Here is a 125,898-nt window from a genome sequence, read left to right on the forward strand (position 1 = left end):
AGGTAAATTAAGTGAGTAGGCAGGTTAGATAGGAAAGGGGGAAGTTTTGATATTTACTTTCTTTGCTTTGGTTCCGTCCAGCCCCTTTTCCCCATATTACCGTAAGGAAATAAATCCTAGTAACGGTAAAATCTGCCTTTGTCGTCCTTACTCACGCCTACAGTCCATACCTCACACTTCACAGGGAGTTGAGTTGCAGCAGGGAGTTGCGTTCCCTCTTCTCAGAGGCGTGCGTAACAATGCCCATACCATAACCCCACCGCCACCATGGGGCAACCTGTTGAAAACGTTGACATCAGCAAACCACTCGCCCACGCGGCGCTATACACATGGTCTGTCAGGTGGATGGATTATCTTGGCAATGCAGAAATGCTCACTAACAGGGATGTAAACACAACATTTGACAGAAATAAGCTTTTTGTGTGTATGGAACATATCTGGGATCTTTTATTTCAGCTCATAAAACATGGGCCAACACTTTATATGTTGCATTCATATTTTTATTCAGTGTAGTATAAATCTGTAGAAAATACTTTAAGCAATAAGGCCCGAACAGGTGTGGTATATATGGCCAATATACCACGGCTAAGGGCCGTGTGCAACCCAAAGTACCTGGATTCAGCCCTTAGCCATGGTACTGTAGACAGGTGTGTGCCTTTCCAAATCATGTCCAACCAATTGAATTCACCACAGGTGGACTCCAATCAAGTTGTAGAAACATCTCAAAGATGATCAATGGAAACAGGATGCACCGGAGATACATTTCCAGTCTCATAGCAAAGGGTCTGAATACTCAGACTGGAAATGTATCTCCGGTGCATCCTGTTTCCATTGATCAAACAGGTTTTTAGAAATGTTTTAAAACAAAAAGAGCTTATTTACATAAGTATTCAGACCCTTTGCTATGAGACTGGAAATGTATCTCAGGTGCATCCTGTTTCCATTGATCATCTTGGAGATGTTTCTACAACTTGATTGGAGTCCACCTGTGGTGAATACAATTGGTTGGACATGATTTGGAAAGGCACACACCTGTCTACAGTACCATGGCTAAGGGCTGAATCCAAGTACTTTGCGTTGCTGAGGATTTTTTATTATTTAATACATTTTTGAATAAGGCTGTAACGTAACAAAATGTGGAAAAAGTCAAGGGGTCTGAATACTTTCTGAAGGCACTGTATATTGGCCATATACCACAACTCCCCCAAGGTGCCTTATTGCTATTATAAACTGGTTAGCATTGTAATTAGACCAGTAAATAGTAATTGTTTGTCACACCCATGGTATGTAGTCTGAAATAAAACAGCATTCAGCCAATCAGCATTCAGGGCTCAAATCACCTGGTTTATAACACTCATTATAATCTGGCAGGTTGGTTTAATTGTGGTAAGGGAGTCAGTCAGTCATTGCCTCAAAGTCATTAAAGAAGAGAGTGAGTAACTGCAGATGTCCGTACTACTGCCAATACTCTATCACTCTAATCACTCCATAATTCTGTGTTGGTTTATTAGGAAAAAAGGAACATGCTGTATGTTGGTAGGTCGATTATTCACAACTTTTCAAGAAGTCACTACTGTTGTTACATTTTCACTATTAAACATTTTCTTGAAGAGTTTGTCTCAGCACAAATACTTGTGAAATGGGGGAAATGGAAAAAACGAAATAACTCCTACAAAAAAAGGAACTTGACTCTTGCGTCATAAAACAGCAGTTCCACATAACAGTTCCACATTTGGATTGTAGCCACTTTAACAACTAGAGTTAGCTCCAAGTTGATAAACCCTTAGTGAAAGAGTTATTAGACCAGCAGGGACCCAGAGACAATTGGGACTGACAGAGTGTGTCAGATATGGAGGATGAGGAGTGCTGGGTCCAGCTGGAGGAATACAGACTGCTGCTGATAAAGACCATTGAGCCGTCGCAAATCACTCCCTACCTGCGGCAGTGCAAGGTGCTAAGCTGTGATGATGAGGAGCAGATATTCAATGACCCCAATCTGGTCATCCGACGACGCAAAGTAGGTAAGGCACAGTTTTCTATTTCAGGTTATTGAGAAAACGGTCAAGTGTATCACTTTTTTTACTTTGAACTACAACAATTAAGTTGGATTCCAGGTCATCTTTATTGCAATTGCACTGCACATCTCAGAAGATTGAAGATTGCTATATATCAATTCAGCCATTGAGAGATGTGATAATCTGCCAAATAAAGATGACCTGAAATGTATGTCCATACCTTACTTTTAAACCTCAGATTCATGCTCACAGGTGCACTATTGGATATTCTTCAAAGAACTGGACGCAAAGGCTATGTGGCATTCCTCGAGAGTTTGGAGCTGGACTATCCTCAGCTGTATCACAAGATTACTGGCAAAGAACCTGCCAGGGTCTTCTCTATACTAGTTGGTGAGTAGCTATGAACCATCTTTCTGTAGAAAAGTTGTGTATTTTCCATTCAAGCTTTTATGCATTTCTTTAAAGTTATGAGTTATTAAATGTATTGCTCAGATCCTTCAAAGTGCCAATGGCTGACTGTGACAATGGATTTTACGGAAATATAACATCACAGGAGGTTGGTGGCACCTTAATTGGGGAGGACGGACTCCAGGTAATGGCTGGAGCGGAATGGTATCAAACACATCAAACACATGGTTTCCATGTGTTTGATGACATTCCATTTACTCCGTTCCAGCCATTGTTATGAGCCGTCCTCCCTTCAGCAGCCTCCACTGCATAACATACTGTCCTCGCTCTGACATAGACACGGTGGGTGAGTCAGGACTGACTCAGTTCTTGATGAATGAGGTCACACGTCTGCAGAAGGGACTGCAGGAGGAACGCCGGCGCAGACAAGAGGCCGCTGCGGCTGCAGCCGCGCAGGAGGACGCTGTCCGCCAGCACCAGGTTAGGGAGAGGGAGTTGCGGAAGCAACAGGAGCGCGTGCATCGTATGCGGGAAGAGAAGGGCCGGCTGTGGGAGGAGGTACGCCACCTGAAGGACGAGAACTACAGCCTGATGCACGATGTTACCAAGCTGAGCGAAGAGAAGAACAGTGCCCTCATGTCCGCCCGTGATCTGCAGCTGGAGGTGAGATAGGACGAGGGGGGGGTTGCAGCTCTAGCAAACCCAAACACAATAACTTATGACAAATGGTTAACATTTTTTGTATAAAAAGACCTCTGCAGTCAGACATGTTGACACGTTTGTCAGAGAACAGCACAAACTCAATCAGCGACAGCGAACACAGTTTTAATGGGATTTTTACTGATCAATAGATAGAGAAGCTGAACCACTGCCTGATGAACGCAGAGAGCGACTCGAAAATCAGAACTGTGAAACTGAAGAACGCCATGGAGCAGAGACCGAGTCAGGACAGGATGTTGCAGCTCCAGAGACACAATCATCTGCTCACAGCGCGCATCCAGGATCTGGAGGCGTCTGCTCAGGTACGTTCGATCTCTCCTCAGTCCGTTTCAGTGATCATTTCTCAACAAATGTTTGGATAAGCAGGGAAATAAAAAGTACAATGCGTTGCACTGGAAACATTTTGGAATAACAGCTAGGAGTGCCATTTTGTGCGCCGCAAGACAAATGTATTTGCAAATAAAGTACATGGGATTTTTCAGATGCACAATTGTACCCTTTTCACACTTCTGAGCCAAGTCGTGCTGAGCTGAGCAGAGCTGTACTGTGCTGGCTTGGTTACGCATCCACTATAGTTTGAGGGAACTCTGCTGAAAAGGACAACGTGAAAAGAAAATATCTGAATCTGCACAGTACGATTCAGGCCGGTACAGTTGTGTGGTAAAAGTATTGTCTTGAGTAGTGTGACAGGAGTCATCTGAATGTTCCAACAGGGGACAGCTCCAGCCCCCTTGGATCAAGAGAGGATGAGCGTTGAAAATCTAGAGGACTACAAGCAGCACTCTCAGGCTCAGCACCAGGAGCTGGTCAACAACATCTACACCCTACGCAGAGATCTGCACGATGCTGAGGCACTGCGGAATAGGGTATACATCACAGCCTGATATTTTCCACAACAATGAGCACTGTTTAGGATTAGTTGTAGAGAAGACTACTGATTATATTAGCATTTTTAAAATATATATTATTCAACTGCTCTTTCAACACAGGTGCAAAATGTATAACACAAATCACATTATTTACTCAGAATGCTGATCCTCAGCATCGGAATTCATAAATGTCCTTATTTTTGTCATCTGCCCCAGCTTGTTCCTCATTCATTGGAATAGCTGCCTGTGTGTTAAATTGTGCAAGTTGGGTTTTCCCATGATGTGGCAAGTTCTGTTGTTCCAATTGTAATAAGTAGGTTTGATTTATTCTTGCAGTACTTAGAGGCGAACGAGGTTCTTGACTTGAAATGCACGACATTGAAGAAGGATGCCAAAATGTATCGTGACCGAATGGAGGGTATCCTGAAACAGATGGATGAGGTCATCAGGGAGAGAGACAAGGTGAACATGGTGTGATTCTAGGACTGTGTCATTCTAGGGCTTCACTGGCTCAGTGGCAAATCCTAACTTCCACTTTCACGTTGTCTCCCATTGACATCAATGCATGACTAAGTGAAAATTCAAGTGAAGGTTAAGATTCGTCCCGTAGTGCTTACTTTCATTTGATCCAAAAGAGTTTACTTCTATTTGATCAAAATGAAAGAATTGACTATCTGCGTGGTTATGATCAGATGTTCGTCCAACCACACTTGCCATCTGTTTCATATAAACCACTACAGCAAAGCGAACCAAAGCCCCTGTTTTGTCTTTCCTCTATTGTTGCGATAGGCCATCGCCTCTCGAGAGGAGTACCACCAGGAGAATTGCCGGAGCCTCCAGGATAAGGACCAGTACCGGAAACAGATTCGGGAGCTGGGTGAGCGCTGTGATGAGCTGCAGGTCCAGTTGTTCCGGACAGAGGGAGAGATTATTGCACTACAGACCAGGCTTCACAGGCACACCTGCTCCCAACATGATGTGAGAATGGATTCCACCAACCGCTTCCATTCAGATCTGTTTTAATTCAAACCTAGAGTGTTACTGGATTCACTGAATTGCAAGCATCTCAGATTCTCTCTCCATGAATTGTTTCCATAAAACGTTTTGGGAAAGGATAGCCTAGGATAGCCTTTTGATTTTGGAAACATATTTACATGAATTAACGTCTTTCAGTCTCAGACGTCAGACTTTGAGGATGGTTCCTTGCAGAGTTTGTAAATGTAATTTGCTTCCTGATTTATAACAATGCGGTATTATTACTTTTGAACTCTGTGTTTCTGCTTTGGCAACTCATGTGTTTTCCTGTCTCTGCAACCCACTTTAGATTGAGTGTGCTTTTTTTTCTGTGTGTTCTCTGCCACAGAAAAGCCAGACCAGTGAGGAAGACTGCAAAGATAAATTAACCAAAGGCAAGAAATCTATGACAAGTGACAAATAACCATCACAACACAAAAAAAGATATTCAATAACAATCAGAAAAGCTCTAGTTGTTGTGCTCTGGCTAATCATGAGCATAGCTTAAGATGTGATTTGACCGTGCTTTTTTGAAATCCTAGCATTCTATGTTAGCTATTCTTTTAAATATTTTTTTTATCACAGCTAGTAGTGTGGAGCTGCAAAGTCCGACATTAGGGGAGTATGATGTGTGCATTGCTTCACAAGACCAACAGTTGTGTGCAGGAGGGCCCAGGGAGGAGAATATCTCAGCAGTAAGTACCTTCAATTGTTTGTCTCTTGACTAGTTGAGGTTTTCTTATTACATAGCAAACCACTTATCAGTAGTCGGGCCAACTGAACTCACTTCTCTCCATCTGGATGGAACACACGTCAAATTTTGTTTCAGTTTAAAAGGAAACCGATATGAAGTTAATGTGTATTGTAAATGTATTTTTCTTTGTTTCGTGTGCCAGGAAAGAGCTCCATCAGTGGATGAGGTCTTAGACTGTAGCAAGCCCAGATTGAGGTGTAACTTCTACTACAGAAGGTTGGCAAGTTCATATGTTTTAGAGAACATTTGTTGAAATCTGTATTTTGTCATAAATTGTCTCCATAGGGGTTATCCACGGGAGTGATTTTGGTATGGTAAAGAGGCTTGTTTTATGCTGCTTGTTCTTAGAATTTTTTAAATAATAATTTAATTCTTCAACAACAGGAAACGTGTCCTTAGGTCAAAGCCCACATGGAAGGAACACACACCTTTTGACCTGGACAACAGTAGTGGAAGTGGCAACACTGACACGGATGGGATGTGACAGAGAGGGGGAACAGAGGAGGGGCTGGGTGACGTGGCAAGGACTTTGAGACACAGGCTAGTTTACATTCTTAAACAAAACATTTTTAATTATGAAATCAATTGAAATAATCATTTTGTTGATATCATGAATATGTTTAATCTTTGTATTTTTCCAATAATAGTTTTATATTTTGAACCATGATTGCATGATGAATGTGTTTCTGTATTCAAGTTACTTGTACCAGAGACGGTATCAAAACCTTCCTCTGATGTCTTTGCTTGTATCTCTTCATGTGCATTTTAGAAGAAATGCAAAAGCAGAGGAAAGTGGGGATAATGAATGGCAAAGAAAAGTAAAGATACAATTTGTATAGAAATCTTTGATAAAGAGGCATGGTACACACTTGCACTTTGTCCACAAAATGCAGACACTGTTTGGAATTTATGGACACAAAAAGTTACAATCTTTGCATTTTGTGTCACGGAATAAAATGTTTTCACAAAATGTTACATGTTGCAAATGGAGCCCCCATAACTTGGAGCAGGGATGAGCAACTTTGATGGGGGTAGGGGCTGAACTCATCATGAGGGGCTGTAGTGGGTCTGTGAACCCACATCCATACCCACACATGCAGTCAGAGATGGCACTAGCCATTTAGGGGCCCAAATAATTTTGGTGCCCAATCCATTTTAGTGGTTAATTTCATGCAATTCTACAGTCGTGGCCAAAAGTTTTGAGAATGACAAATATTAATTTTCACAAAGTCTGCTGCCTCAGTTTGTATGATGGCAATTTGCATATACTCTAGAATGTTATGAAGAGTGATCAAATGAATTGCAATTAATTGCAAAGCCCCTCTTTGCCATGCAAATGAACTGAATCCCCCCAAAACATTTCCACTGCATTTCAGCCCTGCCACAAAAGGACCAGCTGACATGTCAGTGATTCTCTAGTTAACACTGGTGTGAGTGTTGACGAGGACAAGGCTGGAGATCACTCTGTCATGCTGATTGAGTTCAAATAACAGACTGGAAGCTTCAAAAGGAGGGTGGTGCTTGTAATCATTGTTCTTCCTCTGTCAATCATGGTTACCTGCAAGGAAACACGTGCCGTCATCATTGCTTTGCACAAAAAGGGCTTCACAGGCAAGGATATTGCTGCCAGTAAGATTGCACCTAAATCAACCATTTTATCAGATCATCAAGAACTTCAAGGAGAGCAGTTCAATTGTTCTGAAGAAGTCTTCAGGGTGCCCAAGAAAGTTCAGCAAGCGCCAGGACCGTCTCCTAAAGTTGATTCAGCTGTGGGATCGGGGCACCACCAGTGCAGAGCTTGCTCAGGAATGGCAGCAGGCAGGTGTGAATGCATCTGCACGCACAGTGAGGCGAAGACTTTTGGAGGATGGCCTGGTGTCAAGAAGGGCAGCAAAGAAGCCACTTCTCTCCAGGAAAAACATCAGGGACAGACTGATATTCTGCAAAAGGTACAGGGATTGGACTGCTGAGGACTGGGGTAAAGTCATTTTCTCTGATGAATACCCTTTCCGATTGTTTGGGGCATCCGGAAAAAAGCTTGTCCGGAGAAGACAAGGTGAGCGCTACCATCAGTCCTGTGTCATGCCAACAGTAAAGCATCCTGAGACCATTCATGTGTGGGGTTGCTTCTCAGCCAAGGGAGTGGGCTCACTCACAATTTTGCCTAAGAACACAGCCATGAATAAAGAATGGTACATCCTCCGAGAGCAACTTCTCCCAACCATCCAGGAACAGTTTGGTGACGAACAAAGCCTTTACCAGCATGATGGAGCACCTTGCCATAAGGCAAAAGTGATAACTAAGTGGCTCGGGGAACAAAACATCGATATTTGGGTCCATGGCCAGGAAACTCCCCAGACCTTAATCCCATTGAGAACTTGTGGTCAGTCCTTAAGAGGCAGGTGGACAAACAAAAACCCACAAATTCTGACAAACTCCAAGCATTGATTATGCAAGAATGGTCTGCCATCAGTCAGGATGTGTTAATTGACAGCATGCCAGGGTGAATTGCATCAACTTCATGTAATTGTCAATAAAAGCCTTTGACACTTATGAAATGCTTGTAATTATACTTCAGTATTCCATAGTAACATCTGACAAAAATATCTAAAGACACCGAAGCAGCAAACTTTTTGAAAAAACATTCTCAAAATGTTTGGCCACGACTGTACACATTTTGCCATGAGGTGGAGAGAAAATGTTGCAATTTTGTAACAAATTTTATTCAAATCTACTCATTTTGTCATTGGGCAGAGAGAAAAATTCTAACTAAGTTGAGACCCCAACTGAGTTCCAAATATATATACACACATACATACAGTTGAAGTCGGAAGTTTACCTACACCTTAGCCAAATACATTTAAACTCAATTCCTGACATTTAATCTTAGTAAACATTCCCTGTCTTAGGTCAGTTAGGATCACCACTTTATTTAAAAAATGTGAAATGTCAGAATAATAGTAGAGAGAATGATTTATTTCAGCTTTTATTTCTTTCATCACATTCCCAGTGGGTCAGAAGTTTACATACACTCAATTAGTATTTGGTAGCATTGCCTTTAAATTGTTTAACTTGGGTCAAATGTTTCGGGTAGCCTTCCACAAGCTTTCCACAATAAGTTGGGTGAATTTTGGCCCATTCCTCCTGACAGAGCTGGTGTAACTGAGTCAGGTTTGTAGGCCTCCTTGCTCGCACACGCTTTTTCAGTTCTGCCCACACATTTTCTATGGGATTGAGGTCAGGGCTTTGTGATGGCCACTCCAATACCTTGACTTTGTTGTCCTTAAGCCATTTTGCAACAATTTCTGAAGTATGCTTGGGATCATTGTCCATTTGGAAGACCCATTTGCGACCAAGCTTTAACTTCCTGACTGATGTCTTGAGATGTTGCTTCAATATATCCACATAATTTCCTTCCTCAAGATGCCATCTATTTTGTGAAGTGCACCAGTCACTCCTACAGCAAAGCACCCCCACAACATGATGCTGCCACCCCCGTGCTTCACGGTTGGGATGGTGTTCTTTGGCTTGCAAGCCTCCCCCTTTTTCCTCCAAACATAGCGATGGTCATTATGGCCAAACAGTTCTATTTTTGTTTCATCAGACCAGAGGACATTTCTTCCAAAAGTACGATCTTTGTCCCCATGTGCAGTTGCAAACCGTTGTCTGGCTTTTTTATTGCGGTTTTGGAGCAGTGACTTCTTCCTTGCTGAGCGGCCTTTCAGGTTATGTCGATATAGGACTCGTTTTACTGTGAATATAGATACTTTTGTACCTGTTTCCTCCAGCATCTTCACAAGGTCCTTTGCTGTTGTTCTGGGATTGATTTGCACTTTTCGCACCAAAGTACGTTCACCTCTTGGAAACAGAACGCGTCTCCTTCCTGAGCGGTATGATGGCTGCGTGGTCTCATTGTGTTTATACTTGCGTACTATTGTTTGTACAAATGAACTTGGTACCTTCAGGCGTTTGGAAATTGCTTCCAAGGATGAACCAGACTTGTGGAGGTCTACAATTTTTTTTCTGAGGTCTTGGCTGATTTCTTTTGATTTTCCCATGATGTCATGAAAACATTACTTGTTTCATGCACAAAGTAGATTAACCGACTTGCCAAAAATATAGTTTGTTAACACGAAATTTGTGGAGTGGTTGAAAAACGAGTTTTAATGACTCCAACCTAAGTGTATGTAAACTTCTGACTTCAACTGTATATACCTGATATACCATGGATGTCAGCCAATAAGCATTCAGGGCTCGACCCACCCAGTTTATAAATATATATAGACAGTGCATTCAGGACGTATTCAGACCCCTTGACTATTTCCACACGATTAAATAAATGTTTTTCCTCATCAATCTACACACAATACCCAATAAACGTCAACAGCTTTTTTGTGTGGAAAATATATAAAAAGAGAAACAGAAATACCTTATTTACATAAGTATTCAGACCCTTTGCTATGAGACTCTAATTTTATCTCAGGTGCATCCTATTTCTATTGATCATCCGTGAGATGTTTCTTCAACTTGATTGGAGTCTACCTGTGTCAAATTAAATTGATTGGACATGATTTGGAAAGGCACACACCTGTCTATATAAGGTCCCACATTTGACAGTGCATGTCAGAGCAAAAACCAAGCCATGATGTCAAAGGAATTGTAAGTAGAGTTCCGAGACAGGATTGTGTCGAGGCGCAGATCTGGGGAAGGGCACAAAACAATTTATGCAGCATTGAAGGTCCCCTAGAACACAGTGGCCTCCATCATTCTTAATAGAAGAAGTTTGGAACCACCAAGACTCTTCCTAGAGCTGACCGCCCAGCCAAACTGAGCAATCGGGGGAGAAAGACCTTGGTCAGGGAGGTGACTAAGAATTGGATGGTCACTCTGACAGAGCTCCAGAGTTCCTCTGTGGAGATGGGAGAACCTTCCAGAAGGACAACTATCTCTGCAACACTCTACCAATCAGGCCTTTATGGTAGAGTGGTCCGGCACATGACAGCCTGCAATATTCTCTAGTCTGATGAAACCAAGACTGAACTCTTTGGCCTGAATGCCAAGCATCACGTCTGGAGGAAACCTGGCACCATCCCAACGATGAAGCATGGTGGTGGCAGCATCATGCTGTGGAAATGGTTTTCCGCAGCAGGGACTGGGAGACTAGTCAGGATTGAGGGAAAGATGAACGGAGCAAAGTACAGAGAGATCCTTGATGAAAACCTGCTCCAGAGCGCTCAGGACCTCAGACTGGGTTGAAGTTTCCCCTTCCAACAGGACAACGGCCCTAAGTACACAGCCAAGACAACACAGGAATGGCTCCGGGACAAGTTTCTGAATGTTCTTGAGTGGCCCAGTCAGAGCCCGGACTTGAACCCGATCGAACATCTTTGAAGTGACCTGAAAATAGTTGTGCAGCAACGCTCCCCATCCAACCTGACAGAGCTTGAGAGGATTTGCAGAGAGAAACTTTCCAAATACAGGTATGCCAAGCTTGTAGCGTCATACCCAAGAAGACTCAAGGCTGTAATCGCTGCCAAAGGTGCTTCAACAAAGTACTAAGTAAAGGTTCTGAATACTTATGTAAATATGATATTTCAGTGTTTTTATTTTTAATACATTTGCAAAAATGTCTAAAAAGCTGTTTTTGCTCTTTCATTATGGGCTATTGTGTGTAGTTTGACGAGAGGATTTTTTTTTTTCATCCATTTTAGAGTAAGGCTGTAACGTAAAAAAATGTGAAAAAAGTCAAGGGGTCTGAATACTTTCCGAAAACACTGTATATACAGAATATTATATGGTGTCACCGCTGATCGCGGTACAAGTCCTGCCTTTCCCATCTCCTCATTGGTTTATAGAAGCTAATAGCCACGCGCCATCTCCTCATTGGTTATACCCACGTGGGTGATTTGAAAGACGAACTGAGGTCGGTCATGGTAATACTATTAGATGCCAATCGCCATATAAAGTCCAAAGAAGAAAAATCGTGGAAGGAGGAGAGATGACTAGAAACGATTCGGTTGGCTGTTTTATGTGTGGATTAATTGTCGGAGTAGAGGACCTTGTGCATTTCAGGTAAAATAACAACTCAACGTTTATGTCCCAGGACAAATTAGCTAGCAACAGCAAGCTAGCTAAATAGGACAAATTAGCCAGCAACTGCAAGCTAGCTAGCTATATTGCCATAAATGTTTAATGCTTTTCGACCTGTCTCCAAATTAATATAATTGGTTCTGAGTTTGTTTCGATATTTCAACCTGCGCGTCGTGATCGCGTTTGGTGTGGGGGGACAAAATCAATTTGCGCACGATAACGCACGTGCGCGACCGGTTTGGGTAAGGTGTCCTGTGCCACTCGGGAGCCCCCTTTTACTCCACCCATTCCATTGGCAGCGGAATCACATCACATGTGCTTACTGCACTACAGAACATCTGCTAACCAAACAACAGTGCAGGGCATCTTTCTGGACCGTCCTGGACCGTCTTTCTTCCATTTAAAGGGGTATCAACCAGATTCCTTTTCCAATGGCTTCCTCAGGCTGTGACCAGGCTTTAGACATAGTTTCAGGCTTTTATTTTGAAAAATGAACGAGATTTTTCTAAACTAGTCAGGTGTCCTCCGAAAAGTTCCTGCGTGCGCGAGAGGAGCTGTCCATTTTCCTTTTGTCTCTTAATGAATAGGTTATGGTCCGGTTGAAATATTATCGATTATGTTTGTTAAAAACAACCTGAGGATTGATTATAAAATGTGGATTTAGGACCACGCGGACACCACAGAGCGGGCTGACAGGCTGTGTGAAGGCAAAGCTTCTGGAAGGCTGGTTGGACCAGCAGGGAGAGCTGAGCATAGATTAGTGTACGCGTTAAGCTCTTTCACCACCGAGTTGTAAAAGGAACAGAAACGGGCTACTCTTTAGTTGACTGATGTAGCTGGCAAGGCAACTGCTGCTTAACTTAACAGAATTTTTTTGTGTGTTTATTCGCAATGCTGAGCTAGTTAGCTCTCGACTGAGGTGAATGAATAAGCTACGCTACTGAGTAGCTACCACAGCCAGGTCAGCTCTAGCCTCTAGTTATCTGTCAGATAGCAATATGGGGTGGCTATTACTACTATTGTAACTAAACTGTAAAGCCGCCGAAATTCGCACATAGTTTGTTGACTAGCGCAAACAGTCGAGGACACTCATTTCCCATGAAATAATCAAGTTATATTTTATTTGGAAAAACACACAGTGCACTGACCCACTGCACAAAACGCCTTCCCAATAATTCTCCCCCAGCATACCTCCCGCATCCTCACATACAGTAACTAATTTGCATAACATTGTGTGATAGGCTGAGAGACTTTTGTAAAACCTTACATTACCCGCTTCTTAAACTGGATAAACACAAAAAAAATAACCTCTGAGAAGTGTACAGTAACCAAACACATTCAGAATGCATTGACCAAGTTCAACACAAAACCCTCTTGCCAAACAGGCCTCCTAATAGTCCTTTGGGGTCTACCTCCCTGACCCATGTGATCTTCTGCTGCAATGGACTCAGGTGCTTGACCCGTCTCAAAGGAGACACATTCTCTTCAGGTGCACAGGGCAACTCAGTGTTCACATCCGTTTGCGTGGTATGACTCTGTGTCTTTGACTGAGCTTTCAGTCCTGACAGTGTCCAGTTCCCATTCCACTGAGGCATTAACATCCCTTGGAGCCCACAGTCCCACAATGTCCCCCACCCTTCTCCTGAAGGATAAATTAGGCAAAAGTGGTTGCTTTTTCCTTGGGGGGTAATAATGTCTTACTAGGCATAAATGAGTCAGTGCTCAACTCAGTCTCTTGTCCCGTGCCAGTGACCTCATGCTCTGAAACAACCCCAAAGTAAGGTTTGAGCCTGTTGTAGTGTACCACGGCATGATAAGTCCATTACACTGTACTACTTCATACAGCACCTCTGACAGTTTCTTTGCAATTTTGAAAGGACCCTTGAATTTCTTTCTCATGTTTGGGTGACAACCATTCCACTAAACCATCTGATTGTGGGTTGTACAGAGCGGTTCGTGTTTTGTTCATTTGTAAAAGATTGTAGTCTTTTTAGAGAAATGCGCAATCAAAATGTCGCCCCTGGTCACTATGGATAGAGTGAGGAACGCCTAGCTTTCAACACAAATTCCTCTACTAGCTTCTTGGCCACTGGTACTGCTTCCTGAATGGGTATGGTATAGGCCTCTGACCACCTAGTAAAGTAATCTCTGTAAGCGGACCCATTAAGTCTACAGCTATCCTTTCAAAAGGGCAGCCTGTGACAGAACTCGTCCTGGGGGCTGGGCCCTGTAACTTGTTTGCAGCGCACGCCACACAGCCCTTAAACCACTGCTTTATGGCCCTCTGCCAGCCTGGCCAATAAAATCTTGCTCTGATTTTACTGGTGAGTGTTTCAATTCCTAAATGGCGCCCTGTTCTGTCATTGTGGATATCTCATGTATGAGCTCATCTAGTACAACCCCTCTCCAGATGGTGTCATCTGTCTCATAGTTTTGACTCTTAAGGCATAACACCCCATTCTTCACATGTAATGCCCCCCACACTTGTTTGAAAGGCCTGAACTTTGGCTCCGATTTCTTTAACTGGGAGACCACTGGGTCTCTATCCTGTGCTTCCAGTAGGAAAGCTGCATTTTTGGGTACTGCCTGACTTGTTTGAGCTCCAACTACAGGCTCTATAGTGACATCCTGAGGCTTGTTTACGACGGCTCTCAGATTGACAGTGGCCTCCTGTGAGATGGCTGTGTCTACACTCTCTGTATATGTGTGTCGGCGTGATACACCATCTGCAATACTGTGCAGTCTCCCTGGCCTGTGGACAATATCATAGTCAAACTGATCCAGTTTCTCTAACCATGTAGTCGACTCTCCATCAAGTTGTTTGAAGTTACTCAGCCACCTCAGTGAGCTGGGATCAGTTCTCAGTAGATATTTCCTCTCCAGCAAAAAGTGTCTGAAATGTTTAAGGAACACTACCACAGCAAGAAGCTCCTTCTTGGTAGTTGACTACTTCCTCTTCTGTTTTGACAGTGCCTGACTGGCATATGCTACTGCACTCTCTCTATGCCTCTGTCACATGCCTCAGTATCTATTATGAAATCTAGATTTGGGTCCGGGAAAGCAAGGATGGGGGACGTGGTAAGCTCGGACTTTATGTCATTAAAAGCCCCTTCACACGCTGCGTTCCACGCAAAAATGTTCCCCTGATCTGTTAATTTGTACAACGGCTCCGCCATGGCTGCAAAATCTGGTATGAACTTCCTGTATTATGACGCCAGGCCAAAAAAGCTTCTTGCCTCTGTGAGTGACTTGGGGCTAGGCCATGACCTGACTGCCTCTGTTTTCATGGGGTCAGTGGACACTCCCGCAGCTGAGAGGATGTGTCCCAGGTAGCTCACCTGCGACCTGAACAAATGGCACTTAGATGGCTTCACCTGAAGTACCGCCTGCTCCAATCCGCAGAAAACCTTGTCTAAACGCTTCACATGCTCTAGGAATGTACGGCCAAACACTATGATGTCGTCTAAGTACACCAAACATGTTGTGTAACTTGTGTAACCTAGCATTTTATAGTGTATAATACCTGCATTGCCATTAATTGAAAGGTTGGTTATCCTCCCACAATGTATGGAAGAAATGTCAAGTTATCAGTGGCGATTTTAGCATGTAAATCTTGGTGGGGCAAAAAAAAGACCAAAAATAATAATGCATGCCAGCAAATCCACAACACAAAACAATACATTAATTGCACTATAACGGTGACAAACAGTGCCTACAAAGTGTTAGGGCCTACATAAAGCTGTCCCAAAAGCAGAGTCACAACAGCAGTCCCAACACTTTACCACTGCTACACCTGGCTATCAGCTGAGCCTTGTTTGGCAGCAAAACAGTTAATTCAGCCTCATTTTACTGCCTTTTTAAAAAAAACAGCTGATATGGCTGACTTGTTTAAACAAATGTGGTTTCTAATGACAATTGAATGTACAAACTATGGCATAAGGGAACGACGAGCGGATAAGAGGCAATCCGTAATTTTGATGAGACATTAATGAGCGAGCTAGGACGGACGTTGTCAATATAACTATTTGTTCAGCACTTTTGAAATGTACGGCGACAGAATTCAGAACATGGGCCGTTCTAACAGCATTCTCCCTGTACACTGTCATAACTCTTCTGTGACGATCTGAAGGATCAGGTTACAGTGGGTCCGCTCTACAGCGTGCTCTCTCTCGTAGAGGGGTAGAGCGGGAAGTCGGTTGTTTTATGGCGGTCGTAAAATACGCTGCCTCTATGCTCTGTAGTGTTTGAGATTGGAATGTAAACTGTGGAACACAGAGAGACCCTTGGACATCAAAAGTTTGAATAACTAAAGAGTATTTCTATTTTTGAGATTGTGGGAGTGGTCCGTGGACACTTAAGGGACAGTCATGTCGAGTGTGTTTCATTTGGCGATCTCATGAAGGACATGAAACACACATTACTGTGTCTTTGGTTTTGTCCATTTCTCAATTATGGGGTTTATATCTAAATGCTATGAAACGTATATGATTACATATGAAACTATTTGTGAAAAGATTAAATGTGATGTGCCTTCTAAATGAGAGTTTGGATTTTCATATAAAGTTTAACAAGTCAGTGACCACGCCCCCGTGAGTACAGACATTTTCATCGAAAGCCCGCTTCTCCCACAGAGTATAAAACCACCTGTGACAAAATTGACATTTTAAGCCAAAGAGACCCACGGTAAGCCGGACGTCTCGAATGGTTAAGGAGATCAGAAACCATGAAGCGGTAGCTACATGTTGAAATGGTTGGCAACTCTACAAGAGTTAAAAACACGGGGATGAGGTCCCCCACGTTGAAATGGCTATGAAATCTACATACTAAAGAACAATTATTCAGACTGCAGCTGTTTAAATACTTTTGTCTGGTAAATGCAGTCGATCTAAGAACATTTCCAAATGGTATTCTGAAGTATCCATTATAACAACTACAACCACGAAAGACCTTGGGACTTATGGGGAACGCAACCAGAGACTCTCTGACGAACAACTATCCAGCAGACGGACCTGCGACCACAGAGAGGGACAACAAAGTTTATGTCCAATGGCCGATGAGCACCGATACGTTTTATCTATAATTTCTCTTCATTATTTCTCTTCATATGACAAGAATTGAAAAGGATTTGCCAGTAGATTGTCGACATGATTATGATTGCTTGCTAAGATTTTGAAAGTATGATGTTGACATGATCAGTTCAATCAAAGCTAATGTACATACAACGTGATATGACGTCATTTTATCTGTGGCCAATGACCTTGAGCCTTCTTGGATGGGCACTTCTAATGTATCTCTATGTCAATATCCAAAGGACTCAAAATCTCGAGGTCACCCCTTAGACTTTGAGGTGACGTACTTTCCCCATGTCTGACAGAACACTGAGCCAATCACGGTGCAACGCTCTGAAAATGTCACACCTGCGCCCGCTCTCCCTCACTGGCACTCGAGGGCGCCAGGCTGCCCAGCACTACGCACTCCTGCCACCATCATTACACACACCTGTTTCCCTCGTCACGCGCATTAGCGATTCATTGGACTCACCTGGACTCAATCAGCTACTTTCATTACCTCCCCTATATCTGTCTGTTCCCGAGGTTGTTCCCCGCTTCAGCATATTGTGGTCATGTCGTTTTGTTCCCCCCTGTTCTGGCACATGTCCGGTCATTAAATGGTCACTCCCTGTGCCTGCTTCTCATCTCCAGCGTCGGTTCTTACACCTAAGGTCTTTTATATAACGTTTCACATTAAATGTGTTTTTTTGTTTTGTTCTTAATTATATGTATTCATCATTGTCATGTCTAAATGTCCATATATGCCTTGATGATATTCAGAAACATGTATTTAACATTACTTTTGAAATGATCTTAAGCACAATCATATAAGGTACACATATGTGGGGAAAAAATTATTAATTAGAATTTAATACACCTTTGCATCAAAAATATGTACCGTGACGGTAATGACTAAGCATTGTGGTAATAACTGAGTGTGGTGGAAATTACATTTCATATAAAACAACTGATGAAAAATATCTTTAAACATTTTAATGTAACAGTTGTACATGTTTAATTTGATTGAAGATATAGAACAGACCATTTGTTCCAATTCATCCCAAAGGTGTTTGATGGGGTTGAGGTCAGGGCTCTCTGTGCAGGCCAGTCAAGTTCTTCCACACCTGTAACGTATACGCTGGGAGTTGGAAAGCAAGTGCAGGTGGTGAGTTTAATAATAAACGGAACATAGAACAATACAACAAACACGAGTAGTGTATAGACATGAAACACATAGTCAATACTGCCTGGGGAATGGAACTAAGGGAGTGACAGATATAGGGGAGGTAATCGGTGAAGTGATGGAGTCCAGGTGTGCCTAATGATGAATGCCAGGACCGGTGGTTAGTAAACCGGTGACGTCGAACGCTGGAGGGGAGGAGTGGGAGTAGATGTGATAACATCGATCTCAACAAACCATTTTGTTTGGACCTCGCTTTTTGCATGGGGGCAATGTCATGTTGAAACAGAAAAGGGCCTTCCTCAAACTGTTGCCACAAAGTTGGAACCACAGAATAATCTAGAATGTCATTGTATGCTGTAGTGTTAAGATTTCTCTTCACTGGAACTAAGGAGCCTAGCCCAAACCATGAAAAACAGCCCCAGACCATTATTCCTCCTCCACCAAACTTTATAGTTGGCACTCTGCATTGGGGCAGGTAGCGTTCTCCTGGCATCCACCAAACCCAGATTCGACTGTCGGACTGCCAGATGGTGAATCATGATTCATCACTCCAGAGAATGTGTTTCCACTGCTCCAGAGTCCAATGGGGGCTAGCTTTACACCACTCATTGTGCATGGTGATCTTATGCTTGTGTTCAGCCATGGAAACCCATTTCATAAAGCTCCCGACTAACAGTTATTTTCCTGACGTTGCTTCCAGAGGCAGTTTGGAACTCGGTAGTGAGTGTTACAATGTAGGACAGACATTTTTTTCCAGGTCTTAAGGTAAGTAAAAATGGATGAACTAGTACATTTTGCCATTACCACCACATGCTGTCCTGACATCACAGTTCATTATGTGGTGGTAATGACATTTTAACAGTATTTGGGCATAAATAGCAGGGATTCTAGCATGCTAACTCCAGTTGAACAGCTAGCATACAATGTATCCTAAATACACACAATTAAAACATAATTTAAAAAATCTAACAATTTTATGAAATTATAGCCTATTTGCCAATCACATACATTTAAAATATTATCTTCTCAAGTTATATTTACCTTTATATTTTTATAATTTCCTGGCATCAAAATTGGAATTCCCCTCATGACATCCATGCTCTCCACTGTCACTATTCATGTTCATGGTAACCAAGTAAACAAACTTTTGAAAAAAGATGATCATGTAATTTGCTTATACATTTACATTTAAGTCATTTAGCAGACGCTCTTATCCAGAGCGACTTACAAATTGGTGCATTCACTTATCGTGGTGGTAATGACACAATACTTAAGGGATGACTGTATTTTGTGGGGGGGGGGAAAAGTATCAAATGGCTTATCCACATCTAGTGTTTCCATTTATTCATAAAAAAAATTACCGGTGCATTAAATATTTTGTAGTTATCAAAACTTTTGTAAGTGTAATACATAGAAGAATGTTTAAAGTCCTGGTGCGACACAGGACAAAAACAGTGAAATCCAGACATGAAATGCTTTAAAATTTAAAAAACATTTTGAAAGCTGAAAGTTTTTTTTGTTTCTACTTAATGGCTGTGCAATAAAAATCTAACCCTGAGACACAAAAAGGCCCATATTTGCAAAATCACCCATGTACTGTATAAGCTGCAAGTAGAAGCCTAAGTGTTGCTGTCCATTAGTTTACTCCAATTAGGGGAGGGATGGTAGGGGAATATATATTTTTCAAAATGTATACAGTACCAGTCAAAATTTAGAACACATCTACTCATTCAAGGGTTTTTCTTTATTTGAACTATTTTCTACATTGTAGAATAATAGTGAATACATCAACACTATGAAATAACACATATGGAATAATGTAGTAACCGAAAAAGTGTTAAAACAAATCAAAATATTTTTGAGATTCTTCAAAGTAGCCACTCTTTGCCTGGAATGCATTTCAGTTAACACATGCGCCTTGTTAAACGTTAATTTGTGGGATATCTTTCCTTAATGCGTTTGAGCCGATCAGTGTGTTGTGACAAGGTAGGGGTGGTATACAGAAGACAATCCTATTTAGTAAAAGACCAAGTCCATATTATGGCAAGATCTGCACAAATAAGCAAAGAGAAATGACAGTCCATTACTTTAAAAACGTCTTCAAGATCGGGATGGTTGAGCTAACGTAGGCTAATGTGATTAGCATGAGGTTGTAAGTAACAAGAGAATTTCCCAGGACATAGACATATCTGATATTGGCAGAAACCTTAAATTCTTGTTAATCTAACTGCACTGTTCAATTTACAGTAGCTATTACAGTGAAAGAATACCATGCTATTGTTTGAGGAGAGTGCACAGTTTTGACCATGAAAAGTTAATAATAAACAAATTAGACACATTTGGGCAGGCTTGTGTACAAAATTTTCAAGGGTTCATTGGATCAGTCTAAAACATTGCACATACACTGCTGCCATCTAGTGGCCAAAATCTAAATTGCACCTGGGCTGGAAAACCTGGGCTTTCTCTTGCATTTCAAAGATGATGGTACAAAAAAACTGTTGTTTTTTTCTTTGTATTATCTTTTACCAGATCTGATGTGTTATATTCTCCTACATTCCTTTCACATTTCCACAAACTTCAAAGGTTTTCCTTTCAAATGGTAACAATAATATGCATATCCTTGCTTCAGGGCCTGAGCTACAGGCAGTTATATTTGGCTATGTCATTTTAGGCATGTCATTTTAAGAGCGTTTAAGACATGAAGGTCAGTCAATTAGGAAATATCAAAAACTTCAAAAGTTTCTTCAAGTGCAGTCGCAAAAACCATCAACGACTATGATGCAACTGTCTCATGAGGACCGCCACCGGAAAGGAAGACCCAGAGTTACCTCTGCTGCAGAGAAGTTCATTAGTTACCAGCCTCAGAAATTGCATCCCAAATAAATGCTTCAGAGATTTTTGGTTCCAACCACCATGTCTTTGTGAGACGCAGAGTAAGTGAACGGATGATCTCTGCATGTGTGGTTCCCACCGTGAAGCACGGAGGAGGTCTGATGGTGTGGGGGAGCTTTGCTTGTGATACTGTCTGTGATTTATTTAGAATTCAAGGCACATTTAACCAGCATGGCTACCACAGCATTCTGCAGTGATACACGATCCCATCTGGTTTGTGCTTAGTGGGACTATCATTTGTTTTTCAACAGGACAATAACCCAACACACCTCCAGGCTGTGTAAGGGCTATTTGACTAAGAAGGAGAGTGATGGTGTGTTGCATCAGATTACCTGGCCTCCAGACACCTGACCTCAACCCAATTGAGATGGTTTGGGATTAGTTGGACCGCAGTGCTCAGCATATGTGGGAAATTTTTCAAGAGTGTTGGAAAAGCATTCCAGGTGAAGCTGGTTGAGAAAATGCCAAGAGTGTGCAAAGCTGTCAAGGCAAAGGGTGGCTACTTTGAAGGATCTTTAAATATAACATATATTTTGTTTTAACACTTATTTGGTTACCAAATTATTCCATATGTGTTAGTTCATAGTTTTGATGTCTTCACTATTATTCCTACAATGTAGAAAATGGTACAAATAAAGAACCCCTTGAATGAGTAGGCGTGTCCAAACCTTTGAGTGATACATATATACAGTTGAAGTCAGAAGTTTACATACACGTTAGCCAAATACATTTAAATGCAGTTTTTCACAATTCCTGACATTTAATCCCAGTAAAAATTCCCTGTATTAGGTTAGTTATGATCCCCACTTTATTTAAAAAATGTGAAATGTCCGAATAATAGTAGAGTGATTTATTTCAGCTTTTATTTCTTTCATCACATTTGCCAGTGGGTCAGAAGTTTACATGCACGCAATTAGTATTTGGTAGCATTGTCTTTAAATTGTTTAACTTAGGTCAAATGTTTCAGGTAACCTTCCACAAGCTTCCCACAATAAGTTGGGTGAATTTTGGCCCATTCCTCCTGACAGAGCTGGTGTATCTGAGTCAGGTTTGTAGGCATCCTTGCTCGCACACGCTTTTTCAGTTCTGCCCACACATTTTCTATGGGATTGAGGTCAAGGCTTTGTGATGGCCACTCCAATACCTTGAGTTTGTTGTCCTTAAACCATTTTGCCACAACTTTGGAAGTATGCTTGGGGTCATTGTCCATTTTGGAAGACCCATTTGCGACCAAGCTTTAACTTCCTGACTGATGTCTTGAGATGTTGCTTCAATATATCCACATAATTTTCCATTCCTCATGAGGCCATCTATTTTGTGAAGTGCACCAGTCCCTCCTGCAGCAAAGCACCACCACAACATGATGCTGCCACCGCCATGCTTCAAGGTTGGGAAGCATGGCTGCCACCTTTTTCATCCAAACATAACGATGGTCATTACGGACAAACAGTTCTATTTTTGTTTCATCAGACCAGAGGACATTTCTCCAAAAAGTATGATCTTTGTCCCCATGTGCAGTTGCAAACCGTAGTCTGGCTTTTTTATTGCGGTTTTGGAGCAGTGGCTTCTTCCTTGCTGATCGGCCTTTCAGGTTATGTCGATATAGGACTCGTTTTACTGTGGCAATAGATACGTTTGTACCTGTTTCCTCCAGCATCTTCACAAGGTCCTTTGCTGTTGTTCTGGGATTGAATTGCACTTTTTGCACCAAAGTACATTCATCTCTAGGAGACAGAACGTGTCTCCCTCCTGAGCGGTATGACGGTATATACAGTTGGAAGTTTACATACACTTAGGTTGGAGTAATTAAAACCCGTTTTTCAACCACTCCACAAATTATTCTCTCTAATATTATTCTGACATTTCACATTCTTAAAATAAAGTGGTGATCCTAACTGACCTAAGTTTTACTTGGATTAAATGTCAGGAATTGTGAAACTGAGTTTAAATGTATTTTTTAAGGTGTATGTAAAACTTCCGACTTACACTGTATATAATATTTTTTTATTACGTCCCCCACCCTTTCTAAAACCAAAGTTGCGCCCCTGGTTTTCTCCCTACCTCGACTGCACTGCAGCAGCTGCTGATCTGTCTGTGCTAAGCCTAGCATCATTTCTCAGCACAGTCAGTCACATCACTTGGACCAGCAAAACCAGAACTTTTACAAAATGAGTTGGTTAATTTCACACACTTAGCAGCATTGGCATGAAGAGCCTTTCTTTTTTCTCTAACTATTTTGGCACCATCTTTTCAGTTTTTTACTATCCTTGATCTGGGCTGACTGATGACCTTGAGTCAATGCAGGTCTCTTTGCTGATGCGTGTTTGACTTTGAATGGCTAAGGTTGTGCAAAAATTCACAATCAGAAAACGGGGCCGGCCGTTGTCCACTGATCAGGCAATAGCTGAAATATACAATGAACTCAAAGTATTGGGACAGTGACACATTTTTTTGTTTTGTCTCTTTGAAATGATAGACTGAGGTCAAAGTGCAGACTGTCAGCTTTAATTTGAGTGTATTTTCATCCATATCTTGTGAACGGTTTAGAATTACAGCAATTTGTGTACATTTGTCCCCCCAATGTATATGACCAAAAGTATTGGGACAAAATTCACTTGTGTATTTATTAAAGTAGTCTAAAGTTAAGAATGTGTTCTCATATTTATAGCATACAGTGACTACATCAAGCTTTTGACTACACATTTGTTGGATGTATTTAATCGTGAATAACGATGAGTGAGAAATGTAGACGCACAAATATCATATCCCCAAAAATGCTAACCTCCCCTGTTATTGTAATGGTGAGAGGTTAGCATGTCTTGTGGGTATGATATTTGTGCGTCTAACTTTCTCACTCATCGTTATTCACGATTCATTCAGGATTATCCGTAATCATGGTAGTATTCACATTAATGTAGAAGTGTTCAAAAATACTTCTTATTTACAATAAAAATGACTCCAAAATGACACAAGTCATTATTTACCTTTCAATAATCTGAAACAATCACAGCAAACGCATCCAACAAATTTGTAGAGTCACAAGCTTGATGTAGTCATTGTGTGCTTTAAATATGGGACCAAATACTAAACTTTTTACAACATTTTTCCCAATCTGTTGGTCCCCTGAAATGGGGGGACTATGTACAAAAGGGGTTGCAATTTCTAAACAGTTCACCCGATATGGATGAAAATACCCTTAAATTATAGCTGACAGTCTGCGCTAACCAGTCATTGTATCATTTCAATTCTGGAGTACAGAGAGAAAACATTTGTCACCGTGACAATACTTTTGGAGCTGTACATAATACAGTAATGACAAAAGATATATATATTTTTTTTGTGAATAGTTTTTTGTTGTTGTCAATTTTGACCAGCCGACCCAACAAAATGATGGTCCTGCCCATCTGACATTTGCCAGAATTGCCTGATGGCCAGTCTGCCCGCCCATGATAATTGCTGACCAACTTCTAAATCCCATTAACCTTTTGACATTTGAGATTTCCTGGAAATCAAATCAAATTTATTTATATAGAATTAGAGAGAGCATACTTAAATTCACACAGGACACAGGATCAGACAGGAGAAATACTCCAGATATAACGGACTGACCCTAGCCCCCCGACACAAACTACTGCAGCATAAATACTGGAGGCTGAGACAGGAGGGGTCAGGAGACACTGTGGCCCCATCCGATGATACCCCCGGACAGGGCCAAACAGGCAGGATATAACCCCACCCACTTTGCCAAAACACAGCCCCCACACCACTAGAGGGATATCTTCAACCACCAACTTACCATCCTGAGACGAGGCCGAGTATAGCCCACAAAGATCTCCGCCACGGCACAACCCAAAGGGGGGCGCCAACCCAGACAGGAAGACCACGTTAGTGACTCAACCCACTCAAGTGACGCACCCCTTCTAGGGACGTCATGGAAGAGCACCAGTAAGCCAGTGACTCAGCCCCTGTAATAGTGTTAGAGGCAGAGAATCCCAGTGGAGAGAGGGGAACCGGCCAGGCAGAGACAGCAAGGGGGGTTCGTTGCTGCAGTGCCTTTCCGTTCACCTTCACACTCCTGGACCAGACTACACTCAATCATAGGACCTACTGAAGAGATGAGTCTTCAATAAATACTTAAAGGTTGAGACCGAGTCTACGTCTCTCACATGGGTAGGCAGACCATTCCATAAAAATAAGCTTTATAGGAGAAAGCCCTGCCTCCAGCTATTTGCTTAGAAATTCTTGGGACAATTAGGAGGCCTGCGTCTTGTGACCGTAGCGTACGTGTAGGCATGTACGGCAGGACCAAATCAGAAAGATGGGTAGGAGCAAGCCCATGTAATGCTTTGTAGGTTAGCAGTAAAACCTTGAAGCCCTCCAATCCAATGTCCCAAGGATGTACAAGCTACTCTGGACAACGTGTGCCGCTCAGCAATCTTTTCGAGAATGACGCTTCAAAATTCTTCAGGCGTTTTCCCCTATTGTGTGACAAGTCAGGGTGTCACATTTAGTTAGGGATACATTAGACAGTATTGATATGTTGTGTGTGGGTTTATCTGTAGTACCATGATACCTCCAAGATGCTGTAAGGCTCTTATCACTGAGGGTTATAACTCTTTATCATGTGTCAATGATTAAATTGGTGAGCAAATGCACATTCTACACTAATGTTTCTTACTATTGTTTATTTTCCTACAGTCTTGTACTGTGTTTTACATTTCTATGTTTCCTCAGATTGCGTGCACATTGATTCAATCAAATCAAAGTTTATGAACAGCTCTGTAACTGAAACCCAAGGAGTAGTCACATTACTTGCTTTTGTGTTGACCCAGGTTAATTATTTCAGTGTTGCATATTTGTGCTGAGCGTTGCCATACCAATTTTGCTCCCTGTTGCATTTCCCCCTTAGGCGAAGGATGTGAAACATACACTGCTCAAAAAAATAAAGAGAACACTAAAATAACACATCCTAGATCTGAATGAATGAAATATTCTTATTAAATACTTTTTTCTTTACATAGTTGAATGTGCTGACAACAAAATCACACAAATATTATCAATGGAAATCAAATTGATCATCCCATGGAGGTCTGGATTTGGAATCACACTACAGGCTGATCCAACTTTGATGTAATGTCCTTAAAACAAGTCAAAATGAGGCTCAGTAGTGTGTGTAGCCTCCACGTGCCTGTATGACCTCCCTACAACGCCTGGGCATGCTCCTGATGAGGTGGCGGATGGTCTCCTGAGGGATCTCCTCCCAGACCTGGACTAAAGCATCCGCCAACTCCTGGACAGTCTGTGGTGCAACGTGGCGTTGGTGGAGGGAGCGAGACATGATGTCCCAGATGTGGTCAATTGGATTCAGGTCTGGGGAACGGGCGGGCCAGTCCATATCATCAATGCCTTCCTCTTGCAGGAACTGCTGACACACTCCAGCCACATGAGGTCTAGCATTGTCTTGCATTAGGAGGAACCCAGGGCCAACCGCACCAGCATATGGTCTCACAAGGGGTCTGAGGATCTCATCTCGGTACCTAATGGCAGTCAGGCTACCTCTGGCGAGCACATGGAGGGCTGTGCGGCCCCCCAAAGAAATGCCACCCCACACCATGACTGACCCACCGCCAAACCGGTCATGCTGGAGGATGTTGCAGGCAGCAGACGTTCTCCACGGCGTCTCCAGACTCTGTCACGTCTGTCACATGTGCTCAGTGTGAACCTGCTTTCATCTGTGAAGAGCACAAGGTGCCAGTGGCGAATTTGGCAATCTTGGTGTTCTCTGACAAATGCCAAACGTCCTGCACGGTGTTGGGCTGTAAGCACAAACCCCACCTGTGGATGTCGGGCCCTCATACCACCCTCATGGAGTCTGTTTCTGACCGTTTGAGCAGACACATGCACATTTGTGGCCTGCTGGAGGTCATTTTGCAGGGCTCTGGTAGTGCTCCTCCTTGCACAAAGGCGGAGGTAGCAGTCCTGCTGCTGGGTTGTTGCCCTCCTACGGCCTCCTCCACGTCTCCTGATGTACTGGCCTGTCTCCTGGTAGCGCCTCCATGCTCTGGACACTACGCTGACAGACACAGCAAACCTTCTTGCCACAGCTCGCATTGATGTGCCATCCTGGATGAGCTGCACTACCTGAGCCACTTGTGTGGGTTGTAGACTCCGTCTCATGCTACCACTAGAGTGAAAGCACCGCCAGCATTCAAAAGTGACCAAAACATCAGCCAGGAAGCATAGGAACTGAGAAGTGGTCTGTGGTCACCACCTGCAGAACCACTCCTTTATTGGGGGTGTCTTGCTAATTGCCTATAATTTCCACCTGTTGTCTATTCCATTTGCACAACAGCATGTGAAATTTATTGTCAATCAGTGTTGCTTCCTAAGTGGACAGTTTGATTTCACAGAAGTGTGATTGACTTGGAGTTACATTGTGTTGTTTAAGTGTTCCCTTTATTTTTTTGAGCAGTGTATTTAAGAAGAACTTTCAGTCGAAATCAGGTTTCTGGACAAAATCCAAGGAATGCTCACAAATACACAGGTTCAGATAAAAACCCGAGGTACATTAATATATCTGGTCAGCCTGACTCTCATGATGGTTCTCTTGTTTCCCTTCTTGCATGCCCCTCTTGCCATTGCTCATATCTTGTGTCTGTCTACAGGCAACAAAGAGCAACATGCACATGCACAAGAACATCAACAGCCTCCTGACCGAATGCTTTTTGGTAAGTCTGTTGCAGTGGATTTAAACACTATCTTCTATATAGACAGACCTGAACAGCTTACCCCCCCAAAAAAACTTTTTTTTTGCTTATGGGTTTTATGCAGCAACTAAACTTTTGGGAGAGAGAGGTGGACCTCTTTTGATTACTGGTGAGACCTACAAATTGTATGATAAGTGGATTTTACTATGTTGTTGATCATGTGTTTTTATTGTTGCATTGACGATGACTGAAGTTCAGCTCGGGTTCAATGCAGTGTGTTTTGTGTGCAGGACCCTTCCATGGCAGTCTCTAGGGGGCCTTCGCAGTAGCAGCGTGCCCCAAGTCCCGCAAACAGGACAAGACAGGCGGCCCGGCCACAGACAGTCTGCTTCAGCCTAGCCGTATGTGGGTGCCCTTCGTGAATGACGTGGCTGTGCGGATCATCAGGGGATTGCTGAGGTCAGAGAGAAACTCACACATCGTCTCTGATAATGAAATCCATAACTCTGTTTATATGGCCATAGATAATCTTGTTCATACATTATCCATGCATGATATTGGTTGTCAGAACTCCCTGGTCAAAGAGGAGATTTATTCTGTAGAAGTCCAAAAATAATGACTAACCTTTAACTTGATAAATGGAGTAAAAAGTAGAACTGATATTCTCTGATTCCTCAGGCAAGCCTAAAATCGCTCAGACCCATTCAGTCAGCAGACAGGGGCTCAGCGGCAGTCAGTTACCAGTCGTGTTGGCTTACAATGATTTCATCCACTTCAGAAGAAAACGGAATTCAATCTAGCCTATTAGGACCAGTGCTGTAAAGTACTTAAGTAAAAACACTTTAGTACTACTTAAGTAGTTTTTTTGTGGTATCTGTACTTTACTTTACTGTTTATATTTTTGACAACTTTTACTTCACTACATTCCTAAAGAAAATATTGTACTTTTACTTGACAACTCAAAGTACTCATTACATTTTGAATGCTTAGCAGGACAGGGTGAAATTCACACACTTATCAAGATAACATGTGGTCATTCCTACTGCCTCTGGTCTGGCAGACTCACTAAATACAACGACATTATTTACAAAAGATTCATGAGTGTTGAAGTGTGCCCCTGGCTATCCATACATTTTAAAAACAAGAAAATGCTTGTTTTGCTTAATATAAGGAATTTGAAATGATTTATACTTTTACTTTTGATACTTAAGTATATTTAAAACCAAATACTTTTAGACTTTTACTCAAATACTATTTTACTGGGTGACTTTCACCTTTACTTGAGTAACTTTCTATTAAGGTATCTATACTTTTACTACAGTATGACAATTGTGTACTTTTTCCACCACTGATCAGTACTAGCCTGGTGCTCAGTCTCTGAGCCATTTTGCTGTTTGTTCTTAGCTAAGCTAACGTACCATGTGATCTGTCTGGCTCCCAGGCTAGCCAAGAACAAATGCAAGAAAAACTTGTGCTGGCTCCAGTAAGATGTAGTGTTTTGTCTTTATGTGCTCTCTGTACTTAAATTGTAATTTCCTATTGGGAAGAAGTCAGAGAAGAGCACATCTGCTGAATCTGTCAGTGCGCAAAGGTCAGAGGACACCTTTTCTTATCTTTATCAGTGGTGCACAATCACGCAGACATCACGTGTAGTAACAGTAGAGTTACTGTATAGCTTATGAATAGATTCGTATTGCTGATCAGTTTAGATAGACGTAAGCACTGTCATCTATTCCTTTTTATAGTGTGAAGTTTTCCAAATCCACTCGCTTTGAAAAGAGATTTCAGCGGTTTGGTCCGAAACCAGAGGAGCAGGGTGTGAGTACCCCCTTATAGAACCCTTAACAGCACATAAACCAGCCTTACTGAGATCAATGATTTGCCGATCAATACTGATTTAAATTCTCTGAGAAGCCAACCTTTGCATGTTTTATTGATTTCCAGAAAGCTTTTGATTGTGTAAATAGGGATATTTTAGCCTGTAGTTTGTTAAAGACACTTCTCTTACTTTTCTTTGGGAAATTTGATCATCCAGTCTCTTTACAAAGTACCAATTGCTTGAGTGCGTGTTAATGAATATCGTATAGATTGGTTTCTTATCACCGACTTTGTTTGCTTTGTTTATAAATGATTTGGCAAAATAATTTAAACAGTGAAATATTGCCGTAAGATATGATGATGAAATGCTAAGTATCTTTTTATATGCTGATATTATTTTGATGGTATAAACTGAACAAGACCTGCAGAACGTGTTATGTGCTGTCAATTGGTGTAAAAGATGGCGACAAACACAGATAATGCATTTTAGAAAACCAGCTACTAAGAAGTGTTTTGGTGAAAACATTCTTGAGTTTACTAGCAAATATAAATATTTGGGTATTCTTATTGATGAACATATTATCTTTCTATACGGAACATCTGCCCTGGCCGACTCAACAAGTAGAGCTCTTGGAGGAGTTATAGGGAAAAACAAAAACACTGAAAGATATTGGTTATGCTACGTATTCCAAACTGTATCAGACATGTGTGTGTCCTGTTCTGGACTATTCAGCAGGAGTGTGGGGTTCTAAGAGGTGTTTTAAAAACGAACATGTCCATAACGCAGCAGTACGTTACTTTTTAGGTGTCCACAAGTTTGCACTTATACTTGCAATAACTGGGGATATGGGCTGGGAACCTGTGAGGTGAGATGGAAGGCATATATGGTGAGACTTTGGAATAGACTGTTGGAAATGCCAACTGCCAGAATGTCTAGTAAAGTTTTTCAATGGGATCTATCCATAGGGGGAGCCTGGACAACTGAAATGTCTGACCTTTTTCAAGAGTCTGACTGTGAACATCTGTACCAAATTAAGGGAGACAGATATGATTAAAAAACAACTGATGCAATATGAAAAAAAATGGGGGGAGGAGATTAATCATGAACCTTTTGTTTGATTAAGGGTGCATTCGTGTGTGTGTGAGATATATTATGTATAACCTACCTAAAAGCAAGAGATCGCTATGTGCACAGGTAAGATCAGGGATATTGCCTCTACGTATTGAAGCAGGTCGGTATTGTGGTGAAGAGGAAAGCCTATGTAACTATTGTGACCTCGAAGAAATAGAGAATGAAACAAATGTTATCCTCTATTGCCATTTCTACCACGATATACGCTTGCTCTTATTCAGAAAGCCCACCAGATATACCCTGGTATTATGTGGCTGAGTGATGAGGAAATTGAAATGTTTTTTTTTGTCCATTGTGTATTTCCATTTGTAGAATATTTAAATAAAGCATGGAATAAAGAAAATGGGCTACCTCTAATTAAATTGTAAAAAAATTATTTGCTTCTGTGGTTAATGGTGTGTGTGTATAGGCTTGTCTCCCATATGAATCTTCTCTTTGTGCCAGACTGGGTTAACATAAGTGACTTATGTTTATTTTTTCCCCTATTTAGTTATGTATATACATTGTGTATGTACACTACCGTTCAAAAGTTTGGGGTCACTTAATGTCCTTGTTTTTTTTTGTTTTTATTTTGTCAATTAAAATAACATCAAATTGATCAGGAATACAGTGTAGACATTGTTAACGTTGTAAATGACTATTGTACCTGGAAACGGTTATTTATTTATGGAATATCTACATAGGCGTACAGAGGCCCATTATCAGCAACCATCACTCCTGTGTTCCAATGGCACATTGTGTTAGCTAATCCAATGGCACATTGTGTTAGCCTTTTATAATGATAAACTTAGCTGATTGATCATTAGAAAACCCTTTTGCAATTATGTTAGCACAGCTGAAAACTGTTCCGATTAAAGAAGCCATAAAACTGGCCTTCTTTAGGCTAGTTGAGTATCTGGCGCATCAGCATTTGTGGGTTCAATTAGTCTCAAAATGGCCAGAAACACAACTTTCTTCTGAAACTCGTCAGTCTATTCTTGTTCTGAGAAATGAAGGCTATGCCATGCGAGAAATTGCCAAGAAACTGAAGATCTCGTATAACGCTGTGTACTACTCCCTTCACAGAACAGAGCAAACTGGCTCTAACCAGAATAGAAAGAGGAGTGGGAGGCCCCGGTGCAAAACTGAGGAAGAGGACAAGTACATTAGTGTCTAGTTTGAGAAACGGATGCCTCACAAGTCCTCAACTGGCTGCTTCATTAAATAGTACCCGCAAAACACCAGTCTCAATGTCAACAGTGAAGAGGCGACTCCAGGATGCTGGCCTTCTAGGCAGAGTTGCAAAGAAAAAGCCATGTCTCAGACTGGCCAATAAAATATTAAGATAGGCAAAAGAACACTGGACAGAGGAAGATTGGAAAAGTGTGTTATGGACAGACGAATCTAAGTTTGAGGTGTTCGGATCACAAAGAAGAACATTCGTGAGACGCAGAAAAGATGCTGGAGGAGTGCTTGACGCCATCTGTCAAGCATGGTGGAGGCAATGTGATGGTCTGGGGGCGCTTTGGTGGTGGTAAAGTGGGAGATTTGTACAGGGTAAAAGGGATCTTGAAGAAGGAAGGTTATCACTCCATTTTGCAATGCTATGCCATACCCTGTGGATGGTGCTTAATTGGAGCCAATTTCCTCTTACAACAGGACAATGACCCAAAGCACAGCTCCAAACTATGCAAGAACTATTTAGGGAAGAAGCAGTCAGCTGGTATTCTGTCTATAATGGAGTGGCCAGCACAGTCATCGGATCTCAACCCTATTGAGCTGTTGTGGGATCAGTTTGACCGTATGGTATGTAAGAAGTGCCCATCAACCCAATCCAATTTGTGGGAGGTGGTTCAGGAAGCATGGGGTGAAATCTCTTCAGATTACCTCAACATGTTGACAACTAGAATGCCAAAGGGCTGTAATTGATTCTTTGACGAAAGCAAAGTTTGAAGGACACAATTATTATTTAAATAAAGAATCATTATTTATAACTTTGTCAACGTCTTGACTATATTTCCTATTCATTTTGCAACTCATTTCATGTATGTTTTCATGGAAAACAAGGAAATGTCTAAGTGGCCCCAAACTTTTGAACGGTAGTGTAAATATATTATTTTACCGCTCTAGGGATGTAATTTACTATTATGTATTGATTTTTACCTTATTTTGTATCTATTTTTCACTCTTCATGCGATGCGCAATGCAGAGAACACCGGAAGAATTATCATTTAATTAACATAGTGAATTATTGTCATGTTGGTGTCACTTAATCCCATAAGGGATGAGTTGCCAATTGGTGATTTGACACGAAAATAACATTTCATTCATTCCCTCTGACTGCAAGATAAGTTCTGTCATTCTTTCAGGACTGCCTTCCAAAGTTTGATAGCCAGCATTCTGTGGAAGACCAATGGTATTCTTCTCCTGGTTGCTGAGGTAACAGCTTCTTATTTCTGATCTGCAGTTAACTCCAATATTGTGATGTGCCATTTGATCATATATTGTTTGTAGTAAAGTCTAATATTCACAATATTCAAAATCTTCCCAAAGTAATTGCCAATAACACTAGTTTGAATGTGTGTGATGAGCAGGAGTTCTATAAATTCTATCACAAGGCCTCAGTACCTCCCAGAAAACATTTGAACAATGTGCAGATGAGATGAACAAAAGGCTGTTCATCTACCAGAGCCAAGCTCAGGACTACCATAACTGTCTGCAAGGTTAGCATTAAGTTTTGAAGCACTTTGTCAAGTTTGACTTTTTCAATGCATTTCCATTGATGGGTAACGGTTGAGGCATATTTTGTACTTCGAGGCACATTTTCTTCTCATTATCTGTCCCTTCCTCTCTGTCCTGTTCCTTGACTTTGGAAAGAATTCCAACAGCAGCTGAATGACTTGAGTGTCTTTCCAAGGTGCCAGGGGTGCTCATCTCTAACCTGGGAGAACAACACCCTTCAACAGCAAGGCGTCACTTTGCAGGAGAGTGAGGCGAGAAAGTCCCGGGGCACTGTTTGAATACTTTACTATGCGCACTCCCTTCCGTCTTTTCTAGAGCTAACCACTGATCTGATAAGCTAAGATTGGTGAAAGCAATGGAGTGGAAACCATGCCTTCATCTATCCACTCATATATCACTCCTTATCTCAGGGGAGTAACGATGAATTATTAAGTTATTCAAACAGGTCCAATGAAAGCACACTGCTAAGCCTAATGCTGGTAGGACTAGGTGGGTGTCAGTCATACTAGTGAATTTCCTTGTGTGCAAAGGCATTCATGTCTGTAACATGTCCTTTCAGAAAAAGTGTGCGTCTGAACCATCCTGCTTTTGAGAGAGAGCTGGAGGCCTTGAATCACGCTGTAGACGAGAGACAATGAGAGCTGTGAGGACATTTTGAAGTTAAACCTTACTAATGCTTGTGTACTAAAACATCTGTTTTTAAGCCTAGGTATTGGGTTTGAGATTGTCACGTTAACTCATATAGGATATAAAAGTGTGTGTGCAGTAATAGAGGCCTGTTCTGACTGTGTGTGTGTAGAATGACCCCGTGATATCTGGGCGCTCAGCCAAGAGCTGACAGAAACTAACTGGTTCCTCTTAGCTTAACTGGAGACAGGGAAACTTGTTATATTCTGCACACCAGTGATAGAGCTATTGTTTTGTTTGGAGCCTGTTTCTGGGCGAAAGATTCATGTTTTGTGTGTGTGACCAGTACGACATCTGGGCCGATAGTCAAAGGCGCTTTCTTGCCCAACTTGGGGGAACCGTTGAGCCTCTGTTAGAGGAAGTGTGACTTCCTGTCATTCTGGCCCCTGTTGTCCTCACTCAGTTGTGACAGACTGAGGCAACCTTTTCACCCAGTTGTCTCCCCTCACACACACATACATAGGGTCACGTGTAGCTTGACTATATCGCAAAACACCAGTCTCAACGTCAACAGGCGTGATGGCCGGGATGCTGGCCGGGATGCTGGCCTTCCAGGCAGAGATGCAAAGACAAAGCCATATCTCAGACTGGCCAATAAAAAGAAAAGATTAAGATGGGCAAAATGACACTGGACAAAGGAACTCTGCCTAGAAGGCCAGCATCCCGGATTCGCCTCTCCACTGTTGACGTTGAGACTGGTGTTTTGCGGGTACTATTTAATAAAGCTACCAGTTGAGGACTGGTGAGGCGTCTGTTTTATCAAACTAGACACTCTAATGTACTTGTCCTCTTGCTCAGTTGTGCACCGGGGCCTCCCACTCCTTTCTATTCTGGTTAGAGCCAGTTTGTGCTGTTCTGTGAAGGGAGTAGTACACAGGGTTGTACGAGAGCTTCAGTTTCTTGGCAATTTCTTGCCTGGAATAGCCTTCATTTCTCAGAACAAGAATAGACTGACGAGATTCAGAAGAAAAGTCTGTTTCTGGCCATTTTGAGACTAATTGAACCCACAAATACTGATGCCCCAGATACTCAACAAGTCTAAAGGCCAGTTTATTGCTTCTTTAATCAGCACAACAGTTTTCAGCTATGCTAGCATAATTGCAAAAGGGTTTTCTAATGATCAATTAGCCTTTTAAAATGATAAATTTGGATTAGCTAACACAACGCCATTGGAACACAGGAGTAATGGCTGCTGATAATGAGCCTCTGTATGCCTATGTAGATTTTCCTTAAATCTGCTGCAATAGTCATTTACAATATTAACAATGTCTACATTGTATTTCTGATCAATTTGATGTTATTTTAATGGACAAAAAAAATGCTTTTTCAAAAACAAGGACATTTCTAAGTGACCCCAAACTGTTGTGTATATATATATATACACATACACACACACACACATCATTTGCATACAGGGAGGGAGTCAGGACCAGGAAATCTGGTCTCAATGTGGACAGATCAGAGACACAATAATACCAATAGTTATGCCCACATATTAAATCAGGACAAAGGATGCATGTTAGCACCAGGTACTGTATAAACGGGGATAGAGGCTGTTACGTACGCCTCTAGGAAGAGGGAACGCAGCACCCTGTTACAACTCAACTCCCCGTGGAGCGAAAGAGGTATGGGATTGTAGGTGCAAGTAAGGATGACAAAAGGGCAGAGATTATACAGTTTACTGGGAATGTATTTATTCCTTCATACGGTAATATGGGGAAAAGGGGCTGGATGGAACCAAAGCAAAGAAAGCAAATGTCAAAGCCCCTTCTCCTACCTTACCTGCCTACCCACTACTTACCTTACTTAGCACCGCCTGGTGCGCTAACCAAAATACAGGGGGTGGTCCACCCAGGTCTTACCTAGTGTGTATAGACAGTAATTACTATGGGTTATGTATACCCACAGGCCTCTCGCTTAAGCACTCCCTAGGTGCCCCCCCCTTCCCCCCTGGGAACAACTGAAACAGAATAACACAAACGGAAGTAAACAACTTCAATAATCAAAATCACTGCATCCTATTGGCACACACACATACTTCAGAAGTAGCAGCTACAAAATACTTAATAACAGGACATACTAATCAGCTCTGAGAAACAACCAACACAGGATATAACCTTCAGCTCTCCTGAGAAACAACCAACACAGGATATAACCCTCAGCTCTCCTGAGAAACAACCAACACAGGATATAACCCTCAGCTCTCCTGAGAAACAACCAACACAGGATATAACCCTCAGCTCTCCTGAGAACAACCAACACAGGATATAACCCTCAGCTCTCCTGAGAACAACCAACACAGGATATAACCCTCAGCTCTCCTGAGAAACAACCAACACAGGATATAACCCTCAGCTCTCCTGAGAACAACCAACACAGGATATAACCCTCAGCTCTCCTGAGAAACAACCAACACAGGATATAACCCTCAGCTCTCCTGAGAACAACCAACACAGGATATAACCCTCAGCTCTCCTGAGAAACAACCAACACAGGATATAACCCTCAGCTCTCCTGAGAAACAACCAACACAGGATATAACCCTCAGCTCTCCTGAGCAACAACATACATAGGACATACCAACTCTCTCCTAAAAAAGGAACACTGGCTTTTCTAGATTCAGAAGGAGTCTGTAATGGGATACAGCTGTATCCTCTGACGAGAGGGCGGGTTCAGCTCCAATTAGCAATGGGGCCGACCAATCAGCTGCTTGGGGGAATTTCAGGAATCCATCCTGAAACACAACTAACAAACAAAACCCACAACACAGAAACTGGGGAACGTAACAGAGGCTGATTGTAATTCATGTTGGTTTGGGGCCCACAGCACTATTAGCAGCGGTACAGGGAGGAGCTGGCCCGGGCCGTGCAGGAGAGCCAGGCCCAGACGAGGGAGGTACAGTGCTGGGAGGAACACTGGAGAAGCTTACTGAACACTGACCCAGCTCAACGCTGAGTGAGCACCCAGACTCACCTTTTTTTTCCTGCAGCAATAGACTAGATTAAAATGAGATTTCAGAGACAAACAGATTCATGGTTTGCATTTTCCGTTCTCTTGCTGCCACTAAGGGATTGAGAATACTGCTTAGGCAAAATTGTGTGTGTGACTAATAGATGTCATATTCATCATGGTTGGCTCTATAAAAATGTTTAATACAGACAGTGTAGATTTGTTTCTGTCCGCGACACAATCCGATCGCGGATTGTAGGCAATACATTTACAGTAAACACGGTATAAAATCAAATCAAATCAAATGTTATTTGTCACATACACATGGTTAGCAGATGTTAATGCGAGTGTAGCGAAATGCTTGTGCTTCTAGTTCCGACAATGCAGTAATAACCAACAAGTAATCTAACCTAACAATTCCACAACTACTACCTTATACACACAAGTGTAAAGGGATAAAGAATATGTACATAAAGATATATGAATGAGTGATGGTACAGAACGGCATAGGCAAGATGCAGTAGATGGTATAGAGTACAGTATATACATATGAGATGAGTAATGTAGGGTATGTAAACATAAAGTGGCATAGTTTAAAGTGGCTAGTGATACATGTATTACATAAAGATGGCAAGATGCAGTAGATTATATAGAGTACAGTATATACATATATATGTCGGATCAATAAAATCTGACCTTTAAAAACTATTGTGTGCTGCGCTACGGACAGAATCCCGGGCTAATTCTTTACAATGAATGCAACATTGTGGTTTATTAAGTTTTTTATTTCAATTGTTATGCAGCCTTAAATTCCACATGAAGAAATGGTTAAAAAGTGGTTCATCACAGTGACATTTTTGGGTAAACATTCCCTTTTGAAATTATACGGAAAAATACTTGTAAACATTTCATGGTTTTCACATTGACCGGAGCTGTAGAAGTGTGAGATGCCTCAAAGATTTAAACAGTTTCTGGACCCAAAGTTCTCTGATCCCATGTAGATGCACTCACTAATAAAATTAAAGTAATCCACTCTACCAAACATGTTTTTAATAAGCCCTTCCTTTGGAACGGTTCCCTTAGGCGCTTCCTGCCCTGTGCAAATGTACGGCTTCGCCTCTCCCCAGTCAGTGGGGGTGTACGGTTAAGACTTAACGTCTGCGAAACAAGATGTCCCAACTGTCCCTCCAGCGCAACGAAGCCAGCTGCTCGGCGCTCAGTTCTGGCTGACCATAGGTGAGAGGACTGAAGGTCCGGAAGGACAGATATACCGAGGACAACCCTGCCAATACAACTCCATGAAGAGCACACCGGAGAGAAGCACACCTAGAGAGGAGGAGAATGTTTTAAAATGGAATGATTAAGACCTGTCATGAGAAAGGCAACCGCGTGACCTGATTCAATCCCAACCCGAGACGAGTCATTGGTGCCCACCTCAGCATGTGTGTGTGCAGGTGCTCCAGAACCACAGGGATCAGCAGGATCTGGAAGGTGAGAGCTGGCAGGTAGTGATACAGGAACAGTGTCTTCTCCATCATGAAGAAGGGCAGGTAGTTGACAGCCCAGCCACCAGCACACACTACTCCTGCCTGAAGCAGCTGGCACCAGGTGGCTGGACAACAAAATCAAACATTACATGACTGCTTTTAACATGCCACTTTGCAATGTGTCAACATTATGTTAGCGTTTACATATTGTATGTCCGAAAGGTACCTTCTGGAATGTCTTCAATTTTCCGTCGCCTCCTTAATAGATACGATAGGAAAAGAAGGACGTACACCACAAGGGCGATGTTTGCCAGGGTCCAAGTGACAAAGTTGCCAATCAGGTGGATCTGGGCCTGAAACAGAGGGTCAAAGCTAATCAAGCTAACACGTGGTTGCGCCATTCCATTTCAATGTAAGAATTCATTAATACACACAACTGTTCAAATCTTGGCTGGAGTACAGTAGAGATATTGGAATATAAACACAGCACCCTTGAGTGAATGACTGACAAAGGTTGAAGCAAACCTACATTGCTCGCGGGGTGGAGCCAGTACGCAATGTTGGTATTCATCGTGATCCATTCTAGAGGTGAAGAGCTGTACTTGTGTTCAGAATCCTCATGCTTTACCGTCAGCATCTTCCACTGTCAGACCAACACAAAAGGAGAGAACATGTGAAGTCCACCAATGAAACGGCATCAACAAGGAATCACGTGCTCATAGGTATGCTATCCTATTCTTACCTGTAGCTCCAGGAATTTTGCAACGAAGGTGAGGTTGCGGTTGATGTCAATGTGTGTGGGGGAGTGTAGCTCCAGCTCTCGCTCTCTCTGCTCCAGACCTGAAAGATAAATTAAGCCATTCTCTCAACATAACACCCACGACACAGTAACAATTACACAATGTGTAGCGATTCGGTTAAGAAGCCTGAGGAATGAGTTGAATAAATGTGTCATGAAGGTTGTTAGGAATGACACAGCAACACTCAAAAAATGTTATGACTGGTTTCATAAAGGTTTTATGAATGCCTTATGTATAGCCCCTGTAAGTAAAGTGTTACTGAACGTAGCTGAGTGTTCGGACAACTTACTCCTGCCGTAGCGGTGCTCCTCAACATTCCAAACACCGCTGGGCTGGTAGCCCTTGTAGATCTTATCCCCCACCACTTCCAGCTGCCTGTAGCCCCACTCTGGAAGGGAGGAACCGCTCAGCTGCACGTCGACAACATGAGAAAGAGGGCTTGGAGGTTAAACAGATAAAACAGTAAAGACAAACAGTTTGTTGAGAAATCCCCCGGGCTCCCTGAGCGTACCTTGAGCACAGCCGAGGTGTTGATGTGAATCAAACGTACTTCAGAGAGAATAGTCTTCCAGACATCTTGTTCCGCCTCCCTGTTCGCAATGTCCTACAGAACAGAGTTAAGAACAATGTCAGTATGTTTCTCTTGTGGTCTAATATACTGCATATGTACACTCAGTGGCCAATTTATCTAGTAACGGGTTTGAGCCCCCTTTGCCTCCAGAACAGGCTGAATTCTTTGGGGTATGGAAGCGTTGCTCAATTGGTATCAAGGGACCCTGTGCCAGGAAAACATTCCCCATACCATTACACCACCAGCCTGTGCCGTTGACACCAGGCAGGATGGGGCCATGGACTCATGCTGCTTACGCCAAATCAGGGATTTGTCAGACCAAGCAATGTTTTTCCACTTATAGTATAGCTGAGAGTTTTCAGCTATACTATTCGTGGCTGTTTATTTACCACCACAGATAGATGCTGGCACTAAGACCGCACTCAGTCAGCTGTATAAGGAAATAAGCAAACAGGAAACCAACTCACCCAGAGGCGGCGCTCCTAGTGTTCGGAGACTTTAATGCAGGGAAACTGAAATCAGTTCTACCAAATTTCCATCAACATGTGCAACCAGAGGGAAAAAAAATCTAGATCACCTGTACTCCACACACAGAGACGCATACAAAGCTCTCCCTCACCCTCCATTTGGTCTATCCGACCACAACTCTATCCTCCTGATACCTGCTTACAAGCAAAAATTAAAGCAGGAAGCACCAGTGACTTGGTCTATAAAAAAAGTGTTCAGATGAAGTAGATGCTAAACTACAGGACTGTTTTGCTATCACAGACCGGAACATGTTCCTGGATTCTTCCGATGGCATTGAGGAGTACACCACAGTCACTGGCTTTATCAATAAGTGCATCGAGGACGTTATCCCCACAGTGACTGTACGTACATACCCCAACCAGAATCCATGGATTACAGGCAACATTCGCACTGAGCTAAAAGGATAGAGCTGCCGCTTTCAAGGTGCGAGACTCGAACCCGGAAGCTTACAAGAAATCCTGCTATGCCCTGCGACGGACCATCAAACAGGCAATGCGTCAATACAGGGCTAAGATTGAATCATACTACACCGGCTCCGACGCTCGTCTTACGTGGCAATGCTTGCAAACTATTACAGACTACAAAGGGAAGCACAGCCGCGAGTTGCCCAGTGACATGAACCTACCAGACGAGCTAAATCACCTCTAAGCTCGCTTCGAGGCAGGTAACACTGAGGCATGCATGAGAGCATCAGCTGTTCCGGATGACTATGTGATCACGCTCTCCGAAGCCGACGTGAGTAAGACCTTTAAACAGGTCAACATACACAAGGCTGCAGGGCCAGACGGATTACCAGATCGTGTGCTCCGGGCATGTGCTGACCAACTGGCAGGTGTCTTCACTAACATTTTCAAAATGTCCCTGATTGAGTCAGTAATACCAACATGTTTCAAGCAGACCACCATAGTCCCTGTGCCCAAGAACACAAAGGAAACCTGCCTAAATGACTACAGACCCGTAGCACTCACATCCATGAAGTGCTTTGAAAAGGCTGGTAATGGCTCACATCAACACCATTATCCCAGAAACCCTAGATCCACTCCAATTTGCATACCGCCCAAACAGATCCACAGATTATGCAATCTCTATTGCACTCCACACTGTCCTTTCTCACCTGAACAAAAGGAACACTTATGTGAGAATGCTATTCATTGACTACAGCTCAGCGTTCAACACCACAGTACCCTCAAAGCTCATCACTAAGCTAAGGATCCTGGGACTAAACACCTCCCTCTGCAACTGAATCCTGGACTTCCTGACAGGCCGCCCCCAGGTACTGAGGGTAGGTAGCAACACATCTGCCACGCTGATCCTCAACACTGGAGCTCCCCAGGGGTGCGTGCTCAGTCTCCTCCTGTACTCCCTGTTCACCCACGACTGCATGGCCAGGCACGACTCCAACACCATTATTAAGTTTGCAGATGACACAACAGTGGTAGGCCTGATCACCGACAACGACAAGACAGCCTATAGGGAGGTGGTCAGAGACCTGGCCGTGTGGTGCCAGAATAACAACCTATCCCCCAACGTAACCAAGACTAAGGAGAAGATTGTGGACTACAGGAAAAGGAGGCCCGAGCACGTCCCCATTCTCATCGACGGGGCTGTAGTGGAGCAGGTTGAGAGCTTCAAGTTCCTTGGTGTCCACATCAACAACAAACTAGATTGTTCCAAACACACCAAGACAGTTGTGAAGAGGGCACAATAAAGCCTATTCCCCCTCAGGAAACGAAAACGATTTGGCATGGGTCCTGCGATCCGCAAAAGGTTCTACAGCTGCAACATCGAGAGCATCCTGACTGGTTGCATCCCTGCCTGGTACGGCAATTGCTCGGTCTCTGACCGCAAGACACTACAGAGGGTAGTGCGTACGGCCCAGTACATCACTGGGGCTAAGCTGCCTGCCATCCAGGACCTCCTCACCAGGCGGTGTCAGAGGAAGGCCCTAATGATTGTCAAAGACCCCAGCCACCCCAGTCCAAGTCTAGGACAAAAAGTATTCTCAACAGTTTTTACCCCCAAGCCATACGACTCCTGAACAGGTAATCAAATGGCTACCTGGACTATTTGCATTGTGTCTCTTTTACGCTGCTGCTACTCGCTATTTATAATTTATGCATAGTCACTTTAACTACACATTCATGTACATACTACCTCAAATTGGGCCGACCAACCAGTGCTCCCGCACATTGGCTAAACGGGCTATCTGCATTGTGTCCCGCCACCCGCCAACCCCTCTTTTACGCTACTGCTACTCTCTGTTCATCATATATGCATAGTCACTTTAACCATATCTACATGTACATACTACCTCAATCAGCCTGACTAACCGGTGTCTCTATGTAGCCTCGCTACTGTTATTTTTCACTGTCTTTTTACTGTTGTTTTATTTCTTTACTTACCTATTGTTCACCTAATACCTTTTTTGCACTATTGGTTAGTGCAAAAAAGTAAGTAAGTAAGCATTTCATTGTAAGGTGAATACACCTGTTGTAATCGGCACACGTGAAAAATAAACTTTGATTTGAATTGAGATGGTTTGGGATGAGTTGGACCACAGAGTGAAGGAAAAGCAGCCAACAAGTACTCAGCATATGTGGGAACTCCTTCAAGACTGTTGGAAAAGCATTCCAGGTGAAGCTGGTTGAGAGAATGCCAAGAGTGTGCAAAGCTGTCATCAAAGCAAAGGGTGGCTACTTTGAAGAATCTAAAATATATTTGGATTCGTTTAACACTTCTTTGGTTATTAAATGATTCCATGTGCTATTTCATAGTTGTGATGTCTTCACTATTATTCTACAATGTAGAAAACAGTAAAAATAAAAACCCTTGATTTTTATTTTACCTGTATTTAACTAGGCAAGTCAGTTCAAGAACAAATTCTTATTTTCAATGACGGCCTAGTAACAGTGGATTAACTGCCTTGTTCAGGGGCAGAACGACAGATTTTCACCTTGTCAGTTCAGGGATTCGATCTTGCAACCTTTCGGTTACTAGTCCAACGCTCTAACCACTAGGCTATCTGCCGCCCCAGAGGTGTCCATGAGTAGGTGTGTCCAAACTTGACACACACGCGTGCGTTGGTTCCAGTATCTCAGACGCGGGTGGCTTCCTGGGCTTTTCACGCACAATAGTGTCTAGGGTTTATCGAGAATGTCGGCGGCAGTCCTGTGGGCGAAAACAACGACTTCTCATCAGCGAGAAGGAGAATGGCAAGAATCGCGCAAGCTAACAGGCGGGCCACAAACAAGCAAATAACGACGCAGTACAACAGTGGTGTGCAGAACAGCATCTCAGAACACACAACTCGTCGTTCCTTGTCACGGATGGGCGGCTCCAGTGGACACGCGATCACCAACACTGGACAATTGAGGAGTGGAAAAACGTTGCCTGGTCCGACAAATCCCGGTTCCTGTTGCATCATTCTGATGGGAGTCAGGATTTGGCATAAGCAGCACAAGTCCACGGCCCCATCCTGCCTGATGTCGGTGGTGTAATGTTTTTCGAACACATTAGGTCCCTTGATACCAATTGAGCAACGTTTCCATGCCCTGAAGAATTCAGGCTGTTCTGGAGGTAAAGGAATGGTCCAACCCGGTACTAGATGGGTGTACCTAATAAAGGTTAACTCTTTTGTGGACATTGGAAAGAATCACAATTCAAAATAATGAGCATAAAATGAGTGTATACGTTATTGTGATTAAATGCATGTAAAACAAAAAAAGGTGCAGTATGAGGTGGTGGGAGTGTGTGTGTGTGTGTGTCCGTATGTCTCACCACTTTCCAGAGATTCTGGGCTGGCATTGACACATTGAAGTCAATGTAGCCAGACACCTCCTGTGCGTGAGGACTCATGGGAGCTGCAACGTCGTGCCTGAGAGACCATAGATAATACTAATGATGAGGTTAGGCAGTAGCTAAGCACAGTAACGTGACTAATATATTGGTTACAGATACATTGGCTGGGGGCGCAGACGGAAAAGGCGGTGTGCAGAACCGTGGCTATACAGTACGTGTTGAGGAGGCGGGAGGTCATGCCGTGAAGAAGCTGGACAACATCACCATGGCGAACAGGGCGGGGAGGGCTGCTCACAACAAGGTCTTGTCTGGAAGAGAATCAGATAAACAACATAGCAACCGTTTAGTGGATAAACACTGCATCACAATGTGGGGGTGTTCTAGACATCCAAATTAAAGCTGGCCTGCACAAACCTGCCTGGATCTTTGATTATCCACCAATTGTTGACATCTTTGAACGGATAACAGGTCACTTGCTGCTGGTGAGAGCTACCACGCCCATTTTCATACCTTCAGAGCACCAAAAAATAAGAAACTGGTCATGCTGCAAGAACAGAAATGCACTACATACTAGTGTTGTCACGTGCATGGTCCAGATCTGATAAAATAATTGAGAACCAGAAACGCCCCCTCACCTGATGGGATAGTTGGCCTTATGGGAGTGTAGCCAGCAGGGGATGGGTTTACTGGAGACACTGCGGAGGGTCACCTGAGAGCCATAGACCACCTCCAGAGGCTGACCCTGAGTGATCCTGGCCAATCCTCCCTGAATACAGCCAAACACACTAGATATAACCCCAAATGACATGCAGCAGAGCAGCGCCACTACCCAATGTCAAGTCTTTTAAAAACACTTCATAAATCCAATAGAACATTTTGGTGGGTTGCTTGCCATCTCAACTGGATCTCAGAGAGAGAGAGAGGGATGCTGACCTCTAGGCTGGCCTGGAAGGCACTGCTCATCATCTGGTCGTGTGGGCCACTGCGGTAGAGCAGGTTCAAATGCACATAGAAGAAGCCCAGGTAGAGCAGTAGGGGTAGGACCACGAGGGCCAGGAAGCGGGTCACTACCTGCATCAGCACCACACTCTGCACGGTTGGGAGACACTTCAAACATTAGCAGTATGCTTCTGGGAAGTCAAGCTGTCCATTTGAATTCATGGATATATTCATAAACAAAAAACAAACCTAATGAACTCACATTTCTCAGTGCTCTGTCCCCAATAAGTTGCCACGTGTGCACGGCCGCCAAGCCCAGCAGCAGAAAGTAGGTGAACAGACCCATGTACTTCACTCTGATGAATGGGAGAAGCAGACCGTTTACACATGCATGCAAACAAACCCAAACCTTCATAAGTGAGACCTAAAGAGGTAAACACCCACAATCGCAAACATGACCATGGGATGACTGTGAAAAACGGTTTAAACTTCAGTTTTCAATACATTAATTTCCATCCAATTAGTTTTAAAATGTGGCTGATTGAACTAACCCCACAGCACAGGCACATGTGACTCCAGTCAGCACCAGCCACGCCAAACTGACTGGTGAGCTAAAAAGGACGAAGAGAAACATCAGCTGGCACGTACACAGGCTGAGAGCACGCCGAGCGGACACTACACATCAACCAAAATCAAGGAAGTGGGGTACATTTCTGCTAATCGCCACTGAACATGGTTTGTGTTGGTGTGTGTTAAGATGTGTTGGTGATCATGGAATGACAACCCCTTCCTAGTAGGTACAGAGGAACTGCAACACTCACCCGCGTTGTGCATTGTGAAATCTGAGGTAGGATACGACAGCGAGCAGCAGGAAGAAGATAAGCACAGATTCCAGCAGCATGAAGCGGGACTGAACAATCAAGGAATTCTCTGTTTCACAAAAACAGAAAATACATAGTTGATCTTACGTCACTCAATGGAGATGGCAAACAATGAGCAACAATGGAGTCAAAAATGTAATATACAAATCCAAATACAACTTTGACTGTATAGGAGGAAGTATAGGACAACATTACCCATGAGGAAGAGCAATGCAGCCCCCAGTGCTGTGAGGTGTGAGTACCCAAGTTCCACTACCAGAAGGTAACACAGGGGTACACACAGTGACCCCGCCAGGGCCGGTATCAGTCTTAAACTCCATACAGGCACATTACTGGAGTACTCTGCAATGAATCATAAGAAACAACAACTTGATTAAACAACTTAAGAAAAGCACATACATTCAGATGTTGGGAATTAGATCTAAAGATGCATTGGCAATGTAGTAATTAGATTTCCTACCTGCTCCAATCCTGTTCCAGATAAAGTTACCATCAAATCCACCAAGATAAGCTGTATAAATTAGAGAAACAACAATGAGTATTATTCAAAGTCTGCTATTCCCAAACTGGGGTAAGCCAAATAAAAATGTGATTCACATTTTCAAACAGCCCATTTAGATTTTCCAACGGAGCTAAACATTTGGGTGATGTTTTTTTCTCGCCTGAGTAGCCTTGTTTCACTGACAAAAATAAAATTAAACCATTTAGCGTTCAGCGAATAACTGTCAAATACAGCTAGCCTTGTCAAATAACTAATATCCAGTCACATTAACCGTTACTCTCTTGCGGGAATTCCACTAACGGTCCGCATGTAGCCAAACGTAGCTGCTGCTCATTCAGTTTGCTCGAAAATGGATAAATGGTTAAAAAAAAGTAAGGCCCGCATCCATAGACATGTATAAAAACAACAGATACCATGAATAAGAAGGGGCTAGAAGCATCTTATATGGTAAGCTACTGAGTGACTAGGACAGGCAAGCCCCATACTATTGTGGAGGACTTAATTCTTCCCGCTGCCACGGATATGACTGGGACAATGCTGTGGGAAAAGGCCCAAAAAACTATACAGACAATGCCTTCATCAAACAACACTGTTTCACGACACATCAATGACATGGCAAGAGATGTTTTTGAAACATTTACTGCTTCGCATACAAGCCAGTGAACTCTATGCGTTACAGCTGGATGAGTCAGATGTGGCGGGCCTGGCACAGCTCCTGGTATATGTCCGTTACGTTTATGGGAGGTCAATTAAGTAAGACATCCTCTTCTGTAAACCACTGGAAACCAGGACAACAGGAGAGGATATTTTTAAAGTACTGGACAGCTTTGTGACATCAAATGGACTTTGGTGGTCAAGATGTGTTGGTATCTGTACTGATGGTGCAAAAGCCATGAGAGGGAGTCATAGTGGAGTGGTAACGTGCGTGCAAGCAGTTGCTCCCGACGCCACTTGGGTACACTGCAGCATCCACCGAGAGGCTCTTGCTGCCAAGGTAATGCCTGACAGCTTGAAAGACGTTTTAGACACTACACTGAAAATTGTCAAATTTGTTAAAGCAAGGCCCCCGAACTCTTGTGTATTTTCTGCATTATGCAATGATGTTTTTTTTTTTTTTTTTTTTTATTGAGAGATGAGCTTAAAGTTCTTTACTGGCCATAATTTTCATTGTCTGACCGTTTGCATAATGATAAGTTTCTCACACAACTGGCCTATCTCGGTGATATTCTTTCTCCCCTGAAAGAGCTGAATCTAGGATTACAGGGACTCTCCGCAACTATATTCAATGTGCGGGACACAACTGAGGCTTTGATTAAGAAGTTGGAGCTCTTCTCTGACTGCATAGGACAACACAGGTCTTTCCATCATTGTATGATTTTTTTGTGTGCAAATGAACTCAAGCTTACGGACAATGTCAAATGTGATATAGTGAAGCACCTGAGTGAGCTGGATGTGCAATTACGCAGGTACTTTCCTGAAACGGACGACATGAAGAACAGGATTCGTTATCCCTTTCATGCCCTGCCTCCAGTCCACTTAACAATATCTGAACAAGAGAGCCTCATTGAAATTGCAACAAGCGGTTCTGTGAAAATTGAAATTAAATCAGAAGCCACTGCCAGATTTCTTGATAGGACTGTACTCAGAGTATCCTGCCTTGGCAAATCGTGCTGTTAAGACACTGATGCCCTTTGCAACCACGTACCTATGTGAGAGGTGATTCTCGGCCCTCACTAGCATGAAAACTAAACACAGACACAGACTGTGTGTGGAAAATGATTTAAGACTGAGACCCTTTCAAGCACATCTTTCTCATTAACCTGTGGTGAGTTATTCACCATTTTTGATGAACAAATAAGGTTTTATATGTAAAATAAGGTTTTATATATTATTATTAGTGTCCTGGTCCCATAAGTGCTCTGTCACTTCCCACAAGCCGGGTTGTGACAAAACCTCACTGTGTGAGTGGCAGGCTTACAATGATGGCAAAAAACAACATTTGAGAGTGCGCTGACCCTGGTGCTAGAGGGGGTACGCAGCTGGAGGTTTAATGTTTGAAGGGGTACGGGACTATAAAAAGTTTGGCACCACTATTTTAAGTGAAGGGATTAAAGGTTCATCACAAAATGAATTTCTGTGTAAATGCTAAATAGAATACACTACATATACAAAAGTATGTGGACTTCAAATTAATGCGTGGACCTTCAGATTAGTGTGTGGACACCCTTTCAAATTAGTGGATTAGGCTACTTCAGCCATTTCCGTTGTTGACAGGTGTATATAATTGAGCACACAGCCATGCAATCTCCATAGCCAAGCATTGGTAGTAGAATGGCCTTACTGAAGAGCTCAGTGACTTTCACCGTCTTGGATGCCACCTTTCCAACAAGTCAGTTGTTCAAATTTCTGCACTGCTACAGCTGCCCAGGTCAACTGTAAGCGCTGTTATTGTGAAGTGGAAACGTCTAGGAGCAACAACGGCTCAGCCACAAAGTGGTAGGCCACACAAGCTCACAGAACGGGACCGCCGAGTGCTGAAGCACGTAATGTGTAAAGATTGTCTGTCCTCATTTGCAACACTCACTACCAAGTTCCAAACTGCCTCTGGAAGCAACTTCAGCACAATAACTGTTCGTCAGGAGCTTTATGAGCTTTATGAGAGCAAGGCCTAATCGCCCATCAGTGCCCGAACTCCCTAACGCTCTTGTGGCTGAATGGAAGCAAGTCCCCACAGCAATGTTCCAACTAGATGTGGAAAGCCTTCCCAGAAGAGTGGAGGCTGTTATAGCAGAAAGAAAAAAAGGGGGGGGGGGGGGGTCCAATTCCATATTAATGCCCATGATTTTGAAATAAGATGTTCCACGAGCAGGTGTCCACATACAAAACATTTCAGTAGATTTCATACAAAACTACTCCAGAGTCCAATGGCGGTGAGTTTTACACCACTCCAGCGGACGCTTGGCATTGCGCATGGTGATCTTAGGCTTGTGTGTGGCTGCTCGGCCATGGAAACCCATTTCATATTGTAAGGGTTCAGTACTTACCTCCAAATGCTAGAATCATGTGACCAAGAGGTGGACCACTCTCATCAATAAAGAAGACCTGCTTTGTGTAGAGAGATACAAACTGTCCATAGTACACCTCATCAAACCTGTAAAACATCAAAGAGGGTTTCAGGGTAAACTACTGTCTTATTAAAAAAACTTAATTTGCCTTATCTACCAAGGGCAGTCCAGTAGCTGTGACAGTTAGGGGGCAGTATAGTATGGGCTACTGTTGTTTAATGTGGGTCCTTCAACACCAGGATTTGCAGACTTTTGTTCCAGTACAGTTCTAGACTTAACACACAGATTGATTCAACTAATCAGTGGCTCTATCAGGTGTGTTCCGTGTTTCACACTGGGTTGGAACAAAAGCCTGCACACCCTATGGGATCCAGACCAGGAGAATTACATAGAGGTTGGATATACAGTAGCTACTTACACTACAGCTTTAGGGAAGTTAATTCCATACAGTCTGGACAAAAGTCCAAGGGCTGTCACCATCACCAAAACCAAGTTGATTTCGGTTCTGATCACAATAGGCAACTTGATAGACGTCAGCATGGCTCCTGTGTGCCAAGTTGTCAGCATTAACTACAAGGATTCAATCATAACCAATGACAAAATCAGACAATTGTTCCCACTTTACAATCTAGTTAACAATCGAATAAAATACGAGGCTAGAGACTGATTGGATCCATGATGCTTGCATGGCCATAATTGTCTGTACAAAATGTAGCCAGCTACTGCTCGCTAACATATGGAGCAAAGAACATCACCTATATGCAAATAGGCTACCCATTGAATTACATACCGAACAATTTAGGATATCTAGGCTACCTCTGTTGTAAATACATAATTCAGACTGATTCCAGTGTTTCCCCTAACTAGCTAACTAATTATACCTAGCTAACCGACTAGCTAACCTTTACGCACTCCATTCCACCCACTCTTAGCAAGCTAACCTTAGCCTTTAGTCTTCTAGCAACATTTGAGGACGCGAATGTATATTATTAACTAGCTAGGTACGATGGCCATACAATTACCTTTAATTTGGCACTGTTTCGGAATGTCTCAACATTTCGATGCCAGCACGGCTTTCCATCAGTGAGACCATAAATCGGTAATCGACTTGAGGGCCTGCTGCAGTGGAGACGATGGCCGCGTTCAGACGTTGCATGCATCAACCAATGCTTGCGTGCTACCTCATTGTCTGTGTCTTCGACTGTAATTAATGCCGCGTTCAAACAGTGTTGCATCTTTTTTGGCAATGTATTCAAGTTAGGAATCTGTGGCAAGACATCAGTAGGTTTATAATTGAACACATTTATGACGATTTTACACTATTGTGGAGAGATGTACTGCTTGAAATCTTTACTTACGATAGAAATAAATAATTATTATTTTGGCAAAATATCATATTCACAAATGTAAATTTTCAAACAAAACACCACATTTTATTACCTTACAAAAATAAATGTAACTATATTTTAAGACAATTAAATACTATTATATATAAAAATATATAATAAAAAAAGAAGAAAATAAAAAAGACAATACAAAACAACTGGGAACACCTCCATGGTCTCATTACACTCCAGCTTGGAATTCCGAGATGGATGACCGTTCAAAACGATTTTTCCCAGTCTGAGATGTTTTTTTGTCAGAGTTCCCAGTTGTAATGAACTCGGTAATAGGGGAACCACATGTTTATTTTTTTATTTTTTATTTAACATGTCCCAGATTGTGCAGTTACATATGTTGTCCCTTTGTCCCGCAACCAAACAATCAAGACTTCATATTCATTTGATGAGAATTTACATTCCAACCTATTTATTTTGCAATCACGTTGCGCTTATGACAGCTATACAACTCAGTGGCCAGTAGTGATGGGTCGTTCGCGAAAGAGTCGGCTCTAAGAGCCGGCTCTTGTAGTTGAACGTTGGGAGCCGGCTCGCATATCAGAAGAGCCGAATCTATTTATAAAAATATATTTTTTAATTCAAATATGAATATTCATTTTTTTATTTTTTATGAATAGAATTAACTAATTCAAATGAAAAAAAAAAATAATAATAATATAGGCCTAAATGCTCAAATCTACACATTCGTTCTGACTGTCTGCTCAGACTAACAGCCTCACCTGTTGTTCCTGTCAATCAGACACGCAGTGTCAACCAATGAACCAAAGATGCGTGAGGGAGGGCTGAGCCAACTCACTCACAGTCACACACTTTGCAGCCGAGGAGAGAGAGGAAAGACAGCCATGAAAACAGCTGGAAATTTAGTCGGAAGTACAGTAGCATTTGGATGCATTTTAATAATGTAGACAATGTTAGAGCACAGTGTAGAATTTGCCAAAACAAAATCTCATATTAAGCCGGTTCTACGCACAATCTACACCGGCATATACAAACTGTGCACCCAACTGTGAAGCTAGCTGTAGCGGAGCTTCGAGAAACTAGCGGGCATCCACATGTGGAGATGTATACACTCAGTCAAGTAGGTCTACTCCGCGACCCACAGCAACGCAGTCTTTCTATGGACCAGTTTATGCCAAAGTCTATGTCTGTAGCAAAACAAGGCCAAATTGATATTGCATTGGCTAAAATGATTGCCACCGATTTCCAGCCGTGTAGGACAAAGGTTTTAGAAAATATATCAATAGTCTAAATCCAATGTACAAATTTCCAAGAAGGAAAAGCATTTCAAAATCACGTATTCCACAACTGTATGAGAGCACATAGGCTTCAGTGTGGGAAAGAGTCCAAAAAGCTACTGCAGTTTGCCTTACCACTGACTACTGGACATAAAGGGAAAACACGTCTTACATGTAACTTCAATTAAGATTTTTCGATGTCGAGCTGTCTTCTGGACTGCTTTGAGTTCAGCGACAGACACACCCCAGAGAACTTGGCAGAGGAACTGTTAAGAGTGGCCAGAGAATGGCAAGTAGATGGAAAAGTGGTCTGTTGTGTTAGCGACAATGCAGCTAACATAACCAAAGACATGAACATTTTTAAATGGACCCATCATCCATGTCTTGCCCACACAATCAACCTGATTGTAAGAGATGCTCTGAAGGTGATGAAGCCCACTGTGGACAAAGTGAAAGCAGCTGTGGAATACTTCCACAGGAGCACAGTAGGTGCTGAAAAACTAAAGTCTACACAACGCTAGATGGGGATGCCTGAGTTGAGGCCAAAACAAGACTGCACTACAAGGTGGAACATTTTATATGTTGAAGCAGTTTCTTGAGTCAAATGATGACATCATTTCTACCCTGGCCATTGTCAAAGCACCTGTTGATGCTCTGACCCAAGAGGAATGGGAGGTGGTGGAGGAGGTGTGCAGAGTCCTGGAACCCTTTGAGCAGGTCACTGTGGAGAGAGGTACAGTGGAGAGAGGTACAGTAAGCAGTTATTACTACATTATTTAATCCAGTATTTTATATATATATATATATATATGAGCAGTAGATGAGAATGTAGTATCAGTAGACAAAACATGAACCTGAACTAATAAGTTACTGTTCTCTCTTTTCAGCTATGTGACAGCCTCAAAAATGATACTCCTGTGTAAGGGTCTGCAGCGAATCAGAGCCAGCCGCCAGAGAGAATCAAATGTAACCACAGGACATGTAACAGAGGGGTGACAGAAAAGAGGGACCAGTTTAATGTTTTAAGTGGGATGCTGCAGTTTTGCACATTATTTATTTTTCTTTGATATGGTGCAATATTCTATTATGTTGTTCAGATTGTATTTGTTTTGAATGGTTAGATTTATATGCACTTTGTTTATATACATTAAAAAGTTATACTTTACATGCAAATGTTTAATAGCATTCTTTTTCATAACAAACCAATGCATTTTTAAATACATTGTGGTTATGGTAATGATTTTAATTAGAATTGTTTTAACACCAATCATAGTCAAACTATTGCAAACTGTTTGACTTGAAAACATTTTTAAGAGGTGTTTGGGAGCCGAGCCGGCTCACTGAAAAGAGCTGGAATGCCCATTACTAGTGGCCAGTTTGTTCAATATGGTCTAATTACAGACAGCAATACAAGGCATTTCTTTACATTGGTGTTCTTTGATGTCAGGTAAGGCTCATTGGTACCTGCCATTGGTTGGTCCATTGATTTCTTCCAACTGGCTGGTGTGTTTACGGACATATTCAATCAATCCCTATCCCAGTCTGCTGTTCCCATATGCTTCAAGAGAGCCACCATTGTTCCTGTTCCCAAGAAAGCTAAGGTAACTGAGCTAAACGACTATCGCCCCGTAGCACTCACTTCCGTCATCATGAAGTGCTTTGAGAGACTAGTCAAGGATCACCTCCACTCTGACACCCTAGACCCACTCCAATTTGCTTACCGCCCCAATAGGTCCACAGATGAAGCAATTGCAATTACACTGCTCTAACCCATCTGGACAAGAGGAATACCTATGTAAGAATGCTGTTCATCGATTACAGCTCAGCATTTAACACCATAGTACCCACCAAACTTGTCATTAAGCTCGAGACCTTGGGTCTCGACCCAACCCTGTGCAACTGGGTCCTGGACTTTCTGAGGGGCCGCCCCCAGGTGATGAGGGTAGGAAACAACATCTCCACCCCGCTGATCCTCAACACTGGGGCCCCACAAGGGTGCGTTCTCAACCCTCTCCTGTATTCTCTGTTCACCCATGACTGCATGGCCATTCATGCCTCCAACCCAATCATCAAGTTTGCAGACGACACTACAGTGGTAGGCTTGATTACCAACAACGACGAGACGGCCTACAAGGAGGAGGTGAAGGCCCTCGGAGTGTGGTGTCAGGAAAATAACCTCACACAACGTCAACAAAACAAAGGAGATGATCGTGGACTTCAGGAAACAGCAGAGGGAGCACCCCCCTATTCACATCGACGGTACAGTAGTGGAGAGGGTGGAACGTTTTAAGTTCCTCGGCGTACACATCACGGACAAACTGAAATGGTCCACCCACACAGACAGCGTGGTGAAGAAGGCGCAACAACCTCAGGAGGCTGAAGAAATTTGGCTTGTCACCGAAAACTCTCAAACTTTTACAGATGCACAATCGAGAGCATCCTGTCGGGGTGTATCAACGCCTGGTATGGCAACTGCTCCACCCACAACCGTAAGGCTCTCCAGAGGGTAGTGAGGTTTGCACAATGCATCACCAGGAGCAAACTACCTGCCCTCCAGGACACCTACACCACCCGATGTCACAGGAAGGCCAAAAAGATTATCAAGGACAACAACCACCCGAGCCACTGTCTGTTCACCCTGCTATCATCCAGAAGGCAAGGTCAGTACAGGTGCATCACAGCTGGGACCGAGAGACTGAAAAACAGCTTCTATCTATCTATCAAGGCCATCAGACTGTTAAACAGCCATCACTAACATTGAGTGGCTGCTGCCAACATACTGGCTCAAATCTCTAGCCACTTTAATAATAAAAAATGTAATTTTTGGATGTAATGGATGGATGTAATAAATGGATCACTAGTCATTTTAAACAATGCCACTTTAATAATGTTTACATACCCTACATTACTCATCTCATATGTATATACTGTACTCTGCATCTTGCCTATGCCGCACGGCCATCGCTCATCCATATATGTACATATTCTTATTCGTTCCTTTACACTTGTGTGTATAAGGTAGTTGTTGTGAAATTGTTAGATTACTTGTTAGATATTACTGCACGGTCAGAACTAGAAGCACAAGCATTTCGCTACACTCGCATTAACATCTGCTAACCATGTGTATGTGACCAATAAAATGTGATTTGATACCTGACATTGGTCAGTTCAAGGTTGTTTATATCAACGAGCTTAAGGAATTCGAATAAAATAGATTTTTTTTGTCATTTGCGCCAAATACAACTGGTGTAGGCTTTACATGAATTGCTTATGAGCCTTTCCCAATGATGCAGTTAAAAATAGTAACATGAGAGGAATAAAATACACAACAATGGTGCTCTCCCTTCTTTCTCCTCTAGTCCACATATGACGAAAAAGCACTCGTTTTAAAGGAATGCTTTAGATACAGTATATATGTATTTTTTACTTTGCTTGACTGTCTGTGGATGGCACATGATGCAAAACTATTTATCAGAATGAGCGTTTTGTACCGTCATGAAACAGCACTTATAAACTTGACATTTAGGCCTACTCTTGTCCAACACTTCAAACTCGGATTGTATAGCCTACAAACGTATTAGACTGTATTTTTTTTAAAATTACATATTTAACAGTAATAAAGTTGATGAATGACCATTCAAAGTTGAAAACATTACCACAGTCTAACACTGACAAAACTAAACTAAAATTAGACTGCGTGTGTGAATTTCTGGCAAAGTGAGAGGTTATAACTCTGTTGCCTTCAGCTATCCTCAGCAAGAAACCTCACAATCTTGAAACATGATCTATACCAGTGACGTCGTGGTAAACTCTGATCGCAATACATGGTGAATAAAGTAACTCTCCCTAAACTTTCAATGCATTTTTGGGTAAACCCTCTCACAAAATAAAAAAAAGGTGCGTAAACTGCGTTTACCCTCCATTACACCCCTGATCTCTACTGTATATAAATATCCATATATCAATACACAAATATAGAAACACTATGTCTAATAGTGAGATTTGTGGTGACGCAGGGAGCAGGAAAATGCACTCACCTACCTGAATGGTACATTATTAGCACTCATGCACACAGACCTCTTCAGAGTCATCAGAAAACAAACACATTATTATTCTAATAATACATTTTATTTTAAGCGCTTTTCAAGACGCCCAAAGTCACTTAACACCAAAGTCTCAACCAACTTCATCGCTTCAGTCAAATCACATCAAACTGTATTACAATCTTTCAGTTCACACAGGATCTTCAGTTTCATAGTGCTTGGATCAGTATCCTCTCCTCACAAAAAGAGCAGGAGACAAATAGACAAACATTTCCATTCCCTTTTCCTATGATGACGTTATTACTTGCAGTCTGGTGTCTCTAATCAAAGGGCAACAATAGCATCTGGGTCAGAGGAACGTAATACATACAAACCTTAAAAACAGAGACGTACTTGGTTTAACCCTGGCCAACCCTGGTTCTGGAGAGCTACAGGGTGAGCAAGCGTTTGTAAGTTTATCACTATACGCACCTATCAAAGCACTGTCAGAATTATGCATACAACCAATGCCCTTAGTATTCCAAGTTTATCTTGTAGAAAATATAAAATACAGTCGGCACAAAACGCTGATAACAGTGTACAATTTAATCTACCCTGAATAAAAATATAAACGCAACATGCAACAATTTCAAAGATTTTACAGAGTTACAGTTCATATAAGGAAATCAGTCAAATTCATTAGGCCCTAATCTATGGATTTCACATGAATGGGAATACGGATATGCATCTGTTGGTCACAGATAACTTTAAAAAAAGTTGTCTTGGCCATTGTGGAGAGGTTGGAGTCTGTTTGATTGAGTGTGTGGACAGGTGTCTTTTATACAGGTAACGAGTTCAAACAGGTGCAGTTAATACAGGTAATGAGTGGAGAACAGGAGGGCTTCTTAAAGAAAAAACTAACAGGTCTGTGAGAGCCAGAATTCTTACTGGTTGGTAGGTGATCAAATACTTATGTCATGCAATAAAATGCAAATTAATTACTTAAAAATCATACAATGTGATTTTCTGGATTTTTGTTTTAGAGTCCGTCTCTCACAGTTGAAGTGTACCTATGATAAAAATTACAGACCTCTACATGCTTTTTGTAAGTAGGAAAACCTGCAAAATCGGCAGTGTATCAAATACTTGTTCTCCCCACTGTATATACTAGGCGTGTCAGAGGAAGGCCCTACCGCATGGCAAGCGGTACCAGAGCGCCAAGTCTAGGACCAAAAGGCTCCTTAACAGCTTCTACCCCCAAGCCATAAGACTGCTGAACAATTAAATAAAATGGCCACCTGGACAATTTACATTGTCCCCTCCCTTTGTTTTTACACTGCTGCTACTCACTGTTTATTATCTATGCATAGTCACTTTACAAATTACCTCGACTAACCTGTATCCCCGCATATTGACTCGGTACCCCCTGTATATAGCCTCGTTATTGTTATACAATTTTAGTATGTTACTTTTTGATATACACTGCTCCAAAAAATAAAGGGAACACTAAAATAACACATCCTAGATCTGATTGAATGAAATATTCGTATTAAATACTTTTTTCTTTACATAGTTGAATGTGCTGACAACAAAATCACACAACAATTATCAATGGAAATCAAATTTATCAACCCATGGAGGTCTGGATTTGGAGTCACACTCAAAATTAAAGTGGAAAACCACACTACAGGCTGATTCAACTTTGATGTAATGTGTGTGTGTGGCCTCCACGTGCCTGTATGACCTCCCTACAACGCCTGGGCATGCTCCTGATGAGATGGCGGATGGTCTCCTGAGGGATCTCCTCCCAGACCTGGACTAAAGCATCCGCCAACTCCTGGACAGTCTGTGGTGCAACGTGGCGTTGGTGGATGGAGCGAGACATGATGTCCCAGATGTGCTCAATTGGAATCAGGTCTGGGGAACGGGCGGGCCAGTCCATAGCATCAATGCCTTCCTCTTGCAGGAACTGCTGACACACTCCAGCCACATGAGGTCTAGCATTGTCTTGCATTAGGAGGAACCCAGGGCCAACCGCACCAGCATATGGTCTCACAAGGGGTCTGAGGATCTCATCTCGGTACCTAATGGCAGTCAGGCTACCTCTGGCGAGCACATGGAGGGCTGTGCGGCCCCCCCAAAGAAGTGCCACCCCACACCATGACTGACCCACCACCAAACCGGTCATGCTGGAGGATGTTGCAGGCAGCAGAACGTTCTCCACGGCGTCTCTAGACTCTGTCACGTCTGTCACGTGCTCAGTGTAAACCTGCTTTCATCTGTGAAGAGCACAGGGCGCCAGTGGCGAATTTGCCAATCTTGGTGTTCTCTGGCAAATGCCAAACGTCCTGCACGGTGTTGGGCTGTAAGCACAACCCCCACCTGTGGACGTCGGGCCCTCATACCACCCTCATGGAGTCTGTTTCTGACCGTTTGAGCAGACACATGCACATTTGTGGCCTGCTGGAGGTCATTTTGCAGGGCTCTGGCAGTGCTCCTCCTTGCACAAAGGCGGAGGTAGCGGTCCTGCTGCTGGGTTGTTGCCCTCCTACGGTCTCCTCCACGTCTCCTGATGTACTGGCCTGTCTCCTGGTAGCGCTTCCATGCTCTGGACACTACGCTGACAGACACAGCAAACCTTCTTGCCACAGCTCGCATTGATGTGCCATCCTGGATGAGCTGCACTACCTGAGCCACTTGTGTGGGTTGTAGACTCCGTCTCATGCTACCACTAGAGTGAAAGCACCTCCAGCATTCAAAAGTGACCAAAACATCAGCCAGGAAGCATAGGAACTGAGAAGTGGTTTGTGGTCACCACCTGCAGAACCACTCCTTTATTGGGGGTGTCTTGCTAATTGCCTATAATTTCCACCTGTTGTCTATTCCATTTGCACAACAGCATGTGAAATTTATTGTCAATCAGTGTTGCTTCCTAAGTGGACAGTTTGATTTCACAGAAGTGTGATTGACTTGGAGTTACATTGTGTTGTTTAAGTGTTCCCTTTATTTTTTTGAGCAGTGTATATACACAGTATATATTTTTTTCACCTTAGTTTATTTAGTAAATATTTTCTCAACTCTATTTCTTGAACTGCATGGTTGGTTAAGGGCTTGTAAAGTAAGCATTTCACGGTAAGGTCTGCACCTGTTGTATTCGGTGGATGTGACAAATCAAATCAAATTTGATTTGTTCAAGTAGGCTATCCCATCCCCATTTTTAAAGATCGCCCTACGTCCAACTACCAAAGACACGCTCCAGGCCTGCGTATGCACACAGTGCAATGGAACGGGATAAATGATTTACATCATCATGCTTCTGACCTGATCCCATTTGGAAATATTGTTGGTTTAAAAAAAAGATTGCTTTTTAATCAAGTGAAATGAAATAAAAACAAACCTATTAGAAAGATTCTCCAATCCATGGGTTTATGGTGAGAACGTACTGTACATGGCTATTTCTTGAGAAGTGCAAATATTACCTGTAAGATGGTTCCATGACGTTTATAAAACATTACATTTCCGAGCAGTAAAATGGTGAGTGGACATTCCCCCTTTCTCTTTATATTGGATCTTAATCCAGCCCCTGTGAAAAGTTTGTATGTGCGTAAAACCCTCCATAGTCCAAGTTGCCTTTTCTGTATTATACACCCACAGGTAGAAATGATGGTGCCTGTAACTATATTTAAACATAGCCTATTTAAAACAAGTTGTTTCATTTTTATTAGAATTATATGATATATTTTTTAGGCCTTGATTATTGACTATGTTTGGCATGTCCATGTCCAGACTGCAATTTACAGCAGGCCTAGCCGCTATATCAGTGTGAATGCTATAGCCTATGTTTAATAATGTATTTCTGTATTGAAGCAATGCAATTAGAACAAATATGAACTGCAAACATGTTCAACATATTTAGCAAATTTGGGGCAGACTATATATTACTATGCCCTTTCACGCCACTGCCAGCTACTGCACCCATAATTCCCAGTTGTGAAAATAGCAACAATATTTGACACCCCGAATCTCTAACGCTACTGCCAGCGCAATCAATTCAACACTCAAAAAGCTCACTTCAATGAAGTGAGGAGAAAAATGGTCCAATGTAGCAGAACGGATTATTTCCCCGATGTTCCCGACTGAGCTTCTGACTGTCATATTTAATGCCTGATTAGAAATACAGTACCAGTCAAAAGTTTGGACACACCTACTCATTCCAGGGTTTTTCTTAATTTTTTATATTTTTTTACATTGTAGAATAATAGTTAAGACATCAAAACTATGAAATAACACATGGAATTATGTAGTAACCAAAAAGTGTTAAACAAATACAAATATATTTATATTTGAGATTCTTCAAAGTAGCTACCCTTTGCCTTGATGACAGCTTTGCACACCCTTGGCATTCTCTCAAGCAGCTTCATGAGGTAGTCACCTGGAATGCATTTCAATTAACAGGTGTGCCTTGTTAAAAGTTAATTTGTGGAATGTCTTTCCTTCTTAATGCTTTTGAGCTAATCAGTTGTGTTGTGACAAGGTAAGGGTGGTATACAGAAGATAGCCCTATTTGGTAAAATACCAAGTCCATATTATGGCAAGAACAGCTCAAAAAAGCTAAGAGAAACAACAGTCCATCAGTACTCTCCTTGGACAAATAGCCCTGACACAGCCCGGAGGTGTGTTGGGTTAATGTCCTGTTGAAAAACAAAATGATAGTCTCACTAAGTGCAACCCAGATGGGATGGCGTATCCCTGCAGAATGCTGTGGTAGCCATGCTGGTTAATTAAGAAGACATGAAGGTCAGTCAATCGGGACAATTTCAAGAACTTTTAAAGTTTCTTCAAGTGCAGTCGCAAAAACCATCAAGTGCTATGATGAAACTGGCTCTCTCATAAGGACCGCCACAGGAAAGGAAGACCCAGAGTTACCTCTGCTGTAGAGGATGAGTTCATTAGTTAACTGCACTTCAGATTGCAGCCCAAATAAATGCTTCACAGAGTTCAAGTAACAGACACATCTCAACACCATCTGTTCAGAGGAGACTGCGTGAATCAGGCCGTCATGGTTGAATTTCTGCAAAGACACCACTACTAAAGGACACCAATAAGAAGAAGACTTGCTTGGGCCAAGAAACACGAGCAAATGGACATATCGGTGGAAGTCCAAATTTGAGATGTTTGGTTCCAACCGCTGTCTTGTGAGATGCAGAGTAGGTGAATGGATGATCTCCGCATGCGTGGTTCCCACCGCGAAGAATGGAGGTGTGATGGTGCTTTGCTGGTGACACGTCTGTGATTTATTTAGAATTTAAGGCATATTTAACCAGCATGGCTACCACAGCATTCTGCAGGGATACGCCATCCCATCTGGTTTGCGCTTAGTGGGACTATCATTTTGTTTTTCAACAGGACATTGACCCAACACACCTCTAGGCTGTGTCAGGGCTATTTGACCAAGAAGGAGAGTGATGGAGTGCTGCATCATATGACCTGGCCTCCACAATCCCCTGTCCTCAACCCAATTGAGATGGTTTGGGGATGAGTTGGACCGTAGAGTGAAGGAAAAGCAGCCAAGACTGTTGGAAAAGCATTCCTGATGAAGCTGGTTGAGAGAATGCCAAGTGTGTGCAAAGCTGTCATTAAGGCAAAGGGTGGCTACTTTGAATAATCTCAAATATATATATTTTGATTTGTTTAACACTTTTTTGGTTACTACATGATTCCATATGTGTTATTTCATAGTTTTGACTTCTTCACTATTATTCTACAATGTAGAAAATAGTCAAATAAAGAAAGACTCTTGACTGGGACTGTATGTTTTATTCATAAGGAAAACCTCCATTGACCCTCCATTCATTCTATGCTTACTTGATAACACGCAAGTGCAGACTGCATGGTATGACTATGGCGGGGAGAAGGAATAATGCCAACAGCTCATGAAGAAATACTGCAGGTTTTATTTATTTGCACAGGGATTTGTGTGGTCTGGTAGGGTTGATTACGTCAAGGGATAATGGTGTTAATGTGCCATCTTGTATTTGCGATATACACTGAAGAAAAATATAAAACGCAACATGAAACAATTTCAAAGATTTTACGGAGTTACAGTTCAAATAAGGAAAGCAGACAATAGGCCTTAATCTACGGATTTCACGACTGGGAATACAGATATGCATCTGTTGGTCTCAGATACCTTAACAAAATAGGTAGGGGCGTTGGATCAGAAAACCAGGCAAAACTTGGTGTGCAGCGAGGCACATCTCCTTTGCATAGAGTTGATCAGGCTGTTGCTTGTGGAATGTTGTCCCACTCAATTGTTGTGCCAAGTTACTGGATATTGGCGGGAACTGGAAAACGCTGTCATACACTGATCCAGAGCATCTCAAACGTGCTCAATGGGTGACATATCTAGTGAGTATACAGGCCATGGAAGAACTGGGACATTTTCAGCTTCCAGGAATTGTGTACAGATCCTTGCGACATGTGGCCGTGCATGATGTTGAAACATGAGGTGATGGCGGCGGATGAAAGGCACGACAATGGGCCTCAGGGTCTTGTCACGGTATCTCTATGCATTGAAATTGCCATTGATAACATGCAATTGTGTTCATTATCCGTAGCTTATACCTGCCCATACCATAACCCCACCGCCAACATGGGGCACTCTGTTCACAATGTTGACATCAGCAAACCGCTCGCCCACACAACGCCATCTGCCCGGTACAGTTGAAACCGGGCTGCATCCATGAAGAGCACACTTCTCCAGCATGCTAGTGGTCATTGAAGGTGAGCATTTGTCTACTGAAATTGGTTATGACGCCAATCTGCAGTCAGGACAAGACTCTGGTGAGGATGACGAGCACACAGATGAGCTTCCCTGAGACGGTTTATGGTTGTGCAAACCCACAGTTTCATCAGCTGTCCACTGGTTGGTCTCAGATGATCCCGCAGGTGAAGAAGCTAGATGTGGAGGTCCTGGGCTGACGTGGTTACACATGGTCTGCGGTTGTGAGTCTGGTTGGAAGTACTGCCAAATTCTCTAAAACAACATTGGAGGCGGCTTGTGGTAGATAAATTAATATTAAATTATATTGCAACAGCTCTGGTGGACATTCCTGCAGTCAGCATGCCAATTTCACGCTCCCTCAATCTTGAACCATCTGTGGTGACAAAACTGTACATTTTAGAGTGGCCTTTTATTGTCCCTAGCACAAGGTACACCTGTGTAATGATCATGCTGTTTAATCAGCTTCTTGATTTACCACACATATCAGCTAGATGGATCATCTTGGCAAAGGAGAAATGCTCACTAAAAGGGATGTAAACAAATGTGTACACAAAATTTGAGAGAAATAAGCTTTTTGTGCGTATGGAAAATTTCTGGGATCTTTTATTTCAGCTCATGAAACCAACACTTTACATGTTGCGTTTATATTTTTGTTCTGTATAAAAGGCCTTCATTCACCATCCAGATTAAACAGTAGAGGGATGGCGACCAGGTCCACTTCTGATTGCTGTAATGTTTCTAATGTTCACTGCTATGTACAGCTCCCATGACACATACATCACATCACTTTTTTGTTCATTTGATTTTTAAGTGCAAGTACAGTGGGGTCTGGAATTATTGGATCCCTTGATAAAGATATGCAAAAAAGACTGTAAAAATGCAAAAATAAATATTATTTTATACTAATACAAATTTTCAAAGAAAGAGATTGTTTAAAATAAATAAAATAAATAAAAAAAGGGTAAAATGTATTGGATCCCGTTTTCAATTCTCCAGCAACCCTCCCCTTGCCAGGATAACGACAAAGCATTTTTCTAAAATGTTTTATGAGATTGGAGAACACATTCGGAGGGATCTTAGATTATTCCTCCATACAGAATGCTTCAAACCACAGGTTTTCAATGAGGTTCAAAATGTTGATTTTGTGGTCAATTAACCATTTCTTTTTGGATTATTTTTAACATGTGCTTGGGGTTAATGTTTTGCTGGAAGATTCGCTTGTGGAAAAGTTTCAGCCTTCTGGCAGAGGCAACCAGGTTTTTGGCTAAAATGTACTGGTACTTGGTAAAGTTAATGACGCCGTTGAGGACTAGAGGAAGCAAAATAGCCCCATATCATTTAAAAAAACACCACCATATCTTACAGTAGGAATTAGGTTTTTCCTGCATATGCATTGCTCTTTTGAAAGCCAAACCCAAGGAGCTCTATTTTCATGTCATATGACCATAGCACTGGCTCCAATCCAAGTGCCAATGCCATTTAGCAAACTCCAGGCGCTGCTATGGTCAGATGACATGAAAACAGAGCTCATTGGCCATGCACATCAATGGTGGGTTTGGCTTTCGAAAGAAAAATGCATAGGCAGAAAATACCTCATTCCTACTGTAAAATATGGTGGTAGATCTTTGATGTTATGGGGCTATTTTGCTTCCACTGGTCCTGGAGCCCTTGTTAAGGTCAATGGCATCATGAACTTTACCAAGCAACAGAACAATTTATACACAATATATTTATATACAATATAGTTCAGCATTTGTATTGTTCATTTTATACAGTCTTCTTTGCCCATCTTTATCAAGGGATCCAATAATTCCGGACCCCACTGTATATGAACTTCATGTATCACTTCTCCGCATTTCGGAAGTATAATTTTCACATCCTTTTAAAGAACAAAACAAAAACTGCATTGCATCAGTCAGACAGTATCATACATACAACACTTCCTTGAAAAAAACATGTTTTTTAACGACAAAATGATGTCTTATGTGCACCAGTAATATATATTTTTCCACCAGTCTAGAAGCAGACCCAGGTGACGAGTGTCTTTGTTCAAAGTTCTGCACCACCCATAGCAGTTCTTTGCCATGTCAGGCGATACAGCGTCACAGTTTGTGGCAGCAAAAAAAGGGTCTGGAGTCCCGTATAAAAAAAGTCTAAACTGAGTGACATTGGGCAGTGTTTCCCATGGCCCACATCAGTATGATAAGGTTTTAGTCAGGGCAATGTCTTGGGTTGTGAGAGGACAACCCCTAGCGTATCCCGTAATGCTTGGACCATACCCATAATATGGCATCGGGTGGATGAGGTTGGTGACAAAGGTGAACATGAGGAATCTTTTTGTGAGCCTTACAACAATGCAGTGTCTCTCTCACTGGCTTTACTCACACACAGACTGAGCGCAATCCCAAACAGAGAATCCCAAGTCTGAGATGTCCAAAAAAAAAAAAAAAAAAATCATCCACAGTCTTTTAGCTGCCTTCACAGTTCTACTTGTTTGTAGTCTCTTGTAATTCCATGATTTTGTAAAATGACCAAAGATCCAATACAGCGGGACACGTTCCTATGTCTTCTCTTCGCGCTCCGTTTTGCGCCGCGTAATGTTCCGAGGTTTGATCTTTAGAGACAGCTCCCACAGAGCCTCCTCTGCCAGGTGGTCGCTGAAGTCATTGAAAAAGGAGACGATGTCGTCGTTGTGTTTCAGATCATAATGCCTGGGAGAGAGGGAAAACACCATCTAAACATTGCAAAGGTGGGAAAAGTCCAAGGAAAATATCATAACATTCCAAAACATTTTTCGGGGGAGAAAGAAAAGTGCATTGGACATAAAGCTGTATGACAGCAACGGACAGATTGGCCACCAGACCTGGGCAGAAAATAGTTATATTTTGTAGTTTATTTGAAAATACCAACTTTTCAAATACTTAAGGTAGTCAAATATAGTTTATATAGAGTTTCAACTAAAAGGCAACTATTTTCTTGGATTTTCAAATAAATATTTTGAAGGTATTTGAATATATATATATTTATTCGATGGCTGCCAAATATTTGATGAACAACAAAAAACTACAAGTTAGTTGAATTAGTCTAAATATATGATTATAAGCACATTGTTTGAGGGCACTTAGATATGAATCTTAATATAGCCTATAGCCTAGAATTAAAATAATCTCAACGATAGAGTAGATCACCTTTGCAGCTTCAAAATTAATAACAAATATATTTTCATAATGAGTGATACATAAGTAGCACTTGTTATCAAGTTATAATACATGTGTAGTAACTTTGTGATTATTACAATAGCAACATTGTTATTACATAGGACTTTGGACATTGCTTTATAATTGCATAATAACGGAGTGGAATAAAGTGGAATAAGGAACAGTTACTTTTCCTGTGTACAGAAGAAACAAAAACTCAGCTCATTGCTATGCAATTAAAATGCAATTACCAAAGTATCATGTAACATGCTAATAAAATGTTGCTCCAAAAGTAATGACAGTTTTACTACACAGGCACAAGAACAGTTTAAATGTTAAGTGTTACTGAGAACGCGAACTGTAACAAAATATGGTTATTAAGTGTCGAAAGGAAACAAAATATCCCAAAACTGCCTTATTGAATCAACTACAGTCAAGGTAGATGGAACATCCCTTTAAAGATGGTGTGGTGTGTGTGTGTTTGAAACAAGAACACTTACCCTCAGATGGACAAAAAGGTTCAAACTTTTTTTTGCTAAGCATCCAACTTGCTGTTTGCAAATGGCTTTTAATTATAAAATGAAATGCTGCTTTCAACCTTTTCAGTGGCATGTTCAAAGAGTCATGCAGTAGTTGAGCGTCACAACTTATTTATACTTATCTGTATAAAATATAATTGGTTTGACTTGATTATGTACATGTTGGGCAATGGACATTCAGAAAATTTATTGTGTAGATGAAATATGACTGTCAGATAAACTGGAATAGTATAGGAGATTGTGTCCTCTATTAATTATATTTCTTTCTTTAGCATGCAGTTCCAGATACAGCCCTGTCATTAGTTGAAAGTAGCCACTCCAACAGTTTCAGAAAAGTAGTCACTTCCTGAGATCTGTATTCAAATAGTTTTGAAAAGTAGTCACTTCCTGAGATCTGTATTCAAATAGTTTGAAAATGTAGTACTTTTTTGGGATCTTTATTCAAATAGTTGTAGTCACCTCCAAAGTAAATATTTGTTCCCCTGGAAAAATAGTTACTTTCCACAAGGAATAGTTCAAGATAGAGTTCCCCAGATCTGTTGGCCACTATATACGTACACTTGCTGGAAGCGCCTCATGCTGTCCAGGATATTGAACTGCTGCCAGCGCTTTGAGAAGTTGACCTTCCCGTTGATGAGGTCAGGGTTGCCCAGATGGACAAAGGTTAAGTCCTGGAGGATAAGTCCCCTATGCATCGTGTGGGAAATAAACAAAACAAGAAACAGTCAGTACAATAAAGACGAGAAATACACAGTGAGCAATACATATTGGAGACGTGCAAATACATTTGTGCATATACACCTTCCAACCCAGCAGTTTGACTTACAGGTATGGTATACATGGGGGCTCCACGTCTGCCAGTGCCGCTCGGTAGGCCCGGAACGACGAGGAACTGTCTATCAACGTGCAGTATTCCTCTAGGCCCTGTAAACAGAACAGAACAGTGACAGCCATGTTAACCTCAAACACAACACATGTAGAAATTTAATCTTACAGTAAAGTGCTGCGAAGGAAAGATGAACAATAAACCAAGTGTTCCAGAGCAATCTTTGAACATCTATTAGACAACACAGTCCAACTCACCTCTGAGGTTGTTTTCTGCCATTCCAGTCTTCGGATGGGAGCCGAATCCAAGGCAGATAATATTGCCAAATACGAGTTGAAATTATTTAGCTTCCGTAAGTGCTGCAAGACAGTGAAGGGAAACCATCTTAAAATGCACTTGAGAATTTGTTGCTTTTTTAACAAACCCTCCCAATACCACTGTTTTGCACATTCTTAAGTATCCACATTTCAAACAGGTATACCTTCATTATTTTGATGAATTTAAGGAGGAGCTTTTCTCGGTCCTGGGCTTTCTCCTGCAGAATGATTATGGAGCGTACCCTGAGGGAGACACGAAGGAGGAGAGATGCATCAGTTTGTCATCACGTTCTCCAGACCTGGCTGCTTTCCTATCGGAGAGGGCAGTGAAGTACTGCAGGGACGAAGAGAAGCACTGTGGTGACTAAGTTAAGATTTGGGGCTCAGGCTTACCAGTATGACATGTTGTTAAAGTGCTCTGTGAATTGTGTGAGGTTGGGACTCTTTTCCTCGTTCTGCTCCTTAGCCCAAAGCAACACCTCAGGGATCTGTGTAGAGGGAGACAGAGTCACACGAATAAGGACTTTTTAGAGAGGGGCAGCATATGCAGGAGGAGAAGGACATGCTTGGATGCGTTACCTCAATTTTGTAGAAGAGCTCCGCGTCCAGGAGAGTTAGCTGGTCAGCAATCTCGTGACTGCGGAAATCATGCAGGGTCCCCGGTCTAAAGACAACGGAAAAAGTAAATATGGCCAGAGTTAGAACTAGACACTCTGATACATTGATGTTCAGAAAACAACAAAGAATTCTGTTACTGTTGCGGAGCTGAACATTTCTAAATGGTAGCTTTCTCTGAAACAATACAAAATGCAAGGTTTGAGCTGTCACAGTATTCTCCTGCACGAATTGTGGGCGGGCCTACCTGGCAGCGACACCTCGCGCGGCCAGTGGTTTAAGGGAGTTGGTGTAGCGCAGCAACTTCCTCTGCTCCACCTTGTCCAGGATGTTCTTGCGGAGCACGCGGGCCAGGCTCAGCTCACCGTTACACACCAGCCTGAACACCAGGTCCATCAGCTGCTTCAGGATGTCCTCCGTCATCTCCACCAGACTGACACACGCACACACACACACAGTTCCAAAGCCGAGGGAACGGAGGGATATGAGAGTGGTGGTGAAGGAGAAAAAAAGACAGGAAAAAGACACGAGGCGTTTAATTGAAAATGAATCATAACCAGTTAAGCCCTCCCCCCTTTCGCAAAAGGAAATGCGAATAAGAATCAGGACATGAAAAATGGTCTTTGCAGAGTGTAGGTTTTTGATAGACAGTTTTCTAGTCAAATGACAGCCTAGGGAACTCACCACAGCTCATCCACCACACGGACCAGAACGAAGAAGGTGTTTTTGCTGACTCTCTTCTTGAAGGTGTCTGGGCTGTGACTAAATCTGGTGTATGTGTGGAGGGGTTAAGCGAAACAGTCTCCAATCTTATAGTATTCAGTGTTTACGTCTATCGTAAGGATTTTGCTTCCCATTCCCTATCGTCTCAACCAAGCAGGCCAACGTTGTTGAAGGAAGCTCTCTGTCCACATTAATCAAGGGCAAGCTACCAAAAATCTGTTTCTTCTCTACGTAGATAATGTTATGAATATGAACGCTGTGGTTCAAAACTTGTCAAAGTTGCACATTCATTTGTGTGTTCATCCTTGCATAAGGTCAAGCAACACGTTACCGGTCCTTCGCTGATCCAGGTGAAACCCCGAAATGAGGAAATATGTTTTAAGCATGTAGTGGTTCTTAGTTAATATAAGATGCTTTAGCAGCTGTATTTAGCATAACAAGGGCCATCGTTGCGTTTGACTGCTCGCTAAACTAAAGACCGCACAACGTTTGCTCGGTAACACAGCCCTCGAAACATTCAAGGTCCTGACAGCTACATATAGCGTTGTTCTGGCATCTGAGAAAAATTCTATTTAGCACATTTGAACAGCTTCTTATCTCGTATTATTTCGGAATTTCTCCGGTCCAGTACATAAGCTGCTTTCTGCAAGCATGGACAACGGAACATGTGTAACAATTGTAACCAAGGTCTAACAACCTCAACTAGGGGAAATGACCCAAAATGCACTATGATTTCAAAACTGTACCTTTTATTTATAATATGTAATTAATGTGCAACTTTTACACGTTTTAACCCACACAGTGTTCATATTCATAAAATGATCTACGTAAAGATGTTGAAACTAGGCCGTTTCGTTTCCTGGGTCACAGAATAGTTTTTCTGAAGCCTTTTTTTGGTGGGTGGCCCTTGGACGACATGTGAAGCATGGAAAGGATATCTGTAGTGCAGCTTTTTGATGAGGTCCTCGGGGGTTATAAATGTTCTGTACGTCGTCAGGAAAGCCTCACAGTACAAGACAAGATCTGGAAAAGAAGACGCCACAGGAGATCACTAAATATCCTCTCGTTTGTCAAGAGCTCCCATCTGAGGGAAGGAAAGTCTGGGTCTATTACGGAAAGAATACGTATTATTGACAGTAACACATTCAACTTCGGTAGGTCACCACAAAATAAACATCAAAAAACCTACTTGGTTTTATATGCAAAACATTGGCATACAAAAGCATGACATACAGTGCAGTTGATTCCAGTAATTATGAGGTATAGAAGTAGGAGGGTGGGGAGAGACCCGCCCTACTGAGTGGACACAGACCACATGTACTAGTCTCCTCTGGGGGATGTGTGTGTCTGTGTGTGTGTTTGTGCGTGTACGCTACGGAGGTCATACATACCTTTGCGGTCTGTTTCTGTGGCGTGGACTAATAAAATATCCCCCGATCCGGCTCGGACATCTGGACCGTCGTCGCTCTGGTATCACACGGACAGATGAAAAAGTTGTACGGGGAGAGAGGATTAGCCTAAGCGTTGACTTCGTGATGAGTCCCAGTGTAGCCCTACGAGTGACTATCCTGATTAAACCGTACCGACAATATAGAAAAATATGTTTTGAAAAGCCAGACTTGTTAGCCGTGAGAGGGTTATCTATAAGGAGATATGCACTACTAAAGCCGGTCTGACCTTGCCATGCCAACTCTAGCTTTTCGACGATAATAACATACTTATCATCTACTGTGAGATTGTAACATTGAGTTAGAGGCATGGGGTAGCAGAGGACAGGCTCTCTGTAAGCAGCTTTGGGGTGGAGGCTTATTTAGTATTATGAGTATCCTTCTTGTAGATTCCTATGAAGTGTCTCATAGAAAGAGGCCTTTCCTGTGATTATAAACGGATTGAGCTGCAAGAGCCTCGAGGTAAAATGGACTGACCCGCAATAGTAGAAACTAAGAAGCACGTTTACCTTCTGCTTTAGTGTTATCCGGGACATGATCTCCATGTGATCGATGAGGGAAAGTTCATCTGTCTCCTCGCTACTCGGCCCTTCTTCTGAGGACTTTTGCCTTCGGCTGAGAGCGAGAAAAAAGAGAATAACAAAAAGGGGGAGGGGGAGGAGGGTGATTTAAGATGCAATATCAAAATCATTATAGGTTCACTTGTCGAACCCTTCCTATTGTCAATCGAGAGTAGGAACAATGGAGAATGATGAACTAACAGAAGGGACAGTTCGCCATGGCATGGACACTTACCTGTCATTGCACGTGTCCGTGCACAGTGGGTTCTCTGAGGCAGTGTCCTCCAGTGAGTCATCTATGGCGGATGAGTCCTGACAATGACACACAACGTAGTTAGGACAGGGACAGGTCTCGCACCAAATCCAGCAGCCTGAGTTCATGTTCATTAGGGCACGCAATGGAAAACATTTGAAGTGGAATACTAAAATGTGAGATTCTCATTGGACATTTCTATCCCTGTTTCAGTACATGTTCTTCTGTTTGGTGCCTAATGAACATGACCCCGAGGTCATGTTAAAAGGTGAACATGCTTTCTTAGTTAAGGTAGATGTGATCGTATGTTACGCTGTTTAAGCAACTTAGTATTCAGTGAGTTGTTCAGTCAGGTTTGGGTAAAACAGGCGATGGTAGTTCACACACACTTTCATTATCAAAATGCTGTATGCATACATGCATAACTCCAGCCTTACTTCTCTAGTGCAAGTGTAACAGTAAATATACAGCTAAGAGAAATGGTTCGAATCGTTTCCCCCACCTTTTATTTTTCTGACAGGGGATTTTAGAAACACTTCAAATATATTTTTTGTGTACTGTAGGCTTACCCGGGCATGACGTTTTGATAACCGTGTAAATCTCTCTAGGACAAGGTGACTTTTATCAATATATTCACCTGTATTTACCCCCCCAAAATGAAATGCTAAGAGAGATTGACATGGTTATCAGAACGTCACGCCAGGGTAAGCCTACATGAAACACAGCCTTTAAGTGTTTCTTAAATTCCCTGAGGGAAAAATTAATGGTGGAAAAAGAATTGGAACCATTTCCTAGTTTGACTGCTAGGTTTTATGGGTATTATGACACCTCCACTGTGGGGCTCTATACAGTGCCTTCAGAAACCATTCACAGCCTTAGACTTTTTCCAAATTTTGTTGTGTTACAAAGTGGGATTAAAATGGATTTAAATTGCATTTGTTTGTCAATGATCTACACAAAATACTCTGTAATGTCAAAGTGGAAGAAACATTTTTTACAAATGTTAGAATTTATGAAAAATAAAAACACTAATATATCTTTGTTGGATAAGTATTCAACCCCGAGTCAATACGTTGGAATAGCTCCATTCCGTTTCTTTTTATCCTGAAAAACTCCCCAGTCCTTAACAATTACAAGCATACCCATAACATGATGCAGCCACCTCTACGCTTGAAAATATGGAGAGTGGTATTCAGTAATGTGTTGTATTGGATTTGCCCTAAACATAACACTTTGTATTCAGGACAAAAAGTGAATTACTTTGCCACATTTTTGCAGTATTACTTTAGTGTCTTGTTGTAAACTTGTTGAAATATTTTTTATTCTGTACAGGCTTCCTTCTTTTCACTCTGTCAATTAGGTTAATATTGTGGAGTAACTACAATGTTGTTGATCCATCCTCAGTTCTCCTATTACAGACATTAAACTCTAACTGTTTTAAAGTCACAATTGGCCTCATGGTGAAATCCCTGAACGGTTTCCTTCCTCTCTGGCAACTGAGTTAGGAAGGCCTCCTGTATCTTTGGAGTGACGGTCTATTGATACACCATCCAAAGTGTAACTTAACCATGATCAAACAAATATTCAATATGTTTTTGTTTTGTTTAGTTTTTTTTACCCCTCTAACAATAGGTGCTCTTCTTTGCGAGGAATTGGAAAACCTCCCTGGTCTTTGTGCTTGAATCTGTGTTTGAAATTGACTGCTCGACTGAAGGGCATTACAGATAATTGTGTATGTGGGGTACAGAGATTCAAAATCATGTTAAACACTATTATTGCACACAGTGAGTCCATGCAACTTACATTATATATACAAAAGTATGTGGACACCCCTCAAATTAGTGGATTCGGATATTTCAGCCACACTCGTTGCTGACAGGGGTTTATTATCCAGCCCACAGCCATGGAATCTCCATAGACAAACAGTTGCAGTAGAATGGCCTTACTGAAGAGCTCAGTGATAGGATGCCCCCTTTACAACAAAGTTCATTCTGCCTTGCTAGAGCTGAGAGCTGTCCCGGTCAACTGTAAGTGCTGTTATTGTAAAGTGGAAACGTCAACAACAGCTCAGCCGCAAAATGATAGGCCACACAAACTCACAGAATGGGACCGCTGAGTGCTGAAGCCCGTAGCGCGTAAAAATCATCTGTCCTCGGTTGCAACACTCACTACCGAGTTCCAAACTGCCTCTGGAAGCAACGTCAGCACAATAACTGTTAGTTGGGAGCTTCAAGAAATGGGTTTCCATGGCCGAGCAGCAGCACACAAGCCTAGAATCACCATGCATAATGTCAAGCGTCGGCTGGAGTGGTGTAAAGCTCGTCGCCAATGGACTCTGTAGCAGTGGAAATGCGTTCTCTGGAGGGATGAATCATGCTTCACCATCTGGCAGTCCAAAGGACGAATCTGGGTTTGGCGGATGCCAGGAGAATGCTACCTGCCCGAATGCATAGTGCCAACTGTAAAGTTTGTTGGAAAAGTTTGATGGTCTGGGGCTGTTCTTCATGGCTCAGGCCCCTTAGTTCCAGTGAAGGGAAATCTTAACGCTACAGCATACAGTGACATTCTAGACAATTCTGTGCTTCCAACTTTGTGGCAACAGTTTGGGGAAGGCCCTTTCCTGTTTCAGCATGATAATTCCCCCGTGCACAGAGGTCCATACATAAATGGTTTCTCGAGATTGGTGTGGAACTTGACTGACCTGCACAAAGTCCTGACCTCAACCCCATCGAACACCTTCGGGATGAATTGGAACGCAGACTGCGAGCCAGGCCTAATCGCCAAACATCAGTGCCCGACCTCACTAATGCTCTTGTGGCTGAATGGAAGCAAGTCCCTACAGCAATGTTCCAACATCTAGTGGAACGCCTTCCCAGAAGAGTGGAGGCTGTTATAGGGGGACCAACTCCCTATTAATGGCCATGATTTTTGGAATGAGATGTTCGACGAGCAGGTGTCCACATACTTTTGGTCATGTTGTGTATTATGAGAAAATTTTTACTCCGGAATTTATTTAGTCTTGCCATAACAATAAGGGGTTGAATACTTACTAACTCAAGACATTTCAGCTTTTCTTTTTTAATGACTTTGTAAACATTTGGAAAAAACATGATTCCATTCTGACATTATGGGGAATTGTGTTTAGGCCAGTGACAAAATCTGAATTTAATACATTTTGAATTCAGGCTGTAACACTACAAAATGTGGAAAAAGTCAAGGGGTGTGAATCATTTCTGAAGGCACTGTACGTACACCCATCTCCACCCCAAAAGGATATGCACTAAGGGGCCAGTATTTATTTTTATGTGGGGAGAACTGAGTGAGAATGACTTAAACTGGGCGATTAGTCATTTTATTGGATTATATCATCCCTGATAAAAGGCCTGATGGAAGAAGTGAAGTACAGGGACGAAACACAAAAGCCATTAATGCTTCCAGTTGAAATGAGTTACTACGATCTGGACCTGACCCAACGGTCGGAGACAACCACCGGTGGCTTTAACGGCCAAATGTCAAGTATGTGAACGTGATAAAATGTCTCACTGTGACTTGGAGACAAACCCTCATTCAGACAATGACAGGAGGTGACTTTGGTGTCCTTTGAGGTTATAGTAGGACATGGGGACAGTCCAGTGGCAGGGGGGTTTGGAAAAGGAGGACAACCCATGGTAATGTACAGACAGTCAGCGAAGCAGGGCATGCCAAGCGGTCGAAGAGACGGTGAACCCTGAGAAGTCAGGTCGAGTTCAAAATGGGGTTAGATTGTGAGGTCCGTTGTCAGTCATGGTGCACTGTGTTTGTGAAAGCACCCCTCTCTCTCTCCGCTCTCTTCTTTTTCTCATGCCGCCTCTCTCTGCTAAGGCTACGCTACTTACTCGGCGGGAGAGCGGCCCGTCTCCTTTGGCTTGGCTGGATGAGTACAGATTGACGTACTCTCCCTCCCCGACTTCCTCATTAGCGCTTTCACTCTACGGAGGAAAAAGGAGGACAGCAAAGAGAATGACAGAAATGCCAGGAAAAAGCAAATGTGAAAAAAAGAAAGTATACTGCGAATGCGAAAGCTGCTCGCAGTAAGCCGGACAAAACAAACAAGTAGCTATATCATCTCAAGTGAAACCACTAAGAACCAATTGTTCCAATCACCACAGCATACATAGGCTACAGCCTGTTTTTTTCTTTTTACTTAAGGCTTGGCCTATTTTCAAGGATAAGAACATCACGTTCCTGACATTGAAACAATGTTTAGAACCTACTCTAGATCCGCCCCCCCCCCCAAATCGAACGCTTCACAGACAATCCCATTGTCAAACACTTGTCACAACACACAGCTAGGGCTCACCAAAGAGGTTTGACGAGTGTCAGAGAAAGAAGAGTCAGTGGGAAGGCAGACTGCAAGAGAGCCACCAGAGCTGTCCAGTGAGCCGTTGGCCACCAGCACAGGGTCAGGGCTGCCAGTGCCCGGGGCAGCTAGGTCCATGCTCTGCGATTGGTGGACAATGGGAGAGTGGGAAGAGACAGATGAGAGGAGGTATGGAATGGAAGACTGGCAGAGAGGCGCAAAGTCCTGAGAATAGGACCGGAGAATTGTCTTATGCTGAGTGAGCGAGGGCGAGAAAAGAGGGAAAGAGAAAGAGAGATTAAGGTCAAACCTACTCGAGAGATGTAAAAGGTTAAAGAGTAAAAATGTGAAGAAAAAAATAAATAATTGAAGAAAGAAGGCATTCTTGCCATCAGAAAACAATATGACTGTAGGCTATATTGTGTATATGACTGGTTAGTCAGTGGCTAGAATTCCTATTCCAACTCAGTCTCTTCAAAATGACATTTTCACAAAATGTGCTTGTTGTAAGTCTGTTGTAATATCTGTTGAATATCCCATGCATATGGGTTTAATTGCAACAAGGATAAACCGTTCTTCAGCAAGAACATTCATCCTCGTCATTTGCTCCAAAATTACATCATTAGGCAGAAAAGAATAGTGAACATTCATTTTGATAGGCTTGTATACTTTAATAATCACGGATTGGGTTCAAGAGCCAGTTTTAAAAGGAATGATATCGGTTGATTCAAATAACTGTAATACTCATACTGGTCTGAATCATCTTTGATCTGTATGCATTGCATGTGCCACATTTCACAAACGCTGGATGAAAAAACACATGTTAAGTGCATCCTTTCTCTCTGACAACGATTGTCATTAGGAGTGTGTAAACATTGAGAGGTCTGGCAGAGAGTGAAGATTGAAAGTTGGTTTGTCAGTGTGTGCGTATTCTTTTGCCTCAGATACTCCCTTATTAGCAGCCGAACACGTCGTGTACAACGGCTAATAAATTAACTCGCTGGATTATTAGTTCTAAAAGCAGGAGCGGAGCAGAACAGGGTTCAACTAGTATTGGTTTTTCTGCACTCGATCCAGGTTGCCTGGTGCAGTGGGACGAGTGGAGCACACCACAACCTGCATAAAATGCCCATCTGGCTCTCCAGGCAGCATAGAGCCAGATCATGTAGAGAGGTAGTCCCATTTCTACACTAGACAAGTTCAATGAAACTCCCCCTTTCTTTTTATTTAGCACCGCACTTTAGCCCTGACTTGCCTGGCTAAATAAAGTTCAAACATAGAAAGTTATAGAAAGAAAAATACTATTTGAAGTTAAGTATGTTGTAGAGAGTGAGCAGAGAAGCAGATATAGAGAGACAGACAGGCAGACAGGCCCATTGAGTGTCACTCACCATGGGAATGGTCAGGGAGGCCTGGTGGCTCAGGAAGGAGTTAGAGACGGACATGCTGAGCGCGGACCCCACCTCCTCCACCACCGCAGCCTGCGACTGCTGGAGGTGGCAGGAGAGAGAGGATGAGGACGAGGAAGAGGGAGACGCAGAGTGGGAGGCCTGGAAGAGGGGGGGGGGGTTGTGGGGGAAGAAAGTAGACAGAGAGAGAGAGAGAGAGAGAGAGAGAGAGAGAGAGAGAGAGAGAGAGAGAGAGAGAGAGAAAGAGAGAGAGAGAGAGAGGAGGAGCAGAGATAAAGTGCAGTGGGAGATGTTAGTTAGCGGAAGAAGACGTAGGTTTACGCAGATAGTTAAGCACACAATAGAAGCAGCAGGAAAGAAGAGGATTGACGGACTAAAATACTGTTACAGCAGACAAAGCGTTAAAGTAGAGTCACACTAGTCCTAAGCGTTCTCTAATATTCTACGGTTACCTCAGTATTACGAATCGCTCTGATGGAGAGTGGGCTTTCCAGAAAGAAAAAAAGGAATGAGATTTGATGAGTGCAATGGAAAATAAGCAACAACAAAAAACGGAAGAGATTGGACAGTAAAATCAAATGCAAAATTTGAACACAACGTCATGGCAAAAGGGAAAACGTAGAAACGTTCTCCATCTCATACATGACAATTGCAGTGAGTTAGGGAGGGAATGGACATTTCAGACCCGAGACCACATATAGCAACACCACATGCTTTACCAGAGAGAGCTAGGCCTGAATGAGATTCATCGACCATACAATTTTCACACTCGGCTGGGTACTCGACAGCAATTTAAAATACTTTAGCTCAGATTCCATATCCTATATATTGTATATAATTGACAAACTAATTACTGTTGCAGTTCAAGCTATGCCTACATACTGTGCAAAGCAGGTGACTGGCCTAAACGTACAGAACTAGCTACTTTCTCAGCTTTGGACCAGTTGTAGGTGTACTTCCTGCTCGGGGAGAAGTCTATTCATTCCGGCAATCAGAAAGTACACCCAGTGGACATGACTTATCAACAGCCAGCCCAGAAACAACTTTTTGATGACATGAAACACAAAACACCCTTTCCTTGCCCTCCCTACATCTATAGCTTCAAATCAATCCTTGTTTTCTTTCCCTGCTCCAGAGAGATTTTTGTGATGTAAATAGTCTTAATCTACACCCAATATGTACTCGGATGCAGTAATCCCGAAGACCAAACAACAGAACGTGTAGAAATGTTTCTCACATTTTGATCTGCTTTAGATAGTGTGTAAAAAAATATTTGTAAATCGTGGACAAACCTTGAGCACGGATATCCTCATTTATATCAATTACTTTTTCGAACCATGAATGTCTGGTACGGAGATAATGGCATTAAATTGAACATGGGAAGTGAACTACTACAGCCCTGCAGAGGTCTCAAACGATCACAACAATAGCAAAAATGATGAAATCAAAGACAAGCCTTGTGGTGGGATGTAAGATGGGACGTCATGGAGAGTGATGAACTAGTCTGTACAAAAGGCCAATCGTCTTATGCCATCCGGTACTTTTTTTTCCTGTGACAGAAATCGTAGCAATTTCAATTCTACCATAGAACTGATTGTAAATCTGATGCTGAAAAAGCATTTAAATGGATTTTTATGTATAGAAGTAGTGTTGGGAGATGTTTTACCACTACCAAGGGCTCTGCAGCATCGCTTGCCATTTGGATGTTCAGGACTTTCAAATCACCCTGCTTTTCTTCCTCCATTATATATGCATGGGATAAAACATTATGGACTCACCCGCCACTCAATCTTACAGACTTGGAACAATATATCATGAGAAAATGAGTTACTTTAAATGTATATGCATTGGGCATAGTAAGCGGTGGATGTGCATGTACAGGGTGGGCTGGTGTACTGTACGCTGTGCTACTGATGGGTGTGAGGCCTCGGTGTGGCTTCAGTGTGTGAGGTGAGCTGTTGGGCTGTAGCTCACCAGCTGCCTCTGTTTGGGTGGCAGTGCCGGGGGTGGGAGGGGCTCGTGAACAGAGTCATTGCTGCTATACGAGTCGTTGAAGCTGTAGACTTCCTGGAAGCGCTTGTTGCGTTGCTCGTAGATGCTCTCGCTCTGCGGTGTCTGGTAGAAGAGTGAGGGCTGGGGCTCCGAGTAGTCCTCCACAAACTGCATGTACTTCAGTACTGTGGGAGCGAGGTGCACACACACACACACACACACACACAAACACACACACACACACACACAAAATCATGACAATACGTTAGCAGATGACAATAACAGTGTCCTTCTGAGTATCTCAAACCGTATAACAATGTTTTTTTAATCTACATGTCAAACGTTGGTTTAAAACTGAGAACTTCTCTCTACCCTGTAAATTCTAACATTGGAAAATGAAAGTTGAATGAAGAATATTCATTAAGTAAATTCAATTCAAACCCGCTCCACTTAAAAACAAGAAAAGCATATTTTGGGGGAAATGAGGGCAGTCCCCGACCCTCAAAAAATCTTGGTCGACCGAGAGTCGTCCTGTTCTTTCGACCAATAGATTGGTCAAAATGTTTAAACTTATTTTTCCATACACAGACAAACAAACCCTATGTGTTTGAATAAAATAAATAAAATGCATTGAGCTTGTCTGATGCTTTAAGCACACTGTTTAATTAAATAATTAAGACACAAAAAAATTACCCAATAAAGACCACGTTGGTCACACTGTGTTAAAAAAAAATGACAGCAAGGGCCTGTGTGACTGGCGCATGTTGTCTCACTCACCTGCCTACTGAAAAGGCACCACAGCACAGCAAGTGTTTATTGCAAGTGTTTATCTGAATGAACTCTTTGGCCTGAGTGGCAAGTGTCACTTCTGGAGGTAACCTGGCACCATCCAATTTGTAAGTCGCTCTGGATAAGAGCGTCTGCTAAATTACTTAAATGTAAATGTAAATCCCTACGGTGAAGCATGGTGGTGGTGGCAGCATCATGCTGTGGGGATGTTTTTCAGCGGCAGGGACTAGTCCAGATCGAGGGAAAGATGAACAGAGAAATCCTGGTCTGAGTACAGAGAGATCCTTGGTGAAAACCTGCTCCAGAGCGCTCAGGACCTCAGACTCGGGTGAAGGTTCACCTTCCATCAGGACAACAACCCTAAGCACACAGCCAAGACAATGCAGGAGTGGCTTCGGGACAAGTCTCTGAATGTCCTTGAGTGGCCCAGCCAGAGCCCAGACATCTCTGGAGAAACCTGAAAATAGCTGTGCAGCAACACTCCGCATCCAACCTGGCAGAGCTTGAGAGGATGTGCAGAGAAGAATGGGAGACACTCCCCAAATACAGAGGTGCCATACCGAATCGATGCTGTAATCGCTGCAAAAGGTGCTTCAACAAAGTACTGAGTAAAAGCTCTGAATAGTTATGTACATTTTATATTTCAGCTTTTTTGTATAAATTAGCAACAATTTCTAAAAACCTGTTTTTGCTTTGTCATTACGCGGTAATGTCTATAAATCGATGAGGGGGAAAAAAACAATTTAATCAATTTTAGAATACGGCTGTAACGTAACAATGTGGAAAAAGTCAAGGGGTCTGAATACTTTCCGAAGGCACTGTATGTGGATGATGTATAAAGCCAGGCACATTTAACAGTTAGGCTATTGATTAAAGACCTAATTAGGTTGGGGTTTCCTCTCTCCTCGATTTTCTTAGACATTTAGGCAAGGGCTGTTTCCTCGTCTCTGCTGCTGCTGCCTCCGCCACGTTGTTCTCAATCCCAATATGCTGGTTAACTTTGTTATTATGCACACAGCAACATGGGGAAAGGTGGCAATTCTACAGCGCATTTAAGATTACGTTTCAGAACCACAGACAGCGACCGTATCCAACGCGGGAGAAAGCCCATTTGTTATAAAACATTTGATTTATTAGTGTTGCACCATTATTTTTATATAATATAACCATATACAATTTCAGTATCCGGTCTTAAGAGCGATGGACTGTGCCATCCCAGTGGCTGCCGCAATGGATCAATCCACCGAGAGGCGCGAATCAGACTGATGTCTTGTGCACCATGACAAAAGTAAAATAAGTTGCAACTGCCCAACTAAAGATATCTTGGTCGACCAACAGCCAATCGACCAGTCGACCAGATGGGGTTAGCCCTAGCAGAAACCCTGACCATTTAGTTATTAGAATAGTGCTCAGCTGTTGGAAATCTAAATAAACAGGGGAGGCACAAGTGCAGCACAATCATGCTGGTCCTGGCTGTAAGCTCTTTATAGTGTGGCTCCATATGGGGAACGGGCTGATTATCATTAATGGCCACCCCTCAACACCTCCGCTGAGAGGGTCAATCAGCACATGCTCATTTGCTGCACTGCCCGGGAGAGTCCACTCCTCTATTCACCCACACAATCCATCAACAAATGTATTATTCCATGTGAGCTCACATCAGTGTTTCCCTCCGTGCGTGCGTGTGTGCGTGCGTACACACTGATGACAGAGCCCGAGGGCCAGCCTGCAGCACAAACATGAAGAGCATAGAACTGCCAACTGATCTCTATTCAGCAGCATGTCCAACATGGCAGACCCATTGTGATGGTCTAGCTAGCTAGCATCATCATCATCATCATCATCATCATCATGTCCTGTCCAACATGGCTGACCCATTGTGATGGTCTAGCTAGCAGCAGACAGAGGGTTGAGAGCAAGGTGGAACAACAAAATCCTACTGGAACATAAGTATGGCAGACCTGCCAGGGATTATGAGCATGTATCAGACAGACACACCAGGCGAATAAGGTCCCTAGTCTGAACCCAGCCACACCTTATATGATACAGAGAGAGAGAAAATATAAGTTTTGTTTAATACTATGGTTTTATCATTCCATTACAGCAGGAGGCACGCATGTGTATTTCAGACATAACTAAGGGACCTAGTCCGGTGTAATTGGGGCTATACCCTGGGCTTCTAAACTCTGGTATCAGCAGAGTTTGTGTAATTGGCGTCAGATACTCACTGTGGCGGCTCTTCTTCTCGGGGAGTGGGGGTGGACTCTGGGGGACGTCTGCCATCTCGCTGGCACAGAACTCAGACACAAACCCATCGCCGGCGTGGCACAGGGTCATGGGCGAGACGCCAGGCGTGAACAGGGGGAAGGGGGGCACAGGCGGCATGTCCTCCTCCATGAGGTTGTCATACTGGGACGGGTGGCGCTCGAAGGAGACACGCCAGGAGGAGCCAGAGTAGGAGCCGTCGGAGAAGCCCGAGCTGGCCCCGCTGCGGCGCTTCTTTTCTGGCAGGGCGGGGGGCGGCAATGCGGGAGTCATGCGGGAGTAGAGGGGGGACGTGGAGGAGCCCTGGAGGGACGGCTGGGGGGAGGGGTGGGTAGGGGTGAAGTGGGGTTGAGCCAGTGGTGGCCCGGGGCCAGGGCACGGGGAGGAGGACTCGCTGTGGGACTCGGGCAGGGGGCTGAGGCATCCCCCCACCGGCAGGGGAGGCATCTGTTCCAGGCTGGACAGGTCCTGGTGCAGGAAGTCGTAGTCCGGGTCGTAGTGGTCTGTGGTGTCTGTGGTGAGAGAGAAAAGACAGGGAGGGACAGGTGAGTCACCGGTTAGAGCACTGAAAACAAACCTCAGTCACTTCGGCATAAAAAGCACTTTTCTCTACAAACCCCACTCTAAACAACAAAAACACAACTAAGACATTGGTGAAAACCAATTTCATTGGAGGGAGAGTTATGATTTCACAAAAGGTTTTGAGGTGCGAGCAACGTGTGTGAAATTGATCCGTGGCACGTGTCAGTTGATCACAATTGAGAAGGCACAACACGGCTTGCTTCTCCTTCGTCTGAGAAAAGTGCCACCGGATGACTTGGCGCAACATTGGTATCCCCAACCCTCACTGCTTGTCCCTGGTTCCACAATGTGACAGCCATGGTTTTACAGCTTAAGACTTTTTGAGGCTGCGCCTCAATAGCGCCACCTCTCATCGTCTCTGGACGGCTAAAACTAGGCAAATTCTCAGAGGGCATCCACCATATTGCTTTCCCCTCTGCTATCCTATGTTTTCAGACCAGTGCAGATGAAGGAGGCTGCTTAAAGACTATTGAGATGCAACCTCTGTCTTGTCTCTGCTCACATCTCGTGAGCCTCGCTCTGTGCTGCTGGAGGCGGCAGGAACAGGAAGCCCCCTGCCTGCATGTGTCGATTTGGTTCACGCATCCGCAGCAGCTTGTTTCCACTGTTGTAGTGGTCTGTGAGCCACATTAAGACAACCTGTGGTGGGCCCTGTGGCGACCGAGGTGCATACACACCTTATCAAAAGAGACAGGCCTCTCATGCTGGGCTCATGGTGGCTCCTCTCTAACCATCTGTGAAGTCAGTGCTGAAACATGTACTGTAACTTTTGTGTGTTTGTGTCGTGTGTGTTTGTTGTTTCGTGTGTCCGTGTATGGGTTTCGTGTGTGTGTGTGTGTGTCAGGCTCTCACCCAGAGTCTCACAGCTGGTGTTGCGTGAGCATTGTCCACTGTCCACTGTCCAGGACAGCTGCTCGTCCGACTTGCTCAGCTTGCCCATGCTGTTGCAGGGCGACAGGCGCGGCGACTCCCCTCCGTACGAATGGCTGCCCCCTGAGAAGCGCCGCTGCAACGCGTCCACCTCGTACTCCTGCCGACCAGAGAGCGGGACCAGACCCCTTATTAGCCACGGCGTTTGTCACAACACGTTTGTCAGAGCATTTGATGAAAAGACACAATGGCACAAAAGAAGTTAACAGTGCAACAAAGCTACTCTACCTGTTTGTGGAGGCCGGTGCCCATGTGAAGACCGGCGCCACTGGTGGCGTGGCTCATGGGGGCCACCACTGCCACCCGGGTGGGGGAGGGCGCCGACTGGCGCTTCTTTGGAGGGAGAGCTGGAGGACTGGAGGGGGAGGAGAAGGGGGCATCATTTCAATATGAGGCAGTGTGCAACGTTCCCACTGTCCAGTATTCCAAAAGCCAAGCATGCAGCTCTAGCCACAGTACAATGACTGATCCACTTCTTCTGTGTGTATGTACTGCATGTATGGTGAAGGGAGGTGGGGAAAAGACTGCACTGACACTGGCCTGGGGTGGGGGGGGGGGGTTGAGAGATAGGAGGACAATAGCTGACACACTCCGAGAGCCTTCTGTAGTAGCAGCACAATGGAAAAGTGTGTAGTGCATGTGTCACTGCCTGGCTGCTTTTCCCCTCCGCAAACAGATAGCGGTGGGGAGAGCAGCAGCTACTGAACTGTTTCCACACCGCAGTGCACACAGATGGCCCAATGACAAGAGGGCATGTGGAGAATGCAGGCAGGCAGCTGTGGTGGTGAGGAGGTGGAAAAGGAGGAGGATATCCTATCTGCCAGTAAGGCAAGGGTCAATGACAGCCCCCAGGAAAGAGGACAAAAATAAATTATGACACAAAAAAATAAAAAATAAAATCTGCAGTGTGGCGCTGCGTAAGACACAGAGACTGGTGCAGAGTACCTTCTGCTGGCAAATTCAGAGAATTAGTGTTTGTATGATCGGAGCACCAGGAAAGGCAGAGAGCCTTTTGTATTTAGGGAAAGGGGGATACCTAGTCAGTTGTACAACAAAGCATTCAACTGAAATGTGTCTTCCGCATTTAACCCAACCCCAAATTTATAAGGATGTGCTGCTGTGTGTGGTGGGCTCTAGAATCTAATGTGGTCCATTTCCATCCGTTGTCGTGTCTCTCTGGCTGTGAGCTCACCAGCCTCTGTCGAGCCCAGTTTCTCAGAAAAGAAATTTGCCTCAGAGACAGTGCTGCACAAACGGAAGTTTAATCTCTGACACCTCTCTTTACTACACCCTTCAAAGACCATAAAGCCTTCTAAAGAATTAAGACTATTTATAGCCCAGTTACCCAGCTACCACTCTTGACTTCTTGTAAAGACATGAGCGACAAGCATGTTGGCCTGTAATCAAAGCGCATTCAAAGTTATGAGCGGTAAACAGTGCCTTCAGAAAGTATTCACACCCCTTGACTTTTTCCACATTTTGTTGTGTTACAGCCTGAATTTAAAATTGATTACATTGAGATTTTGTGTCACTGATCTACACACAATACCCTATCATGTAAAAGTGGAATTATGTTTTTAGAATTTTTTTACAAATAAAAAATGAAAAGCTGAAATATCTTGAGTCAATAAGTATTCAACCCCTTTGTTATGGCAAGCCTAAATTACTTCAGGATTAAAAATGTGCCTAACAAGTCACATAATAAGTTGTGTGGACTAACTGTGTGCAATAATAGTGTTTAATATGATTTTAATGACTACACCACATATGTACCCCCCCCACACACAATTATCTGGAAAGTCCCTCAGTCAAACAGTGAATTTCAAAAACAGATTCCAACCACAAAGACCAGGGATGTTTTCAGATGCCTCACAAATTAGGGCACTTAATGGATGATAAAAAAAAGGAAAAAAGAAGCAGACATTAAATATCATTTTGAGCATGGTAAAAGTTATTATTTACACTTTTGGATGGTGTATCAATAGACCCAGTCATTACAAAGTAACAGGCGTCCTTTCTAATTCAGTTGCTGGAGAGGAAGGAAACCGCTCAGGGATTTCACCATGAGGCCAATGGTGACTTTAAAACAGTTACAAAGTTTAATGGCTGTGATAGGAGAAAACTGAGGATGGATCAACAACATTGTAGTTACTCCACAACACTAACCTAAATGACAGAGTGAAAAGAAGAAAGCCTGTACAGAATAAATATATTCCAAAACATGCAAACTGTTTGCAATAAGGAACTAAAGTAATACTGGACAATCATTATGTTTGGGGTAAATCCAACACATTACTGAATACCACTCTTCATATTTTCAAACATGGCGGTGGCTGCATCATGTTATGGGTATGCTTGTCATCGGCAAGAACTAGGGAGTTTTTTAGGATAAAAAGAAAAGGCATAGAGCTAAGCACAGACTAGGTCCTGAAGGAAAACCTGGTTCAGTCTGCTTTCCAACAGACACTGGGAGACAAATCCATCTTTCAGCAGGACAATAACCTAAAACACAAGGCCAATAATAACCTGGAGTTACTTATTAAGATGACATTGAATGTTCCCTGACTGGCCTAGTTACAATTAACTTAAATCGGCTTGAACATTTTTATTTAACTAGGCAAGTCAGTTAAGAACAAATTCTTATTTACAATGACGGCCTACCCCGGCCAAACCCGGATGACGCCGGGCCAAATTGTGCGCCGTCCTATGGTACTCCCAATGATGGCCGGATGTGATATAGCCTGGATTGGAACAAGGGACTGTATTGACGCCTCTTGCACTGAGAAGCAGTGCCTTAGACCACTGCTCCACTCGGGAGCCCATTTATGGCAAGACTAGAAAATGGCTGTCTAACAATGATCAACAACCAACTACACAGAGCTTGAAGAATAAAAAAAATAAAAAAATGGGCAAATATTGTACAATCCAAGTTCTCAAACCTCTTAGAGCAGGGCTCTCCAACCCTGTTGCTGGAGAGCTGTTCCTGTTGGTTTTCACTCCAACCTAATTAGCACACCTGACTAATAATTAGCTGATTGATAAGCTGAACCAGGTTAGTTACAACTGGGGTGGGAGTGAAAACCTACAGGAAGGTAGCTCTCCAGGAACAGGGTTGGAGACCGCTTAGAGACGTACCCAAAAAAGACTCACAGCTGTAATTGCTGCCTAAAGGGAATCCAACATGACTCCGGGGGTTGAATACTTATCTAAATATATCAGTGTTCTATTTCACATTTTAAAAAGTTAGCATTTTTCTTCATATTTGACGGAGTATTTTGTGTAGATCGTTGACCAAAAATAACAAACCAATTTTAAATCCCACTTTGTAACACAACAACATTTGGAAAAGGTCAAGGGGTGTGAATACTTCCTGAAGGCACTGAACATTCTTTTGTGATGTTGGCGGAGACTACAAGAGAGCTGTGTGCTCAGCTCTCTGCAGGCCTAACGAGTATACAGATGGGGACTTGAGTCAGTGGCTAAACAGTGAATTGTGACGTGGCTAGAACTCTGCATTTACTTCAGTTAAGACTTGACTCTGACTTGTGCTGTGACATCAAATGTTCTGAGAGTTATCAATGACTGAACAAAAAGGTAGTTATTATCACACACTGATCTTAGGAAGGGTTAACCCCCCCCCCCCCAACACAAATTTCCTTGGTGGCAAAGGTTGGATGAATAGTAATTTATCGGCGTAGTAACGACCCCCACCTCACGACCCGTGTAACCTCATGCTGATGCACCACCCAATTTCAAAATTGCACCTTATGCATTCTATTACAACTTTCAAGAGTAAGTTGTAAGTTGTAATAGAGTTGTAAGTTGTAAAAATACAAAATAAAGGGCTTTCAACTTACTCGCCCCACCGACCCAGGCGCACCCCACAGTTTGGGATCCACTGAACCACTGTTTGTTAGAGCTATGAAAAGGACACCATCTCTATGAAATGAGCTCTTACTTGTGTTCAGCCATCTTTACGCCAGGGAGAGGGGGTTTCGGAGGGGCCACCTCCTCTGCTTCATCCTCAGTGGGTTCAGTCAAGACTTCCGTAGATTGGGTTGTGGCTGAACTCTTGTCCAGACTCTCCTTCTCTTTGGCAGGTGGCTCTGCAGCGCTGTGGGTATACGAGTTGTATACAGGTGTTGTTTACGTTGTGTACAATTTCCTCAGAGTGTAAGACGTGTTCAGTACGGGTTAAAGTGGAGGAGTGTGACTGACATCCTCTGTGGCTCACTCACCTCTCAGTCAGGGCGGCCGGTGGCACTGGTTTGACAGGAGATGTAGGGGAGGGATGCTCCTGTTTCTCGATGGTCAGTTTCACCAGCTCCTGTGGACAATCACCGTGTGCAGTTATTAAATGCGAGCCAACTTCAACATCTCTTCCCCACAGAGTAACAGGTACTCGACTAGCTACTGTTTCCCCAAAAAACATAACATGCATTAATTGTTACAAATCATTTGTGACGTCGCATATTTCATGTTCGTTTGTTTTTTGGTATGCCAACTTTACCTTAACACCGTCGAGCACTGCCTTGATCACAGTGGTGACGGTAACGATGGTTTCTTTATCTTCCAGGTTGACCCCCTCCAGCATGACTTGGTCGGACCAGCGAATGAGATTGCCCAGACTCTGGTACACACGGTTAAGACAAGATGACACCGCTGAACTGGGAACAAGCAAGAGGAAAGATTAGGCTAACAGACGTACAAAAACTGATTCTGTATTAGGCTTTGAAGGTTTCTTACGATTGCAACCCTATAAAACAAATAAATCGTCAACCTTAAAATGTCATTTGGCTGGAAACCTCGTCTCATGTCAATTGAAGCGTCGTCTTAAAACACACAATGGGCGAGCTCCAGATATACATCCCCGTGGGCCAGACTCACCTGTGCTGGATCCTCGGTTCCACTTGGACTAAAGGCAGGATGGCCTCCAGGACCTTACTGGCAGAGCCTGGTAACATCTCCAGCACCTTCTTGTCCACCACCATCTTGTCAATGATGGTCTTGAAGTAACGCAAGGCACTGACCACGTCTTTCTCATGCTCCTCTAACCGACTCAGACCCTGCAAAAGGAAGCCAACATGAGAGCAATCCTGAACATGGTGGTGCATCTTGGTTATGCGATTATTGCATAATGTGAGGCTTTATCACTCTGCCGTCAGTCTCATTCTCTGGTTTCTTGTAGGATATAAATGAACAACTAATTGCACTTATGAGATGGACACAGCAAAAGCTTGAGGCCTATGTAGAGGGAGAAACAGACATTTAACAAACCTTGTTAGCAGGTTTCTCTGCAGTCTTGACGCTATGTTCTAAAGGTGGCTTACTGACTTTCTTTGAGGGTGTCCTTTTGATTTTGGGAGAGTGGAATTTGTCCATAAGCTTCATGGTGAAGGAAGACAAATGGGAGCGTTGGGAGTCTGAGGAGGAGAGGGAAAGCGAGAGGGAGAATTAAGAGAATAGCCTAACTTTCATTATCTACAGAGTGTGAATTGAGAGAACCCTTGTTAGAAATTCACTTTCTGATACATCACACATACGGAAGTTTCATTTAAATGTTACATGATTTCAGACTTAAGCACAACCTCTCACAATGCTCAGATATAAGAAATAAGCCAGTAAAAATGTGTTGTCAGAGTGAGATAATAGAAAACTCATGAACACTAATTAGTCAAAACAGCATTATACGAATGAGAGCATTGTAGATCTGTCTTCATTTCAAAAACCATGTACAGTTCTTCAGCTGTATGAAAATAATGGTTACCCACAAAACCTGAAATTAATTTTAGGCTAAATTGACCGTTTTTCCAAGTCAACTGCATCAAAAGGCCCAAATGAACACCTTTAGCAACTCGTACAGACACAGGCGCTGGGACACACTAGGCAGGTTTCCATTGACCCAGGCTTATTCAACAAAAAGCAATGCTGCAACAACATTGCGACATGGGTAAATGCAAACAGCAACTTCAGGAGAAATGTTATCTGTTCAACAGGGGTGCATTTTTCTTTTGTCGAACTTTCTATATTATGACAAATGATGAACAACGTTTTTTGAATAAATTAGGATCGGCCCAAAAATTCTGAAGGAACGCGGTCATGTGATGTCATCACATAACTATTAGGGCCAGGACAATACCAGTATCACTATACCCATTAGTATCATGGCAAGGAAACAAAACAAAGAGGATTTCACTTTTTTTTTAGGAAAACAGCCCTGGAAACAAATATCATGATGGTGTCATCCAGAGTTACATTTATTTTCCAGGCATTAGCACTGAATATTTTACATCCAGCAGGTTTTTAAAAGGACCAAAGTGTTTGGACTGTGTCGTATTTCCATTTTTGCCATTGAAAAAAATACTGCTGTACTGGTATCGTCACAGACTTAGTAATTATAAAGCTCCACATTAATATTTCAAAACCTTTTTGATTTAGCTTATTTTTAGACATCGACAGTAACAATATACTCTTCAAACATGTCACATTTCCAGAATAGGCTCTCTGGTAGTTTTGATAATATTTCCCTTTAAAACCAGACTATTTAAACAGAAGTAAAATCTTGTTTGACTACAGACTAAATTGAACAGAGGGACTTAAGTTTCAAGTTAATGTCACATGCACAAGTACAGTGAAATGGCTTTCTTGCAAGCTCTAACTCTGATAGTCCGTGTAGCCATTTAGTTAGCCATTTAGCAGTCTTATGGCATGGAGATAGAAGCTGTTCAGGAGCCTGTTGGTGTCAGACTTGATGCAGCGGTAACCGCTTAGTGTGCGGAAGCAGAGAGAACAGTCTATGGCTTGGGTGGTTGGAGTTGAACTATTTTCCGGGCCTTCGTTTAACACCGCCTGACATAGAGGTCCTGGATGGCAGGGAGCTCGGCCTCAGTGATGTACTGGGATGTCTGCACCACCCTCTGTAGTGCCATTCGATAAAGGGCGGTGCTATTGCAATACCAAGCAGTGATGCAACCAGTCAAGATGCTCTCAACGGTACAGCTGATGCGCCTTCACGACTGTGTCTGTGTGTGTGGAACATTTTAAGTTCTTAGTGATTTGAATTTTTTGCAAGCTCTAACCCCAACAATGCAGTAATCAATAACAATGTAATACTAAAAATAACAAGGTAGAACAAAAACACACGAGATATAAAAAGAAGAACAAAGCCAAGGAACTTGAAGCTCTCGACCCTCTCCACTGCAGCCCCATCAAAGTGGATTGGGGTATGCTCGCCCCGCCCCGCCCGTTTCCTGTAGTTCAAAATCCGTTCCTTGGTCTTAGTTACATTGAGGTTGTTGTTCCAGCCCCACACTGCCAGGTCACTGACCTCCACCCTGTAGGCTGTCTCATCGTCACAGGTGATCAGGCCAACCACCATTGTGACGTCAGCAAACTTGATGATGGTGTTGGGGTCGTGCATGGCCACGCAGTCGTTGGTGAACAGGGAGTACAGGAGGTGACTTCGCACACACCCCTGTGGGGCCCCCATGTTGAGGGTCAGCGTGGCGGAGGTGATGTTGCCTACCCTCACCACCTGGGGTTGGTCCGTCAGGAAGTCCAGGATCCAGTTGCAGAGGGAGGTGTTTAGTCCCAGGGTCCAAAGCTTGGTGATGCGCTTGGAGGGGACAATGGTGTTGAACGCTGAGCTGTAGTCAATGAACAACATACTCACATAGATATTCCTCTTATCTAGGTAGGTGAGGGCAGTGTGGAGTGCAATTGAGGTGGTGTCATCTATGGTTCTGTTGGGGGGAATGCAAATTGAGGTGTCTGGGATGATAGAGTTGCTGTGTGCCATAACCAGCCTCTCAAAACACTTCATGATTACAGATGTGAGTGCTACAGGGCGGTAGTCATTGGAGCATGAAGCCTTTGAATTATTGGGAACAAGAATGACAGTGGCCATCTTAAACCATGTGGGGATTACAGACTGGGACAAGGAGAGGTTGATTGTCACTGGGTGTGTTGTCTCCGGCTAATTTCATAGACACTTGTCACGTAGCAATATAAAAACTAGGCATATGCATTTTATGATTCCCTTTCCCTGTGCAGTGCTTCCCAATGTGCGGTGGTTTCCACTAAAGCTCTATTAGTTCCACCTCAGTGCAGACCTGAGGGCAGATTGTGTGGAGCGCTGCACACCACACACCGCAACAGTCTGCCCCTGGAGACGCCCGTGGCAACAGCTTGTCTGCTCAACTCAGTCTTGCCTGAGCAGCAGTGGCCTTACATACACCGGAGTCCGGACACGTGTCCAATGGTAGCCAGGCATCATGCGCTAAGGACGACACATAGTGAACCTTGCAAATGGACACTGGGACACCAAAACAAATCAATGAAATACATTGGTGTCATGATTTCTGAATCTAGCACTGCATTCAGTGATAAAGAGTATTCATCCTCAGTATTCAGGACACAAGAGTGGGTGTGAATATAGTCCCACTAAAATAACTTTACCAGTGCTGAGTGATTTCAGTTTTTAAAATAACTAATTGACCACATCGGTTCAAGTAGTATATTTGAATTCCATTTAGTTCAGCGGTTTTGCTGTCCGTCAGCATGCTGTTTGTGCCATTTCTCTAGAGAGATCTCTTCTGTGACATGTTGTCCAACTCATAATAGTTAAGTGCAGAAAACGTGATAATTAACTACAATGACCAGAATCCATTGTGCCTACAGCTGCCTGTTCAGCCAGAGCCCGGACTTGAACCCGATCTAACATCTCTGGAGTGACAAAATAAACTGAAAGATTATGCTTTGCAATCATCTATTCATCAAAAATCAACAGAAATGTAATTCCATAGTGCACGAAAAAAAAGCACAGCCCTAGCTTCAATAGCTGATGTTGCCCCCTTTGGCTGAAATAACTTAATGTAGCCTTTCTTGTAACTGTCTATCAGTCTCTTATATCGACTGGGAGGACTTTCCCCCCCACTCTTATTTACAGTACTGCTTCAACTGTGTCATGTTCGAGGGATTTCTTGCATGTACGGCCCACTTCAATCCCCCCCCACAGCATTTCGACAGGATTGAGATCTTGGCTTTGACTCTGCCATTCCATAACCCTCCATTTCTTCTTTTTGAGCCATTCTGTTGTGGCTTTGCTTGTGTGTTTTGGATCATTGTCCTGCTGAAAGATCCATGTTCTGCTCAGCTTCAGCTTTTTGACAGATGGCCTTACATTCTCCTCAAGAATTCTCTGGTACAATATAGAATTCATGGTTGACTAAATGATGGCAAGTTGGCCAGGCCCTCATGCAGCCCCAAACCATAATGCCACCGCCTCCATGCTTTACGGTTGGTATGAGGTTCTTCTGTTCAAAGGCAGTGTTTCATTCTTGCCAAAATGGCATCTAGCATTGCGGCCAAACAACTCCACCTTTGACTCATCTTCCCAGAGCACATTGTTCCAGTAGTTTTGGTCTTTAGCCAGGTGTTGTCTGGTAAACGTCAGTCTTCTCTTGATATTCTTTTCTGAGAGCAGAGGCTTCCCGACCTACCATGTAGGCCAAGTTTGTGCAGTCTCTTTCTGACAGTTGACTCATGCACTTCGATATTGATTGTGGTAAGAGAGGCCTGTAGATCCCTTGATGTTACCCTGGGGTTCTTAGAGGGTTCTACATACGGTTGCAAAGGGTCAGAAACTTCCGGTAAATTTCCAGAACTTTTCCATGGGAAGTTAAGCCTTGGAATTTGGGGAATTTTGCTTAAATTCAACAATAAAAGTTAAAACCTTTTTTGTGGGATACACATAAGGCAATTCTAGCTCTTGTGGCAACTATCCCCAGTTCAATGGAATTGCAACACTCTGCATGCACAGTGCATTCTTCCATCACATGTACAGCTGATTCTCAAGATCTTGCAGACTAATGAGATGTTATTGAGCCCACACTACTACACTGTCTGAGCCAAGGACTACATGCTTTCTGGTAAGTTTTGATTACAATACTGGGTGGGGTGAATATATTTTATATGACACATGAATAACTAGTAAATAGCCTATAGTAAGTAGCCTACAGCAAAGTATGTTTAAATAATTTCTAACAATTTCTGCTAGTTAGATTTTGCTACCATGTGGGTTTTAGCTTGCTTGAGCCTGCTAACTGAGGAGTGTTAATTCACCTGTTTCCATACATGTTTCGTTTTAAAACATGTATCTTACAAAGGAGTTGTTTAATCTAACTGCTTAACTAATTATCTGTACATGAGATTGTATTTGGGTTTTGTTTACTCATTGTTTTCTAATCTTTACTGGAAAATGCCACGGGCACTATCTGATGTGTGGAGACATTTCACTGCAGCTAATGTAGAAGGAAAAGCTGTGTACATTTGCAAATTCTGTGCCAAATCATATGTGAAGAATGCAACAAAGATGCAGAATCATCTGGCCAAGTGCATAAATTTCCCTCAGCGCTCACAACAAGCAACCTCTGACAAAAGTCCCTCCTTCTATTTGAGGTGAAAATGATGAATCAGACACCTTATCGATAGCATCATGGTCTTCCTGGAATCAGAAGTTTTTGACTCAGAGGCACGTAGTCAGAGAAATGCTGATGAATTTCTTGCTCGAGCGGTGTATGCAACTGGTTCACCTCTGATGCTCACAGGCTACGTGTATTGGAAGAGATTTCTGAATGTTCTTTGCCCAGCATACACCCCTCCAACTAGACATGCTTTATCTACTCATTTGCTGGATGCAGAGGTCAACAGAGTTCAAGTGAAGGTCAAGCAAATCAGAGAGAAAGCAGACTATTGCAATCAACTCTGATGGGTGGTCGAATGTTCGTGGGCAAGGAATGATTAACTACAGCTCCACCCCTCAACCATTATTCTAAAAGAGCACAGACACAAGGGACAACAGACACATCGGTCTCTACATTACAGATGAGCTGAAGGCAATCAATGACCTTGGACCACAGAAGGTATATGCACTGGTGACAGACAATGCTGTGAACATGAAGGCTGCTTGGTCTAAAGTGGAGGAGTCCTACCCTCACATCACACCCATTGGCTGTGCTGCTCATGCATTGAATCTGCTTCTCAAGGACATCATGGCACTGAAAACAATGGTTACACTCTACAAGAGAGCCAAGGAAATGGTCAGGTATGTGAATGGTCATCAAGTTGTAGCAGCAATCAACCTCACCAAGCAAAGTAAGAAGAATAAGAGCACCACATTGAAGCTGCCCAGCAACACCCATTGGGGTGGTGTTGTCATCATGTTTGACAGTCTCCTAGAGGGAAAGGAGTCTCTCCAAGAAATGGCCATATCACAGTCTGCCGATATAGACAGCCCCATCAAGAGGACCCCAAGTATGCTGGCAAGAGCATCCTGTCTGGTGCAGAGATCAACAAGGCCTATGGTGTCATCACGACCGTGTCTCGCCACCTTGGCCTGGATGAGGGCAAGGTTCTTGGCAGTCTGGCGAAGTACACTTCCAAGCAAGGGCTTTGGGGTGGAGATGCAATATGGCAACATATCTTAACAGCCACATGGTGGAAGGGACTTAGTAGATCTGAGGCTCTTTCCCCTGTTACCTCCATCATCCTCCAAATCCCACCAACATCAGCCGCCTCAGAGCGCAACTGGTCCTTGTTTGGGAACACACACACCAAAGCATGCAACAGGCTGACCAATACAAGGGTTGAAAAATTGGTGGCCATCCGGGCAAATTTGAGGCGTTTTGAGCCTGACAACGAGCCATCCTCAACAAGGTTGGAAAGTGACGGTAAAGATGAGGCCTCAGAGTCTGATGTTCAAGAGGTGGACATTGAGGAGGTCCAGGGAGAAGACATGGAAGCCTGAGAGGAAGACAACCAAAGCTTTAATTTCTGGACTATCACTTTACAGATGTATGTTGAAAATGTTTTTGGGAGATGCGATGGATCATTGGGGATCATTCAATATTCCCTTTCTTTTGTTGTTCAGTGAAATCATCCCATGTGGAGAGTCAACTCATTTAATTAAAGTTCAATTCGTAACTAAATTGTTTAAAAATAATAATTTGCAATTATGTCTACTTATGATAAGGTAAAAGGTTTATGTTTCTGTCTCCATATGATAAATATATATAGTATTAATATAAATGTGCATATATTCCTGTTAATTCCCACGGAAAGTTTCCACCTCTGAATATTTCCCTCAATGTGCAACCCTACTTCTATGAGCATCTTTCGGTCAGCTCTTGGGCTAAATTTGGTGGGACGACCTGTCCTAGGTAGATTGCCAGTGGTCTGGAATTTTCTGTATTTGTAGATGATCCGTCGAGCAGCGGAACGCTGTGCTTGGAATTGGATTTGTAACCCCTCCCAGACATCAATAATCTTTCTTCTGAGGGCCTCGGATAGGTATTTCAATCTTTGCATGATGTGTTACCACACACCCATATGGTTAAGACCAAACCATACCAAGTTTCTAATCTTTATGGAAGGCTGGACCCTCCCACTCTCTAACGATTTCCTAATCATTTGCACCTGTTTTGGTGAACGTGATACTAAGTTTAGGTGATGGTAAAAGGTAGGGGTGAACAAATGTTTTCTGCATAAGGAAATAGCATTTTTGTTCATTTGAATTGCATAACATTTTCAAATATTTTTTTCTGGTGTGTGATTTGTTAAATTGGGTTACCTTTATCAATGAATGTGTTTGGAATTTAGCTCAAATATACATCAAGGGGTCTGAATACCTTCCGAATGCACTGTGTGTGTGTAAGCAGCATTGACAGGAGCGCTCCAAACTAAATTTACAAAACTTGTAAATGGAATGAAATAAACCAAAACTTGTTTCTCTCAAGTGTAGCATAGGTTGTGCACTTTGAAAACAACATGTCCACTCCGACAAGGAGAACGGTAAAAGACAGGAATAATATATTAACATTAACAGAAATTACCGTAACCAAAGCAACAAACATTGTAGATTAGAAATGATGGTTATTAACAATAAATGTACTACTGGTGATATATGTAATGGGGAATTGATAGACATTAACGATCAACTGCAAACAATTCACAAAATGAAGTTATAAAACAATGAATGTGCACAAATTGTCAGGAGAGCGCATTCTGGAGAGAGAAGTGCATTGTGCATCTTAGACATACTCCCTTTCTTCTTGGATTGTGCAATACCTACGGCCTCCGCAAAGGATTCGTCTCAGCCTCCGCAATGGATAGTTCACTGAGATGGGCACAAATAAGACAGGTGTCTCGTGTGCCATAAACTCATATATATATATATCCTGTAGTAACCAAAAAAGTGCAAAACAAATATTTTTGAAAAATCTAAGTAGCCACCCTTTGCCTGGACAGCTTTGCACACTCTTGGCATTCTCTCAACCAGCTTCACCTGGAATGCTTTTCCAAAAGTCTTGAAGGAGTTCCCACATATGCTGAGCACTTGTTGGCTGCTTTTCCTTCACTCTGCAGTCCAACTCATCCCAAACCATCTCAATTGGGTTGAGATCAGGTGATTGTAGAGGCCAGGTCATCTGATGCAGCAATCCATCACTTTCCTTCTTGGTCAAATAGCCCTTACACAACCTAGAGGTGTGTTGGGTCAATGTCCTGTTGAAAAACAAATGATAGTCCCACTAAGCCCAAACCAGATGGGATGGCGTATCCCGGCAGAATGCTGTGGTAGCCATGCTGGTTAAGTGTGCCTTGAATTCTAAATAAAATCAGAGATAGTGTCACCAACAAAGCACCCCCCAAACCATCAGACCTCCACCTCCATGCTTCACGGTGGGAACCACACATGCAGAGGTCATCCATTCACCTACTCTACGTCTCAAAAACATGCCGGTTTGAACCAAAAATCACACATTTGGACTGAGACCAAAGGACAGATTTCCACCGGTCTAATTATCCATTGCTTGTGTTTCTTGGCCCAAGCAAGTCTTCTTCTTATTGGTGTCCTTTAGTAGTGGCTTCTTGGCAGCAATTCAACCATGACGGCCTGATTCACGCAGTCTCTTCTGAACAGTTGATGTTGAGATGTGTCTGTTACTTGAACTCTGTGAAGCATTTATTTGGGCTGCAATCTGAGGTGCAGTTAACTCTAATGAACTTATCCCCTGCAGCAGAGGTAACTCTGGGTCTTCCTTTCCTGTAGTGGTCCTCATGAGAGGCAGTTTTATCATAGCGCTTGATGGTTTTTGCGACTGCACTTGAAGAAACTTTCAAAGTTCTTAACATTTTCCAGATTGACTGACCTCCATGTCTTCAAGTAATGATGGACTGTCATTTCTCTTTGATTATTTGAGCTGTTCTTGTCATAAAATGGACTTGGTCTTTTACCAAATAGGGCTATCTTCTATATACCACTCCTACCTTGTCACAACACAACTAATTGGCTCAAACGCATTAAGGAGGAAAGAAATTCCACAAATTAACTTTTAACAAGGCATACCTGTTAATTGAAATGCATTCCAGGTGACTACCTCATAAAGCTGGTTGAGAGAATGCCAAGAGTGTGCAAAGCTGTAATCAAGGCAAAGGGTGGCTACTTTAAAGAATCTCAAATATAAAAAATATTTTAAACACATTTTTGGTTACTACATGATTCCATATGTGTTATTTCATATGTTGATGTCTTCACTATAATTCTACAATGTAGAAAACTGTAAAAATAAAGAAAAACCCTGGAATGAGTAGGTGTCCAAACTTTTCATAGGTACTGTGTGTGCCTAAATATTTCATTTAGGTAATATGAATAAATGATGGTTAGAGCCTAATAAGTGATAGTAATGGGCAGTCACTACAATCAAATGTTTCATTCTGTGTTGTTACCGCATTGAACCTACATAATGTATTCATAACATCTTTGAAAATATTAACCAACCTGAAACCGAACCAACCTCAAAAAGCTCAAATCACTCAGTACTATAGTGTACACTATTATTTCAGTCAAGACTTTCAATAGATTTTGTACATTTTTTAAAGGCTTATACACCTAGCCTAAACACTGACTTGCTCAGTGAATTAAGCGGTGTAGACAGGTTGAAGCAAAACAAAAAAGCCTTCGTTTTGGAGCTCGTATCTAGGCTACTGCCAGCATTGATGACGTCACGGCACACCCAGTGATCAAATAATACAGACAGGCCATTACAAAGAGTTGTAAGAAACACTTCAAATGGACCAAGTCATTAAACGGCAAGCAGGGCACAAAAACAATGGCGAACGTGCATAAAGATGGCACAATTCAGATATGACGTCCTTGTTTTAACACTGTATACACAGTTTTTATACTTTGGCGCGCGATATGGTTCAATGTGCCAATAAATCAGTACAATCTACTTTTTAGGTTTTTCACATTTCTGGTGTCTTGAAGCTAAAATTGGGATAGTGTATACTTTGCTAATGACCATACAAGAAAATAGTAAATGGAGAGCAATGTACAATACGGTGAACTTAGCAAAACAAGGAATTAGCACCTCCGCTATTGAGCAGTGCTCAAGTTGAGAAAAACGTATAGTCTACATCGATCATGTGCGACAGAATTAATCCATCTAGGCCTAGACATTGAACAATAAATGAGGCTGTGTGTGTGTGTGTGTTCTGACTGCTCTCCTTGCCGGAAGCTGGCTGTTGCCGTTGAATAGGATGTTAACAGCTGGCTACTGCTATGAAGGGTCACTTTGCTCTCAGGTCAACATGCACACTGACTATTAAACCAAAAGATAAACTAAATGGCTGAGGCATCGGTCTCCAACATTGTGTTAGGGCTGAACCATTTCCCTTCCTGTAATAGATACATTCAGACAACAGCCTACATAGCCTGTTTTAGAAAGTCAGGGGTCTCCTCACTACTTCCTATTCCATTTCAAAACTAATTGAACTGAAACACAGTACTACTGGGAGTTAACTCTTTTGACAATAAGGCATGATTGCTATGCATCCATTTGCAACAGCCAGTCCAGCTAGCTTGAGAAGAAAAGTAACATAAGCAAGAGGGTACAGTCAACTCGCCTGTTTACTCGGTCTCTGTGTTAGGGTGGAAATCACTTCACCGAGAGGGAGGTTCTCCACAATGGTTGTAAACAAAGGAGAGGCCAGAACAGCCATGACTGAGGCAGTGTTCTCACCATGTTAGTAGGTCTCAGCCCCTCCACATTTAAATAAACCCAGAAACAACCACAGAAGTAGGTCACGCATAAAAACGTATCTGGTCTCTCAACCAAGAGAAACTGCAGAGAACTAGTGGGAGGACTACTGAAGATGAAGGTTCATTTTAGAGATGCAGCCACAACAAAAAGACATAGCCTCTAGAGCTCTCTCCCCGTGGGAGGAACTGTCTGCCTAAAATACACCTACTGCTAGTATTAAGCAACATCACTTCAAGAGAGAGCAATACAATGATATGTAGGGCCTCAGACTGTGTTCAATACTGATCTGTCGGCTCTGGTAAGATTATGTCTGCAAAACATAAACATACTTAAAGTAACTGAGTGAAAACCTCACATATGCTGTGAACTCACACCCAAATAATGTTGCTGACTTCCTATACTCGTTTTTGTGGCCAAAGCATAAATTGCGTGGGGGAAACACTTAAAAAAAACCCACTTCAGACGTGTATCTCAAAACAGACGGTTTTAAAAATGCTTGTCATTTCCTCATGGAGTATGATATGAGCTGGCCAATCAGCGTTCTACCTCGCATGCATATTTTTAATGACCGGTATACACTCACACCATTCTGTTGTTGGTGTACGCCCAACACCATTACAAAACAGAAAACCTGCTTTTTAACATACTTAATTACCATTTTTTGGAAGGAAAACTATTTAACTCATATTGTAAGTAATTATAGGTCATATTTAATAGAAATCTGGAAACAATGAACCGTTACTTTAAAATAAAACACAGTAAAGTGTAGGGCTGGGCGATATGGCCAAAATATCATTACGATATTTTTAACAGTCTGTCTGTATATTATGTTTATGTTTTTGAATAATAAAAGTTCTAAATTTGCTTTATGAGTAGTGCATGACCCTAGGGTGGCAACACACATTTTAAGTGATTTCAATAAGTCTTTCTCCATTCTGATCGTTTCATACTGTTCAATTAAAACGTCAAACCCCCAAAAAAGTATACATTTTCATTAATTTCTGCCTTTCCTGCACTCATTTCCACACTGCCACGTAGGGCTGCACAATATGGGCAAAAAAATGTAGGCCTTATTTGAATACAGCGTTTGACATGACAATTAAAGAAATGCCAGGGAGGAGTTATTTTCAAACAAAGTGTTTCCTAGGGGACCCTATAATCTTTGAATAGATTAAATGCTCTCTTAGTTACTTCATGTACCTAACATATTCATGTTTTGCCTATTCCTCTTTGATTTAGAAGATAATGTTGCACAAACAACATGATAATTTAGGCCTATACCATCACTGGTATCTGGCTGTACAGCTAGCTACGTTAGCTCCGACTCAGTACATTTATTAGCTAGCTAGCCAGCTAATTAGCATTAGCGGATAACGAACTAGCGATTAGTATTAATGCGAACACGATTTAAAAGACAAACTAGATGTTCGCAGATGTAAGAAACAAACCAATTGTGTAATTATAGAGCGCTTATGGATTTAAATTAAGCAAAGTGGAAATAGCATTGTTGTCATCAACATTGTTGCATGACCATGCAGACTGAACTCTTATGTCTCGTGGTCAAGCAACAACAAATGCGTTCCTTCAGTGACAGGGGGCAGGGTTAGGTCTGTGTGGAAAGCGGCATGGAGAGAGACGAATCAAGTAGTGGAGTAAACTATAAAAATGTACGTTACACACAGTGTATCACACTTAACAAACCAAACATTGAAATACCATTATAGAAGGTAAAAACCCAAACCGGTCCGTGCATCAATACCGGTACATAGTAAAATACTGTATACCGCCTAGCCCTACAGTAAATCTAATTCCCCCCCAACTTTGTAGCCTAGCTGATGTGGAATCGCTAGCTAGTTAGCAGTGCGCTAGTAGCATCCCTTGTGCAAGTGACACCACTCCCCCTGAGACTTGAAGTAGGCTAGTTGTTCCCCTTGCTCCACAAAGGGATATGGCTTTTGTGGAGTGATAGTTAATGCTGCTTCATGACTGCAAAGTGTTGCTGTGCAGAAGATCACTGGTCCCTGGAAGCTCCTAACGGGCACTGCTAGTTAGCCAACACTCATTTTTCCTGAAACACTAGTAGTAGAGCATTTCCATCTAAAAGGACCCATGAGCATCAAAATGTGAAGTTCATAAGAACATATCAAATTGGAGGGTTAAATGATAGCTAAGAATCTTTATTTTGGGGAAATGAAGGCAGACACATTTCGGCTTCCTACTTCGCATCCTTCACTCATGCTGCCAAACATAACGTCGTAAAACTGACTATCCTACCTATCCTTGACTTCGGCGATGTCATTTATAAAATAGCCTCCAACACTCTACTCAGCAAATTGGATGCAGTCTATCACAGTGCCATCCGTTTTGTCACCAAAGCCCCATATACTACCCACCACTGCGACCGGTATGCTCTCGTTGGCTGGCCCTCGCTTCATATTTGTCGTCAAACCCACTGGCTCCAGGTCATCTATAAGTCTTTGCTAGGTAAAGCCCTGCCTTATCTCAGCTCACTGGTCACCATAGCAGCACCCATTCGTAGCACGCGCTCCAGCACGTATATTTCACTGGTCACCCCTAAAACCTATTCCTCGTTTGGCCGCCTTTCCTTCTAGTTCTCTGCTGCCAATGACTGGAACAAATTGCAAAAATGCTTTCTATTGTGTTATTGACTGTACGTTTGTTTATTCCATGTGTAACTCTGTGTTGTTGTTTGTGTCGCACTGCTTTGCTTTATCTTGGCCAGGTCGCAGTTGTAAATGAGAACTTGGGTCAGAAGTTTACATACACTCAATTAGTATTTGGTAGCATTGCCTTTAAATTGTTTAACTTGGATTAAACGTTTCACGTAGCCTTCCACAAGCTTGGGTAAGTTGGGTGAATTTTGGCCCATTCCTCCTGACAGAGCTGGTGTAACTGAATCAGGTTTGTAGGCCTCCTTGCTCGCACACGCCTTTTCAGTTCTGCCCAAAAATGTTCTATAGGATTGAGGTCAGGACTTTGAGATGGCCACTCCAATACCTTAACTTTGTTATACTTAAGCCATTTTGCCACAACTTTGGAAGTATGCTTGGGGTCATTGTCCATTTGAAAGACCCATTTGCGACCAAGCTTTAACTTCCTGACTGATGTCTTGAGATGTTGCTTCAATATATCCACATACTTTTCCATTCCTCATGATGCCATCTATTTTGTGAAGTGCACCAGTCCCTCCTGCAGCAAAGCACCCCCACAACATGGTGCTGCCACCCCCGTGCTTCACTGTTGGGATGGTGTTCTATGGCTTGCAAGCATCCCCCTTATTCCTCCAAACATAACGATGGTCATTATGGCCAAACAGTTCTATTTTTGTTTCATCAGACCAGAGGACATTTCTCCAAAAAGTATGATCTTTGTCCCCATGTGCAGTTGCAAACTGTAGTCTGGCTTTTTATGGCGGTTTTGTAGCAGTGGCTTCTTCCTTGCTGAGCGGCCTTTCAGGTTATGTCAATATAGGACTTGTTTTACTGTGAATATAGATACTTTTGTACCTGTTTCCTCCAGAATCTTCACAAGGTCCTTTGCTGTTGTTCTGGGATTGATTTGCACTTTTTGCACCAAAGCACGTTTACCTCTAGGAGACAGAACGCGTCTCCTTCCTGAGCGGTATGATGGCTGCGTGGTCCCATGGTGTTAGCACTTGCATACTACTGTTGGTACAGATGAACGTGGTACCTTCAGGCGTTTGGAAATTGCTCCAAAGATGAACCAGACCTGTGGAGGGCTACAACTTGTTTTCTGAGGTCTTGGCTGATTTCTTTTGATTTTCCCATGATTTCAAGCAAAGAGGCACTGAGTTTGAAGGTAGGCCAATTGACTCAAATGATGTCAATTAGCCTATCAGAAGCTTCTAAAGCAATGATATAATTTTATGGAATTTCCCAAGCAGTTTAAAGGCGCAGTCAACTTAGTGTATGTAATCTTCTGACCCACTGGAATTGTGATACAGTGAATTATAAGTGAAATAATCTGTCTGTAAACAATTGTTTGAAAAATTACTTGTGTCGTGCACAAAGTAGACGTCCTAACCGACTTGCCAAAACTATAGTTTGTTAACAAGAAATATGTGGAGTGGTTGAAAAACAAGTTTTAATGACTCTTCTAAAGCCATGACATCAGTTTCTGGTGTCCGACTTCAACTGTAGGTATTCCTCTAGTCCAGATGGGATAGGGCAGTGTGATGCGATTGCTTCGTCTGTGGATCTATTGGGGCAGTAAGCAAATTAAAGTGGGTCTAGGGTGACAGGTGAGGTGATATGATCCTTGACTAGTCTCTCAAAGCCCTTCATGATGACCGAAATGAGTGCTACGGGGCAATAGTCATTTAGTTCAGTTACCTTCGCTTTCTTTGGATACAGGAACAATGGTGGCCATCTTGATCTGAGGACACGGCTAGGGATGCCATCTGGGCCGGCAGCCTTGCGAGGGTAAACACCCTTAAAATGTCTTACTCACGTCGGCCACGGATAAGGAGAGCCCACAGTCCTTGGTAGCGGTGCCGCGTCGGTGGCACTGTGTTCTCCTCAAAGCGTGCGAAGGTGTTTAGCTTGTCCGGAAGCAAGGCGGTGCCTGCGACGTGGCTGGTTTTCCCTTTGTAGTCCGTGATTGTCTGTAGACCTTGCCACATACGTTGTGTCTGAGCCGTTGAATTGCGACTACTGTCTCTATACTTACGTTTTGCCTGTTTGATTGCTTATTCCCAGTCACCCTGCCATGGTTAAATGCAGAGGTTCGCACTTTCAGTTTTGCGCGAATGCTGCCATCTATCCACAGTTTCTGGATAGGGTAGGTTTTAACAGTCACAGTGGGTACAACATCTGCTATACACTTCCTAATAAACTCAAGTCACCGTATCAGTATATTCGTCAATGTTATTCTCGGAAGCTACCCGGAACATATCCCAGTCCGCGTGATCAAAACAATAATGAAGCATGGATTCCGATTGATTAGACCAGCGTTGAATAGTCCTTATAATGGGTACTTCCTGTTAGAGTTTCTGCCTATAGGAAGGGAGGAGCAAAATGGAGTCATGGTCAGATTTGCCGAAAGGAGGGTGGGAGAGTGCCTTGTAGGCATCCCGGAAGTTGGAGTAGCAGTGGTCGAGTGTTTTAGCAGCGTAAGTACTACAGTGGATGTGTTGATAGAACTTCGGCAGCCTTTTTCTCAAATTTGCTTCGTTAAAATCCCCAGCTACAATAAATACGGCCTCAGGATGTGGTTTCCAGTTTGCATATAGTCCAGTGAAGTTCTTTGAGGGCCATTGTGGTATCGGCTTTGGGGGGGGATATACACGGCAGTGACTATAACCGAAGAGAATTCTCTAGTTAGCTAATACGACCAGCATTTGATTGTGGGGTATTCTAGGTTGGGTGAACAAAAGGACTTGAGTTCCTTTATGTTATCACAATCACACCATGAGTCGTTAATCATGAAACATACACCCTCGCCCTTCTTCTTCCCGGAGAGATATTTATTCTTGTCTGCACAATGAACTGAGAACCCAGCTGGCTGGATGGACACAGACAGTATATCCCGAGAGAGCCATGTGTCCGTGAAACAGAGTATGTTAAATTCCCTGATGTCTCTGTGGAAAGAAATCCTTGCCCTGTGCTCGTCCACTTTATTATCAAGAGACTGAACATTAGCGAGTAATATACTCAGAAGCGGTGGGTGGTGTACGCTTCCTACGTCAGAAGACCACTCCGAGTACCTCTCCTCCGAAGCCGGTGTTTTGGGTCGTCCTCTGAATCAGTTCAGTTGCCCTGGGGGGTTCGAACAAAGGATCCGCTTCGGGAAAGTCATATTCCTGGTTGTAATGCTGGTAGTGCTGGTGAGGTACCACCGCTCTGATACCCAAAAGTTCTTCCCGGCTGTATGTAATTGCACAAAACTATTTCTGGGCTAATAAAAGTAAGAAATAATACATACAGAAAACAAAATACTGCAAAGTTTCCTAAGAGCTAGAAGCACGGCAGCCCTATCCGTCAGCACCATTGTCACCCACGTTCAGTGTATAATAAATCAGCTGCCAAGTTCTGCTTGAAAGCAGAGGATGATGTCTTGATTCTTTGCGTTTACGTCTTGCTCCAGTATACTGGGGTGATGTTGGTGTAAATGTGTCAACATATTTGAGGTGTTGGCGGCTGCATAGGCTATTCTCGTTGAGCATGGTGACATGCGGTTAACATTTTGTCCACAACTCTCTGTCCATCGCCGTTGTAATCTACTGGGAAGCCAAAATGTTCCCAAATGATGGAGTATACTCTAATTCTGGTTTATCGACCCCATCACACAGAACTAGTTCCCGGCTGTGCCTCACAAAAGGACGGTTTGAAATCCACCAATTAAGATCTTAATTTTGATTACAATGTGCACTCTAATTGTTTTCACGGAATAGCCTGAAAATATATTTACTCAAGGGGCGTAGGCATAACCTATAGCCTAGTGTTTTTATTATGTAAATATTTATTTTTTATGTATTCATTCGGGTTCACAGTGCGGACCAAACCGGTACGAATATGTTACACGGTCCTCCCTTCCACGGGCATTCTTTTGTTTAGCTCATAACTGTTTTCTTTGTCTTTCTGTTGTCTGGTTGTCAAACCAAGAGTGTTAAAACAGTCTGAGTCTGGACAACGCCTCCCTCTCTGTCCATCTCTCCCTCTACCTCACTCTCACTCCAGTTAATGTCACCTCTCCCAGCTCTTACTGACACCTACACATGAGCCCCCTCTTGTTCCATTTACTGTAACCAGCATCCTCACCCACTGAGCACCGACCAACACCAGATGTCCATGAACGCTGAAAAGTAGTTCAAATTTGGTCAGTCCACCCTGGCCTTGGATGTTAATGTCCAAATATGGGATCAGATTTGGTCCGGTCCATCATAGATGTGTGTTGCACGAGTTTGGATAGCACAGTACAATGAGTAGAGCAAAGTAGAGTACAATACAGTATAATGTACTATACTCTACCATACGCTACTGGACTGTACAAAACGCTACCCTACTCTGCTCTTCTTTGCTGTGCATTAGATTCATAATAATGTATTTCTGTGTAGTACAGATCAGGGACCCATGATATAATTCAGTTATCATAATTCCGTCACCGGGTGTAAATCCACTTCACTTGCTGTAGTTCAATAGCCCAAATATTTGTTTTCCCAAACTCAAGGTGCCATGTCATAGTTGACAAGCCATACTTTCTACAGACTTCTTTGAATCTTAAATTTGGAGCAGATACACTACACACACAAAGAATGTGGACACCCCTTCAAATGAATGGATTTGGCTATTTCAGCCACACCCGTTGCTGACAGGTAGAGGTCGACCGATTATGATTTTTTAACGCCGATACCGATTATTGGAGGACCAAAAATAGCAGATACCGATTAAATCGGCCTATATATATATAAATATTTTTGTAATAATGACAATTACAACAATACTGAATGAACACTTATTTTAGCTTAATATAATACATCAATAAAATCAATTTAACCTCAAATAAACAATGAAACATGTTCAATTTGGTTTAAATAATGCAAAAACAAAGTGTTGGAGAAGTAAAAGTGCAATATGTGCCATGTAAGAAAGCTAACGTTTAAGTTCATTGCTCAGAACATATGAAAGCTGGTGGTTCCTTTTAACATGAGTCTTCAATATTCCCAGGTAAGAAGTTTTAGGTTGTAGTTATTATAGGAATTATAGGATTATTTCTCTCTATACGATTTGTATTTCATATACCTTTGACTATTGGATGTTCTTATAGGCACTTTAGTATTGCCAGTGTAACAGTATAGCTTCCGTCCCTCTCCTCGCCCCTACCTGGGCTCGAACCAGGAACACATCGACAACAGCCACCCTCGAAGCAGCGTTACCCATGCAGAGCAAGGGGAACAACTACTCCAAGTCTCAGAGCGAGTGACGTTTGAAACGCTATTAGCGCGCACCCCGCTAACTAGCTAGCCATTTCACATCAGTTACACCAGCCTAATCTCGGGAGTTAATAGGCTTGAAGTCATAAACAGCGCAATGCTTGAAGCATTGCGAAGAGCTGCTGGCAAAACGCACAAAATTGCTGTTTGAATGAATGCTTACGAGCCTGCTGGTGCCTACCATCGCTCAGTCAGACTGCTCTATCAAATCATAGACTTAATTATAACATAATAACACACAGAAACACGAGCCGTAGGTCATTAATATGGTCGAATCCGGAAACTATCATCTCGGGAAAAAAATATTTCAGTGAAATACGGAACCGTTCCGTATTTTATCTAACGGGTGGCATCCATAAGTCTAAATATTCCTGTTACATTGCACAACCTTCAATGTTATGTCATAATTACGTAAAATTCTGGCAAATTAGTTCGCAACGAGCCAGGCGGCCCAAACGGTTGCATATACCCTGACTCTGCGTGCAATGAACGCAAGAGAAGTGACACAATTTTACCTGGTTAATATTGCCTGCTAATCTGGATTTCTTTTAGCTAAATATGCAGGTTTAAAAAATATATACTTCTGTGTATTGATTTTAAGAAAGGCATTGATGTTTATGGTTAGGTACAGTCGTGCAACGATTGTGCTTTTTCCGCAAATGCGCTTTTGTTAAATCATCCCCCGTTTGGCGAAGTTGGCTGTCTTTGTTAGGAAGAAATAGTCTTCACACAGTTTGCAATGAGCTAGGCGCACCAAACTGCTGCATATACCCTGACTGTTGCAAGAGAAGTGACACCATTTTTCCTAGTTAAAAGAAATTCATGTTAGCAGGCAATATTAACTAAATACGCAGGTATAAAAAATATATACTTGTGTAATGATTTTAAGAAAAACATCAATGCCTATGGTTAGGTACATGTTGGAGCAACGACAGTCCTTTTTCGCGAATGCCACCGAATCAGATATATGCAACGCAGGACACGCTAGATAAACTAGTAATATCATCAACCATGTGAAGTTAACTAGTGATTATGATTGATTTATTGATTGTTTTTTATAAGATAAGTTTAATGCTAGCTAGCAACTTACCTAGGCTTCTTAATGCATTCGCGTAACACGCAGGCTCCTGGTGGAGTTCAATGTAATAAGGTGGTTAGAGCGTTGGACTAGTTAAACGTAAGGTTGCAAGATTGAATCCCCGAGCTGACAAGGTAAGTTCTGCCCCTGAACAAGGCAGTTAACCCACCGTTCCTAGGCCGTCATTGAAAATAAGAATGTGTTCTTAACTGACTTGCCTAGTTAAATAAAGGTGTAAAAAAATACATAAACATTTTTTATTTTATTTTTTGTCCAAATCGGTGTCCAAAAATACCGATTACCGATTGTTATGAAAACTTGAAATCGGCCCTAATTAAATCGGCCATTACCGATTAATCGGTCGACCTCTACTGACAGGTGTATAAAAATCGAGCACACAGCCACGCAATCTCCATATAAAAACATTGCAGTAGAATGGCCTTACTGAAGAGCTCAGTGACTTTCAACATGGCACAGCATACAATGACATTCTAGACGATTCTGTGCTTCCAACTTTGTGGCTACAGTTTGGGGAAGACCCTTTCGTACTTCAGCATGACAATGCCCCTGTGAACAAAGCGAGGTTCATAGAGAAATTATTTGTCAAGATTGGTGTGGAACTTGACTGGCCTGCACAGTTCCCTGACCTCAACCCCATTGAACACCTTTGGGATTAATTGGAACGCCGACTGCGAGCCAGGCCTAATCCCCCAACATCAGTGCCCGACCTCACTAATGCTCGTCGCTGAATGGAAGCCTTCCCAGAAGAGTGGAGGGAGTTGTGGCAGCAAACAGGGGACCAACTCCATATTGCCCATGATTTTGGAATTAGATTTTTTTTTCGACGAGCAGGTGTCCACATACTTCTCGTAAGTAGTGTATTTAACTTCTTATGGCTGGGGGCAGTATTGAGTAGCTTGGATGAATGCCCAGAGTAAACTGCCTGCTACGCAGGCCCAGAAGCTAAGATATGCATATAATTGGTAGATTTGGATAGAAAACATTCTGAAGTTTCTAAAACTGTTTGAATGATGTCTGTGAGTATAACAGAACTCATATGGCAGGCAAAAACCTGAGAAAAAATCCAACCAGGAAGTGGGAAATCTGAGGTTTGTAGGTTTTCAAATCTTTGCCTACCCAATATAGTGTCTATGGGGTCATATTGCACTTCCTACGGCTTCCACTAGATGTCAACAGTCTTTAGAACCTTGTTTCAGGCTTCTACGGTGAAGGGGGAGAGAATAAGAGCTGTTTGACTAAGGGGTCTGGCAGAAGGCCATGAGCTCAGTCAGGCGTGCGTCCGTGAGAGGTAGCTGCGTTCCTTTTCATTTCTAAAGACAAAGGAATTGTCCGGTTGGAATATTATTGAAGATTTATTAATAAAACATCCTAAAGATTGATTCTATACATCGTTTGACATGTTTCTACGAACTGTAATGGAATTTGACTTTTCGTCTGGCCTGTGCCTCGTGAATTTGGATTTGTGAACTAAACGCGTGAACAAAAAGGAGGTATTTGGACATAAATGACGGACATTATCGAACAAAACAAACATTTATTGTGGAACTGGGATTCCTGGGAGTGCATTCTGATGAAGATCATCAAAGGTTAGTGATTAATTTTATCTCCATTTCTGATTTTTGTGACTCCTGGCTGGAAAAATGGCTGTGTTTTTCTGTGACTAGGTGCTGACCTAACATAATCGCATGGTATGCTTTCGTCGTAAAGCCTTATTGAAATCGGACACTGTGGTGGGATTAACAACAAGTTTATCTTTAAAATGGTGTATAATACTTGTATGTTTGAGGAATTTTCATTATGAGATTTCTGTTGTTTGAATTTGGCGCCCTGCACTTTCACTGGCTATTATCATATCGATCCCGTTAACGGGATTTCAGCCGTAAGTTTACAGAGTTATTGGAAAACGTGGCCACATAAAAATCTGTGGGAGATTTTACAGTAATTCTGTTACCAAAGTATGCATCTGCACAGTTCTTTCACCAATTTTTCTACAGAAATTGTTAAAAGTAATCCTTGTGCATAGAGTTGTATGGTTTGTTAAACTTTGAAATCATGGTTTTTGTTTGGTATACATTTCAGAGTGGAAAAAAACTAGCAAAGCGTAATTCCGTTACTGTGAAATTTTCCAGTAGCACACACAGTAGCAAATACAATAGCATCTTGTAGGGTAGCCAGCAGATCCGACCCGCTTGCTTACAGCTGCACTGGGGTCGGACAGGCTTCTTGGGTAGATTACGACAACGCGGAGCCAGCGCAATATATGGCTCGGAAAAAACATACATCAATCCAGGGATGAGAAATACGCTGTACTCTGAATTGTCCCATTATCCCAACTGTTACACCGAGAAGATTGAACTCCTGCTAGTTTCAGTAAACAACCTTTTTCATCCTCATGCTAGCTAGCAGTAGCCACAGCAGCCATTATGGAATGTCACGTTGAACAACAAAGAAACTGATTGGCCCATTAATGGCCATTTCTCATTCCTGGATACAGGTATGTTTCCCGAACCATATCTCGGGCCGCTTACGGGGGGTGGTCTTAAACAGGAAGCCTGTCCGACCCTAGTGGAGCTGTAAGCAAGCGGGTCAGATCTGCTGGCTACTTGTAGGGGAGAAAGGACACTTGCTGCTCCACTTGCTTACACTAGCCTAAACCTTTTCCCATGGCTCATGAGTTACAACCTCCATTGGACAAACACCCAGCTCTTTAAATCAGACCCCATCTGTAGGCTACTACACCACAGAGTTTGTTTTAATTAGGCTGCAACACCTTTGAAACTCGTATTGGGACAACATCTCTAGAATTCCATGATGCTACTTGCTTGTTTCCACAAAACCACAAATTATAGCATAGTGTGGAATCCGAGCTTCCAATGAGAGTAGTAGCAGAATCTCTTTTGATTGGGAGGCCATGGCTCGACTTGGGCATATTGCTGCATGAAGGCTTCTCAGTCTCACTACTAAACCATTACGGAAAAGATACACCAGGAGCATATTTTCAATCCATTCATAACCAGAGACAGATATTTTAGTGCAAAAACAAACCAGGGAAATAGACTGAGTAGGGCATACTGTAAGTTGGACATACTTAGGGGTGGGACATACAGTGCATTCGGAAAGTATTCAGACCCCTTGACTCTTTCCACATTGTTACGTTAGGCCTTATTCTAAAGTTTTCCCCCATCAATCAACACACAATACCCCATAATGACAAAGCGAAAACAGGTTTTTAGAAATGTTTGCAAAACAGAAATACCTTATTTGCATAAGTACTCTGACCCTTTGCTATGAGAATCGAAATTGAGCTCAGGTGCATCCTGTTTCCATTGATCATCCCTGAGATGTTTCTACAACTTGACTGGATTCCACCGGTGGTAAATTCAATGGATTGGACATGATTTGGAAAGGCACACACCTGTCTATATAAGGTCCCACAGTTGACTGTGCAAGTCAAAGCAAAAACCAAGCCATGAGGTCAAAGGAATTGTCTGTAGAGCTCCTAGACAGGATTGTGTCTAGGCACAGATCTGGGGAAGGGTACAAAAAAATGTCTGCAGCATTGAAGGTCCCCAAGAATACAGTGGCCTCCATCATTCTTAAACGGAAGAAGTTTGGAACCACCTAGAGCTGACCACCTGGACAAACTGAGCAATCAGGGGAGAAGAGCCTTGGTCAGGGAGGTGACCAAGAACCTGATGCTTACTCTGCCAGAGCTCCAGAGTTCCTCTGTGGAGATGGGAGAACCTTCCAGATGGACAACCATCTCTGCAGCACTCCACCAATCAGAGTAGCCAGATGGAAGCAGTAAAAGAAGGCACATAACAGCCCGCTTGGAGTTTGCCAAAAGGCACCTAAAGAACTCTGACCATGAGAAACAAGATTCTCTGGTCTGATGAAACCAAGGTTGAACTCTTTGGCCTGAATGCCAAACTTGACGTCTGAAGGAAACCTGGCATCATCCCTACTGTGAAGCATTGTGGTGGCAGCATCATGCAGTGGGGGTGTTTTTCAGCAGCAGGGACTGGGAGACTAGTCAGGATAGAGGAAAAAAATGAACAGAGTAAAGTACAGAGAGATCCTTGATGAAAACCTGCTCCAAAGCTGGGGCCAATGTTCACCTAACAGGACAACAACCCTAAGCACACAGCCAAGACAACGCAGGAGTGACTACGGGACAAGTCTCTGAATGCCCTTGAGTGACCTAGCCAAAGCCCGGACCTGAACACGATCGAACAACTCTGGAAAAACCTGAAAATAGCTGTCCTATCAAACCTGACAGTGCATGAGAGGATCTGCAGAGAAGAATGTGAGAAACTCCCCAAATACAGGTGTGCCAAGCTTATATCATCATACCCAAGAAGACTCAAGGCTGTAATCACTGGCAAAGGTGCTTCAACAAAGTACTGAGTAAAGGGTCTGAATACTTATGTGAATGTGATATTTCCATTACATTTTTATAAAAGTGCAAAAATATCTAATAACCTGTTTTTTCTTTGTCATTATGGGGTATTGAGTGTAGATTTTCATCAATTTTAGAATAAGGCTATAACGTAACAAATATGGGGAAAAGTCAAGGGGTCTGGATACTTTTCGAATACACTGTACTTGGACAAATCAGGTATGAGTAACAAACATACCAAATTCATTCCAAGGTTGCAAAAAAAGATGGTTGGCTTGACTCCCGTCCATAGCAGTCTCAACTAGCTCTCTAGTGACAACTCACAAAATACATAGCTAGAAAACATACATGGTACAAGTGGCAACAGATGGGGACACTTGACTGAAGAGGAAGAGACTCTCCAGTCAAAGGAGGTTTTCAGTGTTCCGTGATATAGAGAACTAGCCATGACTCACAATAGTTCGAGAACCCAAGCTAAGGGGGAAACTCAAACACAGTGAATTAGACAAAGTACTTGTCATTCTCCTCGAATAGCTAGTGCCTGATTAGTAAAGTCAGTGCAGGTGGTGCATGAGGTACTGTAATATTACCAACCCAGATTAGTACGTTACCAGTATTGCCTATAAAAATCATAGGGATGGAAAAAACACTAAGGTTACTGTACTAACGTTAGCCTACTAATTTACAGTACCTAGCTAGACCCCACCACGTATCCTAGAATGAATGACGACAACTGTCACTGTGCATCTTAAAAGTAACATGGATTAGCAAACTAGGTTAGGATGTAGCTAAAGCAGTTAGCTACTTAACGAAAGTTTAGTACTGTTACGGTCAAGACAACATTCTATTCGGGCTACAGCTGACTGTACTATAGTTACCTACAGTAGCTAGTCATATTCTATAACGTTAAATTCGTCACCATCTTTTCAGAAAAAAAGGCAGCTAGCGTTAGCTAGCTAACTTGACTAATATAACCCGAATATAGCAACATTGTAGCTACCTATAACACAAGTTATGAAAATCGCTAGCTAACATTAGTTAGCTACCTAAATGTTTTCCATTTCAATAACGTTAGCTAGTTAGCCTAGCATGTAGATAGCAAATCTATCCAATTCTAGCGCACTCTAGCTAGAAATCAAATATTATCTGGCTCGCTAACTAACAACAACAATAACAACTCACTAGGTAGTTAAACACTGATTGAATGTTTAGCAAATATTGACTATGTAGTAGATAGCCAGCTAGCTACTGTTACCGCAACAATGTGGAAGTTTGGTGTTAGAATCGGCCTTTGATCCACAACTAGACCAAACCACACTGGCTGGCCGCATTTCTGGCTACAAGAAGAGGCAGACAAACCCCAGACTAACAGCTAGCTAACGTTAGCTATTTATCTAGCTAGTCCAGTCTAGACGAGCTTACCTTGCTTACTCTCTATTTTCCCCGACATTTCGAAGCAGAGACGGTAACGTTAAACAAATGAAATCCAGGGAGGTATGTTGTCCGTTTATTCTCTTTTAATCCCACATCCTTTAGCCAAAGCACTTTAGCTCGGACCGTTCCGACGCAAATACAACAGCCAGCCAGACCCCGATGATGATGATGATGATGATGATGGGTAGACTAGCAGCAGACAACTCGGTGCTGTATCACAATCAACACCTCCCTCTTGCGGCTGGAATTAAGAAATGTGGGCGCACGGGACGGAAAGGTGTGCCCTCAGGTGATGGATTTAGCTAGACTAATCAGATTCAAGAGAGAGAGGGAGAGACGTTATTGACTCTCTTTTTTAATTATACATGGTTCAGTATAGGAAATAGGAGAGAAAAAAAAAATTGTACATATTATGGTTTTAGTGGAGTATGCAGCCCATATTATTCAAAAACAGTAGCTAATTGCAGTGGCATGTATTCATGGATGCCAAGGGATGCCAGGCCTCCCCCAAAAACAAATAAAACATATTTATAAAATAATTTATCTTTGGTCTCTGTGTTTTCAAAAGTTTCCTTCAATTTGCACGAGGCTGAATGTATCTCACTGGAAAAAGCATCAAACTGAGCGAAACAGCGCTCCTCTGTTTCTGTATGTGTAGGCCATCTATCTGATGCTGTCTGGTCATAAACAGTATGACATTGTTGCCGCCAATAGCATTGAATGCAAGGGAAGCCAGCAATCATTTGGCCTCGCTTGAGAAAAAAAGTAGAAAGTAATAGCCAATCAGCATTGAGCTAAAACGATTCAGCTCAACTGTGTAAAGGAACGCCAGTTTGGATTAGGCTTCACTCCATCACATCGCATCAAGAGCAATATGTCATTGACAGAAACAACTTGAATTGTTGCATCTTGTTGTGTTGTTGTCCTACGGTGGCTAACTAGCTAGCTAAAATGGTCTGTTTCCTAAATTAGCCACGAATGGAGATAGGGATTTGGACTTGGTGTGTGGTTTTACTTATCTCCGTACTGGCCAATGATTATAATGGCGATTCTGATCCAACCATACATTCATACTTTGTGCCCCTGGACTGAGAGGATGTAGAAGTCTAATGTTAACTAGCTAACGTTGTCCATGAAATGAAGTTAGGCTTGCGAGCGAGCATTTTAGCCAGGTAGCCTAGGACAACAAAAAATAAAAGTGTGTACTGTATGACAGTCATAGACCATTTAATCAACATAATATATGTCACTTAGCAGATGCTTTTATCCAAAGCAATTTACAGTCATATGGGCATACATTTTACGTATGGGTGGCTCCGGGAATCAAACCTGCTACCCTGGCATTCATTACAAACACCATGCTCTACCAACTGAGCTACACAGGATGGAAGAGAGGAGGATGGCATTGGCATTCCTCTACAAGTAGAGTCAGTCAACATGTTTTTTCTACTTGCACAACACACACACACACACACACACACACACACACACACACACACACACACACACACACACACACACACACACACACACACACACACACACACACACACACACACACACACACACACACACACACACACAAATCAGAACCATGGACAGCCGCATCAACGTATTTAGCTTACGTTGATTGGACTAAATTGTTTTTGGTATCTTTTAGTTGTAACTGTATTAGACTAAGCATAGGTGATTTGATGCTGTTGAAATGTTGAAGTTGAAATTGTGTTGGAATATTGGAGGCAGCTCCTGTTTTCTTTGCAACTTGCTGTAACTCTTTAGTAGTCTGAAAATGTCGGAACCATGAACTTGCATGACTGTTGGTCATGTAACTGTTTGTTACATGCAATATGCTTCGTGGACTTCATCGGACAGACATTGCACTCCGGTTTTGTGATGAAACAAAGGTGTATATCACGGTCGCAAGGCATATGAACTAACAGGTTATAGAGCAAACAAAGCAATTATCACAATAAAATCTCTGAAGTTGGAGACTTTTATCTCCCTCAACAACTTTAAACATCTGCTATCCGAGCAGCTAACCGATCGCTGCAGCTGTACATAGTCCATCGGTATATAGCCCACCCAATTTACCTACCTCACCCCCCATACTGCTTTTATTTATTTACTTTTCTGCTCTTTTGCACACCAGTATCTCTGCTTGCACATGATCATCTGATGATTTATCACTCCAGTGTTAATCTGCTAAATTGTAATTATTCGATTTATTGCCTACATCCTCATGCCTTTTGCACACATTGTATATAGATTCTCTTTTTTTCTACCATGTTATTGACTTGTTTATTGTTTACTCCATGTGTAACTCTGTGTTGTTGTCTGTTCACACTGCTATGCTTTATCTTGGCCAGGTCGCAGTTGCAAATGAGAACTTGTTCTCAACTAGCCTACCTGGTTAAATAAAGGTGAAATAAAATAAATAAAAATAAAATAGTGATTTTACCCATGTACCGCTACTAGCTAAATGTTGCAGTGGACCCCTTGCCTCCTTAATGAAGTATGTAGTGAACATACACTGAGTTTACAAAACATGATCTTCCCATGACATATAGTAGATTGACCAGGTGAATACCTTATTGAATCCCTTATTGATGTCACCTGTTAAATCCACTTCAATCATTGTCGATGAAGGGTAAGAGACGGGATAAATAATTATTTTTAAGCCTCGAGACATGGATTATGAATGAGCAAGACAAACAGGCAAAAGGGGGTTAAACTCTAATGTTTTGCACACTCAGTGTAGAGCAGCGGAAGTATTCCGTTTGAGTTGTCAGGCAAGTCGACCCTAATCGATAAAATGATAAATCAGAAAATATGAATTGATATTTAAGAGACAAGAGCAATTAGTTAAGGTAAAATCTGGGGTATGTCCTGCTCTTCAATGATCATTTCAATTGATGATATTGTTGCGACCTTTGTACAACAGCTAGCAACCCTGTCCAATGGTTCAGACCTCTTGGTGTAAAGGTTAAGGTGTTGGGCTGACAGCAGCAGTAACAAACTCAAGGCCGGAGCTATCCCTAAACTTGCTACATTGGTGTCTGAAGTGGCATGGCACCCTGGTGAGGCCATCGAGAGTGTGAGGGTCTCAAGAGTGTGGGATGCACTCTCCAAAGGAAGGGGGTTGAGCAGTGACCTTGGTACAACACCAAGCAACCTCATCAAGAGGTTATGACCTCTTGGGTTAACTGACAGCCACAGGGACATATGAAGTAAAAATATTAACAATGGATTAAGATTAATACAACTGTAGCCAGAGTTGGATTAATAATACATTTGAATTAATAAAGTATTGTATTGTATTTGCGCTCCTACTTGTGCTGCTGCTTTTTAGCAGCCTTAAACTATGAGAAAATGAACTCCATTGTAACCCTATTCTTTATCATTAAATTCCTACAGAAGAGGTGACTAATAAGTCTAGAAATCATGGTTACACAACTTTGGATTTTGGTATATGAAAAGGTAACACATTCATAATACATTTTTGTGATCAAATACAAATCACAGGGCATATTATTAACTGAAATGGGCTGACCAACTAGCAAGTGTCTTCACTGACATTTTCAACCTCTCCCTGTCTGAGTATGTAATACCAACATGTTTCAAGCAGACCGCCATAGTCCCTGTGCTCAAGGACACTAAGGTAACCTGCCTAAATGACTACCAACCCGTAGCACTCACGTCTGTAGCCAGGAAATGCTTTGAAAGGCTGGTCATGGCTCACATCAACACCATTAGCCCAGAAACCCTAGACCCACTCCAGTTTGCATACCACACCAACAGATCCACAGATGATGCAATCTGTATTGCACTCCACACTGCTCTTTCACACCTGGACAAAAGGAACACCTATGTGAGAATGCTATTCATTGACTACAGCTCAGCATTCAACACCATAGTGGCCTCAAAGCTCATCACTAAGCTAAGGACCTTGGGACTAAAGACCTCCCTCTGCAACTGGATCCTGGACTTCCTGACGGGCCACCACCAGGTGATACGGGTAGGTAGCAACACATCTGCCACGCTGATCCTCAACACGGGGGCCCCTCAGGGGTGCGTGCTCAGTCCCCTCCTGTACTCCCTGTTCACTCATGACTGCACGGCCAGGCATGACTCCAACACCATCATTAAGATTGCTGATGACAACAGTGGAAGGCCTGATCACAGACAAAGATGAGACAGCCTATAGGGAGAATGTCAGAGACCTGACCGTGTGGTGCAAGGACAACAACTTCTCCCTCAACGCAATCAAGACAAAGGAGATGATTGTGGACTACAGGAAAAGGAGAACCGAGCATGCCCCCATTCTCATTGATGGGGCTGTAGTGGAGCAGGTTGAGAGCTTCAAGTTCTTTGGCGTCCACATCACCAACAAACTAACATGGTCAAAGCACACCAAGACAGTCGTGAAGAGGGCACAACCGAACATATTCCCCCTCAGGAGACGGAAAAGTTTTGGCATGGGTCCTCAGATTCTCAAAAGCTTTTACAGCTGCCCCATCGAGAGCATCCTGACCGGTTGCATCACTGCCTGGTATGGCAACTGCTCGGCATCCAACCTCAAAGCACTACAGAGGGTAGTGCGTACGGCCCAGTACATCACCGGGGCCAAGCTTCCTGCCATCCAGGAGCTCTATATATCAGGTGGTGTCATAGGAAGGCCCTAAAAATTATCAAAGACTCCAGCCACCCTAGTCATAGACTGTTCTCTCTGCTACCGCACGGCAAGCGGTACCGGAGTGCCAAGTCTAGGTCCAAGAGGCTCCTAAATAGCTTGTACCCCCAAGCCATAAGACTCCTGAACAGCTAATCAAATGGCTACCCAGATTATTTGCATTGCCCCCCCTCTACCTACATAACTCTACCAACATGTACATATTACTATCAAGAATCAAGGTAAGACCCAGATGCAGACTGTCGAAGTAACACTGTTTATTGTGGCAACAGGGGCAGGCAAAGACAGGTCAAGGCAAGCAGGGGTCGAAAAGCCAGGGTAAGGCAAAGGTACAGGACGGCAGGTGGACTCAGGGTCAGGGACAGGCAGAGTTCAGTAATCCAGAGGTGGTGCAAAGATACAGGACGGCAGGCAGGCTCAGGGTCAGGCGGGCGGGTACAGGGTCAAGACAGGCAAAGGTCAAAAAACAGGAGGACGAGGAAAGAGAAGCTGGGAAACAATAGGAGCTGACAGGATACAACACTGGTTAGCTTGAACGAACAAGGCGAACTGGCAACAAACAGACAGAGAACACAGGTATAAAAACACAGCGGAATAATAGGGAAGATGGGCGAAACCTGGAGGGGGTGGAGACAAGCACAAGGACAGGTGAAACAGATCAAGCCGTTACCTCAATTACCTCGACACCGGTGCCCCCTGTATATAGCCCCGCTATTGTTATTTACTGCTGCTCTTTAATTATTTGTTCTTCTGATCTCTTCATTTTATTTTTGTTTTACATTTTCATAGATATTTTCTTAAAACTGCATTGCTGGTTAAGGGCTTGTAAGTAAGCATTTCACTGTAGGGTCTATAGCTGTTGTATTCGGCGCATGTGACAAATATATATATATTTTTTTGATTTAAATAGAAGTCAGCAGGAAATCTGACAGATTGTGCCTTTCAATAAAGTTAATTATTGAAGAGACTTCAGGATGGTTGGGCAGGGATGCACTAGCATGGCTGACGCGACCCAAGTGCCTCACAGCGCAGGGAGAGCTGTGACCACACTGGTCCGGAAAGGAGGCTGTTTTTAATATAATATTAGCTGAGAAATTATGCGACGCGTTTGATTGGTTTCTCAAATGTTTTTTTTTCCCTTCGGGGGTTGAGACCTCTCATTGTTTGGATTTGAAAATACGACCATTGTAATGGAAGGGAGTGGCGTTCGGGGGCTGAGTGTGGCTATGTATGTGGGTGTTTGAGTGAGAAAGATACAGATGAGAATCATCTAGTAAAAGCACAGCCTCGTCATTATCAACGCATTGTGTCGACATCAAAGAGCCATTCCAGACTCTGAAGTCAGGAGGCCTTCAAGAGTTAGGTGTTAGCCAGACTAGGGATGCACTACCTCGGCTCAGGGAAACATACAGTTGAAGTCGGAAGTTTACATACACCTTAGCCAAATACATTTAAACTCAGTTTTTCACATTTCCTGACATTTAATCCCAGTAAAAATTCCCTGTTTCAGGTCAGTTAGGATCACCACTTTATTTTAAGAATGTGAAATGTCAGAATAATAATGGAGATCTATCTATTTTGTGAAGTGCACCAGTCCCTCCTGCAGGAAAGCACCCCCACAACATGATGCTGCCACCCCCGTGCTTCACGGTTGGGATGGTGTTCTTCGACTTGCAAGCATCCCCATTTTTCCTCCAAACATAACGATGGTCATTATGGCAAACAGTTATATTTTTAGTTTCATCAGACCAGAGGACATTTCTCCAAAAAGTACGATCTTTGTCCCCATGTGCAGTTGCAAACCGTAGTCTGGCTTTTTTATGGCGGTTTTGGAGTAGTGGCTTCTTCCTTGCTGAGCAGCCTTTCAGGTTATTTCCTCTGATTTTCCCATGATGTCAAGCAAAGAGGCACTGAGTTTGAAGGTAGGCCTTGAAATACATCCACAGGTACACCTCCAATTGACTCAAATTATGTAAATTAGTCTATCAGAAGCTTCTAAAGCCATGACATAATTTTCTGGAATTTTCCAAGCTGTTTAAAGGCACAGTCAACTTAGTGTATGTAAACTTCTGACTTCAACTGTATGTACTGTATCTATTATGCCCATTTGAAGTTATCTCCAAAAGCAACTCTACCACAACCTATTAATATTCCTTTTGTTATATCCACTTGGTTTATTGGTGGCCACTAGATGGCCATCTATCTCTATCATCTTTCATCAACTAGTTGCTCAACAAGGTGATTGATTTGATGCTCAGGAGCAGGTGAGTTTTCTTCTGCAACCTAATTAAATGTATGTATCTTTTATTGAACAAGGAAAGTTACTTCAAGATTGACATTCTCTTTAAGTGAACCCTTGTCAAGAAAAGCAGCATATAAATACACAATACCTTTAAAGCCCTTAGATTGTACTCCATTATGTACATCTTAAAATGTGACCAATAATGACTTATTGGTCATTTATCATGCATTGACTTGACAAAATATTTTCTCTTTTAATTATGTGACTCTTACTGTACATTATTGTAGTAAATATACACCCCCACAGTAGGCTTGAAAGGCTAAGGGTGACACAGCAATTTTAATTGATTGATGAGGACTTTCCTTTTTCAATCATTAATATTACAATAGTTATGAAAACTCTGCTGCTTCTGGTTATGAGTAATCTAGCCTTCCCATTGGTTTATCTTATATTTCTGTTGTAACGATTACAACTATACTGAACAAAAATATAAACGCAACTAGGCCATAATTAGGCCATAATCTATGGATTTCACATGAATGGGCAGGGGTGTAGCCATGGGTGGGCCTTGGAGGGCATAGGTCCACCCACTGGAGAGCCAGGCACAGCCAATCAGAATGAGTTTTCCCCCCAAAAAGGGCTTTATTACAGACATAAATACTTCTCAGAACCACCCTCCCCTCCTCAGACGATCCCACAGGTGAAGAAGCTGGATGTGGAGGTCCTGAGCTGGCATGGTAACACGTGTCTGCGGTTGTGAGGCCGGTTGGACGTACTGCCAATATTCTCTAAAACAACATTGGCCGTGGCTTATGGTAGAGAAAAGAACATTCAATTCTCTGGCAACAACTCTGTTGTACATTCCTGCACTCAGCATGACAATTGCACGCTCCTTCAAAACTTTAGACATCTGTGGCATTGTGTTGTGTGACAAAACTGCACATTTTAGAGTGGCATTTTATTGTCCCCAGCACAAGGTGCTGTAATGATCATGCTGTTTAAACAGCTACTTGATATGTCACACCTGTCCAGTGGATTAATTATCTTGGCAAAAGAGAAATGCTCACTAAAAGGGATGTAAACAAATTTGTGCACAACATTTGAGAGAAAAAAGCTTTTTGTGCGTATGGAACATTTCTGGGTTCTTTTATATCAGCACATGAAACATGGGACCAACACTTTACATGTTGCGTTTATATTTTTGTTCACTATACATTTTGGTAGATGGTTTGTGAACAGCGTTCCTACATACTGCAGAGAAGGCTTGTTTAAATGTATTGATCTGTTTTAGAGGGAGGTACTGTATCTGCCATAGGGTGTAGTTGCTAATTAGGCCCAACCGCTGGCAATGAGTTACTGGACGGGGTAAAACACAAAACCTAAAGACCCACACATCAAAGTGGGTTTGCCGTGGCTCCATATCCATCTCATCAATAAAAATGTTGACATTTTAGCACACTGGTATCACAATTTGTTTTTGGAGCCCAGGAGGTTGCCTAAGATATCAGTAATTCATTATTCATCTCAATTATTTTGTTTCAGTTGCAGTTTTGTCTGCTGTTCTCCTTTTTTCTTTCCCATATTTTTTATGAAAAGTCCCCTGGTTACCATTAAGTCTATGGGCAATTAGTTAACAGCAAAAGAGGCACACAAAAAGCTACACCCAGCGTTAAGCGAGTGGTCTAATTCATTAACAGTTTCTCTATTAGTTCTGTAAATAATAAACACGATCATACCCTCTCCATCATCCCCTGTGAACAAATACAGTCAGCATCAGGCACTCAGTATCTGTTGTATGTGTTCAGCTGAAAATCAAATAGTAGTATACTCAGTCTACGCACTTCTCACTGCCTCAGTCTATTTATTATCGAAGACCAAATTTACATTCCTGCGAGAGAGGGGTGGGAGGGAGGGATGGGGGGGGGGGGGGGGGGAGTGGCTTAAAATGTGACATGCAGAACTTTCTGTCCAGAATGACTTTCTCAGTAAACACATTCTGACAGGCCATGTTTAATGTAAACCCAACCCGCTACACCGTTGTGTGTGCAACAACGGTGTCTTTGCGGCTCGACACAAACACAACTTATTTTGTGCTATCTGAAAGTTTGCACACTCATTTCACCCTCAAGACATAATAACAGAAACGCTGTCAGCCATTCCCATATAAATGACATGATGATAAGGTAATGCATCTTCATGTTACCTGTACATTGACACATTACCCGTCAATATCCTCTGTCATACCACATGAATAATCTCAGTTGGATCATTTAGGCTGGGGTTACTTTATTCAAGTTGTTTCAGTAGTACACTCTTAGGGTGTTTTCACATATAGTCCTCTTTAAAATAACTGATCTCAGTCCTCTTTAAAGAGAACTCTGGGGTAAAAAAAAAAAAGGCGAAATAACCCAGTTCTCTTTGTTTTCACGCCGCCCTTGCCTTTGAACGAGGACTCAACTCTTTTGCCAGTTTACGTCATCTATTTTTGTGATCCGAGTCCTCCTTGAATTCACATTGCTATGTTTAGAAAAGAAACAAGATCTTTTTACAGCATTCACTCAATGCACTCTGGGTTTTTACAAAGTGCAGGACAAGCCATTCCATCAGAACATGTTATCAGACAGCTAGATACTGTACTTACATTTTTTTTTTTCAATTTAAAGTTTTATTAAGTTTTCAATCAACCAACCAAACACATTCCACATTCACAGATGTGACAGACTTAAAAAAAAATAAAAAAAATAATATAATAATAATAATAAAAAATTGTTTATATATATACACTGCTCAAAAAAATAAAGGGAACACTTAAACAACACAATGTAACTCCAAGTCAATCACACTTCTGTGAAATCAAACTGTCCACTTAGGAAGCAACACTGATTGACAATAAATTTCACATGCTGTTGTGCAAATGGAATAGACAAAAGGTGGAAATTATAGGCAATTAGCAAGACACCCCCAATAAAGGAGTGATTCTGCAGGTGGTGACCACAGACCACTTCTCAGTTCCTATGCTTCCTGGCTGATGTTTTGTTCACTTTTGAATGCTGGCGGTGCTCTCACTCTAGTGGTAGCATGAGACGGAGTCTACAACCCACACAAGTGGCTCAGGTAGTGCAGCTCATCCAGGATGGCACATCAATGCGAGCTGTGGCAAGAAGGTTTGCTGTGTCTGTCAGCGTAGTGTCCAGAGACAGGCCAGTACATCAGGAGACGTGGAGGAGGCCGTAGGAGGGCAACAACCCAGCAGCAGGACCGCTACCTCCGCCTTTGTGCAAGGAGTAGCACTGCCAGAGCCCTGCAAAATGACCTCCAGCAGGCCACAAATGTGCATGTGTCTGCACAAACGGTCAGAAACAGACTCCATGAGGGTGGTATGAGGGCCCGACGTCCACAGGTGGGGGTTGTGCTTACAGCCCAACACCGTGCAGGACGTTTGGCATTTGCCAGAGAACACCAATTTGCCAATCAGTATTGTCAATCAGTGTTGCTTCCTAAGTGGACAGTTTGATTTCACAGAAGTGTGATTGACTTGGACACACATTGTGTTGTTTAAGTGTTCCCTTTATTTTTTTGAGCAGTGTATATATATATATATATATACATACATACACATACATACATACATACATACATACACACACACACACACACACACACACACACACACACACACACACACACACACACACACACACACACACACACACACACACACACACAAAGAATAATTATTACAACATTTAAAATATAGAACTTGCAGCAGCACTATCTGTACTTACATTTTGAGCTAGAATAGATTTTGTACCTTATGCTGTGATTCTCACCAAATATGTTGTTTTCTTCTCACACTATTCAAACCCCTCATTCTATGAAACAGCACATGAAGCTCTCTTAGCCAATAGACCACATTATGAAAACAGACAATCTAAATTGAAAACTCCACACATATTTTGGAATTTCTGTGCATCCTTGGCAACCGCTACTCAATATCCAAAAACAGCACAACTTTTTTGCTCCGAACCTGCACATCATCATCTTCTCTCGTTTGTAGCACCAATGTGGAGGGGTTATGGCAGGGGAAACGGTGTTGCAGTAGTCTAGTGTGTGGTGCGGGAATAATGACAAGTGAACCTGGGGAGCTTTGTGTTCA

General features: G+C 42.6%; 3 protein-coding genes and 1 long non-coding RNA gene across 11 annotated transcripts; 2 read left to right on the top strand and 2 right to left on the bottom strand.

Moving 5' to 3' along the window:
- The first annotated feature begins 1,728 nt into the window (after window positions 1–1,728).
- LOC139545713 (caspase recruitment domain-containing protein 9-like) lies at window positions 1,729–6,755 on the top strand. Its single transcript, XM_071353771.1, has 11 exons — window positions 1,729–2,021; window positions 2,268–2,405; window positions 2,761–3,086; window positions 3,275–3,445; window positions 3,857–4,009; window positions 4,349–4,474; window positions 4,802–4,990; window positions 5,376–5,421; window positions 5,612–5,721; window positions 5,923–5,996; window positions 6,165–6,755. Exons 1-11 carry the CDS (start codon window positions 1,850–1,852, stop codon window positions 6,262–6,264), a joined length of 1,605 nt encoding a protein of 534 aa, XP_071209872.1. The 5' UTR covers window positions 1,729–1,849; the 3' UTR covers window positions 6,265–6,755.
- A 20,504-nt stretch (window positions 6,756–27,259) lies between these two features.
- LOC139545714 (uncharacterized) lies at window positions 27,260–31,003 on the top strand. Its single transcript, XR_011669114.1, has 3 exons — window positions 27,260–27,872; window positions 27,994–28,162; window positions 28,382–31,003. It is a non-coding gene; the product is annotated as an uncharacterized lncRNA (long non-coding RNA).
- Window positions 31,004–37,774: 6,771 nt separating this feature from the next.
- On the bottom strand, window positions 37,775–50,777 carry pomt1 (protein-O-mannosyltransferase 1). 3 transcript variants are annotated; one of them, XM_071353772.1, is made up of 20 exons: window positions 50,604–50,777; window positions 50,000–50,151; window positions 49,561–49,667; window positions 46,475–46,525; window positions 46,210–46,356; window positions 45,955–46,063; window positions 45,685–45,744; window positions 45,396–45,489; window positions 45,128–45,283; window positions 44,830–44,960; window positions 44,609–44,704; window positions 44,410–44,502; window positions 44,174–44,270; window positions 39,809–39,901; window positions 39,587–39,707; window positions 39,240–39,337; window positions 39,027–39,140; window positions 38,724–38,850; window positions 38,445–38,622; window positions 37,775–38,336 (listed from the first exon to the last, which is right to left on the bottom strand). In XM_071353772.1, exons 1-20 carry the CDS (start codon window positions 50,739–50,741, stop codon window positions 38,162–38,164), a joined length of 2,337 nt encoding a protein of 778 aa, XP_071209873.1. In that variant the 5' UTR covers window positions 50,742–50,777; the 3' UTR covers window positions 37,775–38,161. The 3 variants fall into 3 exon arrangements, with proteins under 3 accessions (XP_071209873.1, XP_071209874.1, XP_071209875.1); XM_071353773.1 differs by having other exon boundaries at window positions 50,000–50,126; window positions 50,604–50,765; XM_071353774.1 differs by lacking the exon at window positions 50,000–50,151 and having other exon boundaries at window positions 50,604–50,716.
- A 12,830-nt stretch (window positions 50,778–63,607) lies between these two features.
- On the bottom strand, window positions 63,608–114,988 carry LOC139545716 (rap guanine nucleotide exchange factor 1-like). Of its 6 annotated transcripts, none has more exons than XM_071353778.1 (26): window positions 114,799–114,988; window positions 89,084–89,229; window positions 88,694–88,872; window positions 88,317–88,473; window positions 88,045–88,133; window positions 87,765–87,920; window positions 84,035–84,161; window positions 83,729–83,906; window positions 82,258–82,806; window positions 79,223–79,425; window positions 77,231–77,389; window positions 75,840–75,980; window positions 75,376–75,468; window positions 71,483–71,559; window positions 71,197–71,302; window positions 70,631–70,706; window positions 70,175–70,262; window positions 69,201–69,290; window positions 68,764–68,949; window positions 68,481–68,565; window positions 68,295–68,389; window positions 68,066–68,144; window positions 67,842–67,943; window positions 67,585–67,682; window positions 67,317–67,445; window positions 63,608–65,733 (listed from the first exon to the last, which is right to left on the bottom strand). In XM_071353778.1, exons 1-26 carry the CDS (start codon window positions 114,824–114,826, stop codon window positions 65,583–65,585), a joined length of 3,567 nt encoding a protein of 1,188 aa, XP_071209879.1. In that variant the 5' UTR covers window positions 114,827–114,988; the 3' UTR covers window positions 63,608–65,582. The 6 variants fall into 6 exon arrangements, with proteins under 6 accessions (XP_071209879.1, XP_071209877.1, XP_071209878.1 ...); XM_071353776.1 differs by having other exon boundaries at window positions 75,840–76,094; XM_071353777.1 differs by lacking the exon at window positions 75,376–75,468 and having other exon boundaries at window positions 75,840–76,094.
- Between the last annotated feature and the right edge of the window lie 10,910 nt (window positions 114,989–125,898).

This window comes from Salvelinus alpinus, chromosome 19 (genome assembly GCF_045679555.1).
Source record: "Salvelinus alpinus chromosome 19, SLU_Salpinus.1, whole genome shotgun sequence".
Lineage (NCBI taxonomy): Eukaryota > Metazoa > Chordata > Actinopteri > Salmoniformes > Salmonidae > Salvelinus > Salvelinus alpinus.

Bases quoted from the DNA above. Each gene is read 5' to 3' on its own strand.
- LOC139545716 (XM_071353776.1), bottom strand. From the start codon at position 114,826: ATGTCGGGGAAAATAGAGAGTAAGCAAG. The intron at 70,263-70,630 runs GTATGTATGACC...CTTCTTTTCCAG, and splicing joins CACAGAAACAGACCGCAAAG to ATCTTGTCTTGTACTGTGAG. The intron at 67,683-67,841 runs GTGAGTTGGACT...TTCTGTTTACAG, and splicing joins GGCAGAAAACAACCTCAGAG to GGCCTAGAGGAATACTGCAC.
- LOC139545713 (XM_071353771.1), top strand. From the start codon at position 1,850: ATGGAGGATGAGGAGTGCTGGGTCCAGCTGGAGGAATACAGACTGCTG. The intron at 2,022-2,267 runs GTAAGGCACAGT...TCATGCTCACAG, and splicing joins CATCCGACGACGCAAAGTAG to GTGCACTATTGGATATTCTT. The intron at 4,475-4,801 runs GTGAACATGGTG...TTGTTGCGATAG, and splicing joins TCATCAGGGAGAGAGACAAG to GCCATCGCCTCTCGAGAGGA.
- pomt1 (XM_071353772.1), bottom strand. From the start codon at position 50,741: ATGCATGCAACGTCTGAACGCGGCCATCGTCTCCACTGCAGCAGGCCC. The intron at 45,490-45,684 runs GTTAGTTCAATC...CCCATTCATCAG, and splicing joins ACATGTGCCTGTGCTGTGGG to AGTGAAGTACATGGGTCTGT. The intron at 39,708-39,808 runs GTACGCTCAGGG...GTCGACGTGCAG, and splicing joins ACACCTCGGCTGTGCTCAAG to CTGAGCGGTTCCTCCCTTCC.